General features: G+C 39.4%; 4 protein-coding genes across 6 annotated transcripts; 1 reads left to right on the top strand and 3 right to left on the bottom strand.

Moving 5' to 3' along the window:
- Nucleotides 1–1993: 1993 nt before the first annotated feature.
- Nucleotides 1994–8187, top strand: IGFBP1 (insulin like growth factor binding protein 1). Of its 2 annotated transcripts, none has more exons than XM_085571598.1 (4): nt 1994–2488; nt 4364–4542; nt 6096–6224; nt 7308–8187. In XM_085571598.1, exons 1-4 carry the CDS (start codon nt 2107–2109, stop codon nt 7437–7439), a joined length of 822 nt encoding a protein of 273 aa, XP_085427724.1. In that variant the 5' UTR covers nt 1994–2106; the 3' UTR covers nt 7440–8187. The 2 variants fall into 2 exon arrangements, with proteins under 2 accessions (XP_085427724.1, XP_021398816.4); XM_021543141.4 differs by having other exon boundaries at nt 2004–2581.
- A 6773-nt stretch (nt 8188–14960) lies between these two features.
- Nucleotides 14961–29763, bottom strand: IGFBP3 (insulin like growth factor binding protein 3). The gene is made up of 4 exons (XM_021543140.3): nt 29359–29763; nt 24947–25173; nt 22279–22398; nt 14961–15714 (listed from the first exon to the last, which is right to left on the bottom strand). The coding sequence occupies exons 1-4, from the start codon at nt 29744–29746 to the stop codon at nt 15589–15591; spliced, it is 861 nt and encodes a 286-aa protein (XP_021398815.3). The 5' UTR covers nt 29747–29763; the 3' UTR covers nt 14961–15588.
- A 33601-nt stretch (nt 29764–63364) lies between these two features.
- Nucleotides 63365–70248, bottom strand: HUS1 (HUS1 checkpoint clamp component). Of its 2 annotated transcripts, none has more exons than XM_021538413.4 (8): nt 70032–70248; nt 69778–69905; nt 69159–69335; nt 68420–68527; nt 67389–67463; nt 65456–65555; nt 65004–65135; nt 63365–64187 (listed from the first exon to the last, which is right to left on the bottom strand). In XM_021538413.4, exons 1-8 carry the CDS (start codon nt 70054–70056, stop codon nt 64105–64107), a joined length of 828 nt encoding a protein of 275 aa, XP_021394088.3. In that variant the 5' UTR covers nt 70057–70248; the 3' UTR covers nt 63365–64104. The 2 variants fall into 2 exon arrangements, with proteins under 2 accessions (XP_021394088.3, XP_077641521.2); XM_077785395.2 differs by having other exon boundaries at nt 70179–70248.
- A 10860-nt stretch (nt 70249–81108) lies between these two features.
- On the bottom strand, nt 81109–121272 carry ICE1 (interactor of little elongation complex ELL subunit 1). The gene is made up of 20 exons (XM_085571593.1): nt 121147–121272; nt 120339–120397; nt 118687–118721; nt 118216–118234; nt 117340–117451; nt 116275–116351; nt 111139–111176; nt 109256–109338; nt 108951–108990; nt 108802–108858; nt 106464–106553; nt 106327–106380; nt 99749–100101; nt 94098–98537; nt 92209–92377; nt 89173–89333; nt 86399–86589; nt 85122–85228; nt 84112–84210; nt 81109–83198 (listed from the first exon to the last, which is right to left on the bottom strand). Exons 1-20 carry the CDS (start codon nt 121228–121230, stop codon nt 83017–83019), a joined length of 6450 nt encoding a protein of 2149 aa, XP_085427719.1. The 5' UTR covers nt 121231–121272; the 3' UTR covers nt 81109–83016.
- Nucleotides 121273–124760: the final 3488 nt, after the last annotated feature.

Below are 124760 nucleotides of genomic sequence, written 5' to 3'. Positions count from 1 at the left end.
TGACTTGGAATCTGACAGGAAGTGCCTGAGCAGTTCAGATACTGCCAGCTGCTGTCAGATACTTGCCTGACAGCAAGGAAAAATTTGTCAAACACCTGAAAACATGATGGTGCATGGGAAGAATGACATTTTTTTGCAATTAACAGTAATTTTTTTTTATGTAGGCCTGTATATCAGACAAGCATGCTCTTCTTGCATTGTGTCTTTATCTTGTTACTTAAAAATGATGGTGATGAGTTAAGAAATCCTTTTTAAAAATTATTTCACTTATAAAATTAAAATCTGTTTACTCTCAGTTCACCTCAGTTTTTTAGACAGAAAAACTGCAGGCAGGTCAGCAGCAGGCTGGAGTCCAAAAATTTCAGAGGCCAGTAGCTTATGTTAAGCTGTCAGTTGATGATCCTCAATTCAGTTCATAAAAAGCTGTCTAAACAGCAAAAACCATAGATAATGAAGGAATACACACATACACATATACAAATGCATATGAGTTCTTTGGATCTTCATCATTTTACAATTTGGCCTACTTTCCATTCTTTTTTTTTTTTTTTCCACATTTCTTCATGAAAGAGACTTTATTTTGCATTGTTTCCTTTTTCCCTTTGGGAGAGGAAATAGACACATTCCTGTATATTTTTCACTTCATTTTGAATGGTAGGAGAGTCATGGTTTTCTGAGATAGATGCACAAGAAAAAGTAGAAATGAAAGTGGGAAAAGAGTTTGAAAAGTCTAATTGCAATCATTGTGCCCTACATTTTCAGCCAAAGTTTACTCCCAGTTAGACATGCGAAGTCCACAGAATTATTTTAAAATCTGGAAAATTAGGTTTCTTTAAAGTACTTTAAAATGCTAATGAGTTTCAACTTTGGTGTATGGAGCTAGAGATGCCCAAAAGTATCTGAATTAAAAAAAAAAAAAAAAAGTAGCTAAGTGAAAATGTTTCAAGTCTGTAATCAATAAGAATGCTTTTGAGAGCTGACATGAATATAGAGGGGTAAGAATAAATAAAATCTTTGGCATCAATATCAGAGAACAGAGTGAATAACAACATTAAACATAATCTGCAGTTCTGCTTCACTTTCATTCACATAAATGATGTAATTACAAAAGAAGATAACTAAATGTAACAAAAAACAAACAAACAAACAACTACACAAAAAATCATGCTGCATTACATGACTTTGCAGTGGAATGTGCTATTTCAAGCTTGGTACATACTGTGAATACCAGGATAAAAAAAATCTGTTCAGCACAGTGAAGTTTGAGTAATTTTTCTCTTACTAGAATGACAACTGTTGCAGGCAAAGCTGAAAAGGAAAGATTTCCCACATACACCTCCCCTAGGTGATACATGAGGAGATGGAGAGTGTTAAAAGGACAGACAGAAAAGCAGGTATCTCATTTATTTTTGAATTGTTTGATAAAATACTGGTTTCCCTGAAGTCCATGTTTTGAGGACTGATCCTTCTCTCACTCCAGGAGCAAAACTGAGCAGAGGCACATGAGATCCTGCTTCAGCGGCACAGCCACCCCCAGAGGTTAATGCAAGGACTCCTACGTGCATGTGTGCGGTAGTTAAAAGATTCTGATGGCTTTATGACCCTTGAGGCCTCCTCTTTGGTATGTCAGTGTACTCCTCACCTGCAGCCACATGATGAAAATTAAACAAGAGTTTGTTGCATTTGTTGCTGTGGAAATACGAATTCAGTTGCTTCAGTTTCAATGGGATTTCCCTCCTCCCCCACCCCTCTCCTCTTGCTTTTTGAACTTTTACATTTTTATGAAAAGTCAAAAACAGGAGACATTTGTGACAAGCAAAAAGGGAGAGGACAGCCTCCACTCATCCATTCCCTTCTGCCAATTTTGTCTCCAGCCCCCACCATATTTTTCCTCGTTAACTGTGTTGGGGCAATGAGGTGGGAGTCAGGGAATAAAAGCATTCCTGCATGTCTGGAGGAAAGAAAATAGATAAAGGAGGAAGTGAAAGGGGAGGGGAACTTCAACTGCCAGTGAAACGACAGTGAAACGACACTTCTCCTGCCCTCCTGTTCATATAATAGTTAACTCGGAGTTAAAGATTAATACTCAGGCAAAGCACTGTATAAATGGGCAAGCCGAATGTGAGTGAGGTGCCTCCTGCTCCCCAGGCCGCCGAGCTGCTCCCTCCCCGGCCCCTGCTCAGCGGCATGAGCGGCCCGCGGTGCGCGCTGCGCCGCGGCTGGCTCCCGGCTCTGCTGCTTCCGCCGCTGCTGCTGCAGCTGCCGGCGCTGCCGGCCGCCCGCATCGCCCGCGGTGCGCAGCCGGTGCTCTGCGCCCCCTGCACGCCGGAGAGGCTCGCTCTGTGCCCGCCCGTCCCGCCGGACTGCCCGGAGGCTGCCCGGCAGCCCGGCTGCGGCTGCTGTCAGATCTGCGCCCTCGGGCCGGGGCAGCCCTGTGGGGTCTACACCGCCCGCTGCCGCCTGGGGCTTCGCTGCCACATCTCCACCGGTGAGTCTCGGCCCCTCTCCGCCCTCATCCAGGGGCACGGGACGTGCTTGCCCGCCAGCGAGGTCGGAAGGATGCGCACAGAAGAGCCGGCAGGTACCGCGCCATCGCGTCCCCGCTCCGCGCCTCCTCACGGGCCAGGTCGGGGGCTGCGCGCCGGGCGCTTCGGCACAGCCCTCGCCGAGGGCAGCCGGAGGGATTGGCAGGCGCGACGCGAACTGTGGGAGCCAGCAGCTAGGAACCATGAGCGAAGTTAGGCAGGCGTCTGAAATAGAGGGAGGCTGGAATGCACTTTCCAGGGAAACGTGTTCTGACCTGTTTGAGGTGAGGTGCATCCTGGTGCCGGGCCTAAGATGTTCGCAACAAGCTAGTACACTACAGTCTGAAAGCACAAAAACCCCAAAGCATAGTGATGGTACAATGCAGAATAACTACAATAAAGTATCTGGGAGGCTGCAGTAGGTGGAGACAGTAGCTGGAGTAGGGCAGATGTTTTATAGGCTTTGGTTATGTCCATCTCTAAAAGTCATGATAGAGAATAAAAAGGCTTTGTGCCTGGGAATAAAATTTACTGGGAGCAGTGGAGTGCTAGGCAAATTATCTTGAGGCAAAAAGGTATCTCAAGCATCTTAGACTGTATGATGGGCATGAACTTCTTCAGTGTTATTTAGTTCTTTTTCAAATTATTATTATTATTATTATTATTATTATTATTATTATTATTATTATTATTATTATTATTATTATTTTCATCATCACTACTGCTGTGTCTGTGAAGTGGTGATTAAGGTAACTCGGCAGCATTACAAAAATAATCATCATTGACTCAAAATAACAATAGCCATTAGTAGAAGTAAGTGGAGTTTCTGTTGTAGTTGAGGGGGTGGGGAAGGCAGAGCACAGTGACCAAACTGACAAAACTGTAGTATTTAAGCTACCTGCATTAAATTTGATTTGATTTTTCCTTTCTTCCTCCCTCCCTCCCTCTCTTCCTCCCTCCCTCCCTCCCTTCCTCCCTCCCTTCCTCCCTCCCTTCCTCCCTTCCTTCCTTCCTTCCTTCCTTCCTTCCTTCCTTCCTTCCTTCCTTCCTTCCTTCCTTCCTTCCTTCCTTCCTTCCTTCCTTCCTTCCTTCCTTCCTTCTTTCCTTCCTTCCTTCCTTCCTTCCTTCCTTCCTTCCTTCCTTCCTTCCTTCCTTCCTTCCAAAATTTTATTCTATGATGAATCGCCTGCAATTGAAAAGAGGTTCTCTTGCTTTCAGAGGACGAGTTCACACATGCTGATTGAGGCACTGGTATGAAGGCCATGATCAGGCAGAAACAAATATTTTCTGACAGTTTTTGCTATTTGGTCTACTGCAGGTCAGCAGGACCTACTTCTGGCCCCTGTGAATTGCCACCCTTTCTTATTTATAAGGCAAGAGCAAAGTACAGGATACCTTGGGATGAGGTCTTAACCACTTCCTCTCATAATTAAAACCAGAAATATATCATGCTGACAAAAATCTAAATTCATTACAAGTTTAACTTCAATCTTTTCTCATTTAGCCATGTTTCTACAACCCACTGTAGTCAAGGTTTATTTTTCACTTCTAACAGACGGGCTGCAACTTTATATTTGGGACTCAAGTAATTTTGAAGGATCATAAAATAAGCAATTTGTTAGAGAACAGCTGCTGCGCCCTATACTTTGAATTTATTATCAAAGTATAATTTGCCATATTGCACATGTAATTTATTCCTACAGGATCTACTGTAATCAATGTCTTAGATATTACTTTTTCTTTTATTTTGATTGATCTTTCTCTTCACCTTTTTAAACTTTGAGAAATAAATGCCAAATTTCACTGAAGATGTTTATCTTAATATCATTCACTTCCAGATTCTCTAGAACCTGATGATATGCCTCTGGAAAGCACTGAAATAACACAGGATCAGCTGCTGAACTATCAGTTGATGTTCCCCATAGGCCAGGATAAATCCATTCCCTGGAATTCCATCAGCATGTATGAATACATGAAAGCAAAGAGAATATCTGAACTCAAGAAATGGAAAGAGCAGGTGGGTTTTCTTTGTTAAACTTTCAGAGACAATTTCAGTAGAGCCTTGCAAAAAAAATTCTAGCAGCAACGTTGAAATATCAGTATTTCGGGTAGCTGGCAAACCAGCTTTTGGAATATGTCATCAGATGCTTGTGGAACAGACAAAATGTCTGGAGCCATAATAACAGGCGTGCATCACGTATGTCCTAAAAAGACCTCATGCAGAGACTGAATATTTCACCATATTTACAATCAGATTATAACCTTCCCCCTTAATTTTCAGGAATCTATATTAAATTCTTGGACTTCTTTTTAGTTTTATTAAGAAAAGGCATTTTTCTCTGGTCCAACACACAGCAAAATAAAAGTGAGTCTTTCTATGTAGTTATTGATGAAACACCAGTGCAAAACAAAATGTAATTCTTTCTGATCACAAGGAAACACTATTAAGTATATTCATGTAGAAAGAAAAAAACTTCAACAATTAAAGGGGGTTCAACACTGCAAAATCTTAGTGGGTAATGACAATGTACGGCCTTTGCAAGCAGTTTTATGTTCCACTGAGGGCACAAGAGAACCATGATTAGACCAGTCCCAGGGGGCAGCAGCACCCCTGTATTATGGAGCTGGGTTAGTTGGGCAGCACCGAAGCCTAGGTTCATAATGGTCACTGACAAAATGGAAAAGAAAAAGAAAAAATATACTAATCACCACCCTACCTTAGAAAGTCTCATTCCATATTCAGAACAGGACTTAATCACTGATTTAGTTTGAACTGTTATGTACATGTGCTGTTAGCTGCAGTTCTGATTTTTAGGGCTTCTGCTTTTCTCACCCAGAGCCACAGAAAAACCCACAGACTGGAATATGACAGCTTATATGAGGGGCTAACATGGGGAGGTTTTGCAAAAGCAGAGGTTATGTTTTCACTCAAAAGCAGAAATATTGATGTACAGAAATTGTAACTTTGAAAAAGAGAGCCAGCAAATTGTGAAAACAGTGAATATTGGAAACAGTTCTTCATTCCCAGTTCCAAGAACTTTGGGGTTTGGTCCCAGAGCTACAGAATGGCTCCATGTTGCTTTGGCAACAGTTCTGTCCTCTTCAAAAGATAATAAACATTCAGATGTTTGTTCTTGCACCGTCTATTTATGTCTTGCAACTATCCTCAATATATCAACAAAGCACAAGGTCATGGCAACCTAACATGACCAATCTCATGTACCAGTTTTCTAACTTCCACCTCCCCATAAGAGGAGAAATTGTATCCTCTAAGCAGTAATGTGTTTACTTAGTACAGGTTAAATTTTCTTGAGTGGCAATTTAAGGACTAAAATCCTCATGTTTATGAGAACAGAAAAAACTTCAATGAATAAAAACAAAGGTCTGAATGCAACAGCAGAGTTTTCTGTCTGTGCTCCTATTGAAAGAAGGAAAACTACATGCAAAACAGTTCCGTGTAGACTTTATGCCTAATAAGTATTTTCAGCTCTTTACTGTCTATATTCTGATCATCTTTCGTGTAGTTTATTTACTTGTGATTTGTTATTCACTGCCCTGGTATTCTTGCAGGGTCCTTGTCAGAAGGAGCTCTACAGATCCCTGTATACATTGATGAAGGCTCAGCAGAGAAGCAGAGGGGAGATTTACAAATTTTACTTGCCTAACTGCAACAGGAATGGATTTTACCACAGCAAACAGGTGCGTGCCTTTTTCCCCCTCTCTGCTCACAGCAGCGCTGCAACTAGCCTGGTGACAGCCAACCCTTTCACAGCCCTCTGCTCCAAGCTCACAAGTTTGTACCAAGTTGTGAAAACTTGGTTTGTCCTTCTCTTCAGGGTGAGCTACATGCTGGTGGCTGTCAGCAATAGAGGCAGAAGTCTTTTCCCTTCACAAAAGAGGTGCACACAAAGCCTTTTCCAAAATATTTTAACACTATCTGCTTCCATGTACTTGGTTTGTTAGCATTCATTCAGCTGACATTAATTCATTATATCCGCCATATATCCTGCCAAAACCCATTGAATATGTAATAATTATTATGTAAAAGGAAGGCTCTCAGCTCATAGGCAGTGAAAAAAGCTCTTTAGAGCAAAATTAACCTTCTGAAAACCTAACAAAAATATTGATTTGTGCTGCCTGTGGGTTATTTGCTCATTTCCATAATGCCCTCAAAAAAATCTATTGCAAGTTAAAGTTACAGTGAGAGCAATCTGCAAAGCTAACTAAAGCTCCAAACCTCAAGCCAGACCCTATAACCACAGTCATGCACACAAATTAATAGGTCTGCATAATCCTGTGTCACCAAAACTCATTGGTTTTGGGCATGGCATCACGGTGTGACCCAAGATCTAATCAAGCACAAACAGAAACCTGTTTTAGCCCCTCCCCAAGAAAAAAGCCCAGAACATACCACCTTAGTTGTCTCCTTCTGTGAAGAGACAGAAAATTCAATCACTGCTCTCACCCTGTGAGGTTTATATTCTGCCATCCTTCCACTTCTCCCACTGGAACTGGAAGATATAGCTGTTTTCTACTGCTGTTTACCAAGGACTGGACAGTTTTAAATCTGAAGTTGCTCTTGTGATAGCTAAGCTGAGGTCATGATTCCCTAACCAAGTGTGTTGTTTAGAGGCTCTGCATTCAAAACAAGCCTGTTCATGGCAGGTCCCCACTTTCTGATCCTAATTGTGTCCAACACCTCTACTGGCAGTACCTCACAGGTAATCTTACAATTACTTATTGTGATTTTTTTTTTTTTTTCTTTTCCTAATAATATTCTAGTGTGAAAATTTGCTGGATGGAGAATCTGCTGAATGCTGGTGTGTCTATCCAAAAAACGGCAGAAGAATTCCTGGATCTCCAAAAATTAAAGGAGACCCAGAATGCCAACAGTATCTCAGCTCACAAGAATAAAACTAAACCCCAAGGCTTTTCACACCAAGTTTTCTGTGGGGCCTGTTATAGTCAGGAACCATTACAATCAAGAGCCATTTCAGCAGGGTAGTCTTGTGCATCTGATTTTGAGTGTATGAGTAACCCCACAAAGTAACATTTTTACTGCACTGAGATTGCTACTATAAGATCAAGTCTTATAATCTTGTATATATTGTTTGTATAATATTATACATTTCCTTATATATAAAGCTGATTAATTATTTATTTTGTACTGCATGTATTTTTATCTCTATATGTTGTTACTAATTTATATTCTCAAACTTCGTAATTTTATATTTAAATACTTAATATTATTCCAGTTAAATATATACATCATGTTGGAAGAATGCTGCAACTTAAATGGCATAGCTATTGGAAAAAATGGCTTGTAATATTGCATTTTTGTACTACATCTTTATTGATGTAAAACTGATTTTTTAAAAATTGGTTTCAGTAGAAAGCATGCTTAGAAACTTATTTAAAACATGTTTTGTGAATGTATTATGTTACTTTTGCACCTCTGTTACAATGCCAGTTTGTTTCTTAAAAAAGAAATACTATATACTGAATCTCCTGATGGGACAATATTTGTATATTTTTTAAACAAATGCCCTGGATAAATGGCAAAACACAATGATATTCTGCACCACCTTTGACAAGTGTAAGCCGTTCACAATATTGATAATTTTATTTAAAATCATCTATTAAAAGTCTTCTACTCTGCCCTTATCTCTTGTTTTCTGCTTATTTCCCTTCAACAGTCTGATTTCAAGAGGAAAACAGGCAAAAGTCTCGCAAATCTGCTTCCTGAATGCCATGCTCCTTTTAGCTTCAATGAGTTTCCTTCTTTTGATCTCCCTGCCCCATTCCTTTTGTCCTGTCCTCTCCAGCCCCAGCTGCGCCATGCAAGCCTCTGCCTTGGGCAAAACAGCAGCCTCCAAGGGAAGTTATTAAAAGATTTTTTGGATAGGAAATCTGGATGCCTTTCTCCACTCAAAAGCCCAAGGCAGCAGTATTAGTACATTTACAACATAACATCAAGACTGGAAAGAGCCATTTCCTGCACAGAAAGACAGGTTATAAAAAGGAGGCTGGAAAAAAGCCAACCTTTCACTTTTTCTGAAAGTGAAAAGAAGAGGGTACTACTGGCTTGGGATATAGTCTATTTCCCTCCCCTACACTTTCTTTTGACTTAGTAATTGCAGAGAAAAAGAGAATGCAAGTGACTGCCATTCTGGCTTCAAGTTGATTTTGTCCATGGAGAAACTGGTGTGGGAGTAAGCAAGTCCCACAGGTGAAAACAGTCTGCACCAACCCTTCCTATGAAAACAGCTGGGGAGGATAATGATAATATTTTCTCCTCCCTTGACTTACAACTGCCCCCACAGAGCAAAGTTCATGCAAAGAAGCTACTGTGAGGGTGCAGGGAGAGGGGTAGCATCCCACAAGAAAGATGTGGGAGCAAGGGTACTCTTGGATGTTTCAGTAAGATTAAATTAATAAATTTAAATTGGGTCCATTCAGATCATGGCTGTTTTATTTTGAAAAAGTTTCTGCTCATCTTTCCAGACTCCCAATTGGATTATCAAATCTGAGAGGCAACATGGGCAGCCCAGCAGAGACAAGGGTACGAAAGGGAAGGCAGGGCCTGTGCACATGCTTGACTCCTTGCTGCTTCCTTACTAGCCACATTTTCCATCAGGGGGGGAGTGCCTGACCAACAGACACAGCACTTCTAGTAGCGCCTTTGTGCTACAGTTCTGCTGTGCCGAGTACCGTATAGGCAGTCTCCCTCTTGCTCTCAGTCTCCTTCAACCTAGACATAAGCTAACAAAAAGCAGTCTACTTGTACCTATACTGAAGCTTTTAATTGCATAATTATGCAAATGGTGACAGGTGGTTTTTTTTCTCTCTCACTGACAGTGCTTTGTAGTTCACCAGGCTGATGTAGAGATGCTGAGGTTCTTTGGAATAACATCTTAGCATGGGATGTCTGTGGATGCCTAGAGCAAATGGTGGCTATAATAGTCATCATCTTTCATACTTTTTATTTGCCTGCAGTTTCTATTTATTGCTGCTTTGGCAGCTAAGGTATCACCATTTAGCCCCAGCAAAGGAACAGAAAAACTGGATCAGCAATATATTACTGTGTCCTGGTTTGTAAGATAAGCTTGTATTCTATTTGCCATCTGTTGGAGGTTGGGCAGGTTTGTTATCTCTTCCAAGAACAATGGTTTGCTCCGAAGAGGTAATGGTTTGTTAATGGGCCATTGACTGACTCACTGCAGGGCTGGTAATGTAACACCATCCCATTGTGAGATGCTCCACCCAGAGGGGGAAGCCAAGCACTCTTTTATTGTATAAAGGGGTACCTTTTGGGAGACAGAGCAGCTCACTCTCTTTGCGGGATTCCCAGAGAAGCAGCTCCTTCGGCAGCATTCCCAGAGAAGCAGCCGGAGCGCGGTGAGGCGGTGGCGGTGGAGCTCAGAGGTGGCCCCGGCGCAGAGGAAGACCGACCCGACTGCCACCAGATCTTCAGAGAAAACTATACCCTTCTAAAGATCACCACTTCAGCTGCAATTCATCAGCCACTGCAAGAGGAGCAGCTATCATTTCAACCGGACTGCTACCAACACCCCGAATCCTCAGGTTGTGGACTTTATCACTAGTTTTGTTTGTACCAATTGCATTTGCCTTTTTAAATTGTTATCTAGTTTTCTCCTAGTAAAGAATTGTTACTCCCATTCCCATATCTTTGCCTGAGAGCCTTTTACTTTAAAAATCCTGGTAATTCGGAAGGAGGGGGTTTACCTTCTCCATTGCACAGGAGGCTTTTGCCCTCCTTCACAGACTCTTGTCAAAGCAAGACATACTGGTAGTTTGGTAATAGCACCTGTAGAAATGTATGGCAGGATCTAAAGGCTGAAAGTTGTGTGCAGCACCCCTGTGATAAAACAATAATCAACTTTACAAGCTCAGTTAGGTCTTTTTTATTGAGTGCAAATGACATGATACATAGCAGACATAGGAAACAAGTTTCACCTAGGATATTCTTGATATGGCATAAGCAGGTAAAAATAGCCTGTGCTCTCCAGTTGCAAGGAGTGAGGCAAATGCACTCTCAACCTGGCTCTTGTAAGCAAGTCCTTCCACTTTTGGAAGGCATTATTACAAATGGCTATGGGAAGCAGTCCTTCTCAGTGACATTTTTTAGGAGCTTTTCAGATTAAGCAATTCTGCTGCATGAAACCTCAGCTTTGGTCTGCAGAGATAATTTTGTTACCTTTCTTTCCATCCCCACTCATGGAGAGAGCAGTGGGGTAAAATTAGCCTTGACAGAGAAAGGCTCTTAAGGAATTTGAATAGATCAGAAGTGGAAAGCCAGGATGCATACAGCAGCAGGACATGAATTCTGCAAGGATAAACTGAGATTTGCTGCATGACTCTCTACTTTTGCTAATACCTTTTTCAGCAGTAACATTCTGCCTTGAAGTAATTTGCATTTTTAAACATATGTACAGGGGGTAAAAGCAAAAAGAAAGTTTTTTTTCAATGGGATTTTCTCTAAGGCCGATATATATGCTTATACTTCTGCAAAATCTGAAGTGGAAGAAGTAAATAAAATTAAGAGTTTTAAAACGAAAACTTCTGATGAACAACAAATTCGTACTACTTGCTATTTTACCAGAAAATTTTCTTTTGGGCAAAATTGTTGTAACTTCTTCTCAATCAATACATTGCATAATGTCAACAATCATGCTGGAACTTGGGACATCAAACTGTTACTGATAAGTTCATACACCCATAGGCTCAAAGGATGGCTGAGGTTGGAAGGGATCTCTGGAAGTGACCTGGTGCATCCCTCCCTGCTCAAGCAGGGAATGGTTGCCTGAGGCTGTGTCCAGATGGCTTTTGAGTATCTCCAAGGATGGAGACTCCAAAATACCCAGGTCCACTGGACATACCAAAAGACTTCTCTTTTAAAGGCCTTGAACCTATTTTGCATGCTTGCAGATGAAGCCATTACTGATACTGATCACAGAATTCTTGTCCTTGGAATATTCTGATATGCATTTTGGATCTTATTTTTCGATCTCTCAGAAAAAAAAAAAAAAAAAAAAAAGTGAGAGTTGGGAAAGAAAAAGGAGTCCTTTGTAATGAGAAAGTAAGCATATTTTTCTGGTAGAAATTAATAAATTGAAGGATTTCTAAAGGCACAGCAGGACCATAGAGAAAACAGCTTCATATATAAACATTTCATTTTGTATACTAATATGCTTTTATATCCAGGAAAATTGCTCAGTACTTTTCATACTTTGAATAAAATTCCTATTGCTAATATGTGAAATCTTTATGGAGCCATCCTTGCTTACAGTTTTAGAGTGACTAGAGATAAACAAAGATGATTTCCCAAATAGTTTGAAAAAATGCTACTTAAATTTAGGGCTCAGTTCAATAAGGAATTATGCTGTGTAATATTTCTATGGAATTTAGTCAAAAATTAATTGTATTAAAAATTAACTAGTACGGGTGGTTTTGGTATTAATTGAAGCCTCCTTCCTTCATACACAAATAGCTAACACTATGACCTGAAAGGCAGTCAAAGAGGTGGAAAAGGATATTCTGGGCTACAAAAACTATAGCACAGTAGATCTATTAAAAAAGGGAACTTTCTCAGAGTTTGTAAGCTAATAGAGCCATCTGCAGGCAGCTTTGTATTCTGGTCAATTATAGAGATTTATGCAGCTATTTATCATATTTGCTAAAATAAATACAACATTCATCTGGGCTACATACGGTACCCATGTACTGTCTAGAGACAAAACATGCTCAAGAAGAAATCAGCAAGTTTTGCAATGCATATTTTGATATTTTATAATGCCTTGCCATGCAAATATTCGAGGTGCAAATAATGTTGTAAGTTATAATTTTTTTTCCTGAGGCTTCTTAATATTATCTCAGACCACCTTAGTTTCTTGACAGACCTTATTAAAACTAGAAAAAGATTGATGTTCACTTAATAAAATCCTGAAGCTGAAGATAGTGAAGGCACCAAGACATAAGGGATTTTTCTAATGCATTGGTTTAATTTCTGTCACCAAATCCAAAGTTCTCCACTAACTGCAGCTCTGTATCTGGAGGTAACTCGTTTTCCTCTGAACTGATATTGACCCATACATTTACTTTGTGCTGCCCACATTCTGCTGCTTGGGTGTGGAGCACAAATATTTGTTTGAATTGCAACCCTCGTAATGAGAAAAATCTTTGAATGACAAGTACTCTTGTCTATTGAATTGGACCTTTGTCTTCACAGAAATAGGAATGCTAAAAGAAAAAAAAAAAAAAAAGGAAAAAGCCACCATTGATTCTTTCATTTTAAAAAAGCTATCTCTTTGGAGACAGATAATAATGTTATTTTGCATTTCATACCAGTGTCAACTGACAGGGACATCAGATTGACAATGGCAAATATCCTACTAGTACAAGGAACTATGCTTTTTTAAAAAAATATTTAAAAGGCAACTTCTGAAAAGGATGCAGCTTTAAGTGACAGGTGAGACTTTATTTTTGGGGCTATTTTTAAACACAATTCCTCTTTTAAAGACATCTGTTGGAAGCAAAATAAAACCAATTTACACACTTTTTTTTTTTTAGCTCCTTGAGATGTAGCTTGTTTGGTGTTTTTTCATAATATATGGCTTAATGACCTCTACTAGCTAGCTTCTTCTATATTTTTGTTTTTAATTGTAGGATAAAACATAAAAAATTAAAATACTTGACAAAATACCCAAATCATCAAGCCTATCACAGGCTGTTACAACACCTTACATACTTGCAAAATATGCCTTGCAAAACATCTATCACTTTTCACAAGAAACTGATTTTTGTTTTCAGAAGGCTCACCATATAGTTATTTTTAAAAATAGAGGCAAAATAATAACTCACTTCAATGAATCAAACTCTTATTTTCTTATCTATTATTATATGCCCAAATATTGGTGTATATACAACTTTCTTCTCTCTCTGTGACATTATTTGAAAAGAACTGGTTTAAAACTCTAAAAAAATAAATAAAAGCCCAGCATTTATTATTTTGCCAACATATCTTTGCAGGCATTAGATCTGCTTTAGCAATAAAAATATTGCAATAAATCTTCATCTCACAAAGCTTTCTGTAACCATGTGTCAGGAAACCTGTATTAACCTGGAGTAAACATAATTTCATGTACAATGTTTTTCTTACTATGAGATTATAAAATTTCAGTTTTAATGATTATATGAACTCATTTCATTAGACAGAAATTTGGTGGCAGGAACAAGGATGGTTGTAATTCATGCAGTGGGAGAGGAATGGGCTCCTCAGCACCACAGCCTCTCCTCCATCAACACAATGCCTAGCCCCAGCAGGTGAAAACCCAATGTCCATAGTCTTCATGAAGTTCCCAACCCAACAAGAAATTACAGTGTTGATGGCTTCTTTTTTCTACATCAAAGTGACATCAAACATTTACAGTGAGACATATAAGAATATATATTTATATAAATATAAAAAATATTTATATAAAATATATAAATAAATACATATACAAAATATGGCATTATTTTCCAGAGAGATGATACACTTCACAGGTTACCTTTCCTTATCCAAATTTCACTGTCATACAGAATTTTTCTCAAAGTACATTAAAGAATCAGCCTCGAAAAAAAAAAAAATGTTGCCAAAGCCTTCCTTATGTGAAAGCACCATTTACCACAACAAAACCAAATCACTTCTCTTCCAATAAAAAGACATATAACACCATGGCAGATAATGAATTTAACTATTTAAACCCAATGGTTCTTTTTCTATGCTTAGATGCAGGCAAATGATTTCTGCCATAGTCAAAGCAAGAGACAATTGTGTGTCACATGAATGAAACCCATGGGTCTCAACACCCAGGGTCCAAAATCCCCCCATCTTGTTGACATTGTTTTCAACAGGAGTTCCTCATACAGAGTAAGTGCTTTGGTAGAATGTACCAAGACAACACAGAATAGATACACCTTTTCACAATAAATAAGCAAATACAAAGAGTAGTACTGTAATGGCAATTTTTTGTCCATGAATATTCTATATTAGTGTGAGCAGTAAATGGAAGAAATGTAAGCCGTGTTGCACAAATTGAAGCAACGTACAGACAGATGAAAGCTTTACCAAGAGCTTCAGTACAATTGCTATCCTTTCCAGCGGCATAATTCAGTGATGGGTACATTAGAATTATCAATAAAATAATTTAAATAAAATATTATCTTGGCATTTGTAGTTATATCAAACAATAAAACTCAATCCCTTCTGGAAACACTTCCTTTGCTCCAAAAATTCATTTCTCTTACCTGGAACAGGTCAGTGTATATGCATAGAGACTTAAACATATTTGTAAATCATTCCATAACCTTACTTTCTCTTTGCACATACATGTATACATAAGAATTACTGTGCAATATTTGGTATTCACATTACATTTAAATAAAGTTTATTAAAAACAATTATATTAAATATGGACTAACAGAATATTTATCATATATTTTACAGAAAAAAATAGCCATGTCTTTATCTTAGAAATACATTTCTTTTAAAAGTTCTTTGAGATTTTTATAAAACTTTTTACCCGTGAAGACAAGTTTCCCATCAGACCTGTAAAAAAAACTTTACCTTTAAATCCCTGCAGGTTTTTTGGTTTTGTTTTTCTTTTCAATACTTTTACAAGCTTAACGTTTATGAATTCTTTAAAATAAAAAAGCCAGAATCTTTTGGGATCAAATTAGTCACAGGCCATTCTTTAAAAAGTAAGTGGAGACTCCCTGATTCCATTCTGAAGTGCCTTTTATTTTTCTCTCCCTGGGTATCAATAGTGCAGGTTTACATGGGAATTCAGAGCTCCCTACACATCCATAGGAAGCTTGATGTGTGTCGGTGGCAGGGTGCAGATGCAGTAACATCCACAGAAGCTGCAACTCCCCATCTGCTGCAGGAGGCAGAGCTTGTTACTACACACAGTGCAGTCCCACAGTGTTTGCCCAGCCCCTCCAAGGTCTCTGTGAGGTCCAGTGGCCATGCACAGATGCCAAAAGAGCTGGCACCCAGCCCTCATTTGCTTTCCAAGTTATAGCAGTGGACATCTCCTTTTCCCTTTCCATCATACCCAGGAAGTGGCTGTCCATATTTATCCACACACCAGCAATAACCTCTTTTTCGGCCTTCAGATGGGCGACACTGAAACATAATAAAAGACCCAGTTAGCATGAATTTTGTTTTCTTCACAGTATTAGACAACAGGGATTCCTGTTCCTTTGATACCTGCACTTCAATAGCTTATGAATTGCTCCCTATCATATTTCGCACAGCTGCCCCCTTTGAATACCATTCAACAGTATGGGCTAGTGACTGGGACCCATCTTTAGAAAGAAAATTTAGCAGATATGTTCTACACAAAGCACAAGTCTGGCAAAGACAACTATTGAAACAAGAAGCACACTTGGTTTGCATCTGTTTACTGAAAGAAATTCAAAAGTGTAGCTGACATTTATTAACAGATACATAATCCTTCTATAGTATAGTTATTGCAAAATCTGCTAGGTGGACTAGAACTTTACACATGTAGTTCTCTATCAAAAAATTAGTGTATCTACTAGTCTGTAACATGTTAGCTTTAAGTTAACTGTTGGAATTCACCAGCAATGCTGACCAACCTGAAACTATCACAGGCAATAACACTGAACCTCTTTAGAAGCAGCAATGCAATAAATATGCATTATAAAGTCTACTACACACTAAGTAAGCAATGATCCTCCCAAGGAACTAAGAATGGTAAAAGCTAGACTAAAAGAGATAACATGCTGCAAGCTGCATTCAGTATGCAACCTTGGACACAGTTACATTACCATGAACCTCTAAGACATTGCAAGGGTTTTACCCATTCATAAGATATATTGAGAATCTTACTAGGTTTGCAATGGTCAGCTTCACTGTCAAGACACAACCCCCGTCAGCTCATGTTTTGAGATTTGGTGATACAGAATTTGCCTCAAATTTGCAAACAAAGGTGGCTGTTTACTCAGGACATACTCAAAAAAGAGGCAGTGACACAAACACACCCAATTTCCTGTGGTTTTGTCTGTTGCATTGCCAATATGAAGGAAGACTGGCTGGACTGGTGCTACTTATGTCCCTCAACACTGTCAAGTCTATTATTCAAACAGAGCAATTGTTGCCTCTGAGATCACATTCAGAGTAATTGAAGTTTTCAGAAGTTCAGCTGGTACAATCTGGTAAACTTCACCACTATCCCTCTACTTCTTTTTCCAGAAGGTCATAGGCATGGCCCAATGTCTCAGGAGGCTATGTCAGTGGCTCACATAAGTGCCTTTTCCATGTGCAGGTGCACAAGAAAATATGAAGCAAGTGTTCAGTTTCACATGCTGCTCGTAGTGACTGATCCTTTCCATTTCTAGTCTAGTATCTCAGGTGAGAGTGCTATCTTGGATAGAATTGGAGCGTTCTGGAATACAGAACACTTTGGAACAGCCTACACCAGCACACTGGCCCATAAGCCAACTAATTTGTGGCAGCATGGAGTAGGGTAGACAGTCTTCACTAAGACCTTGCAAAGAGAGATGGAAGCAGCTCACACATTAGGTACAAATTTTTCAAACAAGTCACTATCTTGTTTATTTTATTTTACTGTAAATTAAGTAATGTTATTCAGCAAAACTGCAAATTAATCCACCCTTCTGATATATTATTGAGTAAAATGCCCAATGCAGAAATAATGCAATGTTTTATTTTCTACAAATCTGCAGTCCTTCTGCATTAGCCCTATGAAAATGGACAGCAGCAAGATGACAAGGTCCAGCTTAGCATACATATCAACTTACTTTTAGAAGAGGGTAAAGAAGTCCAAACCTACTGAGAGAACAGCTACATTAATAATTCACTGAACTAAAGGGTTACCTGCACTTCAGTTCTTATGTATTACTAAATCTTTAAACATAAGTCCTAAAATTTATATTTATTGTTTTAAAAGCCTGACTAGAATTTACATGTATTCTCCAGGATTTCCATGGACGACTGCTCAATGTCCACTGATGTCAATGGAAATTTTTCTTCAATTTTGGTGGTAAATAGACTGGATTCTAGCTTAAGTATTATTAACATTCAATGACTTAAATTCTTCATGCTCAAAACAGAGGAATTAATAACAGCATTTGCATAATTAAATTTTACAATAAGTAAACAGAGCCAGCACTTCTAAAGTTGTTTTCCCAACAAAGTATACACAGATGAAGCCCAAAGAGCATAGGGCTTCTGGCTGCCAGGCTGGTGATTTGGCAATGAAACAACATTTCTGCTAATAATAGTAACATAGCCTCCCCTTTTAGAAGTACTATATGAAGTATATTGTACAACTCACTGATTCGTAGGCTTGCATCACTCTCAAAACAAATTGATCATCTGTTTTGAGAGTGATGCAAGCCTACATATCAGTGTTGGAGGCTTTGATTGCTTTTAACAATTGCCCAATCAATATTCAGAAGTAATTACTACATGAAGTTAATCTGCAGAAACACCTTCCCTACTAGTATTTTTTTACTTCTTCTAGACAATCCATTTGAAAAGCAAAACCCTTAGATCATTCTACAGCTGAAATAACACAATTGAGAAAACTTATCTTTCCCAAGTGTTTTTTTCCTACCCACTCAGCCATGCTGTCAATAGTAAAGCACCTCTGATTAAAACTAAAAAGTGATGCTTTTATCCTGAAACAGCCAACACTCCACAGAAGTGGTAAACAGGTCATATGGAAAAACATACACATCTAAATATTTGCTCTTACAAATTTTGTAATTCACATACATTTCTAGGCTCTGCCTAGCTATTCTGTATGACTTCATAAGTTTAAAAAGTTGGAAAACTGCCCAAGCAATGGAGACTAATTACTTCTGATAGAAACACCAGTTGCCATCTTCCATGCCACCTGCTCCTCTCCCTTCCACAAAGAAATACCACAGAGCTATTTATGGGACACAGCAAAGCATATGGTATCCCACTGAATTCCTGGTCAGTCCAGAGGACTCCATGGAGCTACAACCATGGTCTTCAGGAACAGATAACATTGACCTATACCTCAGGCTGTTCTGGCTCCTGACAAGCACATCTCTGTTTTCAGTGAAACAATGCCAGCTCACAAGTAGGTAAGTATCTGGCTCTAGTATACAAACATGGGGCAATTCTAGTAATTGCCATATATATTAATTCTAATTTCATCAAAGGCGTAGGAATGTGCCTGTATCAACTAATTATGCATAAATATACCTATATAGCACAATTGAATAGTACAACCTTACATGTGTGACTAAGACAAAGAACTATACATTTTAACAGGTCTGATTTTAAAGCTTATATATAAAAAAAAGGTATGAAATATTTTTCATATTATACCCTGTCAGAAATTTATATTCTTAGAAGTGTTTCACAGACACAAGTTATTCTTCATGGTTGTTCCTGAAAAGTCAGTTTCTGCAAATGTAATGAAAAATAAGTCCTTTCAACTTGGCTGGAAGACCAGATGACCAGGAAGGCAGAATATGAGATTGCCTCCTGAAAGAATTTTAATTGTCCCAATATGATAATGATTTATCAGATTCCTACAGTCCCAAACCTACTACATTCTCATCCTAGACAGTGGTTTTGGCAACTGTTTCTAGAATTCAAAATGCCTAGCTTACAGTCATTTTTAAATGGATTTACTGTCTATTCCTGTGTGAAGAACACGCTCCAGCACGGTGTGGGTGAAGGGAGGCAGAGATCTCTCGAGTTTGGTCTTGGGGAAAGAGGTTTATTGGGGGTGCAGGAAGGTCCTGCCTCGTGCTCCCAGACACAGCATGTGGCTGGGCCTGAGAGCGTGGGGGAGAGGAGAGACAAAAGGAGGGTTTAGGAGAGGGGAAGCCCCAGGAGGGGAGGAGGTTCCAAGGGAGGGGGAGGGGTCCAAGAGGGGGAAGAAGTTCCAAGAGGGTGCGTGGTGGCTCGGAGCTCCCTTATCAGGGGCTCCTAGGTGGGTTGGGATAAGGCATGGGCCAATGGGGTTACAGACACTGATGTTTTAAGGGAGGGATAGAGGTGCAGGGTGAAACATACATCTTTTGGGAGGTGGGATGGAACAGTCCATTTCACTCCAGGACTCATCCAAGGGCAGGAGCGACATCCGGCTGGCTGGGGGAACTGTTCTCATCCTAGCTGTATTATTTATGAACAATCATAATTATCTATCATCTGCAACATACTCCTTAACCTACTATTCTGAATTTTGTGACAATAGAATATAATTCAATTACAGATTGAACATGGCTATTAATGGCATGAAGAGAATTAATAAAACAGCATAACATTCTGTTAATGAGATTAGACACCTGCTCACAGTATCTAAAATATCAGAACTACATGTTGATGCTTCAAAAAAAAATAACACAATTGTCACAACTCCTTGTAGACCAGTTAATTTGATCTGGACAGGACTCACACACTTCTCAAACTGATGTTTTTTTCCTAGAAGTTAATTCTATGAGGGCAACTATTAATTTTAGTTTGTATTTTGTTGGTGAGAGAAGCAGGCTGCCTCTGTAAGTCCCATCTCTGAGGGCTTGTTCCCCAGATTGCTCATGGTTCATTTACAGAATCAGCAACTCAGGTGAATTTCAGGTAGAATGTTTACTCATGTGAAATCCCTTTGTGGGCATCTCCTGCAAGACCCTGAGTCATCTCAAACTACCATTGAAACTACTGGACCTGTGTAAATTGGCACAGTGATTGACAAGGCTGGCTAGACATGAAAGTGTCATTTCATTCTCTATCTATGCTGACTGGATGGGCTATTGCACATAGTATAGGAACATTTCCTAAAGAAATTTTAAAAGTTTCCAGGCAGCACAGACAATACAGAGGACAGAAGTGTCTGTTTGCTTTGTACCAACACATTATCCCCATAAATCAGCTTCTAGGAACAAATACTACATAAGATTTTTAATCTGTCTTTCCTATTTTTTTCTTTGTATTTCCTTTTTTCTTTTTTTTTTTTTTTTTTGCCTTGGCGATAGAACGATGACTGTACTTTAAAGTACAGTCCTCCTTTCAAGTAAGCTACTTTAATACATGCTTACTGCAGATCTGATTTACTACACACAATGCCAGAGATTACTTGCAAACCACCACATTTTTGCAAAGAAAAACCTTAGAGTCTGAAGAAAGATGAAAGGAAGATCTATTGAACAAAGTAAATACATTCTTCTGCAGTGTTCTATAATACATAGAGAAGGAAAAAGGCTACAGCACACTTGAGTGCCTTGAATACAGTCAAATGATTTGCTGTGCTAAAGCAGCTAAGAAAATACTTTTATGACACAGGCAAAAAACACAGTCCTAGTCTCATTCTGCATAGAAGCCAAATGAATTTTCTGAAAACAAGCAGCTTGAGATGTGAGCATTGCCCTCTGCTAGTTTACACACAGCACAACATGGCTGATGCAGGGTTCTCAAAGCTCCAGGCAACAAAATGAAACTTTTCCTGCTTGGGAGTTGCCACCACCTGCTCAGGAATAAGCATGGAAACATAGAAAAGCTCAGCAGCATGTACCAAAAGTCAAACAGCACTGTTAATGCTGGATTGATGGCAAAAAGGATGGCTGGAAATCTCACCCCTGTTAAAAATTCCCCACCTGAGACTGACAGCTTATTGCAGAGCTCCACAGAATACTAGAAAGGGAAAGACTGTTTCTAAGAAAGCTGAAAGCCAAAAAATTGAGAGATACCATTCCTAAAATAAGGTTGCCTAGTCAGAGGTTGACCTCTCACTTCCAACCAATGAACTGCATTAGCTAGCAACACAGAGTCAATCATTCCTTTGGTTACCAGAGACAGAGAGGCTGATTTGTGTAAACCTGAAGGCAAAGACATGATGGTCCACAAATAAAATCTGTCCTTGAGAAAAATCTTAAAGAAACCTTTGAATTCAGGAAATTTTGGAATTATACCAAGAAATATATATTTGGAGGCAGGCCACTGAAATTAGATGGGATGTGCACACTAAACAAAGAACCTGACACATCTTGCACCTCCCCAAGTTCTGAACGAGTTTCAATGGCAGAACTGAATGGAGTATGCTGCTGTAGCTCAGTCCAACACAACTAAAGCAAACCCACAGTTTTGGTTGGCATTTGTCAAGAAAGGTCACAACCCCAGAACCAGAAAGGGCTGAGGAGCCATCCCTGCTGCAGAGTAACTACTAGAAGTATCATTTTCACAATAACATGACTTGGATTTTGGAAGTGATCTGTGTAGAAGATAAAGGACAGATACATACCTTTCTCAAGTTGCTTTATGTAATATGATCCAGTGTAGGTCTTCTAGGCACTCTCAAGCAGCTATTTACAATTCAAAGCATTGATCTATCTACTGGAGTCATGGTGACTGCAACATTAGCTCTGTGGGTTATTGTATAGGCACTGCTTTTTTTTAAACCAAAGGGCATTAGTATCTAGGACACCAGACAACCCATGTGTGATTAGGTATACAGTTTCTCAAATGAATCTGTTGTCATGATCAACAAGAAATAAAAATATTATCCCCACTTGACAAGGCTCAGCACTATTGGATCAGGTCCTAAAACTGAAAATTAACTAGCTCTTCTGCAAAATTATACATAATGCACTTTCTGGCAAGATCCTTCAACAAAGATGAAGAAAAGGTGAAATGCATTAATTAAAATTATAAAAACTCTGTACTTACTTGCTTTTTCTTGTAAAATCCCTTCTTGTCACAATTTGGAATATGAAAGCCCCTGGGACTCAAGACATTCAGTACCTTTAGGTGGTTTAAAGTGTCTTCCATTTCTCTACGACATGGACCCTGTTAAAAAGCATGTTTTAGAAAACACAGATGAAACTTCACTCCCAAATTCCATCTTTCACTCAACAGTTAATAATTCTTTAAAGGACAAAAGAAAGTACAAATCCAAACAAATACACTAAAACAAAAAGATGGGTGAATATGTCAAAAGCAGATCATTCACAAAAAAACACTTCTTTCTGCTCTATTCAAGATAAATTGATTTCTAAAGATTGAAGGCCTTATGCTATGCTGAGGCACATATTGGCATTTCCAGTTGAAATCACAGTCAAATACCTTTGGGAAGGCTTAACCAGTATATAAATCAGTCACATGAAACACAAGTTTGGAAAAGCTTGCCTTGCACCACATAGGAAAAGAAGAAAGTAGGTCACTGGAAATACACTACAGGATAGGCCTTCCCAATGACATTTGATATTTTGTGATTCTGCTGGATTTAAAAGCTTAAATTAAATTGATTCAATTGAAAATAAGTAGTTTGGTAGTTTGGCATAATGTATATATAAAATACCTCAACTTGGACAACAATTCCCAATTTCAACTGAATCAAATAGATGCAGTCATACAGAGGACCAGTTGCACACAGAAGTCTCATAAGATTAGTACATCACTTTTTTCCCTCTCTTTCTTCATCTGCAAAAGGCTGACAACAAAGTAGTGAGGATTAGCTCTAGGACAATGAGTCAAAAAGAGCTTCCAGAAGCACTTCTAAGAGAACGTCTCAAACACCAACTAGTTTTACCTCACGGTAGCTCTCCAGGGTAGGGAGAGTAAAGCATGATGAGCCCCACTTTGAAGTCAGAAAATCAAGAGCAGAGGGCTTCACATTTTGCCAGAGGCCAAGAAGGCAGTCAGTGTCAGCAGTGGGATCAGGATTCAAGGGTCACAGCCTACAAACTCTGAGCTTAGCTACACTCCTATCTGGGTATATCACTGACTTGCACCAACAGTCCACTTCTTCAACAGACACATGAAAAAATTTCTTTGCATGTTTCATGGTTTAAAAATATTTAAGTTGCTACATTGACACAAAAACTTATTTGGTGCTGTTTTTAATTAGTGAAGTAATGACATTCATACTTTCAAGTAGTAGTATTAATAGTTTGTTCACGTAAAGGACCTTTTAATGTGAATGTCTGAAAGCATATAATCTTCATAGTACTGTTGGAGATTAAAATGGAGTTTTTTGGTCAGTAAAGACCTCCCTTGTTGCCTTCACATTTTCTTTCTGAACTGGTCTCACAAGTTCCAAGCATGGGCTTTAAATGGCTCCTCTTACTGCTCAAATGCACTGACTGCAAGTGACAGACATTCAGAGATTTGATCCCAAATTAGGCCTACAAAAAGATCAACAGATTTAAAAAATTTTTATTTTGAAGCAAGCTTCCAAAGTCAGCCAGACCAGTATCAAAAGCTAACATGCAGACACAGCTAGAAGAGCATTTGCTGACAAAAGCACCTGTCCTTGATGGACTTATTTCAAATTCTTAAAGACACCAGCAGCCTTGGTAAACTGGTATACCTTTGCTCATGGACCCAACTATTACTACTCATTGCAGTTAAGAATCTATTTCATCAAGCGACCAACCTTCATTCTTTTAGTGATGGCACTTTTACTTCACATTTTTGGGAGGAGAACACTGGAAGGCAGATACTGAATATAACCAGATGGCTGGACATCAGTGACAAACTAAAAATGAAGCTACTCTTGGAAGCCACACTCTCTTCAGGCAGAGGTTTTCACCTCATACAAGTTTCAAAACCTTCTTTTGAAGGTGATTTTTGCCATGCATGATTTGATAAAATGCCAGATGCATTTTTCAAGCCATCTGGCCTAAGGCACAGGTTATCAGCTGGATGTCCAGGAGAGAATTATTCTTGCCCTCAGATTAACCACACTCCAACTGCCCTGCAAATTCACTGGGCACAGTCAGTTGGAAGCAATGGCAGCTCATGTGACCACTTGCATTTAAGCAGTAGCACCTACAGCAACTGCAAGTGGAGGTGATGCTCAGCATGTCATACAGTGACTGACTAGTCAAGACCCTAATCCTCACCTCAGCTTAAATTTATCTCCCTTGATTTGCACCAGGCAGCATATGAACACAGTGCCAATACACTCAAAGTAAAACATCTTTTTTTCCATTGTTGCAATTTAATTATACTGTTTGCAACTAAGTTTAATGATGGCACTCCAAGTCCACTCACACAAATGTTGACAATTACAGGGAGGAACAAGAACTTTCAGCCTCTGAGAAACTTTAGTGCAAGTCATGCCTGTATTGATGTAAACATCATTACATTAGTCCTATGTGTTTCCTGAGCACAGTCTTCTTGTCTTCTTGGTCTGCTGATTGTGTATGCATTTGCAGAGTCAATAGATTTACCAGTTAAAATGCCAGAATGTCCTACAAGGCTGCAACAATTACCACTTTTTAGCTATTTAGTGTAATTATTGATCTTTTCATATGCACAACATGCATATGTATACACACACATACACATTCACAGGTTGGAAAATGCCCCCCTATTTACAAAAAAGACTTACATATTCAGTCCCTTGTTTGTATTCAGAAGAGAAATTCAATGTATCCGTACTCTGCGAATCATATTCGACTTTATAGCGTTGTGTATCTTTAGCTTGCACTTTCCTGATGATATCTATTTTGATGTGAGGTGGATGTGACTTGGAATCTGGCATCCTGTGAGAGTTTGGAATGGCTTGATTTTCGATGCTGCTGGTACTCCTGTCTTCTTCTGAAGCACTGAAATTTTCTTCAAAAAGAACAAATGCAGAAGAAACAATGTTACTTGGCTGACAGCTGTGTCTGCAAGGGCATAGAAACATAGAATCACAGAATATCCTGACTTGGAAGAGACCAACAAGGCTCCTCAAGTCTATTTCCTGGCCCTGCAAAGGACAGTACCAAGAATCAAACCATGTGCCTGACAGTATTGTCCAAGTGTTCCTTGAATGATGTCAGTCTTGCTGGTGAGACCACTTCCCTGCAGAGCCCACCCGCCTTATTAAGAAAAGTGAAGAACCTTTCCTTAATATCTAACCTCTCCCTCCCCTAATACAGCATCATGCCATTCCCTCAGATCCTATTACTGGTCACAAGCAAGAAGAGATAAGTGCTTGCCCTTCTGCTTCCTCTTGTATGGAAGCTGTAGAGCACAATGAGGTCTCTCCTCAATCAACAAGCCACTAGATTAGGCTATGTGTTTAATCTTCCTTTTTACCAAATAGCAATATACAAAAAAGATTAACCATGTAGCATTCCGCACATGTCAGCACCTTTGTTGACACGCGATGAGTTTTTTAACTGAAGCATTCCCGTGCTCAGCGCAGCCTTGCAAAGTGCCCAGCTGCACCGCCTGTGCAGCTATACCCAAGACCGGGAAACCGGCCGCGGCCGCTGTCCCAGGAAGCACGGCCGCGCTGGCCACTGGCTCCTGACTGCCGCTGCAGCGCCGCCCGCCGGCAGCAGGCCTGCACCGCAAGAGCGAAGCCCGCCGCAAGCCCCGCGGCGCCGGGGCGGGGATCCCTCCGCCTCCGCTGCTGCGGACTGCAGCAACTCCAGATAAACGCGGCCGGCCTCGGGTACTTAGGGGCTGCTGCGTGGCTCTGCCTGTCCCAAGGCCGTTTTTGGGTGGGGGGTTTTTGGGTCTTTTTGTTTTGTTTTGTTTTGTTTTTAAGACGTTGATACTCTCAACTCTAGCCTGCCGAGTTTCCTGGTTCTAATTAGCCTTTTTTTTTTTTTCTTACTTTATTCAATACACAGAACAGGGAAGAAAAAGAACAGCATACTTTCATTTCTCTGCTATTAAAATAAAAAAAACATCTTGGTGTACAAAACACATTTTATAGGTAATAGACAAAAACTGCTATTCATTCTGTAGTAGTTCCAAGGACAAACACTGTTTTCATCTTGAGCTTCAAAAATATTTTCTCTTTAAGCTACCATCCACAAAAACTTAGGAGAAGCACATTTTTCTAACATACTCCATAAGTTCAGTGTTCCTGTACCTTCTAAGGTATTTGTTTATGCTGCATTTCTCTCTGTTAAGAGACTCCTGCAGTGCAAGTGTAACTACTTGCATTTCCTCCAGAGAATTTTTCCAGTAAAGTAATTCCTAACAGCTAAGTAATAGCTGTACCCACTAGTTTTGTCTTAGATACTGACCACCTTACTTTTTTTTTAAGGAAATCCTATTGGGAGTGCACAATGATAACATCCAATAAAATTATAAATTATACTAAAATTATACTTGATGACTCACTAAAAAAAAAATCACAAAACCTGAGAAATTCAGTGCTAAAAGTCCATGTTCACATAGTTTGTTGATATTTCTAGACAGGGAGCACAGTGGCACTGCCAATACACAGCAATGATAGAAGGAACATAGGAAGAGGGTTCTGAGTTAGTATGTTGCTACTGGTGGTTTTAGCACAGCCACTGCTGGCAATGGACATAGTTGACCAGGAAAATCCACATCACGGTGCAACAGCATTAAGGAAGTTTAAGTCCTAAGTCCAAATTTCCTGGCTGTTGTGGGTTTAACTCAGACTCTCTGTGGTATTTGAATATATTTTTGCTGGTTTACTGTTCTGAAACAGTAGTATTTTTTCCCCCACATTCTCAATGAAATTTGCAAGAAATGAGGCACTAAAATGTTATAAACCTGAATCTAGGTTTTCTGCAGTCAGTCCTAATCAGTTCATTAGGTTTTCTCTTCTACCAAAAATAATTAGAAAACATTCTTAACATGCATTGATCACCATTGATGACCATGTCTGATCATTTCAGTTCAGAGAAGCCACCATAGTTCAACAGTACTTCTTACACTTCAGATTAAAATGGTCATATTGCCACATTTTAAACTGTAAAGCATATTTTATTAACTTAGTTTCACAAAACTTGGTGCCATGCTAGCTTTACATCCTCATAAGAGAAACAGAACTGCTGTGAAAGTTACTCATTCTCTTTTTATTTTTAAGAGATTAAAAGGAAAGGGTTGCAAATGCACACTACTATTTAACACTTTTGTGCCAAAAAAAAAAAAAAAACAAACCCAAATGAGAGAGTCTGTTATAATGTTACTGTAATATACTTTACCCTGTACCAACTTTTATCAATTTCCATGAACTAGGAAGGACCAGCAGAATAGCATGTGATGCAGGACCTAGCTGCATGTAAAGGAAATTATGTGATCCTGCTCAGAGAGGTATACACACTAGGGAGTGTTGGGAGCTGGGAGTGGAGTGGTCCTCATGAGGAAGTAAGTACTATGTGTAACACAGGTTCTGGGTACTTCTTCTTTTCTGCACACCAGGTTTGCAAGCTTCACTCCTTGAATGTGAACTGCATGCACTTTTTAAGGAACCAAAAGTTTCTAGTGATTTCAAAAACTGAGTTCTCCTTCAGCCAAGAATGCAGAAATAATTCAGCTGAAAATGGAAAGATTTTCAGCTAAGTACAACTCTGTCTTTCCCTTTCTCCTTCTCTAACACTCACTGTTGAAAGCACTACCCATAAATTAAATGCCACCAACTCCTAAGTACCGAGAAGATGCTTCTTGCTTCCAGTGTTACTCCAGTGATGAACAGGATGAGCCAAGCTCATATGATGAAGGAGGCTACTAGATGTTCCAAGGAGATTAAAATTTTCAGTTAATACATCCAAACTCTCATTCAAATTGTCACAGCTTAGAAGCAGCACATAAATAATTATAATAAGGCATCTCTTATTTTAACAGGCGGTTAACTGGAGCATTGGTGCCACTTTCTCAGCCAAGGAATGGCTAGTCAAAGAGTCCCTACAACCTGGCAGAAAATCTTCTGGCTTTTTAAAAATGCAAACAGTGGAATGTCTTTTGACACATTTTTCTATTAAATAAATGTTAACATGCTTGCTGTTGGTTAGCAAAGATTTTAATTAAATGCTTGCATAGAGGGACTATGCTGTCTCGATCTGAATCCCAAGTTTCCCTGTTTTAAGTTTTAAAATGTGCATGCTAACAGAACTTTTTCCAACCGTCCCTTCCTTTTCAAACAAAACCCGTTCTGTGAACATCTCACAAGACATGGAAGAGGTACAGGAAATCTTCGTTTGACCGAGGATTTATTTACAGTACAGACAAAAAAACAACGTGCTCTTAAACACTGTTGTACAAACGCTTTGTTCTGAATAACCACTTCTCCAGGACAAAGGGATATTTAAATTTGTCTTCTGTGTTTGTTTTTTTTTTGTCTTTTCCTCTCTGTGCTTAAGACTTTCCTGACTTACCCACACTGCACTGCAGCAGTTAGACCCTCATCTCTCGAGTTTTTTGCTGACGCTGTTTCCAGCTACACTGGAGACAAACGGCGAAGATTATACCCTCTCTCTCTCCATCCAGGCTCTGTAGCCTGCCAGTCCCATGCACTTGCAGAAGCCACATACAATCCCTCCTCCCCTCTCTTTATTTTTTTTTTCTTTAAGGAAAAAAAAAAAAAAGTAGCTCTGCCTCTTTTGCGAGGACCTACTTCTCAGCATCAGTGAAGAAAACCAATATATACATAAATAAGGTGGAAGAGGTAAGTTGTTCTTTCCTTCGGCCAAACCACGCCTTCAAAACGATGCAAGCTCGGCTACGTGGCTACCGGGAGAGCCCCCCGCCCGCGGGCCTGCCGCAGCCGGGCAGCGAGCGAGCCGTTTCAGAGACAGAGCTCTGCCGCGAGCTCGCCCACGCCTTCCCGCTCGTGTGGGTCTTTGTGACTTAAAACAAAAGAAAGCGACACACATACACCCAAAAAAAACCCCCAAAAAACAAAACCAACAACCAAAAACAAACAAATAAACAAAACAAAACCGCACAAACAAAAGAAAAAAACAGCCCAACAAGAAAGCAGCTGAGACGGAGGGCGGCGCGCAGGAAAGCCACCCTTTCGCTTCCCACCGCGGCCGCAGCCCTTACCTGCAGCATGCGGTCCCGGCAGCAGGAAGGCCCGCAGCTTGCTGCCCGCCGTAGCGTTGCTGCAGAGTCCGCGGCCCTCGAGCAGCGCCTGCAGCGGCCGCGCCTCTTCCCGCCGCGGCTGACAACTGAGCCCCGCGCCGCAGCGCTCCGTGTAGATGCCGCAGGGCTGCCCCGGGCGCAGGGCGCAGGTGAGACAGCAGCCGCAGCCCGGCTCCCGTACCCGTTCGGCACAGTCAGGCTGCAGGGGCTTGCACTGCTGCTGCGCCCACGAGTCGCAAGGCTCACAGCGGACCACCGGCCCCGCCAGCGCCGCCGCCGCCCGCCGGACCAGCAGCGCCAGCGCCGCCGCCGCCGCCACTGCCCACAGCAGGCCGGGCCGCGGCACCATGGCAACCGGCGGAGGGGACCGCCGGGAGCCGCCCCCGCGCAGCCCGGGCGGGCAGAGCGGCGCGGACGCTCACACGCCGCTGCGGGCGGAGGCAGTGGAGCGGCGAAGCCCGAGCCGCGGGGCTCGGAGCCGCGGGGCTCGGAGCCGCGGGGCTCGGAGCCGCGGGGCTCGGAGCCGCGGGGCTCGGAGCCGCGGGCCGCTCGCAAGCCTGCCGGCGTGAGGAGGCGGGAAGCCGCGCTGCCGGTACTCGCACGCCGGCCCTCTCTGCAGTTGCTTGCTCACTAGCAACAAAAGCAACTTTTTCCTTCTCCCGCCTCCTTCCTGCGGAGCGCCTGAATTATTTGGCTCGACAGTAACTTTTCTCTTTTTTTTTTTTTGCCACATACAACACTCAGGAAAAAAAAAAAAAAAAACCTTGCAAAACTTAAAAAAAAAAAAAAAAAAAAAAAAGCCAAGCGCAGACGGTCAGGAAAAAAAAAAAAAATTACTCCAAAAACATTTCAGAAAAGGAGATAGTACCGAGAAGGGAAAAATAGACACGGGGCGAAAGAAAAAGCGAGGTTCCCTTCGTTTTATTCCCCGTGCTGCCTGCCACCGCGCAGCCCTCCTCCACTCCCCGCCACTCCGCACCCAACTGTGCCCCTGCTGTCCTTACGCCCTATATAGCGCCGCGGTCGCCGGCCCACCCCGCGCCATGACTAACGCGCGGCGCGGCCGGAAGAGCCGGCCTTGGTCGGATCCAGGCTTCGGTCACGCAGGGCTGTGAGGGCGGTGCAGTGCAAGGGGAGCAGACGGGGGACGCCGCGCTGCCGGGGGTTTATGGACACTTCTTAAAAATCAGCTGTGAAGGGTAGGGCTCTGGCGAGAGGGCCAAGTCGTGTGTCACTAGTTTGAAGAAAAAGTGTCTCTCTGTGCCTTTGCGCTTCCCCGTGACCGTGTGTGTTACCTTGGCACCGAGGGAGGCGAGAGACGCTCGCACAGAGTGCCCTTTTTTGGACTCCTAGCTACAATCCTGTCCACTTTGCGCTAAGAGCCCCGGCCCTGGCGCATGTGCTTGCGCTCGCACTCGCCCGCCCTCCCGCAGGTTCGGGGCATACCTTGAGACTGGCTTACAGCTCACATGACAGCTGCGTTTCCAAAGTAGACTGGGAGGAAATGTATGTGCATGACCACACCCACACTCAGGCACCCCAGCCGCGTTTGAGAAGATGTTGCTCTCTGGCCCAGAACTCGGTCCATATCTTGCCCCATCTTCGAGGATATGCTTCCATTTTTTTTTTTTTTAAAGTGTTCTCTGTACTCTTGAAACTCTTCCTTCCATATATAAGAACACAGTTTCCATTACAATGTCCTCACAAATCTAGGATAAAAAAGACAATCCATCCCCCTAAACTCCCAACTTTGAAATTCTACACGGATTTTTGCACAGTGCATGTATTTGTCTTCAGGCCACTGCAAATTCTCTTTCCATTTCACTAGGCAAATTTTGCTCCCGTGTTAATTTGGCTTAACTCTGAGAAGATCTGAATTGGCAGTGTCGAATTTCGTGACCATTCTTTCTGAAGCTCTACTGCATTCTCATGAGCAAGAGGATGGTGAGGTGTATATATAGACAAATATATGGTGTTTCAGTCAGAGAAGTTTGCCTCATGAAAAATAAAAACAGCAATGCTCACAGATACTGGCTTATACAAACATGTTCTGCCATGGAAATGATGAGCCAGACTACTGTTCTACTTTCAACCCCTTCATCAGTAATACTGCAGCTCATCTTTCAGTAATACATCAGCTGTTCAAATCTGTCAAAATTCAAGTGGAAGAGAGAAGTATATATGTTATTGCTCAAGGTACTGACCACAATACTGTTGATCTTGAAAGCTGCACTTTTTACAAGACATGATTTTTAGATAATTAGAATCACCTTTTCAGTATTCTCTATTCAGTACTTATACCTTGCAGATAACATCTTGAAAGGAGCATCGTACTCAGCAGGATAAAAAAAAGTCTGGTTTTATTTGTGAATAATATGGTGTTAGAGTAGACACTTTTCCTTGAGAAATTAAAGATGCTTTAGAAGAGAGGTCAGCCTTGCTTAACTCCCCGATGGGTGGCTACCAAGGCTTTTCAGTATTCTTTTGTCCTTGTGCTCATTTTGTTAATTGACCAAAAGAGGTCGCAGGTTGTCCAGGATTGAATTACAGATTCCCTGTCTACACGAGCCCATCTACAAAGGGGGAATTGATCAAGCCCAATATCCTGCATGTTTGGTTTCGCGGTGGTTTTTATTTGTTTGTTTGCTTGTTTTGTTTTTTGTTTTTGTTTGGGTTTTGGGTTGTTTGTTTGTTTGGTTTGGTTTTAAGATTTAGTTTCAGATTGGCTTTTTTGTTTGATTTGGTTTGGTTTTTCCCCAGACTATTGGAGGAAAACTTGCTGTTACTTCTTTTGTAAATTTTGGGTTTAATAATTATAGGTGATGAAGTACAAAACTCGTTGAGGCTGTTTGTCACCATATATCAGATTAGGTCTAGCAGGAAAAGGAGGCCTTCTTTGTTCACACTGCATATGTACAGGTATCTTTTTAGTTGGGGTGAGCTTTTATAGCATGCTGCTTTCAAAACTGAAACAAAAATGCATAGGGAATGCTGAGGGAATGTAAGTAAAATAGGGCAAAGGGTATGGGAGGAATGAAAGAGAACAAGTTTTTTTTTTTTCACCACAGTTGTGCATCTCTCAAACACTAATATCAGAGTAACTTATATTTCAGACTGTGGCAAGAGCATTTTCATCAAGCTGAATTTTTTTTCCTCACAATCAGAAAGACTTTTTTCCTTTCTCTTCTTTCTTTTATGATGCTGCACAAGCTGTGGTGCACCATTTATAAGTCCTGTTAATCCAAGGAGATATCTTCAATGTCACGAAATAGAAGAAAATGCCCTTTTAAAAATACACAGTTGTTGAACTTAGTATATATTTTTGGATAACATTAATCAAGATTAATGCAGCATCAAGGCACCAAAAGAACTGTAAATGAAAAATTAACACCAACTAAGATGCAGCTGGATCACCTTTGCTAGGAGAAAGCCAGTGATGTGTCAGAGGTCAGGTCGGTCTAATAACAGCTTCTGCTAAAAACATAGCAGTTTGCATTGTCTTAGCCAACGGGCACTGCATGAGAACACAGTTATATGAATGACAAAATATGGTTCAGAACTGTACTTGAAAATCACAAGATGGATACCAATGTGTTATAAATTGTGACACGGCAATTTGAAGTGTCTTAATTCAATAAAGCAATTTTATTTAAAACAGCAAGCGAGTAAGGCAAGCAAAGCACAGCGCTGGGCGGCCGGGGAGTCTCCTGCTCCACCAACGGCGCGCAAAAATGTTCTGTCCCAACCTTCCTTTTATCCCCCCCCTTCTCTTTGCAGGCGTGACTCTCCAGATGTAGTCTGAGTCTGGTCGTTGTGATAGCTTCTAAGTCTCTTCTTTTGAGATGCAGCAAGCAGACCAGATACACACACCCAGGACTCTAATCTCAACCTCCTTATCACCTTGTAAGCAAATAAGCATTTCAAAGACACACCAGTACGTTCTTATGCAAACCAAGGTAATCGAGCATATCACAGTGAACAAATGATCTTCCACTTATCTCAATTCCCCCATTTTCTTGTTCATCTTTATTTTGTTCACTGAATCTTTGTAACTCTTGGTGACTTAGTATTAGGGTCTCATCTACATCGTGTATGGGTTCATATTTTGCCCTAATGAGCATTAAATGTGCTGCCTCTAAGCGTCCCTTCACTATTTTTATTGCCTTATTGAAGATGCATGGCCCAAAGGTCAGTCCCAATATTATCAGTATCAGAGGTCCTGCAAGGGTGGATAAGAAGGTAGTTAACCAAGGAGATTGAGTGAACCATGATTCATACCAACTTTGCTGTGCCTCTCTTTCCCTCTTTCTCTGCTCTAATCTTCTCCTTAATTCTGCCATGGTGTCTGTAACAACTCCAGTATGATCAGCGTATGCACAGCATTCCTCCTTCAGGGCTACACACAATCCCCCTTGTTGTAATAATAGCAAGTCTAAACCCCTTCTGTTCTGTAACACCACCTCAGATAGGGACCTTAATGATTTTACCAATCCATCGATGGCCTGCTCAATTTTACTCAGATCTTCATCTACTGAAATTCTTAATGCTTTAAATTCCTTTTGTTGATTTACTAGGGATGCCACCCCAGTTCCAGCTCCTTATAACTGGTGAATCCTCCCATCTTCCTAAAGTCCACTTGAAAGGTTCATGAGTTGTTACTTACGCAGTATTACAAGATATACAAAGGAAAATCACAAGCAGTAAGCAAATGGCATGTGGGGTCTGGTTTCTCACACTGCAACAATTATACCCTTGTGACTTCTTTCCCTCTATTAGCTGGTTATCACCAAAATACCCTTGAGCCCAAAAACTATTTCTGCCTTTGTTACTCCCAGTCCCGGGGTAGTTCCGCAAATATTGCTTGCGTATTCCATCCTGAGGGCTCCTTCCTCCACAGCTGTTTACTCCTCTGCCTCGCCCGTCGACTCGGGTGCTTCGAGCCACAGGGTGTACCATCTTCTCGGCAGCAAGAGTATTCTTCAGGAGGGGATTTATGCCCTCTAGTGCCTTGCCGCATGCAATAAGAACGCCAATTCTGATCTTTTACCTCCGGTGCGGTACAACTGACCCCTTTTAGGTCTTTCCTACAAAGGCCTTCTATGATCTCTGCCACAAATGGGCTCGGCTCGTTTGTATGGTAGCAGTAATAGTCTGGGTGAATGCCCTTTGAGAAAATTTCCCACCACTCTTTAGATTCCAATCGGATTTCCCCTCTAGTCACTTTACAGGTCAGTACCCAAGCTGTAATCTCTCTTTGTACGTTCCAACAGGAATTGCAAGTTCCTCGTGGAGGATACCCTCTGTTGCAATGTGACCACCACCGTTCCCCACACACCTTACAGATATAGCATACAAAAGGATAGCAATTACAATTTTGATTTTTACACTTTACTCTAACACTTGAATTACTAATTAGCCCACTATCTAAGTAATATAAGTCTGATGTGTATTCAATCTGATAAGAGTCCATTAGTTTCTCTGTAACTTCAATTTCAGGTTCCCGGGAGGACTGGTTACTTGCCACACAGTGTTGTTAACTGGTCCTTTTACTCAACTGGCATGTGTCCATCCTCTTTCTGCAGTCCGAATTGCAGTTTCTGTAGTGAGTAACACAAGATAAGGACCTTCCCATTGTGGGGTTAGTGTAGATTCTTTCCAGGATTTTATTAACACATAGTCTCCTGGATGTATTTTATGTATTTTTAAATCTAAAGGGGGTCTTTGCGTAATGATTCCTTTTTCCCAAAGTTCATTGCGGCGTTTCATTAAGGCAATAATATATGAGTTTATTTTATAGTCCTTCAACCGGGGGTGGTCTCGGGGTTCCTCCAAATCATATGGCATCCCGTATAGCATTTCAAAAGAGGAAATTCCAACATCTGCTCTGGGTCTTGTTCTTATGTACAATAGGGCTAAAGGGAGACACTTGACCCATGTCAATTTTGTTTCTATTATTAATTTGGTTAATTGCCTTTTTAGTTCCCCATTCATTCTTTCCACTCTTCCCGAACTTTGGGGATGCCATGGGGTATGGTATTCCCACTTAATTCCCAGAGCATGTGAGATATCCTCAGTTATTTTGGACACAAAGTGAAGTCCCCTATCAGAATCTATTGTTTCTACTATCCCATATCTAGGGATTATTTCTTCTAATAATATTCTGACCACTGTCTGAGCAGTAGTCCGAGTAGTGGGGTAAGCTTCTACAAAATGGGTGAGATGATCTACTATTACTAACAAATATTTATATCTACCCACTTTAGGCAATTCAGTGAAGTCTATTTGTATTTTGGCAAAAGGCCTGTGAGCTAATTCCCTTCCTCCCATGGGCCTTTCCCTAAGATGTTTTCTGTTTACTTTTTGACAGATCAGACAATCTCCCACTACTCTTTTAGCCAAATCATAGATTCCAATACTCATATATTTAGTGGCAAATTGATCTACTAATGCCTGAGTTCCCCAATGAGTCTGGTCATGCAATCTTTGCAAAATTTCTGAGGCCTTGCTTTTAGGTAAAACAGTTCTCCCATCTGGGAGCTTCCATTGCCCTTCAGACCCCTCCTCAATTCCCATCTTTTGTAATTTTTCCTTTTCTTGAGTGGTAAAACTATATATTTGCCATTTTTCTTTGGGGGAGTCCACAGATACAGTGTCGCTCTGCCCCATGTCCCCCCGAGTTCGTAGGGCTGCTTTCTTGGCTTCTTGGTCAGCTAAATTATTTCCCCTGTTTCTAAAGTCCAATCCTCTCTGGTGTCCCCTTAAGTGGACCACAGCAATTTGAGCCGGGCCCCTTAAGGCATTTAAAACTTGGACAATTAGCTCTTGATGAATTAGATCTTTTCCCTGTGAGTTTATAAGTCCCCTCTCTTCCCAAATTTTTCCAAATGTGTGCACTACCCCATATGCATATTTAGAGTCTGTGTATATTGTTCCAATTTTTCCTTTTAATAACCTTAAAGCCCTGAGTACTGCATATAATTCACAAGCTTGTGCAGACCAGGAGTTACTTAGTGGTCCGGATTCAATTACCTTTAAATCTTTTTCCCCAATTATAGCATATCCTGACTTTCTTTTCCCTTCTACAACCCGAGAAGAACCATCTACAAACAATCGCTCCCCTTCGTCCAATTCTTCCTCTTCCAGATCGGGTCTAATTTTTGTTTGACTTTCAATAGTTTGAAAACAGTCATGTGCTAACTTTTCATCACAGGGTTTCCCATACAAAAATTGGGCAGGATTTTGTGAGGTAACCACTTCAAGTGACAAATTGGGGGAATCAATTAAAATACCTTCATACTTCAGAAGCCTAGAATCTGTAATCCATTTATCAGCTTTCTGTTGTAAGATTCCTCTGATATTATGTGGGGATAACACTTTCAATTTTCCATTAAAAGTTATTTTATGAGCCTCTTCTACCAAAAGGGCAGTGGCTACGATAGCCTGCAAGCATGTAGGCCATCCTCTGCTCACCGGATCCAGTAATTTAGATAAATATGCTACAGGCTTCTTTTTATCCGCCCATTCTTGGGTTAAAACCCCGTATGCTGTTCCTCCCTCCGTATTAACAAACAAATAGAAGGGTCTTTTTAAATCAGGTAGGCTGAGGACTGGCGCGTTTACCAAATCATTCTGGAGCTCCTGGAGTCGCTGATCATCCGTGGGGCTCCATTTCATTAGGCTATCTTGGCTTAATTTATCATAGAGGAATCTGACCTTCTGACTGTAATTTTCAATCCATTGTCTGCAATATCCAACTAACCCCAGTAGCTGACGAACTTGCCTTTTATTTCTGGGGGCTGGAATCGAGAGGATTCCTTTTACTCTTTCAGGATCAATCTTCTTTACCCCTCCACTTAAATAATGCCCCAAATACTTCACCTCCTCCTCTACAAACTGTAATTTAGATTTGGATACTTTTAGTCCTTTTAGGCTTAGGAAGTTTAGTAATTTAATACTTTCTTGCCTCACTGTTTCTTCTCCTGTCCCAGCAATAAGCAAATCATCCACATACTGAATCAGGGTTGTCCCTTCATCTACTTTATATTCCTGAAGAATTTGTTCCAAAGCTTGGCCAAATAAGTTAGGTGAATCCGTGAATCCCTGCGGCAAAACCGTTCACCTTAATTGCTGCCGCCACCTTAATTGTTGCCGGATCCTCCCATTCAAATGCAAAATAATCCCTACTTTTCTCATCCAGGGGGCATGCCCAAAAGGCATCCTTTAGATCAATAACACTATACCATCGATTTTCAGGTCCCAGACGGCTCAACAAAGTATATGGATTTGCAACTACTGGAAACCGGGCCAAAGTCCTCTTATTTATTTCTCTTAAATCGTGCACCAATCTGTAGGACCCATCTGACTTTTTTACAGGCAGGATGGGAGTATTGAAGGGAGACATACAGGGCTCTAAAAGCCCTTTTTCCAATAACCTATCTACTTCAGGTTTTAGTCCTAATTTTCCCTCCCTAGGGATAGGGTATTGTTTTATTCTTACGGGTTTGCCAGGATCACTTATTTCCACTGAGAAAGGCTTAATCTGCAATTTCCCCACCGTTTCCGGGGTATACCACACCTCAGGATTAATTTTCTTTTCATCCTCCACCCTTAAAGGGCAGAGCTTTATCTGTAATTCTTTATTTACAACTTCTAAATTAATACCCAATTCTATTATCAGATCTCTCCCTAATAAATTGTAATCTGCTTCAGGTACCAGTAGTAAAGAACCTATACCAAATTTGGAATCAGTTTCTACCATCACATCCTTGATAACAGATACCTCAAAGGGCTCTCCTTTTGCCCCAATTACATGTACAGTGTCAGATGACTTTTTACATCCAAGCGGCAAGGCTTGCACCGTGGATCTTTCAGCCCCGGTATCCACTAAAAATTCCATCTCTTGTTGTTGGGGTCCCACTTTAAGCTTTACCAAGGGCTCCTTAAGATGTTTCTTCCCCAACAAATAGAGCCCTTGACACCCCTAATCTTCCTTAAAGGCCTTCTCATCCGCTATCCGTTGTCTGCATCCCCTCTTCATATGTCCCTTCTTTCCACAGTAGAAGCAGACAATTTCACGACCTCTTTCTTTTCCTTCCCTAGAAATATAACTCTGCTCCCGATTCTCCCTTTGTTCTACATTCCTTGCACGGAAATTAGGGTTAGGCCCTTCCCACACAACTGCAGCCATAATCCTCGCCTGTCTCTTGAAATTCTCATCCTCCCTTCTCACAAAAACCTTCTGCGCTTCCCTCAAGAGCTCCTCTAATCCTCTAGTCTGCCATCCGTCCAACTTTTCTAGTTTCCTCCTAATATCTACCCATGCATTTGCCACAAACTGCATTTTCAACACCGCCTCTCCCTCCTGGGTATCAGGGTCTATCCCAGAATACAAGCGGAAGGCTTTCCTTAAGCGCTCTAACCATTCCATGGGATCCTCATCTTTTTTTTGTTGTAATCCAAAAGCCTTCTTCACATTCTGCCCCCGCGGAACTGATTGTTTTATTCCCTGAATGATGATGTTTCGCAAATCACCCATGTGAGTGCGATGCAAGGGATCCTGGTTATTCCACTGGGGATTTTGTAGGGGCCACTTCATATCTGCTAAGGGTCCTTGGTGGTGTTCATCATCCCATATCCTCATACCCGTTTCCCTTATCATCCTCCTTTCCTCTGCCGTGAACAAAATCCTTAGTATTGACTGTAACTCCTCCCATGTGTACACATTGGGCCCCAAAAATTGGTCCAACCGTTCTGCCACTCCTAGAGGATCGTCCAACAAATGTCCCATTTCCTTCTTAAAGTCCCTGACTTGCCCAGAGTCTAAAGGCACAGTTACATAGGCAACCCCTGCTATTTGGGGTGGCTGACCTTCCTGTCTCGCTTGGAGATTCGGGATCATACCAATGCTTTGTTCTCTTAGGGGAAACATCCCCAATTCCTGTTCCTTTTTCCTAGTCTGACTTCTAGTTACCCTACGATTGTTTTCCCTTGTTCCTCCACTCTCTGCCTCATCATCAGAGTCTGAAGGAGCCGTGGGGACCCCGGGGCCAACCGGCTCCGCAGGCAGCTGGGGATATATATTTTGACTAGCAGGGGGTGGGAGTGGAGGAATATATGGAGGAGGAACGTAGGGGGGCATATTATCTTCCTCCTTGTTTTTCTTGTTCTTTTCCCTGGCTGATAAGGCAAATAATTTTGTCCTTGTCTCCCCAACTGTCCACAGGGAAGCATATTCGCTCTCTTCTGAATCAAAGGCTTCCTTTGAGTTAACATATATATTTAGAGCCTGACAAATCCAATCCTCAAAGGACCCGAATACCGGCCAATACAAATGGTCTCCCCTAATTTGTTTCCCCCACGCACACTTCCATACAATAATGTATCATTTTAACTTTGTCTTTCCCTTTTCTAGATGGGAAAGCATCCCAATTAATTATCATCAAACCCAAGGGGCTATCCCTGGGAATCTGGGGAAGCTTATCATGGGTCCCCTCTCCCATGGGACCAGAGGGCTTGCTTTTCCTCTGTCCCATCTTCCAGAATGCACTCAATTTCTCACACACGTGCTCCCCTGGTTCGTGGCCCAGCCCCTCGTGGGGAATGGAAAACGCACTAATACAGAGTCCGCACTCACTTGGTCTCCATGAGACCTCTCACACACAGCACTCCAGGAAAACCACCCCAAACCGAGCGGGAAACTGGCCTATACTCACGCGTCCTGCGTCTTCGCTGGTTCTTCGTGCACAAAGATTACAGGGGTAACCGGTTCTCCTTTGCCCGTTACTCAATTTAGGTTCGTCGGTGGAGAGTGATCAGAAAGCCTGGGGCAGCCGGGCCGCCATAAGGGCGGGGCGCCTCCCGATCGTCCCGTAGCGACTGATCTACTTCTCCATCCGAGTCACGGCACCAAATTGTTATAAATTGTGACACGACAATTTGAAGTGTCTTAATTCAATAAAGCAATTTTATTTAAAACAGCAAGCGAGTAAGGCAGGCAAAGCACAGCGCTGGGCGGCCGGGGAGTCTCCTGCTCCACCAACGGCGCGCAAAAATGTTCTGTCCCAACCTTCCTTTTATCCCCCCCCTTCTCCTTGCAGGCGTGACTCTCCAGATGTAGTCTGAGTCTGGTCGTTGTGATAGCTTCTAAGTCTCTTCTTTTGAGATGCAGCAAGCAGACCAGATACACACACCCAGGACTTTAATCTCAACCTCCTTATCACCTTGTAAGCAAATAAGCATTTCAAAGACACACCAGTACATTCTTATGCAAACCAAGGTAAGCAAGCATGCCACAAATGCCACAGTGAACAAATAATCTTCTACTTATCTCATTTTTCAGTGTAAAAGAGTCTATTAAAAAGAAAAGAAAAAAAAAAATGCATGCATTACTTGGTTTCCTTACCACTCAGTCATCATGTTCAAGCAACAGACCACATTGTTTTCTTTGCAAGAAATGTATGGTTTTTACTGGTGAAGCAATTCTATGCCTGAACAAATCCAACCATACTATTTGGTAGAGAAGTCCTGCTTTTCAACTCAGAATAGTTGATGAGGGTTTCTTCCCCTTAAGGATAAGCCTTGTTTATTTCTCTTAATTATATCCAGTTGTTCTGCCAGGGAAATGCTAACCTGTCCCTCCCTAAGCCCTCAGCACATTAGATCTATTGATTACTGCCACTGTCCTGTACACAGAGTGATGTAATACTTTGGTGCCTGTAGGGATGGATGGCAGCCTTTGAAATATTAATTGCTCTTCTCATCATGCAGGACACACCCTGATCTCAGTGAATCTTTGACAACTATTTTTCAGCTATCTTATCTTCCCCACCACAGCACTGCACAGCAGGAGAGCCAAGTGCAGGCAGCAAGCCTAAACTGGGCCTGCCAGGCTGAAGGCATGTCAGGACCATGAACACTTTCCACCTCGTTTAGTAGTTCTGTGAAACTGAAACGTTCTAATCTTCATTAGGTTCACATACAAGTGATTTAGCTTACCACATGCACATAGCAAATTTCACAGTTTTTCCACACAGGAATCAAGTGCACCTGCAGCAAATTTGCAGGTGACACCAAGCTGAGTGGTGCAGTTGCCACATCTGAAGGATGGGATGGTATCCAGAGGGACCTGGACAAGCTTGAGAAGTCCAGGGAGCATGGGAATTCAACAGGAATCACGAGATTGCCATTCAAGAATGGCAATCTCGTGAGGTTTAACAAGACCAAGTGCAAGATGCTACTCCTGGGTCAGGATAAACTGTGGTATCAACCCAGGCTGGGGGATGAATAGATCAGAGCAGCCCTGCCCAGAAGGACTGGGGGGTGCTGGAATGGCTGGACGTGACCCAGCCATGTGCACTCACAGCCCAGAGAGCCAAACATGTCCTGGGCTGCATCCAAGGCAGCACAAGCAGCAGGGAGAGGGAGGGGATTCTGCCCCACTGCTCTGCTCTTCTGAGTCCCCACCTGCAGTGCTGCATCCAGCTCTGAGATCCCAGCACAGGAAGAACATCTGTTAGGACAAGTTCAGAGGAGGGCCACTAAGTTAGATGGAGCACCTCTCCTATGATGAAAGGCTAAAAGAATTTGGATTGTTCATTCTGGAAAAGTAAAAGCTTTAGGGTGACCTAACAGTGGTTTTCCACCACCTGAAGGGAACCTACAAGAAACACAGAGAAAGACTTTTTATAAAGGCATGTAGTGACAGCACAATGGCTTCACGTTGACATAGTAGCTTTAAATTAGCTGTTAGGAAAAAAAATTCTTCCCTGTGGCGGTGAGACAATGGCACAAGTTGTCCAAAGAAGATGTGGATAATCCATCTCTGTAGGTGCTCAAGGCCAGGTGGGATGGAGTCCTGAGCAACCCAGTGTAGATGAAGATATCCCAGTCCACAGCTGGGGGTTTGGAACCAGATCATCCTAAAGATTGTTTCTGACCCAAGCCATTCTGTCATTCCATGATTCTATGATACACAGAGAGCTACATTAAAGAATACACACTTAATTCTCTCTCCGTCTTCACTGGTGTTAGTCTCTTTTAGTGTCTGGGTCCAGGAAGTGAGATACAAGAGGAGGAAAAAGGGTTATACCTTGGCCATTGCATAGGTTACCTTCAACCCAACAGCTGTCATCTGTAGCACACTCGGTGGCTCCAAAGGGATGACAGGTTCATCTTCTGGTTAGCACTAACAAGCTCACGAGAGCACAGGTGGCACAAGCCTTAAGAGATGTGAAATGATTACAGTGATTTTGCTCCTACAGAACATGTGGTAAGTTCAGTTTTAAACAGACTCACAATGGAAAAATTCCAATGAATTTACCAGAAATAACTTCCAGTACATTCCTGGTACAAAGGCAGTTTTTATGACATTTAAGTCTTTGCTATGAGGATGTAAAGCTGTTCCAAAAAGATTTCCACTTAGAAAACATGCAAACAGCCCAACCCCCGAATTACACAGAGAGTATTTTTTCCTCTAGCCTATTTCTCAGAAATGGCAGAACCATGACTGCTATTTTCCAAATCCAACCTGAACTGCTCATATTATAAACAAATCGTAGTAGCCTATGTAAAAAGGAAGTGTTTGCATCTAAATATAGACTGGGATTTTGACACTATTTTACATATCAACACAATTTATAGTGCAAAATCAACTGCATTCATCAGAACTTTTGAGATACAGGACAAATTTAGAACTTAAGTTCTGGTCCCTATATTTTCCTTACAAGTACATGAGGAGGTAGTGCTCTATGTATGCTGTGAGGCCAGTAAAATGTATCACATCCATAGGAGAGCTGAATTTAATCCTCTATGGGTGCTTATAAATCCAGCCTTTGGTACTTTCTATTTCCTGGCTCTGCAAATAAGGTTTATTTAGCATTTTCCATTTAACTGGTTTTGCTGCAAAATTTCTTCTTTAATGAAAGAAATACTTCCACTTTTTTTTTTTTTTTTAAGAGCATAAAGAAAACACATGCTTAGTTCTAAAGAGATCTGTAGGATTTATTTCAATCTTTTGGATTTTGAATTTTCACTGAGAATTTTTCTGTGATCAAGTGATGAACAAGATCAAGTTCAGAAATTTCACAAAGGCATAACTTTCTCATGAGAAGCAAAAGTTGCAAGAAGAAAGCAATTTTTGTGCATGAAAGTGTTTGTACTCATTCTGAAAGTAATTATGCTGTGACATTTCTAAAGCTTAAATAATGATTAAACTATCACATGCTATGAATGCAATATGCTTAAATTTTCATTGCATCTGGCTTTCAAGTGCTGCTTTCATATTACTGTGGCTCACTAGGGGATTTACATTGCCAGCTAGAAACACATACATGGGTTCTCTGCACCATTTAGTTTAAACACTTCCATGGACTTAAAAAAACTTATCCAACCTCTTGAAAAAAAGAATGTAAAAAGTTTGGCACGCATAGTTTGAAGTTCACTAAAATACGGGTTTTAATTAGCAATTTTTATTTTTTACCTTAACATGCAGTAATGAACAATTAAAACATATATATATATATATATATATATATATATATATATATATATATATATAAATAATTACAAAGTAATTTCAGAGAGACAGATCTTTTAAATAAGCCTAGAATTTTAAATAAGCCCAAGCAAGTGTAGAATAGAGTAAACAGCAAAGCCCTAAATCAAGCATACAAACTAGAAGATACATTTGAGATCAATCAAAGTGACCATGAAAAAACACGAGTTCATTTTTCAGGGACTACAAGCAGTCCCGCCTTGTCTGATAGGGAAAAGATGGATTGTTTTTCTCATTAACATTCTTGATATTTCAATCTGAAGGTAAAACCAAACCTTCTAAAGAGCCTGCAGTTCACTCAGAAGAGGAGTTTGTGTCCTGTACACTGACAGCTCTTGACAATAATCTGTTATTTCTTCCAGCCTAGAATTTAAACTCTGTTCATCCAACTGTTTTTCATTTGCTTTCAGAAGAGTTAAGGCAACTGGAAATTCTCTATTTTCAGCTATGCACTGGAAATCACTAGTTAACTGCTAGCACAATTCAGTCTTAGCAGTTCCCTTAATGAGATATAATTACTGCAATTGTTCCATTTAAAATGAACACTTCAGGCTTCATAAGATTTAGTGTAGCAGATACCGATGATCTGTAGTATCGCTTTAAAATTTTGTATTGTTTGGTTTCTATTTGAGGGTATGTGGAAGATATAAATACCTGTTCTCCCTTACGCTTTCACCACCGCATTAAAATAAATCCTTGTTAAAGAATATTGATTTTGGATTATTCAGAGTTGATAGTACCAATTTTTTACTCATTCAGTTTGTGCTCAGTAGAGGTAAGAGTGAAAATTCAGGAAATTGAGTCAGAGCCATCATACTGCAAGAGACACCTCTGTAGACTGACTTCAAATGATGGAGCAGGCTAGAGCAATCAACTCTTTAACTTGTCTCCAGTTTGGAAGACAGATACTGCACACAATACCTTCCGCTTCCTCTTAACCTTGAGCAGAGCACTGAGCAAGCTTCCCTGTGTTGCTCACCTTGGCCTCTGTAAGCCAGCTCAGAAAGGAGCTGGAAGGAGAGGGAGAGGGTGGTGTCTTGCTTGGGACACAAAGTGCACTTAAGTGGGGGAAAGCTGCTGGAGCAGAGAAGACCAGGCAAAAAGAGAACAGATGTAGATGGAGGATATGTTTAAATCAGGGAGCCAACCCACAAAGAAACTTCAGAGGTGATGGAAAGCAGAGGACTTTTCTAGGAATCCGAGAAGGGAAACAGGAATTTCTTCTGTGGTTTGGAGGCCCAGGTGCTGGCAGGCATTGACAGGATTAGAGGAAAATGACTCTCCCATTCAGGCAGTGAGGAGAGAAGGCTTTCTGTGAAGGCCTTTCTCTTAGTTTATATTACCCACCCCTCCTACTGCCAATTATTCTGGTTATTATATGACTACTATTTTTTTGTATTTCAAGACTTACTAGTTTAAGACATATGGTGCCTGAGAGTACCTTGCACACTTCCAGCCAAATGGGGAAGAGGAGCCGAAGCAGTGCTCTCTTACTAAAGAGAGCAGCACTGAAGCACACACTTGCCGTCTTCCTGCTACACTGCATTTGACCAAACAGTCTGCCATTGCACTGACCAGCCTGGTTCTTGGCACTGAGAACACTGCATGTGGCATCAGTGTAAGCTGGTGAGCTCCAGACTCCAGACAAGCCACAGCAGAGGAGAGCTTCCACAGCATCTGTCTGCTTCTGCCAAGGGGGAACTGAGGGAAGCAGGAGGCCAGGGTTGTAGGGTGAGCCCCATGGCACAGCTGGGGCTGTGCTGTGCCCCCTGGCCTGGGAGGGCAGGGATCTGCCCTGGCAGGATTCCTTCAGGGCCACTGCTTCTCCTTCTGAAAATACAATGCACAATGCTGCAATAAGATGCAGTGTAGCTATTTAAAAACCAAACTAAGGAAGTGAGTGGTCTTAAATTATGAGACTATTATTAATTCAAGGACCTCACAGTAAGAGTTGATTACGGGAAGCAACATGATGCAAAGAATCCAGGCTACTAATATAATTAATGACTGGGTCAAAAGTGAGGAAAAAATGAAATTATGAAAACATTTGTCTTTTTAATTTTCAAGAGCAATATTGTCTTTGAAAATAAAATATTTTGCATATCATTTCTGCTCTCTTCAGACCATATCCTCTTCCCTTCTTACGTCATTCAGGGTAAAAAAAAAAAAATCAAACCTAGGAAACAACACCACAATCTAAAAATTTAATTTTTAATTTCTATTTTTAATATATTATTCTTGAATGGCAAGTGTTTGCAAGCAAAAATATTTTAAATGCAGAACAGCAAAATAGTATATATATATACTGTTCTAGCTAAAAAATACAAATCAAACCAAAACCAACAAAGACCAAAGTGCATCAACACATTAAATTTTGATTCAATGAAAAGGCATTAATGCTGACTGAGGCTTCATTGAGAGATTACAAAAATTTAGCATCAGAACCAACAGTAGTTGAAAAGACAGGAATTTTGTTTGGGAGTCAGAGCTGGTGAGTCATCAAATGTTTTCTTCCCTTCCACCTGAGGGTAAGAACTTGTCTAGTGACCACACAAGTAGCAGAGCTGACCTGAATCATAGCCCATGGTGGTTCTTAAGCAGAAGAGTGTCTCATAAGCAGAAAGCCAGTAGGAACCTGGGCTCCAAGGAGCTTTTCAATGTCAGAAGAGAAGCAATTTTCTAAGTGCTGACAAACTGTTTCAGTACACTGACATTGATTAGAGATGGGGGACAATGAAGCTCATCTTATTAAATCTGTAATATTTGTAATACTACCAGATCATGAGTGAGGTTTCAAAAACAAACACATGATAAAATCATAGAATTCTTAAGGTTGAAAAAGACCTCCAGGATCATCGAGTCCAACCTTTGACTGAACACCACTTTGTCAACTAAACCACAGTACTAAATGCCATTTCCAGTAATTTCTTGAATGGTTCCAGGGATCTTGACTCCAACATCTCCCTGGGAAGCTTCTTCCAGCTTAACCACCCCCTCAATGAAAAAAAAATTCCCAATGTCCAAGCTGAACCTCACCTGGTGCAGCTTGAGGCCATTTCCTCTTGTCCTGTTGGTGGTTGCCTGGGAGAAGAGACCAACCTCCACCCAGCTACAGTCTCCTTTCTGGCAGTTGTAGAGAGCAATGAGGTCTCCCCTGAGCCTCTCTTTCTCCAGGCTACACAACCCCAGCTCCCTCAGCTGCTCCTCACAGGACTTGTGCTCCAGACTCTTCACCAGCTCTGCTGCCCTTCTCTGGACCTGCTCCTGCACCTCAAGGTCTTTCTTGCATTGAGAGATCCAAAACTGGACACATGATAAGAGATGCAGCCTCACCAGAGTTGAGTACAGGATGATGATCACTGCTCTGGTCCTGCTGGCCACACTATTGCTGGTCTAGGCCAGGATGCCCTTGGCCACCTGGATACACTCCTAAATCATGTTCAGCCAGCTGTCAAACAGCCCTTCCATGTCCTTTTCCATTGGCAACTTTCCAGCCACTCTTTCCCCAGCCTGCAGAGCTGCATGAGGCTGTTGTGGCCAAAGTGCAGGGCCTGGCACTCCACCTTGTTGGACTTCATCCAGCTGGCCTTGGCCCATTGATCCTGCCTGATCCAGATCCCTCTGTAGAGCCTGCATAGTCTCTAGCAAATTAACACTCCTGCCCAAATTGTCAACCATGAACTTGCTGAGGGTGTACTCCATCCCCTTGTCCAGATTGTTGACTGGCTCCAATCCTGGCCACAACTGAGTGGCCACCAACTGGATGCAGCAACATTCACCACCACTCTGGTTCTGGCCATCATTCCAGTTTTTAACCCAGGGAAGAGTGCACCAGTCCAAGCCATAGGCTGCCAGTTCTTCCAGGAGAATGCTGCGGGAGAGTGTATCAAAAGTTTTACTGAAGTCCAGGTAGATTAAATCCTCAGTCCTTCACTCATCATCAAGGTAAGTCACATGGCCATAGAAGGAAATCAGGGTGATGAACAGGACTTGCCTTTCCTAAACCTGTGGCAGCTGGGCTTGATCCCCTGATTGTCCAGTATGTGCCGTGTGATCACACTCAGGATAATCTGATCCATAATCTACCCCAGCACCAAGGTTGGGCTGATAGCCCTGCAGTTCCTCCTTCCAACACTTCTTGTAGAGTGGTATCACATCTGCCAACCTCCTGTTGTCTGGGACCTCCCTGGTCAACCATCATGATAACTGATGGTAAATGATGGAGAGTGACTTGGCGAGCTCTTCTGCCAGCTCCCTCAGCACCCTCTGTTGAATCCCATCCTGCCCCACATAGACTTGTGAATGTCCAAGTGGCACAATAGGTCACTCTAAACTTCCTCCTGCATTGCAGGAGGTCTGTTCTGCTCCCCATGACTGTCTACCAACTCAGGGATCTGGTTTTCCTGAGGATAACTGGTCTTTCTGATAAAGACTCAGGGAAAGAAGACATTAAATACATGAGCCTTTTCCTCATGCTTGGTGACAAAGTTCCCCATCCTGCCCAAATCCAATAATGGATGGAGATTTTCCTTGGCCCTCCTTTTTTTTTTTATATACGTATTCATAAAACCAGATTTCATTATCTTTCACAGCAGTTAACAGATTGAGTTCTAGCTGAGCTTTTGCCTTTCTCATTTTCTCTCTGCATGACCAAATGACATCTTTGTAGTCTTCCTGAGTTGCCTACCCCTTCTTCCAAAGGTCATAAACTCTCCTTTTCCCCCTCAGTTCCAGCAAAAGGTCCTTCTTCAGCCAGGCTGGTCTTCTTCTTCATCAGCTCATCTTCTGGCATATAGGGATGTCCTACTCCTGAGCCATTAAGATTTCCTTCTTAAAGAGTGTCCAGTCTTGCAGGACCCCTTTTTTCTTAAGGACAGTTTCCCAAGGAAATGTCTGGTAAGATTTAAGTACAATCAGTATTTGTGGTACATATTTAAACTACAGGAGAGTAAGTTAAGATTGCAGGAGTGTGGATTAACTCTATTACATACTCACAGATCTTTATAGTTTTTCTGTCTCACATTGTAGCACCATTCCTATGTCACAAAGCTATATAGGTCAGATGAATGTGGATTTCTTGTAAAGGAGGAACTCCCAAAAAGAAACAACAGAAATTGCTCTCTTGGGGTTATCACTGACAATATCCCTAGTGTCTGCCTGTCAAACATCTGAAAAGTTGCTCCTGTTTCCTAATCCTTAGACCACAGTATCTTAGGGAATACTTGAAACATTTTAGCTTCGCAGTATCTTTTGAATTGTTAATTCAAGATAATACCATAGCAATAGTATGGTCAATCTCCAAAGCAAACAAACAAAACAAATAAAAAGGCTGATTTACAAAATAGAATTCATGTATTACACTACAGAGTAGAATTTAGTGTGTAACAAGTATTCAATTATACATTATCTGGTAGTTGTTCCATTAGAAAATAAATATCAGATAATGACAAGTTACGTGCAGCGCTATATTATTGCAAAATAATGGTATGATTAATTCAGTATTCCAAATCTATGCAATAATTACCTTTGAATTGGCTAAAATAATTACAGTTCTAACAACAGAAACATCTACCTAGTCACCCTCCATGAGGTAATTGCATGTTTGTTACCTGAGTTTTTCATATGAAATTACAAACAAAAATAGCAGGCAAGTGAAAGGAGAAGGGTTTTTTTCTTCTTGAGATTTAAAGTCAGTTAGCTTCCCATTTGCTTCTCCAAGTAAGTAGTAAAGTGTAGCACTACTATTGTGCTATACATCTCCATTTGGTCAGTCATCTATTACGATGCCAGTTCTAATTGCCAAAGGAAATAAACCAAAACATGCTCGAACGACCATTTAATTAGCTCCCATACCAATTATAAACAACACTTCACTCACCTTCGATCAACTGACAAAAGAAGTAATGATAAATTATAGAGTAAGTGTAAATAAAGTGTTTTTAATTAGAGTAATTAATCACTTCACACATTCTTCAACCTGCTTTGCTCATTTGGATAACAGTTGAAAGAAAAACACTGGCAAAACTCCTTTAATATCCTTTAAACATTCATTTATGGAGTTAATAGGTTGAGGTGCCTCACATCCCATCAAGAGGAGCCAACTTCTAACTGTTAGTATATGCCTAATTAAAGATCTCAAATACCAAAAAGTCACCACTTCCTTGTTTCTTCTGCCTCCCAGGTCATTTAGTTTGAATGCAGAATATCGATTCCTACCATACAACCTACTTTTTTGTTAGTTCATTAAAGTGTCTGTACTCCAAGTGAGCAGTTGCCAACCCTTCCTAAACCCGAGTTCTATTTGTTGCCCAGTTTTGCAAAGGAATGGATAATTTAAAAAGAACAGCATAACAAGAGAGAGCTTCTGATGGTAACCTGCTGGTGTCCTTCCACAGTATCTGACATTAGAGAAGAAGTAATGATAGTTGATGACAAGGTGGACAGACCTATTCCTGGTGATACCAAATTCTTTGGCATCTCACTCATACATCCTGTTTTCTAAGTCCTGCTCCCAGAATTAAACTACTCCATCTGGAATGAGGAGTAAACTTTCCTTCCAAATCAGAAGGGTAAGGAACACTTATCTGTCTGTTTTAACCCCCTCCATTGCACTATATGCTATTTTTGAGGTAATCTGAAACATTCTTTGAAGAAACTCTTCATCTCTTGCCAAGATGATTTAGGATGGTTTTGGAAAGCAGAGGAATTGAGTGAGCAGAAGGGAGGCCCTGCAGGTACCACAGAGGGCAGCAAAAAGCAGCGACAATGCCACATAGGTACAGACCACCTCCATTTTCCGTTCTCCAGGAAAGTTGTGAGAAAAGCAGAGGCACGGGGCAATAAGGAAAGTCCTTGGAACTAGATGATAGAACTTTGTGGCAATCATAAAAAGACATTTTCTTAATTAGAAAAGGGAGAGATTAGACTAAGGCAAAACTTAAGATCTGCAGTTGAAAACACAACTTGTCAGCTACAATTGGTCAAACAAATTCTGTAGGAAAAGAAGGGTTTCCAAGGCACCTGTTAGTCTGACCTCAAAGAGAAGATAACAAGCAGCTCTCCTATAACAACAGTAATAACTATGACACCCATTCTCCCTCCAAATCTTAGACTAGAACTAGAATAGGTCTAGGAAAATATTTCAACATCTACCTTCTAGGAGATATTAAATGTTAAATATATCAGTAGCTTTATATTACAAGAAAAAAATGCCAAGGCTGTAATATAGCAAAGGAATTCAATACCCTAGAAATGAAGAAAGTTGAAGGGCAAAAAAGGCAGGGGGAGAGCAAAAGCAGGGACACCATCTTCATGCTTAAAATGAAGAACTAAATGGTAATACTTTAAATGCTTAATCACAAGCACATGTTATGAACCAAACACATCTCTTTAGATGAGAGGCAGCAAATCTTAAATGGGTACACTGAAAACAAACTTGTTTCACAAAAAAAGGATATTAATTTATATGCAATGCAATGCTCTACCAGCATTAAGAGGGCTATGTTCTACCTACAAATACAGAAAGGGTCTTTAGTACTGCTATAGAACATATTCTTAGGTACTGGAAAATAGGATTTTGTGGAATGACTTTACAAGTATGGCATAAGTTCATTTTCACCAAAGAATTCTATAAATTATATATAGATATGTGGGGAAATGATGCGAAGAACTAGGTTGATACCATTATATAAGTGAACAATACAACTTTATCCCTTATAACTCCTCTCCTGACCTAATTCCTATTGGAAAGAAAGATGAAAAACACTTTATTTCAACAGTAAGTGAACTGGAAATAGAAACTAGTTTCATTAGATTCTGATTATCTTATGCTTTATACACAAGGTAACACTTCTGCCGATATTTTAAGAAGAAAACACAGGCATCTTCTAGGATTTGAAATAATATATCTCTATTCCAAGGGATAGCAAAGCACCATAAATGTCCACAAGAAGTAGTAGAAAAGTGTAATACTTGAAGGGCATAAGAAAAAAAAAAGTTGCATTCCATCGTAACAGTAAATATTTCTTTTTCGATTCCTGGAAGATTTTTTTTTTTTTAAACCTCATAGAATAAGGTAACATAGCAAAGCTTAATTAATCCTGACATGATAGGGTAACTTCAGATAGTGTGTATTTGCTTTTTATACTATATAATGCATAGCATTACTTCAGATGTTTGTATGAAATGTAAAACCAGACATGTCTTCTTTCATCAGCAATACTGGGTAATGTTTGACAGCAGGAAAAATATGGAGTTCCGTTACTAATGAGAGAAATTCTTGAAGATGCTGCAGATCAGGACTGAAATACATGCACTGAGCAAGAATAGATCTGTACATATCTAAGCTCAGAATACAGAAGCTGGCCTTGTCTTTGTTTTTCTTCTGTTTGTTTGGTTTGGTTTTTGAATAAAAATCTATCCTCAACTGAGTTTAAAAACAAGGATAACCCTACTTATGCAAGTTTTTAATTGACCCCAAGATTAAAACAACTTTTTTTGGTAGAAGATTAATCATATTTTATGAAATTATTTGCTAATCCCTGCAGGTATCGAAATCAGGTAGTCTCTGAACAAGATAATTTATCATTGGCCATTAGGACAATGAGCTTTATTTGAGCAATAGATAAATAATACAAGAACAAGTTGGGCAGCAAGAATAACTAAATTACATTTCTGCATTAAAAAAAACCCAAAGAGGAAAAATAGTGTCCTCAAGCCTTTCGATGCTGTTTCTGTGAAACTTTGCAACACTAGGAGTGGTGGAACACTTCACTGCAACAGAAGCTTGCTCTCTATTAAAATATCACTGTGGAACCACAGAACAATACTTGAGTGGGGCTCCTTAATGGGATTAGATATATTTGGAATGTGACCAGAATGAGAAATTTGTGTACAGGAGGAGGCAGTGCATGTTGCAACACAGACAGGAAACTCCAACTTGGAAGGAACTGCCATGTTTCCATTTGAGAAACACTGGGTTTTGGTATTAAAAATTGCAATTTTTAAATTTGTGTTTTCATTACCAGTCTCCCATTTTTAAAGGAATAACTACATTTAAAATGGTGTGTGGGCTTTGTTTACAGGAAAAAAAGAGCTGACCATATTTTGCATTATTAAATCTTAATTTTTTGAAGTGTTTTCTACCTGTGAAAACCAGCTGCAAGCATCAAGTGTTTCTAGTCACCCTCTGTGCCTAGCACAGCCTAAAATTGCTATCAATAGTACTAAACTAATGTATTCCCTTTTTATTACTAGGAAATAAAATCAGATGTTTATAGATATCACACAAACATGATGCACGTGGAAGCTGAATGCATTATCTGAAAAGAAAATGAACAGACAAATCTCCTCTGTTAGACCTAAATTAGACTGCTGAAAAAAAAAAAAAATGCCCAACAACTTCTGATTATAAAAGCCTATAAAACCCTCACAGATATATGGATCTAATAAAAAAGATATCAGAAGATCTATTACACTATTATGTTGTTCAATGAACTTAATTACTAGCACAAAACAGGTTTCCTCTTCTTGTGCAGAGCAAAACTCCATTTTTTCCAGACCTCTGACAGGCTTAAATCCTGGATCTTTTCTGTCCACAAAAGAAAATTATTATTTGGTCTCTGAGGTGAGGCAGTTCAGAATGTGTTTAGCTCTGCCTCAGAAGTCAATTAAAAAGTAAGTCAAAAAGGTCAACATTTTATTACAATCTTTTTCAAATCTGTCAAAACCTCCTCTGCCATAAACACGAAACTATACCCTTCTGCTTTCCTTCTCTTGTCCACACAAATGTGCACCACTCGCTGCTCTCACACTGTCCTGAGAAAATGCATTTCTCCATCTATAAGACCAGAATGGAAAAAATTGAAGCAGCTCTCTAATCTACATTACCACAGAAGTCACAAAAATCCTACTTGATTGAGAGCTGTGTAAACTGCATTTAGCACAACAGAAGTCAAACCCAAATCCATACCTGCCAAAGTTTTATCTTCCACATACATCATTTTACATAGGCTAACAAGCCAACCACCTCTTTTTTCCAGGGCTGCATCTCCACAATGCTTATGCCCACAAGCTGGCATCAGCAGATCCCAGAATTCGATGGCACTCCTGGCACTCGTGACTGTGCCGAGTGTGCAGGCACTGGCATTGCCACTGAGGCAGGAGTAGGGTGAGTGGTTTATCAGTCTCTTGTGGGGATGTGCGTGCATTTGTTTCCTGGCCCATACTATAGGCACAATATTTAATGATGTTCTTTTGTGCTGTAGGTTCAGATGCCAAAAGCCTTCCTTTGTTCTGCTCCTACAGATGCTACTATAAGTCACTGTCATTTCCTAATGAGTTTCAGTAGCTGCTTCCTGCAGTGGATGAGGAAACACCTGGTTGCTTGTAGAGGATTTGTGTTTTACACAGACTAAGCATTACAAACTGATCATTACCTCCTATCCATCTTTGATGTTGCTGCTAATTGTTCCTGCTGTCCTGGTCTTGACTGTCATCTTTCCATTTCCCCCCTCCATGTATGTTTTACCTGCTGTTACTGCTCTTTTTTTTTTTTTTTTTTTTTAACTATTTTGTACTACAGTACTAAAGCTGGATTGTGAGAGGTTGTTTTCCTTAGGCATGGATTTCGAGTCAGCTGCACAGCATTAAATGACACTAGATACCAAAATCAAATTCATCACAGGACAAGTTCAGAGATATGAAGTAATATTGTGGTATCAGTATGGCATTTATATATAAACATATGTTTCATCTTACAGATATAAGTAAACTCTACGAAAATCCATGTTACAGGCCACACCACATTGAAACAAAAATTCAGCATGTAGGCTGCTGTGCAGAAATTGAGGGAAATTAGAAATTCATTAGTTGCAATGTTCTCATAGTGTTACCTCAGGACTACCAACATGACACAACAATGCACATTCTGGGTTTACTTCTAGTTAGTTAATGGTAAAACATGTGAAAAGTCAGGACAGCAAGGTCACTTATATGCAGAAAATATGTGTGGGTTTTGATGGATTATTTTTTTGTCTCTGAGGATGAATGATCATCTGTTTTGGGGACAAGCACTGAGGCTTTATTGCATGCAATGTGAAAAAATAGATTAAAAAAAGATAAAGGAAGAAGATAAAATATCAGAATTGAAACAAGAAAGGACACAGAAGAAAAGGATGTGGTAAGACAGAAATGGGTGGTTTAGGGAAAGAAATTGCACTAAAGAAAGGCAAGACAGCATAGGAAGGGAGAAGGATGGACATTAAAATGGTGTGAGTGTCTCAAACTGGAGAACTTCCTGAGGAGAGGAAATTGCAAGAGGCAGCCTACAGAAGTTTAAGTACAAAAATAAGGGCATGTACTGGGCTATCAGTTTTGAACAGCACTTTTGCCAGTGGCTTCTAGTGCTTTCCCCCTAGAAGCCTATAAACACATCCAGGCATCTACCAATCTACAGAAGGGCTGCAGAAGAATTGAGATGATTGGAACCCTTCACAGGAAGGTGCCCAGAGCAACTTCTGTGCCACCTCTGAGGAAACCAGGGAAAGCATAAACTGCTTCCCTGAACACTGATGGTTCATTCAGCCTTCACCGGGCTTCCTGCTTGCAACAACCACACATGAACTTGAAGACAGGCAGCAAACCAAAGAGAAACAAGATCAGCTGGACCTGAGTCCATCCTGAAGTAGATACCAAAGTCTGTCAGGAATCCTGGTGGTGAAAGTCCATACTGTTGACTCTGCTCCTAAGTTTGGTCTCCTCTGGCCTGCATAAGGGAAGCAGCCAAAAAGGAAAACTTCACTCATGCTCTTAAAGTAAGAGCACCTACATGAATTTACCAACACGTGATATGTCAGGAGCAGATGTGCTTGTTTTAACATGATACCCATCATGATACCCAGAAGGGCAGAGGTGATGGAGTACTGCATGACAGCGTTTGAGCTATATCTCTTCTTCTGGTGCTATTCTCAATGCCTTTGAGGTCTGCCTGTGACAAGGTATGAAAACGATAGAGTCCAAGCTCAGGATGCTTCGTGCTGATGGAGCATTTCCTGGATGTAAACACTTAGGCTGAGATCTAAGAGCCGGCTCTCAGCAGCACTAGAGCCAGCTTCATTTCATCAAATTCTAATGTCTTAGTGGGGTGTAGCAATGAATCTACAGAAGCTTTTCATGGTCAGCTAGTTTGTAAAGACTTTCATCTCCTGCTGAGGATTGCCTCTGGAAAGCAGGTCTCTGTGATAAGCCAGTGGTTACTGCAATGTTAAATGCCTTAATAGTTATTTAATGCTCACACTTAAGGTGACTAGGACAGAAAGAGGAGATGGGTAAAGGAAACATCCCAATTTCTAAGAAATCTACATATTTAACAACTACTTCAAAAGGCTGATTTTGACTTGCAGTTGAGACAATTCCTTTCTAACTTTCTATGTGAGAACATACCATGAACAACTGTGAAATCACCCTTTGAAAAATGGTGTCCCTCTTTCAGAGATTTACTCCACTACAAAATGGGCAAAGATGACTTCAAAACCCCAAAATTTTGAAGTGAAGATTGGCCAAAGACTTGTTGTAGAAAACATTAATGGTGTCAAGAGAGGCGCCCAAACTATCCAACCATAAATATTTATCCTAAATTTATTATGATACTGACAAAAGTTTCCACAATAAATCAAAATTTCCTCAGACTTCATACTCTGATTTATCTGGAGCTATGACCTGTTGAGTTAGACATTGCTGGATTTGCATTAATGCAGCAGACAGAAAGATACCCTGTGTTAGGCACTTATGCCACTTCTACTCTAAATACTCTAATCCTGAAATGGAGGAGGGGCATGTACACTTCCTAGGGCTTTTTCAGCTTGGAAACATACTCAAAGAGCACATGATTTTATTAGTGTGCATGTTTACCAGGAGATCCCAAAAGAAACCTCTGCTGTGTGCACAAAGAATGACTAAGGTGGATAGCCCTGGCTCTCAGAGCAGACAATGAAATGGAAATAACTTAATCTGTCAAAAAATTGTGATGTCCACTGTTGCCAAATTTCATCTCATTGAGCGTGTCCAGCCATCTGACAAGTGGCAATTTCACAAAGCAAGAATAGTGCCTATTTGTTTCAATATATTTTTACTATCTATGATAAAATCAGCTATGATAAAAGTTGAAAATCATACAGGTTGAATGAGGAGTGCTTTTTTCAAGCTGAGATATCTGCTTTCCCACTGGGTAAGGAAGATATCTCTTATTACAAAAAAATTGCTGAAACAAAAGTGAATTAAGAGAATAAAGTAAGAGTTTAGCCTACCTTTCCAGCCTTGTAATTAGACCGGGGTTTTAAGTGAAATCTACATCTGTCTAATGCAACATCTGTAATTTCATGTGGTAAATTATTCTTGTAACATAATTCTTCGGAGGGAAAAAAATCCCAGCATCTAAATGATACTGCTATCTATTTGTGCTACATTTGGGGCAAATAGTTTCAAATTATTAAAATAGTTGATATATTCTGGGATTGAGAGCAGAGTGGTAAACCATTATTTTTCTTCCCCAGAAGAACTTGGACACTCTTAACTGCCTGCATTTCTGTCAATATGTAACATCTGTGAAGTGCGTTACAAAATGGCCTTAGCTGAGAAGATGATGATATTAAATCTCCATTGTATTTATTCCCTTATCAGTGCTCTGAATTCTGCAATTAATCCTAAGCACCAGGACAACAGGGTCACAGATATAAATAAAAATATGTATCCAGAAAATGTGGGGGGAAAAAAAATCTCCAAAAATCTGGAGTACTGTCAGTGTTGTGTGGGAATAACTGCAATCCTAATAGAAACCTCTTGTTCTAAAAATTAAAAAAGACAATTGGGAGAACTATCCAGAAAGTTTTCTGCTCCATGTCAATGAGAGCTCTGTTCCTACAGTCTGTGCTGTTGATTTAGAGAGCAAACGAGGAAGGTTGCCAAATGAAGTGATGAAGCAAGTGAAAAAGAATAATGAAATTATTATGTTTCAGTTAGAAATATAAACACTGAAAGTTTCATAAATCTGCCCTGTAATCCTTTAAAGACCAGTCCTATGGCCATTTTGTGGAGGATGAAGCAAAGGAAAAAGCTTGGAAGAGTTAAGAATAGATAAATTAAAATTAGAGACTTCTGTATTAGCAGATATTAGAGCCTGTGGTTTAAGTTAGGAAGAAAGTGCCAATGGATTTGCTCAGTAATCTTAGAAGTCTCCTAACCCTTCTTTTGCTAATGCCATGACAGAAGGAATAACCACTGCCTGTCTCCACTGCTGTAGCCTGCAAGGATGCAGTGTATTTTGTAAAGACTCAGTGAGCTTCAGCTAATTGTCTCAGAAATTGTTTTGATGACGGTTGCATGTCAATCCTCTAATGTGGCATGCTAATGACCCACAGGAATAGGGGGACAGAGAAACTAAAAGAAGGGAAAGAAATATAGAACCAACTTTTCCTCTTGTTCCACTTTTACCTTACACTACCCATCTATAAACTACAAATTTACAGTCATCAGGAAGATGTAGTTAGGTCTCAACTGCTTAGAGGACTCCAGCTTCTCTGTTACAGAAGATGGATATCTAGGGGCCACAGGCAGTTCATCAGGATCCTTCCCACTCATCTGCAGGCCAGACTACAATCGTATTAAACCTTAATGACAAATGTCCTTAGCAACCAATCTTCTTAAATCAGACAGCTATATATCTGTGTTTACTCTCCTTCCTTCCATGCAGCTTTCCACTTTTTCAACTGTTCTTACATATGATGTGAATGGGAAAAAAGGAGAAAAACAAAACAAAAGCAAAAAAGGAGGTGCATTGACAAGGCAGTAAAAGGAATGGATCTGAAGTAGTTGTGCGATTTTGAGACAGTGGTGCAGTGATGAGAAGGAGAGGAAATAATGTCTTGCTTCTTTTATTCTGCATTTTTCCAAGATTTCTAGTCAGAAATACTAATTTTTAGTCTCCACAGTGCATATTCAGCCCTCACAAAATTTATTTTCACATTACTTTCCTCACTATATTAAACCATTCTGCCATGAAAATACCTTTTCTGAGCTACATTCACTGACCAGTACTACTGTGTCTCCTGAAACATCCCTAATGAGATTACAAAGACATAAAGATGAAGTGCACTACAACAGATTATTCTAACACTTGATAGGTTTCAGATAGCTGCAGAGCTTTGACAGCTCATATTTGGCAGATGTGCTTCCATTTTAATACTGTTTATCTCCAAGTGATCTACTTCAAGGCATTTGATCTTTTATTTGGAATGTGTGTTTGTCTTCAGCAGGATCAGGCTAACCCTATGTAACCACTGGACTGTATGCACTGAACTAGAACTTTTAACTGTACAAAAAAGTGTACACTTAGCTTGTAAAATCTTAGAAACAGGATTCATAAGGATAATTAATCTTATGACATCTACCTCAAATGCTAAGGCTTAATATTTTACTAGCTTTGTTTCTCTCTGTTCATGCTAGAGATTTGTGTGCCGTCACATTAGCAGTTAACTGAACTTTGATGTTCTTTCTGTGAGAGCTACTATTAACTTTGTGGTTATACCTCTTCTCAATATAGAAATATATATATATTATATTTACAACCAACACAGAGCTAGGTATACTTGCAGCTAATGGAACAGCTCTTCTCCTGGATTTCAATAGAAGATGTGATTGTCTAAGTTACAGTTCTCTTTTTTTTTTCCTCCCTAAGGTTCACAATACCACTGGGATATTCTCAAAAGAGAAGAACTCAAGTATGACATTTTTGTGTGTCTCCAACAGCACAGTAGCAGTGATATGTAAGAAAGACCATACCCACTGCTCCATGAGTGCTGATTAAAAAAAACCAAAAAAACAACAAACACAAACCTTCTAAACAGGAAGCCTGTTAACTTTATAAAAAGAACACCAAATTTGATAGATACTTTCACCTCCCTGTGACATTCTTACTGAACAACCTTCAACAATTTCAGTTACACAAACTGTTTTCTCACCTTCTCGTAACAAAAGACCCACTGCTTTTTTTAACACCAACAAGCAGAGAAATGACATCTTTCCATTTATGCTATTGCATTTGTTTACCTCAAAAAAAATCACTCTCAGCAAATGTGGCATGTGGTGGTGATAAAGGGAAAAAATAAAAATAAAAGCTTTATGTTTTAAAGGCTGATATTTCAGTCCATGAAACCACAGTACAGAAACAGTCCTGGAAGCACAGATGGAAATGCAGGTACTTCCCCAGATGTCAGACTAATGTTCCTTGACCTCTTTCCACTCTAATGGATCTTCAGTTCTGTGCATATTAGAACAGCCATCATAGGAAGTATAGAAATAAATTTCAGCCAAAATAATTTATATTTCTTGTCATTAGAAAATTCTCCCTTTTGGCTGGGGAAATGAATTGAACTTAGTTTTCATACATTTTCTACCTAGAGCATTAAACATTTTTTCTGGGAGTCTTTTGAACATGACTGGAAGATACTTGGTACATTTTTTTATATACCAGAAAATATTTAGGCCAGCGTGCCTTAGCTGGACAGAGCTGACCTCCTGAAGCTTGCAGTGAAGGACTGAAAGTATGACTAGATGTGCACAGCTGTGCTCTAATATGCTGTTGATTCAGGTGGTGCCACATGCAGCTGGCTGTTCTGTCTGCAAATTTACTAATGAAGGACTCAATGCCCTCATCCATGTTGTCTATAAAGATTCTTCTGAATGGCAGCACAACATTCTGTGGGATTTGCTACTTCTGGATCCAATACTTACAGCTGGGGGACACCAAAGGCCTCCAGCTAGACCCTGTTCCACTACTGTTCACAACCCTCTGAAACCTGTCATAAAGCCTATTCTCAAGCCACCTCACCATCTGCTCATCTAGCTCACACTTCCTGAGCTTGTCTATCAGAATGTCATGGCAGACAGTGTCAAAAGCCTGGCTGAAGCCCAAGAAGTCCACATTCATTGCTCTCCATTTATCCAGCTAGTTATCCCACTGTAGAAGGCAATCATCTCCAATTTGGCTTCTTCATAGCTATGACATGACAGTAAACCATTACATTTCACAAAATATAAATCTGTTAAGTGTTAAAAAGCCCCAACTAATTAGCCAATGAACTGATATGAAAAGTCAGAATGCCCAACAGTCCTTTAGTGAACCATAATAAATTGTGCTTCAGATTGTCATGAATAGTAGATGACAAAGTGGAAGATTCATTATTACAGAAGAGTTGAACATAAGCATCAACAAGTCTAAACAAAGAAGAACCAAACATTTATGACACTAACACAGTTTGTTTCCCTGACATAAAGATGTCCCTGCATTAATAAGAAGGCTAGAATTTAAATTTAAGCTTCTGTCAGACAAGCCAAGTGCAATAGAAATCCTTCATGCATTTATTCATCACATATTGCACCCAGTTGTATAGCAGAAAGATTCTTGTTTTACATATGAAGAACTAAAGCAGAGATATTTAAGTCCAAATCACATAAGCTATTTAGCCACCTAATCTGCAACATAACTGAGTCTATGCCTAAATTCTGTGAACTGGGTCATTCATGATGCTTGCTCTGGAAACAGTATTTTTTCCATAGCATACAGTGTTGAAATAACTTCAGTCTTACATTTAGTCACTGGCAATCTGCCCATTTGAGAATTGTCATTTATGAAAAACAATAATCATACCCTCTCACAAGGGTTAACTGTGGTGCATTACTTCTTCACAGCTTTTTCTTAGGAATGCAAGTAATATGTTTTTCCATGGGTCTTTAGTATCCTGTTTTCTTTTTCTAATCAAAATTCTTTTTTAATTGCTGTAACATTGAAAAAATCAGACTATATGCGAAGGCTTTTTCAAATACAGCATAAAAATAAAGATCAGTAATACAGTGTGTAACCAAAAGGCAAGAAAAACAAGAGAAGGTTGTATGTTTCCATACCATACCAAAAAAGGGTTAAGAGGAAGAAACCAAAAACATGAAGAGACATCAAGGGACACAAAAGTGATGCGAGTATTTTAGAAGGCATCCGTATGAGAGTGTCAGAGTATTTATTCCATGGTTATCTGATTGATCACATCCTATACTGGATGAGGAAAAGAAAACAAATGAGGCAAACACAAATATAAATCCTGATTGATTAGCATTAATAAAGATAGTAACCAGAAAAAAAACCAACTGAAAATATCTGTTTCCATTGTCAGTTGGGCTATCAAGAAACAGCAGGCTACATTGGTTTTGGCTGTGATAGAATTTGTTTTCTTCATAGTAGCTTATATGGTGCTGTGTTCTGGATTTCAGATCAAAACAATGCTGATAACAGAGTGATGTTTTTATTATTGCTGATTAGCATTTATGTAGTGTCAAGGTATTACTGCCACACTGTCCCACTAGCAAATATGCTGGGAGTGCTCAAGAAATTGGTAGGGACACAGCTGGGAGAGCTGACCCCAACTGACCAGAGGGATATCTGCATCATACAGCATTGCGTTCATCTCAAGGAAAAGAGGAAGGAAGAAAAGGGCATTTGGAGTTATACAGTCTTACTTGTGTTCCCAACTAAGTGTTATGCATGATGGAGCCCTGCTTTCCTGGGAATGGTTAAACTCCTATGCTCATGGGAAGTAGTGAATTAATTACGTATTTGACTTTGCCTATTAAGCTGTCCTTATCTCAACCTGTGAATTTTTTCACTTTTACCTTTCCAGTTCTCTCCCCCATCCCACCAGGTGTGAGTGAGTGGCTGCTTACCAAGGTCAACCCACAACATAGGCAAAATGAGACTTTGCAAATAGGAAAGATGCAAACCATAGCATGTTACGAGCTGTCCGTGGAAATATGACAACTGATAAGGCAATGTGCAGGGCAAGGGAGAGCAGGGAGGAACAAAGAGGGAGTAGGTAGAAAGGTCTATAAACAGTCAGTCATCACACTCATTACTGCAAGTCTATTCTATCTTCTCATTGCCACTGCCTCTCCTTCAGCCTTCTCTTGAGCATTTGCATCTCCATGGACAAAAGATTCATTGCTCCCTTAATGTCAATGCCCCTTAAAAAAAGCCAAAACAATCAAAATCCCAGCACTTCTGACCATTACAAGCTACTTTCTAGAAAAAACTCCCAGTCTCATTTGGCAGCATATTCAATCACTAAAACAATTAAAAGCTGCATGGAACATACCAGGCTAACAAATAAATCACACATGGAATAAGGAGGAAAAGACTTCAGAAAATAACCAGGAGGTAGAAGCAGGGGCAGTACTCCTATGAGTGAAATTCAGTCATGCTCTTGGCTGCTCGGTATGAGAGCCTACACACAGTCTCACCATGTCTTGACACCATAACAACACAGGTTGTACAATGTTTTCTATTTGGAAAGGGAAAAAATGTGATCCACAGATAGCTTGTTTTTTATTTCACACCAATTGCTGTTCTTTATTTCACATCAATTGCTGTGTTCACACATGTCCTCATATGGTGTTCATTCTGTACATAGGGATTTTCACTGCCTACATTAACAAAGTAATCCAGACTCTTTTGCTCATCGTCTCAGGACAAGAGTTAAACGAAAAGTGAGCACGAACAGAGCTACTGAGATATGTTAGAGCAAGTCTAATCAAAAGATTCCTGCTGGAACAGAATTCAATTCCATACCACTTCAGGAGGGCTGTGCATACTTGTCCAGGCAAATACCAATCAGGCAACCCTCCAGCAGGCTCTCCTGTTTCATGGAGGTATGATAGCTTGCACAGAGATCCCTTAACATGGATTGCATTGCGCAATACTGCATACACACAGCAGCAGCTCCAGAGGTGAATTCTACCTTTAGGTTTTTGAGGAGACTGAAGTATTTAATTGAGTGTGCTTTCGGGATACTTTGACCTGTGGCTAAGGCAAATTTCAGTTTTGCTCCTCCTAAGAGTAAGATAGACCAACATTCCGCAACACTGTGTCTCTCATAGCATATAACTATTCACAAAAATGGCTGGCTGGATTTTGAACACTTGTATAAATATTGAAATAATGTCCATCTGATGGCTATGTCTAACAGTGTCTCACATCAAAATACTCCAGCAACTCAGGAAAGATTTCAGACTTGATGAAAGAGGCCTCAGGTTGGAAAATGACCAAGATTCCAAAACACTCAGGCAATTGCTGGAATAAAATACTGAAGTGAAACCTCCTCATGGAGCAAGATGAAGTGGACAATTCTTTTACGTGCAATATCTGTGAGGAAAAAAATTAAAACACAAATTCACCTTAAAGCAGGAAAAATACTCAAAAATTACATCTTTTAAAGATGTCACCATAAAAAGAATGCTTCCACCGCTTCTAACAGAAGGGTAACTAGATAATTTAAATCCTTGAGGGTCTGTGAAGCATTAATAATCTATGAAAGATGATACCAAGAAGTAAATATATAATGTACAGGTTTATATTACTACACCAATTATTTAAATCTTCCTTGGGAAATTCTTAGTATCTCCATTAAACCATAACAAACATATGTTCTCAAGAAAAGCACAGTTATAAAAATAGGACATAAACTCTTGGATAGACTTCTGCTAAAAAGGAAGTATTGTTTCTATGGCTAGAAACACTAGCTGTATAAAAAGCATTTTAATATTAGAATCAGTGTAAGAAAGCATCCAAAGGAAAAAAAAGTCAACCAAGAAAACACGCCAGTAAATTCAAATTTCTCTGCTAGAAGTTGGAGGCTTTAAGACTTTCAAAAAATAATATCTCAAAATAATAATAAACATTAGTAACAACTTTAAACAAAGATAACAAGACAATACATATGATTAGTGAGTCTGAGTATTGAGCTTGAGACTTTTAAAACAGCCAGACTTATTTTTCCTTTCCCAAATGCCTAGGACCTGACTCTAACTACCTAAAAATATAAATATTAGAAGTCCTTGGGTACAGTAAAAATAATTGACTTTCATCCAGATAAAACAGAAGATAGGATATTCTGCTGAAACTAAGTATGGCAAACAACCCTACTTAATTTGAGTTCACAAGCAGAGCTGTTGAACTTACTGCACAATGCTTTTGTAGGATTGACCTGCTGTCCAGCAAGCAGCTGCTGCAGCTTCTTGATGTCTATGCATGCTTCAGCCATACTTTCCAGATCTCTGCCTTGAGCAGAACTTTGACATCCGTCCTCTGATGCTAAAAGTGTAAGAACACAACACTTAGTCCAAACATAAAAAGCAGTTTCAACACCCATAAGGACACACCTGAAAACTGCTGAAGAAATCCCAGTTTTCCTACCAAACTGTCAAGAATAATGGAGGAGATTCCCCACCACCCCCCAAACATGGAACAGACACTCCACTGGCCACTCCACTTTTTCTTTTAAGATTTCATTTGAAGACTTCAAAGTACTTGATGCTATTTTCTAAAAAGAATAAAAGTTTAAAAGTACTGTTATAAGCAACATACTTAAGTAATGAGATCAGACAGACACAAAAGGTAACAGGGAAACTTACCCCAGGGAGGATTTCCCAGGTCTTTAAAATGTGTTGTTACAGATACTAAGTCAGTTTCTATTTTCAAGTTCATTTCACCACTCAAGTTTGCTTCAATCACCTGCAATCAATCTCAATTTTAGGCAAACCACTTTCACACAGAAGAATACTGTTTGGTTTTGTTCAAATACAAGCTTCCAGGAGTACTTCAGTGCAAGTCACTTTCTGAAAATGGTCGAACATTTGAATGTTCAGCTATAAAGTGCATTTCCCATCATTCCCATGTGAATTACTCTAGACCAAACTTTCAGAAGTTATGAAAAGAAAGAAATTTAATTGCTCTCCAGTACTTTTAGAACAAGTATTCGCTTTAGGAAGTTCATGTGCTGAGGAAAAAGCTTCAGAAATGAGATTGAAGATGTAGAAATACAAAGATTCCTGAATTTCCATTCAGTTATTTAACAAATAGAAAGGTACCTACACAGTCTATATGGCACACACAGAAAATGGGATGCACCAGGAGCTGACAGGGCTGCTTTCAAGAATTTAAAATAGACATCTGGATCAGATCAGTAACTTCAAGGACTTTGAACTGACAGAAATCCTGGAAAAGTGCCAAAAGCTTTCAAATTCCATCCTGAAAACTGGAAGAAGAAATTTGAAGGAGACAATATATGGTCTTACAAAAATCCCAAGCAGATCAGAGGATTCCTAAAGCACAACTAAGCACTTTGTTTCTGCTGTAATTAGATGACTTCTCAGTAATTAAAAAAAAAAAAAAAAGATACTTGTACTGCAACCAGAATCATATAGCATGGAGATGCCAAGCTCGCAAATAATGGACAAGTACTATCAGAAATTACTTCTTAGCCCATTTTGCAGCACTGATCTTGACCAGTTTTATTACCAGGATGCATCTTGCAAAAATAATTAATTGTGACACAATGTTTTTGTTTTCTAACAACATGAAAGCAAGGCACTTAGCATAATTTCAATCCCATCATACAACTATCCTGTGTGAGAAAAGAGCCTCAGCTCTAGAAACAAAAGCACTGTGTTCCATTTTGCATAAACATATCCACCAAGGACATGGGGGGAGGAAAGAAAATAAAAAAAAGCCCCTAAAAACCTCACAAAGGAAAGAGTTTGATGTGTATTTGCAGGATGGCTGCCATTTGCAAAACCACCAGTAACCCAGGATAATCTCTCAACTCTTCCAAGTCTTGAAAAACTGAAACTGTTTCAATTTCAAGATTCTCAGTTAGCAGAAAATTTCCTATTTATCGAAAGTGGTATGAACAGCATCAAACCCAAATTATTTCAAAGCTCAACACTTACTTGCTAACTTTCATGTCAGTCAATTACAGTGACTGTGAGCACAAACAATTAAATAAAAAACCAAAGCCCTTTTCTGTCCAACTGCAGAGGGCTTCTTTCAGTTAAAAGGCCCACTGGCACTCTAGAAATCCAAGGTAGACTGCAAATCCAACATGTCAGTCTAAAGCACAGTGTAACATCCAGGAGCTATTAGCAGAATTTCCTTTAAATCCTACATCGAGTTTACCTAAAGTTCATTCACAGACACCTAACACAACACTCACTTAATAGACATTTCCTCAATGGAATAGCCTGGAAAGTCTCTAGCTAGCTTCCTGAAGGACTGAAATTTCTTACCAGCTATGAAGAGTAGCTTGTAGCAACACAATGCCATGCTCTTTCATGGATGTAGTACAAAGAGCATCATTTTCTGAGAAGCCCGGGAAAAGCTTTTCAGTGTAAATCCTAAAATAAATCCCATCATTCTGTTCAGTCTTTACATAGGCTTCAGATGCCTTGATTTCAATGTCTAAGTCATCTCAAAATAAGATAATGTGGCAGCACTAGCTCAGGCAACATGTTATGTCCCTCATGAAATAACATCTGTAGAAAGCATGCTTTAAGTGCCTTAACTTACAATGAAATTGCTGAGATTCTTCATTCTTTCCACAACACTCTTCATTGTTTTCAGCACTGGTAAGTAAATACTGACCTAGGAATACATAAGAACTGCATTTGCACAAGTATTTCAGATGTGATTGGGACACATTGTTTTCTACTTTCAATTTTATCATAGTTTGGACAGTGTTATCTATGACATTCAGGGTGCACAAAATCTATCTGAAATCAGCAAATGTCTCAGGAACAGAGGAACTCTTTCCCATTATACCAACAAGCCATCAGTCTAGCAATCATTCCAGACATAATATTCCAAGTCTATGTTCAAAATAGAGGCATGTTTTTGCAGATCACGCTTTCACATGAACTATCTGTGTTATTAAATAGTCAATTACTATAGCCAAAAAGAAAATAACAAGATTCCTATGATACTGCAGTAATTGCTGGAAATGTAATTATTGCAACCAGTGTAAATCTAAAATAAAAGAACAAAATATTAGAAGTTTTTTCAATATGTCAAGATTCTGTATGTCTTCAGAATCTAAATACTCTTAGCTATAGAGGTAATAGACATCCGTAATCTCAAATAGGAGCATATTTGTTTAAGGACCTTTCCTTACAATTTTGCTAAGAGTTAAAACCAGGAGGAAACACCTATATCTCTAACTCTGCCAGATAGGCCATAAATTTCAGAAAGAATAGATATTTGGGCCATTCAGCACCTGAACAGCTGAAAGAGTCTAACTTGTCTGGTTTAGAGGTGCTCCAGACTAAAGCTAAGCAAGTCCTTTTCTCCTCCCTTCCTCTGCCATGAACATCACAGAAGCAATTGGCAATCACCCACTCTGTTTCCATAGGTTCTGGGCTCTCTTGTCAGGATTGAAGCCATGTTCCATACCCCCCCCCCCCCCCAAAAAAAAACCTGTAGCCTCCAGTCGTTCCTCTTTCCTTTCAACTCCTTTCCAAACCCCACCAGTAATATAATCTATAGCAATATCGTTCCACTTGCAAGCTCCTCTTTCAGAAGGGAAAATAAAAGCAGAGGCTTACATCAAAGTCTGGCACGCTGGGTTCTCTGAAGTCATTCCACATTCTTCTGGGAATAACTCCCACAGGAATGTCATGTGTCACAATCCTACTGCTGCTTGGTAAGGATGGCTTCAGGGAAAAAGAGGATGCTCTTGCAGTTAAACACAAGATTGGAATTCTAAATTTAAATTTTTTAGACCCACTCTAGGAAATGCTATAACTACATGCCTGAAACTCAGTTCGTTTTCCCTCAGCTCCTATCAATATGCTTTAAAGTGGGCTTCCCTTTCAAATGAGGAAGAGTTTGTGATGTATCAGTCATTAGTGTACCTATAAGCTATCCAAAGAGCTGAAGAAGTGAATCAGCGGAGTTAACAATAAAAGAATCAGAAGTCAGCATACAATATCAGGAAAACCAAAGGCAAAACACAGAGCCAAACACTGAAACCTCCTTCATTTAATGGCTTCAATGAAAAGGCAATAATCCACAGAAGATACAGAGGATGAAGGAAGGTAGAAAAGTAGACATTAGAAAAACTTGTTTCAATAACACAGAATTCTTCCTCCACCTCCTCCTTGCTTTTTGGAAAATATAAATCTGGTTCTGTATGCTACCAACCATGATGGCAAGAAAGGTTAGTGAAAGGGAAAATGGTACAATGCTTCTTTAGTTTTCTAGAATTACACCAAATATTACCCTCTGATCTTAGGAAACGCACTAAATTTTAAATAATGAACGTGAAAGCATGGTTGAACTTACTAGCTCCACAGCAACTCTGAGACAGGGACAGTGTTTATTAGTCAACTTGATCTTCACTGCCTTAGCACTCTGGGCAGTTTTTAATGCTCTTGACAGGTTCTCAGGCACAAACTCTAGATAGATTTCATTGTGTTCTGCAGCTACTCCTTCCATCTGAAATTCATCGAAGAAATTCCCCTACAATTTTTGAAAGTCGGGAAATAAAGCAAATAAGAGAGGCAAGTTTTATTTATCGGACCTTAAACTTAGAACTGCATTTGTACACCAGAAACTCCCCTCTGCCTCACATCACCTGAGGAATCACAACCATGAAAATTCATTGCTTCAGGCTAAACCAATTAACTTACTCCCCTAACACCTTATCAGTCTATTAGACAGTGAGTTATGCTTTCCCGTTTCCAGTTTTGGGCAGGCCCATGTGAGCCAGCACACACTGAAGCTTTACACTGAAGTGACTACCAAGGAAAAAAGGAATATCCTACCTGAAACACCTGCAACCAGACAGACCCTGAGAGACCTAGCAGATCGAAGGTGAGGGCTACAAGAAATGCCTCGTACGTCAAACCCAATTACATGCTCTGGTTTTCAAAATGTGGTCACTGAACTTTCCTGGGCTCACCTGGTTCAGCTCACACCACAGACTGGCGCCTCCATTTGCTACTTTATCGGAGAGGATGAAATACAGCTTGGAGACAGTAAGGCGCAGGATGCAGGTCTTGGCTAACTTGGCGACTGTGTTAATTATACCTGCCGGAGGAAGGGAGGGAGGAGACATCACACAGCGATCGCTCCACGCACCCCCGTCTCTGCGGGACGGAAAAACCTTCAGCTTTCACAAACGCAGCTCGTGCTCTTTCGCAAACTCCTAAACACCTCGGGGCGAAGGAAAGCGCCTCATGCCACGTCCTCCCAGGAAAGCAGGCGGTCCTCGCCTCCCTTCCTCTTTTCTTAGCCCGAGAAAGCCGGCCCCAGGTGCTCAGCGAGGCACTGCCGCCCTTCAGCCTGGCCCGGCATACTCACGGCTGAAGTGGCTGAGGCAGGCGACATCCACGATCTTTGCCCGAAATCGCATGGCGCCGCGGTCCCGCCCGGGCGGGCAGGGAGGGGCCTCGCCAAAGCCAGCCCCGCAGCGCGGCGGGATTGCGCAGCGCCCGGGCGGGCAGGGAGGGGCCTCGCCAAAGACAGCGCGGGATTGCGCAGCGCCCGGGCGGCAGGGAGAGGCCTCGCCAAAGCCAGCCCCGCAGCGCGGCGGGGTTGGGCAGCGCCCGGGCGGGCAGGGAGGGGCCTCGCCAAAGCCGGCCCCGCAGCGCGGCGGGGCTGGGCAGCGCCCGGGCGGGCGGGCCGACTTCCTTCCGCCGCGGCAGCAGTCGGCGCAGCCTGGGCTGAAAAGCTTAGGCGGAAAATGCCTTGGGACCCCCGGAATGTACGTGAAAATTCGTCCGTGTGGGTCGCAGTCCCGATGTCTCGAGAAATTTCTTTTTCAAATCCAAGGGGGCCCTTGCAGCAGACCCATCAGCCGCTGGCAGGGGCATAGCCCCGACGCTGCCGCACAGGACGCGGTGGTGAGGAAGGAAAGCAACAGTCGTGATGGAAAGGGGAGCGAACAGCTTCGTGAGGGGCCTTTTCACTGCCCCAGTTTTACCAGCCCACCCAGAAAGGGCTGGGCAGCCGAAAGTGTTTTGAGAAAGATACTCTCTGTCAGACCGGGTGCCTCCTATAGCCAGGCTCCCAGCTTAATGCATGGTGCACAGGGGTTTATGCCAAGGCTGGAATTGTTCAAGGAAATAGAAAGTGAAGGAAAACTGCTTTACCTAGTCAATGTGGAGCATGCCTGTTTTCTATAGACGGTGTCCTTTGCCTTAATGGTTTTAGTTCCTTGCAGTACTTGAAAGCTACAGCATTTGCAGAGACAGTTTTCTCGCGGTGTTCTTTTTTTGTCTGTCAGGATTGTCTGGTGTTCTTTTGTCACATTGCAAGTTCCCCAAATCAGCTAAATTGCCTCTCTAACATTTAATTTTGAAATATTCTTGGGGTGCTGCTCACATGCCTTGATGCTCTCTTTCTATACAGTCATTATGAAGAAAATGAAAAATAACCTTGGGTCTGCCTAATGACAGATACAGCAATAGTTTCTGGAGAGGTTATCCTCTGCTTGTATTGCTCTTAGACCTTGTAAATTTTGTAGAAATAAGCTGAAGGGTTTCCTAGAGAAACCAGTGCAGCAGGGCGTCACAAATTCTCATCTAGGATCCTGTCAACTATACCGATTTGTCACAAATATATGGTTTAGGGTCACTCAAAGAATCATCATGAAAGATATTAGCAAAAGTGGGGTTAATATACATATATTAAAGTGTGAAATAAAGCTCAATGACAAGATTCACTTCATCATGGATGAAACATACAAAGAAAAATCTAATTAGAATAATTTTAGAATTATTTACAATGAGACCAAAGACAAAAAAAGAATAAGGAAGACTCTCCTGTTGAATCACAAGTTCAGAGTAGATCCTCTTGCTTTCTAAACTCCTCACAGAGCTTAGGTGCAGCTTGGTACAATCTTAGCTTCAGACTTGGACAATAGTTTACACCTAACAGAATTATCTCCAACTTTTTCATTAAATACTGGTGCATTTGCCTTTTGTTTTGTGAAACATGGCTGCAGAAGATAAAACCCTAATGATGTGAAATCCCACACACTAAACTTTGCAGTTTGTCGTGGCGCGGCAGGCACTCCCCTCGCCGTGATTCCCCGAGCGGTGCCGTGCTGGGCGGCGAGAGGGAAGAGAACAGGCGGCCGCTCCCCCTGCGAAGCTCTGCTGTCCCAGTCGGTGGTGCGGGAACAGACGAAGGCGACACGGGACTTGGGGGTGAACAGGATGGTTTTATTCAGTGAGCCCCAAGACCCCCTCGGGAACGGGAGCAGAGCTTTTATACAAGAGTTCAGGGAGACGGGTGTAGGAACAGCAACCAATGAGGGAACAGCAGGGGAGGAGTTTAGGGCAGAATTAACCCATCACAAACCTATCAGGGGGAGCAGGGAAGTGAAATAACACAAAATAAGCAATAGGGTTTCGAGTCTCACTAAACAGACAGGGAATGCTCTGGAAGCAGAGGAGGGGGCTAGGATGAATGACAGGGAAGGCTCCAGGGAAAGGGGCAGGGAAAGGGAGGATTGACAACCTGGAGATGAGGGGGTTAGGGGAGAGCTAGGGAATACTGACAACTGGGGAGAGGCGGAGATTAGGGATGGGGGGGGGAAACAGATATTGAACAAAAATCAAATTAAAGACACACCACCGCAGCAGTTTAACACACTTTACATCTTTCACAGACATAATTGCAGACTGCTTTTAGTGAAATGATTGCTACATGAATGTTAAGCAGGAATTTGCAGAAGGAAGATTGATCTGAACCCTTTTCAAGCTGTGGCATCCTGATACATGTGGATTGCATAAAATTTAACAGATCCACATCATTTGCCTTTTCTGCCTTTGACTGGTTTTACCATGGCCAAATGCCAGGCACCCATGAAAGTCACTCACTCACCCTCTGCCACAGCTGGGCAGAGAGAAAAAATTAATGAAGAGCTCATGAGTTGAGATAAGGACTGGGAGAAGACACTCCAAGGGCAAAACAGGCTCAACTTGGAGGTACAAAGTAGATTTAATACTAATAAAATCAGAGGAGGATAATGAGAAGTACAGTAAGCTCTTAAAAACATCTTCCTCAAACCCTCTTTCCTTCCCACTGACAGTGTAGGGAGACAGGGCATGGGGGGTTTTGGTCAGTTTGTCACCTGAAATCTACTGCTCAGGGAGAGGGGCCCTTCCCCTGTGAGATTGTGGGGTCCCTCCCACAGGACACAGTTCTTTATGAACTTCTGCAGCAGGGGTCTACTCTCATGAGCAGCAGTCCTCCCAAAACTGCTGCAGCATGGGTCACTCTTCCACATGGTGCAGTCCTCCAAGGACAGGCTGCACCATCCTTGAAGCTGGTGCCTCCTTGGGGAGCCCGCCCCAAATCCCTTTCTCTCAGCCCCGGCTAGCTCTTGTGGGGCGAGGGCGGGCGATGGAGGCACCCTCCGCCGCTCCCAGCTGGGGTTTGGAGAGTGCCTTTGTGGGTTCCGGGCAGCGCTAGCAAGCCTCGCGGTGGTAAATGAAGAGCGGATCCTGCTGGGGGCTAAGTCCGAGTTTATTGCAGCCCAACGGGGCCAAATATCCTAGAACGGTGCCAGCCAACAGGAACAAGCACAAGGTGCTTGCACTGGCTTATAAACTGTAAGGGAGGGGTATCCAATGACCAATGGGGATAGGGATAGGGGGTGGCTCCGGGATGGGGGGATATGGTGGAGTCCAATGGGGGAAAGATATGGGGGGAGCCCCAGGTTCTCGCCCAATCACCCGGTGCCCTGAGTAGAAGCTTCTGGATGGATGGGAAGGGGCACTGAGTGATAGACAAGGCACCCGGGGGGGGTAAAATGCCTCTTTCAGGGTGACGGATAGATACTGGGAAGGCGGGAAGGGAGGACAAGGCGGGAAAACTGGGGATAAACCAAGTTGTACATGGGGGTACAAAGGAATAAACCAATACATAATACAGGGATAATAAAACATACAAATAACGCAACTCCACACCCCCTCTCCCCATTGACTCTTCCACTGGATCACAGCTTTCTCCAGGCATCCACCTGCCCTGGCACAGGCACCTCCCCAACAGGCTACAAATGGATCTCTGCAACCCCTGTGGATCTGCATGGCCTGCACAGGAATCTCGGCTCCAGTGCCTGGATCACCTCCTCCCCCTCCATTTTCACTGACTTTGGTGTCTCCATGTTATTTCCTTCACATATTCTCACCTTCTTGTCTTCTCTAGCTGGAATTCAAACTGTGCCACCACTTTGTTTTTATTTTCTTCTTAAATATGTTATCACAGAAGCGTTACCATAATTTCTAATTGGCCCAGCCTTGGCCAGTGGTATGTCTGTCTTCAGAGCCATCAGAGATTCGTTCCACTGGATATGGTGGAAGCTTCTAACAGCTTTTCACAGAAGCCACCTCCGTGGCCTCCCCACTACCAAAACCCAGGCCATACAAAACCAACACATCTGGACAGAAGTTTGTTCTCTAGCTTGTTTTCTAGATATGGTCCATTGCTAACATTGCTTTATAACCTCTGAAGATTAAGCCTCAATGAGAAGACAGACTATGTATACAAAAAATTTCCATTGCTTGCCCTAAATAATAAAAGTGGGGAATTAATAACCAAGATGGGCATCAGAAATAAATTCCTATATGCCACATATACACCCAGAAGTCTGGAAAAAAAAAAAGGCTTTATATTGCTCTGTGCTCTCATCCCCCTTGACTGACAGGCTCTACTTCAGGGTTTCAGGCCAGGCAGGAGCTATTTATTACTATGGCCGTAGGAGAGAAGGCAGATAAATGGGGGTTCAGCTCTGTCTTGGTTTGAAAAGACAGGAGTTTGTGAAGGAAGGCAAGAGCCTCCTGTGAAATGGAAAAGGTAAACCCCCTCCCTCCAAATTACCACAGTTTCAAAATTTCAGTGTCTCCCTGGAGGGAGATAAGAAAACTGCCCAACCTCCAACAGATGGCAAATAGAATACGTGCTTATCTTGTTAGCCAGGACAAGCTCTCTATCCATACTGGCTTAAAACAGAAGTGCTAGGGTATATCACATTTACAGCAGAGAGAGACAGCTTTGTGGAGGAACCTTGATATGGCAAAGCAGCACTGAGAGAGTAGGAAAACTGTCACAGCAGTTGTACCCCTCTTCTCCTAATAACTCAGAACCTTTGTGCTGTCTGTGGATCTTCTCAGCCTGTCATCCTCTTGCTCCTCCTCCTTCATAAGGAGTATGAAAACTACTCTAAGTTTTTTAACATATGTAGGGATCATGTCTTCAAGTGAGGCTTGCTTTTGGGCCAATATTCCAGCAGTTATGAAGCTGACTACTAATAGTGAAGCATAGAAGCAGTGAGCAATTTGTCCTTAAAATACTGTGATTAAAAAAACACCCCCAAACAAAACCCAAACAGGTTACTGCCTGTGCATTCAATAATGAATCCATCATCATCCAGCAAATTAGAGAGATCCAGTTAGAACTCAAACTGGCAACTTCTGTGAAGGACAGTAAAAAATATTTTTATAAATACATTAATGGCAAAAGGAAGGGCAAGGACAACCTCCATTCTCTATCAGATGTGGGAGGGAATTTAGTAACTGAAGATAAGGAAAAGGCAGAGGTACTGAACACCTTGTCTGCCTCAGTTTTTAACAAAGAGACAGGTTGTCCTCAGGAAACTCTGTCCTCCTGAGCTGCTAGATGGTGTCAGGGAGCAGAATAGACCCCTGTTATCCAGGAGGAAGCAGTCAGAGCCTGCTGAGCCACTTAGATTCTCACAAATCTATGGGACCAGATGGAATACATCTTAATGTGATGAGCTTGCAAAGCTGTTCTCCATCATTTACCATCAGTCCTGACTCACTAGGGAGGTCCCAGAAGACTGGAAGATGGCCAGTGTGACACCCATCCACAAGAAGGGCCAGAAGGAGGATCTGGGAAACTACAGGCCAGTCAACCTGACCCTGGTACCTGGCAAGGTTATGGAGCAGATCATCCTGAGTACCTACAGGGTGGCTGGGGAATCACATGCATCTAGAGGATTGCCGGCGAATTAGACCTACCCAGCATGGGTTTAGGAGGGGTAGGTCGTGCTTGACCAACCTGATCTCCTTTTATGACCAACTGACCAACCTGGTGGATGCAGGAAAGGCTGTAGGTGTTGTCTACCTGAACTTCAGCAAAGCCTTTGACACTTTCCCACAGCATACTCCTGGAAAAGCTGGCCACCATAGCTTGGACAGGTGCACTCTTCACTGGGTGGATGGTCAAGCACAGAGAGTGGTGGTGAATGCATCCAGTTGGCAGCCAGTCACGAGTGGGGTTAGTGCTAGGCCCAGTCCTGTCAAATATCTTCATTGATGATCTGGATGAGGGGATTGAGTCCACTACCAGTAAATTTGCAGATGACATCAAGCTGGGAGAATGTGTTGATCTGTTGGAGGAAAGAAGGACTCTACAAAGGGATCTGGACAGGCCGAGTCAAATAACATGAAATGAATGATTCCAAGCGCCAAGTCCTACACTTTAGCCACAACTGCACCCTACAGTGCTACAGGCTGGGAACAGAGTGGCTGGACAGTGTTCAGGTGGAAAGGGACCTGGGGGTACTGGTCAACAACTGACTGAACATGAGCCAGCAGGGTGCTCATATGACCAAAAAGGCCAATGGCATCCTGGCCAGTATTCCTGTATCAGGAATAGTGTGGCCAGCAGGACCAGGGAAGTGATTCTTGCCCTGTACTTGGTACTGGTGAGGCCGCACCTGGAGTGCTGTGTCCAGTTCTGGGCCCCTCAGTTTAGGAAGGATGTTGAGATTCTTGAATGCACCCAGAGGAGGGCAATAAGGCTGGTGAAGGGCTTGAAACATAAGCCCTGTGAAGAATGGCTGAGGGAGCTGCTGTTGTTTAGCCTGGAAAAAAGGGAGACTCGGGGGTAACCTCATGTATTTGTTTTGGTTTAGGGCCATTTTAGGAGAAAAAACTTCTAAAGGGGTTTCTTTAAGAAAGTAAATTTAAGTGGCTTCTCTTCTAACTGGTTTGGGAAAAAGATTTTTTTGGAGAAAAGTGGAAAAAGTTATTTAAGAGGCAAAGTATTTACTAGTCTAAAATATGAATAATATTGAACAATAAAAACATCTTGGTGCTTTAAAAGATAATAAACTCAGTCATATTCGTAGGCTGTAGCTCGGCTTACTTAGTCTCTTATTAGTTTTTCTGGCATTGGAAGTGCTGCAGCTTAGGCCCGGGCTGGTGGGCTATAGGCTTGAATTGTTGGAGCTCTTCTGGGGGGAACTGCTTGTTCCACCTCCAAAGTTGGTAACTCATTCCATGGCTCAAACTCAAAATCACAGCTGTTTCCAGCTGCCTGCCAGGGTCTAAAATGCTTCTGACCAAGGCCTGGAACCTCTAAAAATGTCTGAGGGACATCTTGAGTTCCAACACTTTCTATTTTTTGTTTTATTTCTATAATGTGGTAAGAACTATCAGTAAAAAGAGTATAATGTGGGTTTTTTTGTTGGGAGATGGTTGTATGGTGGAATTTTTTAGTATGAGTTATTTCTTGGGTTTTTTTTTCAGTGAGACTAAAGCTTTTATTTTTAGGTTAATTTGTAATTATTTCTAAAATTTCAGGGTCATTTAGGTTTTTAATATGGGTATGTTGTGTGATGAGGGTAATCTTGTTTTATGTCATATTGGTAGTATGCTAGGTAGAGGGAATTTTTGATTTGAATATTTACTTTAGCATTGGTAGTTGGGGTGCCAGGATGAGTTGTAATTTAGTGTTTATTACTTTTGAGGTGGTTTGGATTTTTTTAGTTTCTATTTTGTTGTTGTTGTTGTTAGAGTGTAGTTGGTTTCAGATTTTTTGTAGTTTTGATTTTAAAATATTACTGGTTTGTTTTGGGCTTTATTAGGTTGTTGTTTTTTTAAGGGCTTTAGGATAGATTATGGTTTTTGGTTGTAGAGTAGAGTATGTTTTTTACATATGGGTTTTTTTTTTTATTGGGCTAAGGGTTATTGTATGAGTGATTTTTTGTTTGATTTGGGTAAACGTTTGTTGTCATTTAGGGCTCTATTGGAAAGAGTTTTTTGTGGGTGATTAGGTAGAGAGGGTTTACAATCTGGTTGTATTCAGGAATATGTATTCTTTAAAAGTTTACGGTGCTTAAGAAAGTTTGTGGTTTTTGCTTTTTGGTTGGTGGAGACATGATTTTGTTGACGATATTGGTGGGAATCCGATGTTGTTTGTCTTGTTATTTTATTTTTAGGAACTGGGTCTTTTGAGTAGGTCTCAACTTTGGTTTTTTTTGATGTTGAAATTAGCTTTCAGGATAATTTGGATTATTTTCTCTCTTTTTTAACACTTTTGTTGTTATTTTTTCTCACAAAAAGATGCTATCAATATATTGTAGATGTTTTGGAGCTTTATTTATTTTTAGTGTAGCTTGGATTAGTCTATGGTAGATGGTGGGGTTGTGTTTCCAACCCTGGGGCAATCAGTTTTAGGCGTATTGTATGTCTTTCTGGGTGAAAGTAAACTTGTATTTTGTTGCTAAAGGAATGGAGAAAAATGTATTGGTAATGTTAATAGTGGTGTACCACTTTGCTGCCTTGGACTTTTGTTTGTATTGGAGTTTTAATATGTTTGGTACAGTAGCACTTAATGGTGGAGTTATTACCTTTAAGGCACAATAGTTTAAAGTAAATCTATTTTCTTTCAGATTTGTGTATAGGATAAATGGGGCTGTTGAAGGGTGAGTGAGTTTTATTGACTACTCTTTGGGTTTTTGGTTTATGGATTATTTTGTGGATGAGGATTACAGTATTTCGAGTTGTTCTGCATTGTTGGCAGTGTATTGTTAAAGAGGTATTTGGTATACATTGCTTTTCTACTTTCAGGAATCTTATTGTAGATGGTTCTCTGATAGTCTAGGTAAGGAGTTTAATTGATTGATGTCTTTTGTTTTTATAGCTGTTATCTTAAATGCTCACTTGAGTCTATTTGGGTCTTTGAAATACTTCAGAGGAAATCTATACCCAAAATGCATGGGGCTTTTGGGTTGGTTACAATAGGGTATTTCTTTTATTTCTCGTCAGGCTCACTTTAGCTTCTATTAAAGTTAAATTCTGTGATCCCCCTGTCAAACTAGCAATAGAAACAGATTCTGCCCCCACTTGTTTTGATGGGATTAATGTGCATTGCTCACTAGTTTTAACTAAGGTTTTGTATTTTTGTGGTTTTGATGTGTTAGGCTAACAAATCTACACAGTGTAAAAATCAAGGTTTTTCCTGGCCTCTCCCTGGCTAGAGGCAGAGCTTCTCTAAGCTTGGTTATCTTTATTTCCCTGGATATATGTTGTGGAGGTTCTTTTGAGGGGATCAGACATGTTGCCATTATCATCATGCATGGCAGTTTGGTTATGGGTTATTGGAGCTTTTTTTTTTTTGGTGGAACTTTTTCTCTGAGTTTTGTTGGTTTTCAGTTCACGCACCCATTGCATTAGAGTAGCAGTAGATTTTCTGTCTTATCTCTTTATGTTTTCTCTACAATTATGCAGGAAGAATTTCTGCTCAGCTTGTGGGGTGCACCTTCTCTCCCCACCTGGGGGATGTTTACGTTTGGTACTAGAACCTCTGATCTGTATTGCTGAGATTTGGAGAAGGTATTTTTTAATATCTTTGTGATTTTCTTTTATCTTTTAATTTCTGCATACATGTTTTTAAATCTGTAATTCTTGTATGCGTTATGTATAGTATTTGTATATGTTTGGAGCTCCCTCACCATATTAAGTACGGTCTTCTCCCTGTTATCCCACTTCATTACTGCTAAAGCAGCAGTGTATTTTTGTGGTCTAAGTTGTATTAGTTTTTGCTCCATCATGGATATGTAAGTACTAAGTCTGGATTTACAGTGTCTAGGTTATTTGAGAAGACAATTTTTGCTACTGCCATTTCTCTCAAGCATTGAATCTCTCGTTTTATGGTCTTCTATTGGGTTTGTTGTATATAGAGATCATCTGCACACAGATATCTTTGTGACACATTTGTCAGGATCTGTGCCCAGAGACTGTGAGGGTCAGCTCCCTTCATTATTCTTTGGTTGATAATTGGATTATGTGACAGGGATCCCAAATGCGTCACTTCAGTACTGTCCAGGATCATAGCCTCACCTGCAGCATCTCAAAGATGGACTAACTAACTCATTATAGATGTATCAGATCATTGAGGATAATTATTTCTTAGGTTATAAAAGACTTTCTTAAGAAATCTTTCTTAGGAAGATCTTTCTTAGGAAAGTATTTTAGGGAAAAGGACTCAAGAGTGACCTCTGACTTTGGTTTTGAGGGTCTTTTCTTCATATCATCATTATCTGTTGGTTGACTGGTTTTAAATGTGTGCTTTCCATCTGTCATGGTAGGAGCAACAGCTATTGGTTGAGGCTTATTGGTTGGTTTAGTTGTGGGCTTAGGTTTATTGTCTGGTTTAGCTGCGGGCTTAGGCTCACTGTCTGGTTTACCTACAACATGAGTAGCTGGGGTGTTGGCTGTAGTCCAAGTTACTGGGGTAGTTGCTGATTTATCTCTTTGTGTTTCTGTCTCTGTTGCCTTACAGTATCTAGCAGTGTGTGATAAGCATAGGCCAGGGCCCAGTTTATTGCAATGAGCGTTTTCTCTTTAGAGTCCTCATGACAGTTTTCTTCTAGATATTTCCCTACTCATCTGGGTTCTGAATTTGTTTACGTGAAAATTCCTAGGTTGGAGGATCAGAAAATTCCTTCAGGGCTCCCCCATTCCCTCTCATTCTCTACTCAGGATTTTCTACACCTGGGTCTACATCTGGGTCAGGGGTCTCACCAATTCTTCCAGACATCTCACTCTAGACAAGCTGTAAACTCTATAGAGGAAGTTTATTAGATTCAATATTAAGAAGGTGGTTTCTTTAACATTTAGGGGAAATCAAATATTCTCAAAAAGTGATTTAATAGATTTGAAGGAGTAAAAGGAAAGGAAAAGCGGAAAAGCCTCATCCCCTGCTCTTCCTCTAGAAAACTGGGTGCAATTACTAATAAACCCCTAAAACACATTGGAACTGGGATGCAGGGAAGGATGAAGAAACAAACTATACATATCTTGACCTGACTTCTGGTACCTTTGTAAACTTTCTATAAATCATTATTACTGAGCTTAGCACAATAGCTATTCTAATCTTTTTAAATATGGTGAATTTGACACTGTGTGTGTTGGAGTTACAAGTGTTTTTTTTATGAATGATGAGTGGTTAGTATTTAACAGAAGCAAACACCTTCAGGGTATTAATTATTCTAATTTTACTTACTCCAATGCAGTTTGATTGGGCAGTAGAGGGACACAGAATTAAAATCAGTTTTATGATTCCAGTACACACAAAAACTTTTCTTACAGTTACATAAGCAGAATATTTTTCATGAAAATGGTTTGAAGGTAGGTTGAATTCTTTTCATTTGGTTCCAAATTAGTATAGTTGTAGATATTTTTGTCTAGGAAAATTCTGGTATTTTCCCTGTGAATCTCACATACTTGATATGCCAATGTTTTATACGACTTCTAAAGGAAATAGGTTTTTCTATTTGCTGTGAAGATTTTTGGGGTGTAATATTTTTGCACTAAAGCATCTGTGATCCTCTACTCACTTTGTTCCTTTCTTTTTTTTATTTGTTCTGTTTTCCATTTCCTTTCGTTTTCAGATTTATGATCCACACTTTCTTTTATTGTTAGTCTGTGCTTTCTTTTGACTTCTTCCACTTTAGATATTTTGTGCTCATTTTAGTACAAGAAGGGTAGAAGGCTACACATAAAATCCCCAAAGCCTTCACAATCACCAAAACGCTCAGAGTCCCAGACATCATACAGCTTCAAATTAATTAATATTAATTCCTACTGGAAGCCTTCATGATAGACATCTGTAGCAATGCCTATTGTGCACAGGTATCACCAATACTACTAGGTTATTTTCATCGACTGAGTTGTCTGTGGTAAGTTCACTGAGGTCAATTTGATGTCCAGAGTGCGAGCAGCTACAGCTGCAACTGAAATAAATGGCCACTTCACTTTACACAGTTTCCTCAGAGGAAAGAAACTGTCAGAGGGCTAGGAGACTGCACTGGTAGTCATACTTGGAAGTGGCATAAAAATCACAATGCATATCAGTACTGCAAAACTCTGTCAGATGCTAGGTCCCATTACAATAAGAATCTGCATTAGCAAAGCTCACGCCTTCACATGGGCACAACCACAGAGTGAAAATACAAATTTTCAATAGTTTTTTAAAGCAACTTCCCAAGCCTCCAAATCATACCAGAAACTTTTGGAGAGATGTCCAGAACTGCAATGTTATGGACAATTCATTCAGTGAAATTACTTTAACAGGTAATTTCCTGCTGCCCCTCAAAATAGTATTTATATAAGCTAAAAACACAGGTAACTCTGTTATTTAAAAGGTCAACAAGAACACAACAATATTTGTCTCTTTTATTATGAAAGATACAAAAACAGAGTGTAGTGAAGCTAGCATTAGAAACATGAACTTTTTTTGAACTAACTCTCCATTTATATACACAAAATTCCTCAAGTGAAACACTATCAATTGTGAGAAACATCAGAATACACGATATATACAAGTTTACAGATTAAATATCTGTTATTCCATCCATGATGGCTACACAAAAAGTCAATTCCTACCTGTTTTCCACAAGTATTTTAAATTAAGTTTATGAGACAACCCAAGCAAAATAAAGCAGAATCTGGGGATGGTTCTGCTATCTGAATGGTTACTTTATAAAAATAGTACAAAATAACAGAGCCAAGTTTTCAAGTCACACTGAATATTTTGTCAAATGTCCATACTCCAAACAGATGTAAGTAAAAGAACAAAAACTGTTACTGATTTTTATTGTCATCAAACCAGAAATATATCAGGAGTTCAAGATGCACTTGTCTTTAGATAACGAATCAGCTACTAGGAAAAGCAAGTATTTTTGTTTATTTTTTAAAAACCCTTCCTTCAAAGAGAAAAGCCAAATAAAATACTTGACCTTGCTTTGCATGATCAGACATTCTGATTAAAAGCATGAAATACAAGAAGATGCATCACTTGGTATGGTTTTTAACTGGAACCAACCACTGCTTAATTGGTAAGGCACTTCTCCCTTTAGATCAGTCCACTTCCCTACATTTTAGTTTAGCTCCATTTCACACAGAGAAGTGATTTCAGCTATGCCATTTGTTATAGCAGAAGGGATGTTGTTATGAACTTTTGCTCTCCAAGCATGGATGACCTCAACAATACCTTCTGGATTGCTTGAACCCAAGTCACATAGTGAATATACGGCTGCCAGCTGCACACCCCAAGGAATAGCTGCAAAAAGTTTACAAAAATTAGCTTATAGAAACTTTGATAAGCAAGAATGTTTTAGGCAATCTTTATAGAATTTATAGAAACAATTATTCAATAACTGAAAATAAAACACATCAACAGTTGTGATGCCTAATACCATAACACTGAAAGATGACCACCTGCAAACAAATTCCGTAACATCCCATTTTATACTAACACTGTCCAGTTTTCTCAATTCAGCAACTTTTCAGTATTCAAAGGTGTACAAGAGTTGAGAATCTAGTGATTTGAGTTAAGAGTAATCAGACTTTAAGAAAACAGTCAGGTTTACATTGAGTCTGAAACACAGACATTGTACACCACACCCTACCAAGTTAGAACTTGAGATTTCAAGGAAGAGAAGTTATACAGGTGGTTCAAAACAGCTCCCTAACATTAACAAATACTTAACATCCAGAATAACTTAACAATGTGGATCTCTGCTGCTCTAACCGCCCTGTTTCATCTCATCAGTATCTTGAACTGTCTTTCTCCCAATACAACAATTTGAATAGTAGTAAGCTTCAGCATAAATTGCTCAGGTAAAAAATTAGCTATTACTGCTCAAGTTACAATCACCCTTCAAGTGATCTTAATTTGATCATCTTTTAAGTGATCTCTAATGCAGCTGATAGGTTCTTACATGAAACAGTCCAAATTCCAAAGTGTCTGATACCATGTTGGAATTTTCCTCTGTCTCAAACAAACGGTAATACTGTTAACAGCTCATTAACTTTGTAACAGAAAGGGACTCAAACAAACTGTTTGACCGGTTATACACTAACGAAAACTGCAAGAGCAGGCTGTTTTGCCATGTGTGCTTTAATTTATATTCTGGCATTGCAAAACTTCACATTGTGGATGTTACACTCAAGTTCCTCTAAAAGAATATTACCTTCCTCTTTTGCATGCTGTACAAACAGTCCAACTACGGAACTAATATTCTTCACTGCAGCAAGACAGCCTTCCTTCAAACCTATTTGTCCTAATCGACCTGAAAGAAGAAAAGAGTTACTACGTATCTGACTATTTACAGTCAGCTTCCCAGTTTTTATACTTCCCGTCTGTTGAAGTATCAACAGAAAATTCAAATTTTAACTACAAAAAATTCTTGTTACCACGTTGTCTTGGGAACAACAATTGTCCTATTCCTTGTGTAACTAAAGACCCCAAGGCATTTTTCATCAGATTGACTCAGCCTCTCATAGGTTTACAAATTTAAGTGTAAAATTCAGAAATAATGCAATTTTTGTTTAATAAACAATGTCATACAGCCTACATACTGAAAATATTTATTGAAACTCAAATTATATATATTTACATCAAATCCCACCTAGACCCCAAATAAATTAATCTAACTTAAATTTATTATGGTATTAAGTTGCATAAAACCCCACATTTTATACATTTTGCTGGAAACTATATGGCATGAAGCTGTGTCATGGGAGGTTTAGGTTAGCTATTAGAAAAAGGTTCTTCACCCAGAGTTTGGTTAGGCACTGGAACAGGCTCCTCAGGGAACTGATCACAGCACCAATCCTGTCTGAGTTCAAGATGCATTAGGCACATGGTGTGATTCCTGGGGCTGTACTGTGCAGGGTAGGAGATGGACTTCAGTGATCCTAGTGGGTCCCTTCCAAATCAGGATTTCTATTATTCTATGTGTGGTTACAGATTTTTTCATTTTAAATACATAAAGCATGTCAGTATTTGTTATCATGAATCAATATGACATCTCTCAAAGTTTAAGTACCTGCTTTCCACAGGCTGATAAACAGAAAATACCTGCCTAAAGATCCAATAAAATTCAAAAATACTCCAACCCCCTTTCCAGACAGACCTGACAGTTTCATAAAGATATACTTATACAAAATAGAGGTTCAACCAAGAATTTTGATTACTTACCAATTAGTCTGAGTGTCAATGCTATAACACTATCACGAATTGACTGAGCAGTTTCATGCCCCTTTCTCTTCTTTATCCAGTTATCCATAGAAGGCCAAAGCACTTTGCTGTGAAAGAAAAATGAATTTGAAAATCTCATACTGCATGAAGGGGTGGTTATAGTATTCATACAATAATGAAGGCAAATGACTCTGTTGTTTTTTACTAATTTTACATAGACTGACTTGACAAATGTATATGAAATCGTATTGCTTTCAAATGTCATGTTTATATGTTCTGTAAGTTTCTTATATGACTGAAAATTCAGTTTGTATGTTACAAATAGGATGTGATGCTTGTTTTTAAATCTAAAAGGACCAAAGTATGACTTTTTAATCCTTAGAATTATGCTAATAGACCTAGTTACCTATTACCAGCACAACTCACAGACAACCACTTTAGCATAGTTTTTTAAGACTATATATGTTTCATTGAAGCTAATTTTTATTAATTTAAAAAGTATTTCAACCAAAAAAACTTATTTACTACATGAAGGTATGGAATTTATATACAAGACAATTATTATAAGTATCACTTATTATGTTATGTCACAGATAAACAATTGTCTCCTAAGTCATGTAACCTCTATATAGAAAATCAAGGCTATCACATCAGTGTAGCTGTCAAAATGGAGTCTTTCAAACAAGGTTAAGTATGGTAGCAGTCCATATCCTGGATTATAGGTTCAAAGAAAATTTAAGACATTGAATCTAAGTATTAAAATTATTTTAGAATTAAAATCAGACTGAAATAAAGATAATACATTAATGAGTATGGATATATTTCACTTTCAGCATGGAAGCAGTGTTATTTATAATATCAAATTCTGCCCTCATTTTCTACTGTGGGGGAAGAGGAATTCAACAAGTAAATTCAGAAGAAGACAATCATTTTGCTTCACTGACAATTAATCGCAAAATCTTATACAGCTATTCTGAAAGCAGTTCTTTACTAGAACAGTTCTAACAGGGTTCATTCCTTGGGACAATGCCATAAAATCCTACATTTCCTCATTGATCACTCCTCCTATCTTAAAATAATGCACACATACACAGTAATGTAGGTCTCATCAGGCTGAAACATCCTCATTTCTAAATACCTATGCAGTATTTCATTATGTTAAAAGCTAAGTCATAATGAATTTGGGAAACAAACAAACAAAAAAAAATAACACTACCAAAATAAACCACAGAAAAAACACAAAGGAAAACATTTGAAAGATGTGATTGCCACAATACCTTATAACATTATCATGTGTCCAATCCCACTTCATATGAGAGCAGAGTAGATCAACAGCAAATATATACTGCCAAGCATCTTCACTGAGATCTTCTCCATACTGCTCACTCAGGTGAAATTCTACTTTTGTACATGACTGCATTTCTAAAAGCAGGTTTGAGACCATAATACCAGCATCTAAAGATGAACTCTGGAATTTTAGAAGGTAATTATCTTAGTGCATAAGAAGTTACCAAACGCTTTACAAATACTTGACACTGACTGTGTACAGCATCTTACACCATATATCCAACTTTTGGCTTGAATTAGCACAAACAAATAGAGTACATAAACCAAAATCTTCAAGTACTAGGTATTTTTCCTGACGCCTTTACTAAATGCAGAGTTTAGGAAAAAAATACCCAAACAAGAAAAAAAACAGATCTCATACCCACTCTCTCATCTCCTCCTACAATCTGAGGATTTTTATTTCTCTCAATGCAGCATTAACCTAAGAGTGTTTTTCCAGTGCAAGATTAGTCTAATATAGTCTAATAACTAGTCTAATAAAATAATTTTAAATTTTGTTACTCTTTATTCTTCATTAGGGGAAAATTTGCAAGCAAATACTTTCAATAGTTGAGGTAAATAAATATACCACGTAAAACCATTCTGCAAATTAAATAGCTAGAAGAAGAAAGGGAATTTAAAAACAAACATTTTTTGAATATCTGATATATAAAAAAAGTCTAGGCTTATGACATAAACAGAATAGGTGCTTGGCAGGTCTCCTCAGTACAAAACCTCATATATTGGCAAGTTCTGCCATGGTGCAAGTCACTAAAATGACACGCTTTGACCAAGAAATAAACACCCATCCCAAGTGAGTTTTGCTTTCAGAAGTAGTATAATTTTCTCCCAAAATTGTATGTATAACAGACTCTTAATCACAATCTACTTGAAACTTTTACGTGTATTTCCACCCAAGTAAAAGAGCTTACAGACAGAGTGATGTCATCTCCTATCTTCAGTATAGAAAATTCTGAGGCATTTCTCCCCAGCTGCAGCAGTTCTCACATTTCAGAGACCCATCAATAAAGTAGGTAGTGTGAGTGCAAATATTTCCAGGAACATTTACTAGGACATTCTTATGTATATCTCTACTGGCATGATACTAAAAACTGTAACCTAATAGAATGGTGAATACAAATTCTTTGCTAAACAGAGACTGCAATACAGCATAACTGAATACCAGAGCTTAAAGCTACATCACAACTGTGACTTAATAGTAAAAAAACCAGATACAAATCCACTCCTGCACTAAAGCAGGAGGTTTATGGGGCTGCAATTTCTGTGATACAATATTAAATGCAGGGTTGGCTTAAGAGATTAAAGAAAAAAAAACTACCTAAAGGCTATGATGATAGCAGTAAGACTACTGCATTCCTCAAGGCAGTTGTAGAGCAGAATGTTAGGATAGGGAATAGATGAGCTATTGTCATGGTTTAGGAATGGTATTCTCCAAATTAGTGCTCCTACTGAAACCAAGCACTGCTAGCTTCCTCCCTCCTCTCTGTGGCAGGATAGAGAGGAGAATTGGAGGCACAAAACATAAAGATCACAGTTGAAAGAAGAACAATTTACTGGAAACAGCAATCAGATAACAAAACAAACAGTAATAACAATAAATACTAATGATGGAGGGTACAAAAAAGAGACCAACAATTCACATGGAAACGATACCCTACCTCTCCCTCCACCACACTATGCTGGTCTGGAAGGGACTCATTCTCCCTGGAAGACACTCCCTTCCCCAGATCCCTGGAAATGATGTGAGGTGGTACAGAAATAACCTCCAGGTCCCAGCCATGCCCCATTTTGGCTAATGCAAAAAATGAACTCTGTTCTGGCCAGAACCAGGACAGCTATGAATCAATATGATTTTGTTCACTTGATATATACAAAATAATTTTATTTCCAGGAAGCAAGCCTGGCATTAATATGGACTTTTCAAAAATATGAGGCCCTAGCCTTTAAACAGACACACAAGCCTGTTACACAAACTCCTTTAAAAGCAAACCACCTCTGGCTTTCCATCTGCATGATATAAAATTGCTCCCAGTTATTTCAATTTTTCCTCCTTGCAATATTCTTTTCAGGATGGTAATATGTGCCTGCTGAAAATTGATAGAAATTAAATGATTTGCCAAACAGCTCAAAGACTTGAATTCAGCTCTCACTGATTATCCTTCTCCTGATATCACTGGTTTTGTATTGATCACACCAACTGCTTATGAAATTCAGTTTTTTTGTGATAAACAAATATTTACAGTCTACCTTGCAAAAAGATCACGAGTAAAAAGAGACAGGCTCATCTTAAAATTAACTGTAGTAACATATTACCTGTTACACAGAGCACTACAAAAGACAAAACAAATACATATTTTAAAAAGCAACAATACAAAGCAAAAGATACATCTCAAAGAACAGTTCCACAGAAGGAAAGAATTCCCTAGTCCAACAACACTCTAGTTAAAAGTTTAAAAACAACCTTTATTTTTAATGTTCAGTAAATGGATTAGTATTTAACAGGGAAAACAAGAAAACTATTGTATTCTAGCAGGGTCTACACAGCTAGGGGAAAAATGCCTAAAGCAGCATTAGTTGTGCAATTGTACAGCCTCCATGGGATATTCATGCCCTTCATTAGAAAAGAAAGTTGCTCGATTTGATTCAGCCAGCAAAGCAACCAATGCAGACAAAAGCTGGTACTGACAATGAAATCAGACATTACCTGTTCCCAGTTGAGGTAAGCACTTAAACAGGCCAGCATCTCATTGCTTGCACTCTGCCTGACAACTAATTGCATAGCTTTGTTAATTGCACCTTCGAAGACAAATATGTCAGACCATACATTAGTGATAAATAAAATCAATTTTTCTGAGTCTGGAAAGTCTAAGGAAAAAAAAAAAAGAAATAATTAAGTAAATTTTTAACATTTTAAAACACAAAAATGAATATATTCAGGCATTAAAAGGCTAGTACATTCACCAAGGTAACTAGGTAAAAAGGCACAGAAGTCACATCACAACTCAAGCCTAAGGAAAGGGAGTCATATTAGCACATCTCAGTCCTGAGACTAAATAAGAAAAGATCCAAGGAAAAAAAGCAAACAATAAACACCAGCAGAATCCCAACAAACCTTAAGGCATCTCCCCCACTGTAATTTCATTCCCTTTCCCTTCACCTTTCTTACTACACTTTAGTTCACTGAGAATGGTCTTAGAGCATTGAAACTGGATTTTTTTTAAGATTAAATTAGACTGGAAGATGCACTCCAAAAACCTATCTAATACATTCCAGTCACAAATAAGCACTCTGATCACTGGGCCAAACTAAAATTAGTCCAAAGGAAAAAAAAATCTACAGTACTTGCTAATACCTTGCACCCATACACCTGTGAAATTATATATAATTATATATATATGAGATATATACATAAAGCCCACAAAGAACTTTCACAAAAATTCAAATCTGATATTCCTGAGCAGTTTTACCAGACTTTGTCAGAGAAGTTACATATTATGCAAGTTGTATGTGAGCATATGTGAATGTTGCATGCTACTATTTGTACTTCCATAGATGTCAAAATTTGTGCTACTCCATAATTGAAGAATCTTCATTCAATAAAGTAATTCAGAGCAAGTATCTGACAACTATCAGTTAGACAGGACAGTTCCAGGCCATCAATGGGAAGCCAAAAGACCCTTCTGAATACCAAAGCTGAGAGCTCCAAGGCAAAATACTAAGATAAAACATGAGTGTGTAGACTGTAAGCAATAACAAATACATTGGAGTAAGTAAAAAAGCAGATACTACTTTCATTAATGAAATTCTGTATTGGAATACATATGCTTGGAACATTATACAAAAACCAATGAAATCTAAAAAGTTGAATATACCTTCCCTCTTCACTTCAGCACAACTTCTACATTTTTTGAAAGATCTTAAGTACTAGAAAGCATATCAAAACACATCAAAGCAAGCAGCTTTACTGAACATAAAGAATTTAGACTTCAATGAAGTGTTTTGGATGGACCTTCTACTCTGAAGCTGCTCATCATGTAAAGAATTCACATTTTTCTATCAGAACTTCTTTCTATCAGGACTGCTGCTAGAATTACTAACAACTAGAATTGCCTGCCCAGGAATTTGAAACACTTATAAAATGTTTAAAATTCACTCAGTGATGAGTAAGAGTTCAAGGGGCATCAAAAAAAAAAAGAAAAGCAATAAAAAGAAAAAAGGGAGGGAACAGAGGAGAGCTAAAAGGAAAATTAACCAAAAAGGTAACATTTTATTCATAGTCACTTAAGGCAAAATACTTGAAAGGAAAACAGAACAAAAATGATGGACAAGTCGCCAAGACAAAAGAAGATGTTAGTCTAAAGAAGCAATACTGACTATCTATAGTGAATTTGGTAATTGTGTAGCTTTTGTTGCCATAATTCTGATGGGAATATGTGAAACTACATGAAAGAGAAAACCCTAAAATAAATGCAGAGTAATCAAATACAAGCAAACAAATTTTAAAATGCCTAAACAGCACTTAAGATGTGTTTACAACTGTTTCCACTCAAAAAATAACTATGAAACCACAGAACAATGACAATGGAAACTGATGCAATTCAATGTATGGAAGAGAAAATCCAATGAAAATCTGCATTTAGCTATTAAAGTTTGGATCTTAGGAAAAAGAAAGAAAAAAAGCAGGAACATTTAATATTTGCAAGAGCCTACAAAAAGAAAAAGCAGTAACATACTGCAAGGTTTAATTACTATTTTAGACACAGAAAATATATCTGACAAGTAATAGTTTATAACATGGTACAGTATTAAAACTATTAACATGAAAGATGTAGAGTTGTAACAGACTGAAGGATAGAAAAACAGAAGGGAAAACAGGAGTTCAAAAATAACTCAAAAATATTACACCCCCTCAAACATGGTACTTAAGAACAAAATGAAATCACAAACCTTTTTAAGATTAAAACAAACAAACAAAAAAAAAGACAGGAATGTTATATGAAAGATAGCACGTAACTGAAACAACCTCAATCTTTAGCACTTTGCTTGTCAGTGCTCTTGAATTTTATTTTAATGTCAAGCACAGACACTAGTATACTATTTTGAAACTTAGTGAATACTGATATTCCAAAACTAAGATTCTTAACTTAGCAATAGTATGTGTGTGTTACCTTTGTTCCTGTGACCAAAAGGCAGGGGAGTAAAGGAAGGGAATCAAAATGGAAAAAACTTCTCAACAAAGCAAGAATTTGGATAACAGAAAGTAAAAAGATTTTAAGGAGAACATATTATAAAAATACCCTGGTTTTGATCAAGGCATTGTCCAGCTCCTGAAACTATTTTAAATACCTGGTTTTAAATCACACTTACTTTAGGAATCAGTATCTACTCAATTAAAATAAGAAAATACTAATTGGCTAAAAGGACAAAATTCCCAAAAATCACATTATCATTTTGGAGATGATGGGGAAATTAAAGCACAGAGTATCCTAAATGAAATATTTCCTTGGAAAAATAAGTAGACTACTAAGAGCCCAGGTCACCACAAAATTACAGTACAGATGTGATGGAACTATGAGAAGGGGAATTTCTTCTAGAACAGTCTATACTTTTGCATTACAGAAAAGTTCTGGAAAACAACCCTTGAACAGGATTTATGTTTGGTTTTACAAACATAATTCTGACACACTACAGCAAAGCACAGAGCACATTTAATATATAAGGCCACTAAGCCACACTATACCTTCTTTAAGTAGGCTATAGCAGAAAAGGCGGGCTCTTTCCAAATCTCCCAATTGTCGACAAATTCCTGCATAGACTCGACACAGAGCCTGACTGAAATTATAATTTATGGAATTCTTCTGAGCCTTCAGCTTGTTGAGAATAACATGCAGCAAGGACTCTGCTAAATGCTATAAGACACAAAATACATTGTTAGACTGTTACATACTCAAGAATACTTGACAACACTGTAGTAATATAAAAAGTAAAAAGAACTACTATCTTATTTGCAAGAATATTATTTGCATATATATAAAAATGCACAAAAGTAAATCAGAGACAACCAGTGAAAGAAGAAAGAGGGAAGAGCAGGCAACTTTCCAGAATAAAGGTGTCACAAACAAATGAAGAACAGGGCTACTGTTGTATTAATATAAAATATTTAGTTTACTTATGTGATTAACAACAATCTTCCTCAAAGAACAAAGAGAATAATGACAAGTAGAAGGAATGAGGAGAGGAATAATGACAGGTAGAGTAACCCAAATAAACTAATCAGAGCAAATGTAAGCACCCTGACTTAGCTACTTCCAAAGATGCCACAAGAAAGACCAACAGCCCACTGTCCAGGTGTGAGATTTACTAGGTAAGTTAACAGCAGTCTTTCCCCAGATCACTGTACACGCTCCAGGAGATGGGGAGGAGATGTTGCTACCTATTGTAACATGGAACTTGATATGAGATGCAAGGAAAAAGAATATTTGGATTGTGCAGAGTGTGCATGACTTACTAGGGGATGCTTAGAGGGAGACCTGAAAGTGGGGAGTAGAATGAGAGGTTTAGGAGCCAGGTGCTGGAGACTACAAAGTTCAGACTGGGTATCTGTGGACAACAGGGATTCCAAGTGTTAGCTTTGGGAGAGCTACCTGAAAGACCACAAGTCTGAGGCCCAGACACAAGTCAGGACCAGCTGCTGGAGGAATGTGTATACACTTCTGTGTCTCTAAGTTTGTCACTGCATGAGACAAGTAGGAAGAATATCAGTCACCTACTGCATATACTGAGTGCCTAATGTTAGCTGCTGGGGAAATCTATATTGTCTGTACATATATGAATGTATTTTCCTCTACCAGGATTTCAACCTGATTAACCAGACAAGGGAATAAGAGTAGGTGTGTATTGTATGCATGTCTCTCTACTAGATGTACTTGGACTTGCTACTGGCTGGACCTGAAAACATAAAGCTAAGTTACCAGACCTGACAACTCCTAACAAAGAGACTTGAGATCTTGGTAGCAACTTCTGAGGAGAACTTAATTATGTACAAGGACTGTAACAGGACAAAATGCTGCAGTTGGTGAACTGCTCTGCTGTAAACTACAAATTATCTATGAGAAAGATGACAACTGAAGCAAAATTTTTCAGAACTCATGCTCAGGAAGTTCTGAGAAATAAAATAATGGAAGAATTTTCCAATAAAATTAAATTTAATAACCTGATGCAGAATAGTAAAGGTAAACACAGAACTGATTTATATACCAGTATATACATTGAAGTTTATATTTTTTAATAAAAAAAAGCATAGAGTAATTTTGGAGAAACTTCTACAACTGCTGATACTGTCCACTTCAAAAAGTGCTGCAAAAATAAAGTGCTTTATGCATACATCAAAAAAGCGTATGTATTTATAAATGCAATTTTGCATCTTGGACACCACTGAACAGTAACTTCTTGTGCAGTTCTGTATTTTCTTATTTTATACAAATTTAGATTTCTAATAACCTTTCAAGACTACCCTTTGGCACAGAATATTGCCACAACTATTGAGAATTCAAATACTACAAACTTATGCTCTTTCCATCTGCACAGAAGTGATTATTAAACAATAAAATTTAAAATTATCCTACTTACCTTGTTTTTTATACCAAATTCATAGACAACTTCTCTCTCTTCATCTCTCATTACTGGAATCTTTGAGATATTACCAACATACACATGACCTTTGATAACTGGCAACAAGTCAAAACAGGATTCAGCAATTTTCTTTAATGCCAAATAAACTTTCTGGCAGTCAGAATCCTTCTTTACTGGTAGTGATTCTTCTAAATTGGAACACTGTGATGAATCACCGATTTCACAGCTTTTACCATGGAAAGCCTTCTGCATTTCAGAGATTGTATTTTTAGTATGTCTGACAGCAGTAGTATCACTGGACTCCATCCTTGGTGGTTCACTGTCCAGCCTCAGTCTTTTGGCACTTCTTGGCATAGATACCTGCAATAGTGTCCTTTTTCTAAGATGATTTGAAAATAATTGCTGATTTTGCACTTCTTTGTCTTCATCTTTGCTACTATCAGATTTCAAATTGTTCCCAGCTTTAACAAAAGCAGTTGATGCAGATGCAATTGCTTTGAATCCACCTGCTTGAGACACAGGTCCTGGCAAACTTTGGCTGTCTGAAAAAGTGCATCGGTTAAGCTGAATATTGCCTTTCAGAATGTTTAGTGTCCTTGCCCTTGCAGACAGCTCTGGATACATTGTGTCCAATATTTTCACAGAGTTCTCCTGAGGAGCACTTGGACCATCACTAACTGCTGCAAAGAGAGGAAATCTTCCTGGAACAGGAAGTGCATGCTTTGGAATGGAAGTACAAAATTTCAATGGTGAGGAGCGAATCCTTCTACCTACTGCCATTTCTGAGGGTGAGGGAGGAGAAAATAAAAGAGCAGATTTTACTGTTGGAGTATCTGTTAATGGGGACATAAGAGGAAGAACAGGAGTTTTGCATAGTGGAGATATCAGGTCATCAAGAGGGGAAAGCAAAGAACATTGACCTGTAGAAATTACCGGGGACACAGTACAGGCAGTTTTTGGAGGAGTAGCAATCAGAGGCAGTAGTAAGGGGGGCAGAGGAGGACCTATCTCTTCCCTGATTTTATTTATCATCTCAGATGAACATTTTTTTGCCAGAGAAGTATTAGCATTTGCAAGAACTGGCTGAGTAACTTCAAGAGTCTTTATTTTTCTTTTACCTTGAAACAGTTTCTTTGATAGCTTGGTATGCATTTTTTGGGCAGCTGCCTTGGTAGAAACAGTCAAGACTTCAGATGGTTCTTGCTCTTTACACTTGCATTTATTGCTCTTTTTGAGAGTGCAAGACTCTGATTCTACCATCGGTAACTTCTCAAATACTGTCATTTGTGGTTCAGAAAGCTGACCAACTGTTTGACAACTGCACCTTATATCAGAGAGTTCTGGATTTGGAAGATATTTGAGTAAAAATTTTTTTGTACTACTATCTATGATAACACCAGTGCTGTCTTCTCCCATACTGCAAGCAGTGTAAGTTTGATTATTATTATATTCTTCAAACACTGAGACCTCCATATCAACACTGTGTAATAAACCTTGTTTCCCATTTGACTGAAGTTTTCTAGAATCATTTTCTTCTAAGAAATTGCCAAGTCCTAACATTCTTGTATTTAATTTACTGGTTTTTACAGTCAGCCTGCAGTTTTCTGAGAATCTGCTTAACATCTTGCATAGCGGCAACCTATTTTTTGAAGCATTTGGCATCACAGGGCTTTCTTTTGATGTTCCAGATTTTAACAGACTTTCCTCACTGTGACTGATGCATCCAGCTATGTTAGACTCCACCATAAGTTTATTAGCACTCCCAGTATTTTCAGAAGTTACTAATATACATTTCATTTTCCAAGAGGCTGAGTCTTCAGGATAACCCTCCCCAGTCACGCTTGACCACTCATTTGCACTATCTCCAGAGTTGTTTGGTTCACAATGTGTATTCATATCCATGACAGTGTCTGCTTTTAGGTGACTAACTGTGAAAGTATTTCCTGGGCGCATCATTGAATGAAGCTCACATACTTGGTAATCAGCATCAACAACTGCACCAGTTTCCAGAGCATCCAATGCAATTCTGCTGCAAGCTTTCCGTTTGTTTCTAAACATTGGAACACATTCAGAACACTTCACATACTTAACTTTTTGTATAGAACAGTCTTTCTCTTCAGAGTCATTGCTCTGATCTGGCATATCAAAATCACTTTTACACCTTATTATGACATTTTTCCCAGAACCCACAAAACCATTCAGGTCTTTACTTTCTCCCCCATCTGTTAGCAAATTAGTTCTAGAAGGATCTGTTCTAACCTTCCACGTACAAGTCCTGCATCCTGATTCTTGACAATCAAGCTTTTGGAGGAGGAAAGCATTCTTCTTATAAGGGTTTGCATATATGATCTGTGACTTAACAGATGCCTGAGGTTCTTTATGTACTGGCTGCTCCTTATCTGAAGTTTTGTCTTCTTTTTTGTGTACATATTCTCTCTCAGGGCAGCCCAGTTCTTTGCCCATGTTGACTTTTGCAGTAGACAGAATCTCAGCACCCTCTTCTAAGTTTTCTAAAGAACAGTTAAATGTACTACTCATAAAGGAATTTGTATGTCCTTTGTCTTCCCAAGTACAGGAAAAAGCAGCTTTTCCTGCCAAGTTAGTTTCAAGGAAACCAACAACTTTCTTAAGACTGAGATTTAGATCAGGAGATCTTGTGGATTCCGAGCCAATTCCCACTTGCACATGAGAACTGGTTTCCTCATTATTTATACAGCATTTCTCCAAGTCCTTTTGAGTAGAAAAAGTCAAATCACTTCTATAATCCATTTCTGAAGTAGGCTGGCAAATAATCTCTGAAATATTATTTTTCTTCACAACATTCTTTTCCCTCTTCAGTGAACCTAAGCAAGTCTCAGTCACCAATTCCTTGCTTTGTTTATTTGACTTCCCTTCTATTTTACCACATTTAATATTTTCAGTTATCAAGAGCTGAGTCAGAGGTTTTGCAAACTGTTCCTGAGAAATAGGATTACTTTCTATTAAGATAGATTCAATAGTACTGCCTCTTGCTAGCAACTCACTGCAATCTTCTGGATTAAATCTGACTTCAGTCTCTAGAGATTCAAACAATCTAAAGTTTTGAGATTTGGACTCCCCACATTCTAATGTCTTATGTAAGTTTTCAGATTGTTTTATTTCACCATTCACTTCTCTAAAATCTAACACAGAAGATTCACACTTAGCTACACCGCTTGCTGCACCAATAGTGCATGCTGTCTTTGGTAGTGCAATTGTATTTTCTAAGTTCAACTTCCTCTGAAATAAACTGCTACCATCTTCCTCATTATGTGATTTACTTTGTAAACCTACCACCTCCTCTGTATCTACTATTTTTACCTCTTCTGCACTATGGAGTAACTCTGACAATTCAGCTATTTCTAGATCATTTCCTCTCTTAAATTTCATAGTTAGCTCAGTAGTTGGAGCTCTGGTTATATGCATGTCTTCAGTTTTGAGCTGTTCATCTTCTGGAAAGACTGACAAAGTTCTGATTCCTTCAGCAGCAGATACAGGTAAGTAATGCCTAGAGACTTTAACAGTCTCTGGTTCACATTCTCTGTTCACTTTGTCTTTTGTTTGCATATGTTGTTTCTCCAGAATCTTTTCATTGTCATATTTTATTTCGGAGCACTGCGAGTGTGCAGAGATCTCAATAGCTCCAGCCATATTAGTTAATTTGACTACATTTTTTGATTTATTTTCAACCACTTCATTTTTTATCAACAAAGCAGATTTTTCCTCAGCATCTTCTCTTTGAAGCACATTGCCTTGCTCAGATAGCAGATTTTGAGGAACAGATGCTTCTCTGGGAGTTTCTCTCTGTGCTTCCAATTCCTCTCTCTCTGTATTCACTAATTCACCACATTTTTCATGTGTACCTTCATTATCAACAGCTCTAATTAAGGTTACATTCTCCTCTGTTTCCTGTACCACACTACATTTTTCTATCTGATTCTGAGGCTTTAAACACTGTAACATAAAATCTGCTGAAGAATCTCCCTCTTCACTGTCCATGTCCTCACCATTTCCTTTCTGTTCTTTCATGTCTTCTGATTTGTGTGCTGTTGCTCCAATTAGTTCTCTGTTCTCAGTTTCCACATCCCCAGAATTCTCCTCCAAACAATTTTTGTTAGTTACCATGTTTGTAATTAGAGTAGCACCTTCAGCTTGCTTTCTTTCAGCTTCTTTCTCCTCCTTGCTTGACATCTTAGGACTGATATGAATATTCTTTTCATTCCAACTCAGATTAAGTGAGATTTCTGCATCAAAACCATGCTCACATGATTTGCACTGTCTGTTACACTCATCACTGGGGCCAATTACATTACAACTTGGAGGCTGAACTTGGTTTTCTTCTAAAATACCCTCCACTGCAGAAGTACTGCAGTCATCTTCTTCATCACTGGAACCTGTGACTTCTCCCAAGAACATATCCTTCAATCAAAAAAAACCCAAAGTTAATAATCTGAACCCCAGTATCAGCTTTAGGACCTACTTTTCTAAACAAGTACACTTAAGGCCCTGACATGCAATGTTTTTGAGAGATTAAGGCTGGTCAACAAACTTACAGCCCTCTCCATCATTGCTCTTCATAGTGAATGAAAGTACCTCTGTAAAAACTAGGAGACTTCTTTATCTACCTACTTGCATTCTAAAATTACCAGAAAAAAGCATTTGAAGAAGCATTTAACTTTCAAGTTCTGGAATTTTGCTATGAAAGCCAGGCTTATATTGAACACAAATTGGGACTTAAGGTCTGCACTACTGGGAAATTATGACAGCAAGTTGAGACATAGGCAACTGTGTACTGGTTTTGGCTAGGATAGTTAATTTTCTTCACAGTAGCTACTGTGGGGGTATGCTTTAAATTTGTGCTGAAAATGGTGTTAATAATATAGAGATGTTTTCATTATTGCTGAATGGTGCATGCACAGCATCAAGGGCTTTTCTGCTTCTCCCACTGCCAAACTGGTGAGAGCGCTGGGGGGTGCACAGGAAGCTGGAATGAGATGCAGTTTGGACAGTTGACCCCAACAAACTAAAGAGACATCCTATACCATTATGGCATCATGCTGAGCATATAAAGAGAGGGAAGGAAGGAAGGGTGGGACATTTGGACTGATGACATTTATCTTCCCAAGTCACCATTATGCATGATGGAGCCCTGATGACCTGCTTGCTCATGTGAAAGAGTGAATGAATTCCTTGTTCTACTTTGCTTGCATACACAGCTTTTCCTATTAAACTGTTTTTATCTCAACCCACATAAAACACTTTTACTCTTCTAATTCTCCCCAGGATCCTGCTGGTGGGGAATTAAAGCTGTTGCGTGGTACTTAGTTTTTGCCTGGGGTTAAATCATGACACATACACTTCCAAAGATTATGTTTTTGCTCCCTTCTGCAGGCCGTATCTACAAGGTTAAAGAAGTATCCATATGGATCTAAACACACAGAGACCTTTTCAGTGCATGAGCAACTAATACTGATACAAAAAAAAAACAACAAAAAAACCAAAAAACAAACAAAAAAAAAAAACCAAAACCAAACAAATAAACAAAAATAGCCACGGAATATAAGATCATTATTTCTTCAGTAATTTTAAGACCAAGTTAAGTGCCACGTCAGATGCATCCTGAAACTCACCCGTGTAGTCAGTGGTGAAAGCTGTACTGGAGAAAGTAGAGCAGGAAGAGGTCTGGCCCAATTCAATATATCCATCACATTTCCACCTGGGTCAATCTCCTCATGATTGGAGAAGCCTGAAGTGCTGTGCTCCCTGCCTGTCTGTGTTATCACACCTACATTTTTACCCTCACCACTGTGCAGCTGTTCATCAGTAGTCCTGTTCACAGCACAATCATCTCCAAAAGGCTCAGTACTTGATTGAATTATCTTCGCTGTTACAGAATCTTGCTTTACAGCACTTTCCTCTGAAGGACACCAAGGCAGAGTTTTGCCATCACACTTCCTAATCTTTTGGTGGATTTGTACAGTGTCTAAGACAGAAAAATATGGTTAAGAATTTTTTCCCTCCCATTTTTGTTTATAGAGATAATATATAATAATAATAAAAATGTAATACCATATTTTCAAGTGACATTTCCATAGAACATCTTAGTCACTTTCAGAAATGCTTTCTTTATAGACATGTGATGCTGTTATTCACAATTATTTTTTAATGAAAAAGGTATATGTGTCTGCAAAGAGCTTTCCCCAAACTGTCTGACTTGGAGCATTAAAACATTTCCAATTTTTATCATCAGCAAGGGACATTCTTGGTAGAATTGAAGGTCCATGTGTTTTATCTGTCTTTGCCCAGCAACTCACAGTCATGAAAAGCAAGACAACCATGCACAGACATTCCCCACCCAGGCTGTAATTCTCAGATTAAAGCAACCTGCAGGTTTGAGCCAGCAGTTGTACTTCCAAGCAAGTTACAATTACACCCTGCCATAAATACAACAAGGAAGTTCATAGCTACATTTCTAGTTTATGATTTAGCATGTATATGCCTTTAAATTGTTTGTTCTTTAAATGTTAAGTCTAATCACACAAGACTTTTTTTTAATGGTATTATTTAGTCAGATCTGAACCCTTAATAAAAAGAGCACCACATCTCCTGTGCACAAAGGAGTTGGAACTAAGATAAAGCTACTGAGCAGTTGACAACCCTTCCAAGATGTTAACTATACAGTTTTACAGTTATTCTAATGAAAAGAATGCATGTCTAAATGCTCTGTGTGATTCTTTGCATTGTACTTTTGTTTTGTTACTTTTCAAATCATAGTTTTTACTATTACACAGTAACTCATTTATTATGCAGACAAAACACATTCATCCAGGAAAGTCTAAAGACAAATAATTAAAATGTGTTATAATGATGGTAAATATTTCAAAAAGGGAAAAGATGGCCAAGTTTCCTGAAACTTATGATTTTATAAAATGAAAATATTACCTCCAATAAGACAGTAGAAATCAACCCAAACCAATCAATTCCCAAACCCCAATGTGTCATATGGATCTAAAATATACTCTGTAGTATTTGCAATTCTTACTTGATATTGTATGTGTAATTTTGTTTATAGTATTCACAAACACTACTGGACACAAAATCAGCTGTATTGAAGCAAGAGATCAAGCCTATTCTGTGTACACATAAGTACACCATCTGCAGTGAACCAATTAAATTTTGTGACTAACTTTTGCCTTATAAAAGAACTAGTTTAGATTGAAAGAGAAACCACTGTTAAACAATTTAACTGCGGAGGCAGAGTTAGGGTTTTTTTATGACAGTTTTTATCTCACGTGCCACAAGCTTCAAAACTCTGGAAATTTACTCAAAACCTTTGCTCAGAAACTTTTTCCAGCCCCTTACACCCCTTCTTGACACTGCCAGGTTTTCATGATCTTCTAGAAAGAAGATTGCATATGTCCAGAACTCCTCCTGGAGGAGGCATTGGGGTGTTTACTGGAAAGATGAGAGTTAGAAAAACCCCAAATTTTGATGTTTATGCGGGCCTCCACCTCTGATGGACTCCTAATACGTATCACAACCACAGACCATTATCATGCACACGTCACTGGAGCCACAGGTGATGGTTGTCTTTGTCTTTTCTCCTCTTTGTTCTTTCCAGTTTTCCTCTTTAGGGTGATCACACACTTCAGAACAGCTATACACCCCTTTTCCTATTCATTACAGCATCTTCCATTTATGGTTTCAAAGCAGTTCTAATAAAATTTGTTGTTGTATCAATTATTTAGCATTTTTCTACTTTAATCCCCACTAAGGGATCCTTTAGCAACAAATCTGGTTGCCCTGTCTCAGAGGCAAGTCAAAACACCATCCCACAGTAGAAAGAACAGCACATGCATAAAATGGTTTGAGTACAGGATGTACTAATTTAATTGGCACAACTTGCATTCTGTTGGGGGGAAAAAAATTGTGTGCTTCATTAGTGCTCTCTGTGTTAAACCACTGCTAGAACTTGAACAGATAATCCCAAAGCAACATCAATGGTAGTATTATATTCAAAAATATTAATTTAACTTGATAGGTCAAAATAGCCTCCTCAGCAATCAAAAACTTTTAAGCACATTCTGATACATCAACACCACTAAAGGAATAAATTAGAAAAATTGATCAAAACCCTATTTCAAAGATCCATCTCAGTCACTTCATGTAGCAACTCCATGTAAAAATCTCAATTACTGCACTGGACACGAGGAGAAGGGAGAAACCGATCAGCCTGAAGGGCCCTAGCACATCATTTTCACCAAAGATAAGAAAGCTCTGCCATTTCCTTTACATCTTATAAGAATTATGAGAATACATTGTTTTATAAAACCATTTACAGGCCACAGTCACATAGAGCTTTCAGGATGTTCTAAATTTTCTCAGGACAAACCTACATGTTTTTTACAATTTGAGTTCCAAACCAAGGCAAAAGGAGATCTTTGACAAGCGGGAAAAAAGAAAATAAGGAAAATTCAGAAGTTGGTTGTCTCTTAAATTTTTTTCATGTTGTTTTGTGATAATAATTTCAGCTCAGAATTTACCCTGCACTGAAGCGGGCAGCAAGACCATTACGTATTTTGCCCCTATAGGGACTCCATTTAGACAATTAGGAAGTTTACTTTTTACTTTTTCACTTTTTACAGTGAACTACACAATAGTATTGAGTTATTAGGAACTTTACATCGTATCTATACTCTCAAATTCAGTTATGCACCTACATCAAGGATACATATCATCCATTTAAACATTTCCCCTGGATGGATCAAAGACATAATTTCTGAATAACTAAGAGATTCTCCAAGCTTCTCTACTCATCTCTTTCCAACCTAGTTGCTGATAACTGCATTTCTCTGGAATGAGATACCTTTCCTATAGTTACCCATTTATCTGTAGGAAAAGTTGTCATAGCAATTTTTTAAGATTAATAAGTAAGTTTCTTCACTCAAAGTGTCAACTCCTTGGCACCTTGGCCTGAACCTCAGGTCCAAGAAAAGCCTTACTAATATTGAGCCCATCTCATTGGAAGGATCTTCTCAAAGATCATATTTCGCAGACAAATTTCACTCTATCCAAGAATTGCACTCTTGTTCATTATATGACTCAGTGAAATGATAAAGTTTCCTCCTGAAATTTTCAACCTGTATCTAGTTCACATAGCTTCAAACCCTTACACTGCTGCCTTCTCTCACTTCTGAGAGAAGATTAACACTACTCTGATCTGAAAATTCTATCAAAATCTATCATGTTCTACTTGAAATACCTTCTTCATGCCAAGTGAAGAAAGAAGTAGACATGAAATAAGTGATCCAATGCTAACATTGATTGCCTTGGTACTAAACAAACTGAATTATACAACTCAAAACTTTACTCTTGATTGGGCACATTGCAAGGCAATTCACTGTTTCAAGTTGTCCTCTCCTTACTCCATGCAACAAAGTAACTTTTTGAAACAAGTCTTGTGGTTTTTTTCCACTCAAGAAGGACCAGATTAAGATGTGGTATTTTATAAAAATAAATAATCTAGCCATAGAATCTCATCTGATTTACAGCAAAACCTCATCAGCGCAGTGATTGCAGATGCCTGGCAGTAGCAACTGCACACTTCTCAAGAACAGTGGTGTTTCTCTGAGGAAAAAAAATTCCTCCACAGAAAAACTGTAATGCCCTGACAATGAGGCATAATTTTTAAACCTGTTTCAAATTATGTGAATTTCAGGATGCTTCATATACTAATTATTCTTTGAAGCTACAGACAATATTCTGTTTTCTGAGACAGCAAATCCACGTATTCCATTATATGAAACAAAGAACTATGGTGAACTGCATACCCAAAACTAAATATGCAATGCTACATTGTTGTATCTCAAGGTGTTACCTTGAGAGATTTTTCATATGTTTTTCAAGACAGAAAAGAGGTCTGCTTCTCAAAACACTCATGCGCAATGGACTTTAATCTCAAGACCATAAAACATATGTGTCCCTGGGGATTCAGTCTCATCTTTGTTTTACATGTAATACCACTGTGTTTATCTCCTATTATATGATATTAAAGTAGACAACTCAAGTACATTCCTTTCCACCTCTATATTTAAGATCTATATGCAGCTTCTCCCCTATCCTGTACCCCCAAACAAAAAGATGAGCAGATGAGATGGGTATAGCTCAGTAGTAAGCCAAACTTAGCTCAGAACCCAGTTATAGAATACCTCTTGAAGAGGCTTTGCTCCTCACAGACACCTTCTCTACCATGTTTCTTCAATTTATCTCACCATAACATAGGAACAGAACATGTTAGAGAACCCAATTTAGAAATTCAGCACCCAGCTGCAAGATTCTTCAAATGCTTCATTAAATGTTTATTCACAATGTAGGTGATTTTATGCCTCAACTATATGAGATAAATTTTTCCAAAGACTAAAATACTATCAATGTCTTACTAATCTTAGATTATGGCCTAAGGTTACTGTTTTGATGGTCAGGTGCAGGTATTGTCATAGATTTGTAAGAGTACTAGCAAATGCTTTTAAATTAAGTTTAGCAAACCTCCATTATTCTACAAGGCTTTCACAACAGCAGATTTGGAACACCTCATGAGTCTTCCAATTTTCATATATGGACACATTGTTCAAGAAAACCATTCAAAGTAGTATCAACCTTAGCAGAACAGAGAAGACACTGATCATAATGCAAAGCTTTGGGTATTTTACAGCGCATTTGAATATACTAAGAAATCTGTTATAAGAAGTACATTTCTGAAAGGCTAGATCCAGGCAGCAGATGAACTGACATTCTCTGGAAAAGATACTACCATCAAGCTGATCTGCCCTCTAGGTTGAAACTATTATAATACGAAACCAGAAATCAGGGCAAACTCATTTAATCCCTTTTTTCCTAGAAGATTGCACCTGTAAACAAAAGCATTTTGTTATTATGAATTCAAGGTAAAAGCCAGTTTCATAAGAGGCTGAATAACAAGATGGATCTTCTAGGTTTGAAAAGGGAAAAAAACCAAACCAGTAACAGGATAAAAGATGTATTTTTATGAAATCTAACCATTCCAACAAAAGCATGTTCTAACCTTAGAATTTTCTCCATTCTGAAGTGGGCAGAAAGAAGGACTGGCTAGAAGATTACAGGTAATTGCTTCCTTCTATGAAAGTATTGTTGTTTCCTTGAGAAGATATGAATAGGAAAGACGGGATACAATTTCTGGAATCTAAAGTTACTCTTTTGGTAGATGGCAAACAGATTACTCTGGAATCTGACACCCCTAAAATCACATATATTTTAAACTCTTTAGTTTCTTGTGCTTATTCTTGTCATTTGATTCACCCTTGATCAAGACATTAAATTCAGAATTGCTGGGCACAAGTGTCTAGCTCAGTTTTGGAGCTGCATTAAACTCATGGAAGTAAGGCTGACTAACAGGTTTATGAGCTGGTCCTTATATTTTGGCCCCTCTTATGTGGATTCCATTGGAACACATCTGAAGGCAGATTCATTGGGATCTACACTAGCAGAAAATTTTCAGACTTAACGGAGTCTTTGAAAAGTTTTTCTTCAAAGCTCTTAATGCTGCTGGGTACCTATCTCAGGCAATATCTCTACCTTTAGTTACAGAAAAATCAAAGTTGTAGAGAAACTGATAAAAACAATAAAGCTCAATAAAAACATTCCAGAGATGCAACACAAAAATGAATGCAGTTTCAAGGCATTTACTACTCTTGAGTGCAGAAAGAAAATATCTGCTATGTAAAGTTAAAGCAGTTAAAGTTTGCTGTGAATATGCATGTGGATAACTACTTAATTATTTTTCATTTCATTACAATGAAGAAAATGGAGGCAACAGCTTTTTAAGATTTATAATTCAACTATGTTACCACATATTTGTTTCAGACTAAAAAGAGCCCATATGCACCATCATTCACATTATATACTACAGAGTTTATAATGATATAATAATAATGTTTTAAACATGAGTTTTGACTACTTAAAAACAGGAAAACAATTTGATTTCTTGATTGCAACAGCAAAGTACAACAGCTTTTTATGGTTCAAGTTTACTTACCCATTCAAATTAATAATTGAATTATTTTCAGATAATTCAGATTCTAATCACAGAATCTCATTGGCCAGACAAACACCAAGGAATATATTTAAGTCTTTCAAAAGAGTGTTATACAGTCATTACCCAACCGGAACCTACCTTCTGTAACAGTCAGCCTTCTTTTGTTAGACCATTTCTTATCCCAAATAGAAGCTAAAAGAAAACACCAACATTGCCTTTTAGTCAGAAAAAGAGAGAGTATCAAGAAAACTTCAAGACTTTGCATGCCATTGTACCTAAGACAGGATCATTTTTCTCATTCTCTCGTTTTCCTGTTGCACGGTCAATGCACAGCCAGAGTTCTTCTAATAAGAGCTTCACTCTTCCTATTAAAACAAATAAATTGGTAAAATTGAACTAAGAATTTGTGTTTATTTTACTCAGAACACAGACATGCCTATAACTAAATACAAAATACCCACAGAAAAATTAAGACAAGGCACAAGCTTCAGTGAAAGACAAATGCTAGATGCCATTTAGGGAATAGATCCTGTACTGGCCATATCCCCATAGCAGACTAAAGGAACTGCTGGAGAATGCTTTAGCTTTTCCTTTTTATAGGGAGTACTGCAAAAAGTTATAACAGTCCCCAAAGTAAAAGGTAAAGCAGATTCAAATGTAGCATTAGTGAAATTAAACAGCTTTGTAAAACAAATCAAATTACATCAACCTGGGGAAAAAATCTTCTTTGAAGGAATGTATCACATTTATGCTCACTCAGTAATAATTAATCTTAGTTTTATCATGTAATAGCACCATGTATCTGAATTAATTATCAGGCCACAACACTAGACTGCCTACAGTTCTAACAGCACCATTGCTAGGTGATGTCAAGCAACCTAGTTTCACAGACAGAAGAGAGGTGGAGAGGGAAGAAAAACTCAAAACCTCAGTAAAATACAGAAGCACCTTATCTACTTATGCCAAAAGTATAATCAAATCCAACAATCAGGAACTGAGACTGTTTTTGCGCAAATTCTGTAAGTCAAAGGCCATCGTAAACTGATATTATTTTATGAAGAGGCATATTTTTGAAAAGTCAGGATATACCAGGAAAACCTACCAAATTTTGCTAAACAGCTAATAACAACACTAATATCTACTCATTACCAATAAATCCTTGCTACTATTTAAAGCTCAAATTAATGCTCAGATATTAATGTTCCTACTTAACCATTAATTAAAATCAAAGGATTAAATTTGGTACCAATTCAGTACAATCCAAAAGTAAAAAATATGCCAAGACACACCCAAACTGACAAGGTGTGGCTTTAAAAAAAAATTTAATTTCCGCAACAAACCCATTGCAAAGCAAGAAATAGAACAGTGAAGTTCTTTTGCCTCAAAACAGCCTTCAGAATATCTAAACAGTTAAAAAGTAGTACCAGCACTTTAAAAGACTGCAAAAAATATAAAAAAATAAATTTGCCTAAAGTTTGGCCTCAGTACTTTAGAGGAAGTTTTCAAGGAGTTTGCTCCATTACAGTAAGAGTCAGGTAATTTGTAGCATATATTTTAGATCACTAGAACAAAAAAAAGTCAATAAGATACACCTATACCTCCTGTATTTCCACTTGATTTTCCAAGTCTCACATAGAAATTTTACCAGATTACTCTCCTATAAGGTGCTTTATGATTTCAGTAAGCTTCAGAGGGATTGTTCGTATTTTTTTTAGCGTTTGCATTTTGTTCTATAATTCCACATCAGCTCACTTCACATATGCACAGGGCAGACTGTCGGGGTCATCTGGCAACACCCCAACAGTGTGAAAATCCTTTTTCCCCTAGCCCAGCAGCTGAAGAAGAGGTCTGGAATGCGTGAAGCCGAGTTTTCAAGGTTGTTTACTTTTCCTTACCTATAATAGCTTCTCTCTGACCTGCCGGGGTCCAGCTAGCACAGAAGCCATGGCAGTCTCCTCTGAGCCCCGGGCGTCTCTCACATTATATGCTCAAAACTACGTGCACTATGTTTACAGTTCCTGTACCAATACCTAAGATCTATGTTGGACAGTGTGTCCCTATCCTAGACCAATAGAAAAGTGTCACCATCACACCAACACATGGAGGAAGAGAAGAAGGAAGGCTAGGGCACACCCATATTCTTCCATCTTGTACCCCTGAATTACATTCTAAAAAACCCCAAAATTCTACTTTTCCACCCTGTGTCAATTCACCTATCACACCACTCAAACCCTCTTGGCTTGTAATTCCTCGTATAGAGTTGGCAGCCTCTCCCATGGGCTAAAATCAAAGCCACAGGTGTTTTTGACTTTTTGCCAAGGTCTCCAAGCCCCCTGCCAGGATCCCGAGACATCCAGAGCAGCTAGAGGGATGTTCTGGACTCCAACCATAGACTAGTCATTTTTATGAATCAAGAGTTTTCCTTACTGAAAAACTGAAAACAGTAATCTATTAGATTGCTCCTTCATCAGTGTAACCTACTTGTGTCAACCACATCTGCTCTTATAGGAGTTTGGCAGTATCCTCTGTTTCCAAAATTGCAACTCCAGAAGAGCTGCAATAAATTCATAACAATTGGTTCCACACATAGAATGGACTCACAAGAAGTCTTACCTTTGTCTATATCTGTTGCAAGATCTTCACCTGAACTCTGAGTTTCTGCATGTTTAACTATTAAAAAGAGGAGAGGTGGAAAGAAAATATTCAAGTGGAAAAACACCACATACAAATTTGAAGACATTCAAAGGTAAGTAAGCACTTACATTTTCTGCACTTCTCTTTAATTACACCATCAAGTTTTCCCTGTTAAAATTAAGAAGTAGAGAATTTTTATGCCATACATATTTCTTAAGAGTATCAGCTCCTAAAGACCATGAAATCTATATTAGCATTTCTTAAGCTGGAAAATTTCTCTTTTACAGTGAATTGCTAATGTTTAGTTACTCAATATCCCCCCAAAAATGTAATTTTACTGTTTCAGCATCTATTACTTAGATGCTTCTAGTAGCTTCTTTTTTTCCCCAAAAATACTAAAAGAAATTTCACCCAAAGACAAGGAAAGCCTTACTTGTACTTTTTTTAGCTCCTTTTCAAGCCTTTTCTTTTCAGTTTTTAGTTGTCTGAAGTCCTGTGTATGCTTTGTTGCAGCCTCTTCAAAAAAGAGAACCAAAATTCAATGTAGAAACTACAGCGTAAAGAGGCCACTAATTTAAGTGGTGCTGGTATAGTGGTTCCCTAGTTTGCAAATAAAATTACCAGAAAAAAATGGATAGTGTGAAATAAAAATCTACTGAAGTTATATTTTGGTTCATTCAGACAACATCTCATGCATAAAAGTTTGTTGTCTTCTACTGTATAATTACCGTTTTGAACCACTGCAATACATTTATTAGTTTTCTCAATTATATGCAAGAATGAAGAGTGGGTCATACTGTAATTATATTATACTGTAGAACAATATTCAACAACTGAAAAAAGGACATAACGTTGAGTTGCAATGGTTTTTTACACATTTTATTCTCTTATTTATATAAGAGCTTTGATTCAAAGATGAAAACACCATAGCCAGCTGCATTAGAAAGATACATACAGCACTCAAGACTAATAGAGGAGGACCTTATCTCTTAGTGTCTAACAGACAGCTGGCAAGAGTGCAGATGGGTGGAAATAGAGGGTACAGGGTACGTGAGAACTGAATGCAAAATTCAGTTAGGAAAATTCTTAGGTGAGAGAGTGAGCTGAGAGAACTCCTGAGAGTTCAGCTTGATGACTTATATATGGACAGGAAAGATGAGAAATGGAATCTTCCTGCTGATCAAACCAGAAGAAAGCCTATTAAAATAAAATATTTTAAAAAGGAACTTTGAGTGGTAGGCTAACAAAAAAACAATCACGGCAAATTTCATACTAACAAAAGATACAATGTCTGAGATATTTAATGAACACGGAAAAACACCAAACAGAAAAAATAGTCACTGAATTGGACCTAACACATACTCTCTCTCAGTATTTTGTTCTAGTTCTGCCAGAATTTGAGATTTTGGAGGCAAGTGTGTAAAAAGCCAGGCTGTTCTGCAATGGAACTCCAAAATTCTCATCAAAATAAATGTCTTGTACCTGTACTTTATAGTAAGATTCAGGGGTTTCTAACACTAAGATATGTCACTCAGTTCACTGTACTTTGAACTATGGTAAGCTAAGCACAGCTAAAATATGCGTAATATGAATGCAAATATCTGCCTTGCCAATTAATGACGCAGCAAGTGAAGTCTCAAAAAGCCTTACATATAACCATCCTCACAAAGCAAGAAAAACACAGTGTCATAAAGCCCATGCTTTTTCTCCATGTAAAAACAAAGCAAGCAAACAAACCAACCAACCAAAATACAAGTGCTAGAATATTTAAAAGTCAGAAAACGTGCATCAGGAGCACCATATACTTAAATATGAACATAAACATGAAGACTCCTGTCAGGATTATTAGAACACTGGATAACATGCCCTATGAAAATAGTCTTGTTGAACTAGACTTAATCAGTCAGAGGAGGAAACATAACAAATCATAGAAAGAATACAAGAACAGCTTTCCTATACAAGAAGGTATCAAGATGGAATGAGACTGCTGTATGATAGACATTAGGTGTAAACTGAAACATGGGAGTTTCCAACTAGTTATAAGGAAAAACATGTTACTGAATCAAGTTGCCTACAGGCTGGTAAGACTTCATCTTTTGAAGTTTCCTTCCAACTTCATCTGTATCATGTGCCTAAGACACTCAGCAGAAAATATTCTGCAGGAGGGCTGATGTAAATCAGAGACTAAGCACCCCACATGGTACTGGCCTGCCTTGCTCCTTGGGCATCAAAGTTAAAGTCACAATTCCCCTGGACAGAAAAGGAAAAAATAAATTATGTTACTGTACTGTTGTCCTACTCAAGGTAGAAAGTTACCTTCAAGTTTCTTCACTTTAGTTTCCAGTTTCTTTCTCCTGTTAAAAAGAACACATTAATAGATAATTAAAAAAAAATAGAACTATGTTGCATGAAAAGCCAGAAAAAATAAATCTAGCCATTCAAAGAAAACACACCTCCTATACCCAGGATCTGTGAGACCAAAGAGTCCCTGAAGTTGAAAAATTAAATTAGTGGCATGTTGCTGACATTCTCAGATGAACAGCTGTTATCTGTTACAAAGTATGCTTTTAAGAGAGTCAATCCACTAAATATACCTTTAGCAGCAACTTGGAATTAGAAACACAGTTGCAGAAAACTGGCTTCTGTTTTTTGCATTTCTGTGATGTAATGCAGACAGGTTAGCTTTATTCCTTAAAAACAATCAAGCTTTGCTTACAATGAATAATATCTAAGCAATAAGATATTCAGGAATAGCCCTCAGGATGACTTATGTCCCACAGCTTTTTGTTCAGAACATTCAGATACTTTAGACTAAAGTCAAACCAAAGAAAAAACATGAAGCATCCCAAACAATTTTAACTTCAACATTTCCAACCCTACCTCATATGTAAAACACACAGAACTGGAAAATAAATAAATAGAAAAGTAAACATTTCTATTATTTTCTTCTATTAAATTCCAATATCCCAGAAATTTTTTTCAACTGTTGTGGTAAGTAGATGATTCTACCAATGATCACTGATCACTTTCATGAAGCAGAACACAGTTCATCTATTCTCCATATTCAAACCTGTGTAATAGATTGAGATTTACCATCTAAGCCTTTCTGGATGTTCAGGCTTTAATTACCACTTCAGACATTAATAAGAATATATTCAAAAATCTACTCATAAATGGTATGATTGACCACCTTTCGCATGTTCAGTAGTCATAGTATTTATACTATTAAGTAGTAGACCAAAGATTCTGTGCCTTCTCAGCCTGAAGAAGTTCATACTTACTTTCCCATATGATGGCTTTGACAGTCAAGCCATAGGAGAGAATTTCAGCAAACTTCCTAATTTAAAAACTTCAAACTTCCTTTATAGAAAAAAATAAGGGGAGGCAGGGGAGGGGGGAGTTGTCCTTTAGAAAACAGGAGATAAGAAACCTCTGTTCCTCTGTAGGTTATCTTCAAGTGAATGTACAGAAGTACTACATATAAAATGCATGGACATTGGAAGCAAGGTAAGTTAACACAGGAAGACCACAGAGATGTTGTTTACCATTGAAGGAAGAAGACTCATGCAGCCAAAGCTCAACTAGAATTCAAGCTGACCAGTACTCTAAAGGACACAAAAAGGGCTTTTCAAAATATCTTAACAAAAATGGAAGATCAGAAATATCATCAGTCCATTGCTTGATGAGGTTAGTCACATCACAAATAGGAATGCAAAGCAGAGCTACTTAACGCCTTTTTCCTATCTATCACTAATGACAAACCCTGGGACTCCCAGAAACCTGTGCTGGAAGACCATGACCTGTTTGGATTAGTAAAGAGAAGGCTAAGGGGTGATCTCATGACAGTTTACAACTTTCTCATGAGGGGACAGCAGAGAGGAAGGTGGTTATCTCCTCTCCCTGGTGAACAGTGATAGGACAGAAGGAAATGCAATGAAGCTGCATTGGTGGAAGTTCAAATGAGGCATTAGAAAAAGGTTCTTCAGGCTCCCCAGGGAAGTGATCATTGACATCAAACCTGTCAGAGTTCCAGAAGCACCTGAATGACAATCTTAGTTTTAAGTAGTCCTGCTAGAAGGGAGTTGGACTCAATGATCCTCATAGGTACTTTTCAACTTGAGATAAAAAAAACTGTGATACAAACAACTAAGAATCTGAACGAAGAGAAATGAAGTGCCAACTTCATTGCAATAATATTTATAAATTAAATAATTACATTTACATATGTAGTACCATACTAATTTCATCAACACACAACTACATGAAGAAAATAGGTAGATGTTAAATCTAGCAATTTACAAAAAGCAGTTTGCAGATTATGCATTTGGGCAGAACTCCTCTTATGCTATCCAAATCAAGTTCCTATCTGATCCTTAATATACATGCACAACTGCAGCTGACAGAATGCTATGCTAACAGAAGTTGCACTCCACAGGAATTGCCACCCCTGTGGAATATTCAGAACTCAGCTAGACAGTCCTGAGCAAGCTAACTTTAACACTGGCTCTGAATGGCAGACTGGACCAAAGGACATGAGTGATAATTTCTCACCTAAGTTTTTTAATAGTACCTGTAGATTAACAGCAATTTTATGCACATTTCACTATTACTCTGCTTCTGAATAAATCCAGCTTTCAAATTAATGAACTCATATGACCTATTGCTTAAAATGGCTTCAGTATCAGAGGTATACAAAACAGCTACAGCATCACAGAATTGAGGATGAGGTGGCAAGAATCCTCTGGAAGTTATCATGTCCAGCCCACACTACTCAGGCTGGGCCACCTACAGCTTAGTGCCCAGGACCATCTCCAAATGGCTTCTGAATATTTCTAAGGATGGTAAGGCCACAGGCTCCCAGGGCAATCTATGGAAGTACTCAGTCATTCTCACAGCAAAGTGTTTCCTGATGTTCACAGGAAACATGACCTTCTTTGTCTTAGCTTGTTCCCATTGCCTCTTGTCCTATAACTGGGGTGCAAGGAAGTGAGCCTGGTTCTCTTTTCTTTACACACTCCCTTCAGGTATTTATAGACATTGATAAATACCACCTATGAGTCTTTTCTTCTCCAGACTTAACAGTCCCAGTTCTCTCAGCCTTCTGTCAGTGGAGAGATGCTCCTATTCCTCAATCATCTTCATGGTCCTTCCCATATATCCATGTCTCTCTTGTATTGAGAAGTCCAGAACTAACACAGTTGTTCAGGGATGGAATCAGAAGAGCTGAGCAGAAGAGAAGTCGCACCTTCTTCAGCCTGTTGGCAAAACTCACTGAAAACCAATATACTGGTAGTCCTCTGCCACCAGTGTGTATCGCTGGCTCACATGATGAGATCATCCCAAGCTATTACTGGTGTATGTGATTGTTCCTCATCAGGTGCTGGGCTTCACACTTTTCCTTGTTGAACTTACCAAGGTTTCTGTCAGCTCATTTCTTCAGCCTGTCAAGCTTGTGCTGGATAACAGCATGCCTCTCTGGCCCATCAGCCACACATGGCATGAGGCAGATCACTAACAAGATGTTAAACTGGACTAGACCCACTATGCAGCCCTCTCCGTCTCCCCCCAGGGTAGTATTATCTACTGGTCTCCAACCAGACTTTGCACAGTCTTCATCACCACACTCATGGCCCAGCCATTCAGCCAGTTTTTGATCCACTGTCTGCCCATCTAGCCCCTACAGCACCAGCCTAATGGGCTATGATGAGGCTATTATGGGAAGCAGAGTTGGAGATCTTATTGATGGCCTGTCAGACACTAGCCACAGCTCTCCCCTGATCTAGGAAACATGTCAATTTATAAGGTCAGTGAAACACAACTTCCTCTTGGTGAGGCCATGCTACCTACTCCAGAGCTTCTTGTCTTTCATGTGCCTGAAAATGAGTTCAAGAATGATCTGCTCCATCTTCCCAGGGATCAAAGTGAGGCTAACTGGCCTGTAGTTCCCTGGCTCCTCCTTCTTGAAGATATGAGTGACAGACAGGGACAAACATTATATCTATACTGACACAATAAACTGCCAGCACATCAGAGTGGTCAGTTCCTTCTTAAGATGCAGTTAGCAATGGGGTAGCTGCTCTCTGCTGCTCTTAGATTAAGACAATGTGCTGAATATTTCAATAAGCTCACAGTACACTGAGTACGTCTATATGTGAAGTAAGTGCAGAATGGCTGAAGAAATGACAACCTAGTCTCCTCATACAGTCGTTTGGGTAATAATGGCTTGCTGCTCTGCTTGTGAATACCATATGTTTCACAAGTCATGTAAAGAGACTACAGTATTTCTTTTGAGAAATGCTTCAGTCACTTGATCATCTATGTGGGCCTTCATTAGGCTTTCTCCAGTATACCCATATGTCCTGTACAGAAAAGCCCAGAACTGGGCACAGTACTTCAAGGCATGGCCACACCAGTACTGAGCAGAGGGAACCAATCACTTCCCTTGACCTGCCAGTAGCACCAAAATAGCTTAGAAACACCAAAGTTAAAAATGTTAACCAGCTTATATGGAAGCAAGGAGTCACCAGCAGGAGTCCCGCTGGGACGTGTATTAGAACACATCAGAAATAAAAGCTGACTACAAAATCAAAAGGGTCTTAGAATTCCAAGTTACTAGAGAGCAATCACTGGATTTTGTAAATGCAAAGTGATGCACATGAAGAAGAATAACCACAAATACCAACACCTTGATATATATTAGCTGGTTCTCTTTTGAGAGCATGACTACCTTCCCACACAATATTGAGAAGTCACAGTTCCCATATATAGGTGATTTAAAGGTTAAAAATATTAAAGGATTAAAGAGCAATTAGACAAGGTCATTAGAGTATGCATCAAGAGCTGTAAGAGTTAACACACACATATGTTCCAGTCAAGGAAATCTTTGACTGCTTACTGGAAAAACAAACTTTGGGAATTACCAAGGCTTCAGAATACTCTGTATTATGACAACAGAAATTACTTTTGCACTTTTGCCACCAAATCCATCCTTCTCATTTCCAAACATGGCTAACAATTCACTATGAACTGCTGAGCTGTTACACTAAAACAATTATTTTAAGGACTGATTTTAGTACAGACCACTTTGGCAGTATTATTCCTAGACTGGCCTCAGAGACTTAACAGCAAAACTGAAATGAATGGCAATAATAAAAATCTGAGACTAAGAACCACTTAGAATTGGATAAACTACAGTTTTTTTTCAATTTCATCCTGTTCTTAAAGACTTCTATTAAACAAACACATAAAGCTACTTCACGACAAGACAATAAAGTACTCAAAAGAGTTTGCTACAAAACTTAGGATCATTCTTCCATCAACTCCTTGTTCCAAGAACCCGGAAGTACAAAAATTTTACAAAAATTTCGGCAAAATGGAAAGCATAACTACTATCAAGTTTGGAAGAGGTAAGTGAAGCAAAGAAAGATTAAGAAAAAATGAAGCATTACTCACACAGCATCGCTGTTTAATATTTCTTCTTTAATTTTAACATATTCCAGTTGACTCTCCCGATAAATCTTGAGAGAACTCTGAAGAAGGAAAGCACAGTTAAAATATGTTATACTGAGGGGAAAAAAAAAAAGGCAGATACCTTACCTCTTCTAATGAAAACAGTGCTGGTCCAAAAATGTATAAGTATATTCAATAAAAAAAGAAGCATGTTGGAAAAGTCAGGCTATCTTCCTTCTTTAAAAGCAAAAGTTATAACAAACAAACACATGAATCTCTTTATGTCTATCTTTTGAGTACATGCCTTCAACACCTAGCTGGATAGGAACTTAAAGTCAAGCGCTTAACTATTATACACCATACATATAATCCTATTTTTTCTGAAAATGTGCCATCAGGACACCAGCTACTAATGCTTACTGAGGGAAGAGAAATTATAAAACTATTCTAACACAGAACATTAACTAGGCACAGCAACAAGACAAATGTTAGTATCTTTCTTATACCATTATAAAAAAGCTACAAGAAAGAAAGTGGGGCATTTTCTTCAGAAATTACAGTTATGTCTAGAAAATACATACATGTAGGTAATTCGAACAATCTAAACCTTCTTTCCTGTAGACTGAATCTCAGCTAAGTGATGGGAGAGAAATTAGGAATAAACTCCAGAAGCTAATGATGTGAAAACATATGTTCAAAAAGGTAACAGAAGCACAACACTATTCTGCACAGACCCTCCTCCTTGGCACCTTTTCATTAGTACAAGTGATATTCAATAATCTGACAAGATCAGAGCAGAAAACCAAAGGAGTCTGAATGTTTCTCCTTCCTTTCTTAGTGAGGAAATAACCAAATATGATCAAAAATTGTAGGAACTACAACAACCTAAACTTATTGCCTCTCTGAAGCCAGAAGTAATTTAATTAATTCCACCTAATTTCACCAGTTACCTGTCCCAGTGAGCTGGAAATAAGAACACAGCTCGTTAAAGTCAGATTCATTAAGATGAGCATCAGGAATATGCATTTCCTTCAACAAAAAAAGTGCAAGTTATTTAAACACGCACACCTTTTTTTCTTCCAATTCTGCCTTCAAGGAACCCAACTCTTCCTGGTATTTTTCCAGAGGCAGAATTTTCTGTAACATCTTCTCCACTTGGCAACGAAGAGCAGAGATCTCTCTGAAATTAGATGTGCAATTTAAAAAGTTGCCAAAAACACAGATGCTTTGAAACTCAGTATTCTGATTCTTCAATCAAGTATCTGAGCATTTTGCTTTTATCCTATGGAAAACACTGCTGTGAGAGACACACCTAACAACTTTAAGAGTTTCAGTGCTCTTATTTTTTCAGCTATTTACAGAAAATCCAAGATCTGATATAAAAACACCACACTGAACCCAAAGCTAGAGTAAGCAGGTGGCATGTACCATAGAAGTATGCTGCCTACAATAAAGTGCCAGTAATAAGTGTCTCTGCATACACAGTGCTATAAAGTAAGAGCAGAGTCCAAATGCAAGTGTTTTTCAGCAGGCAGGTCGGAGTCCATAAAAATTATATGCTGCCTCTTCCTCTATAATCACAGAGTAAGCAAGGACACACAGACATAACTCTTAAGTCAAAATCCTTTACACAGATATGGACACCCCAAACAGGCATACATTTAACCACCACCAAAAGACAAGCTTCATTTATCTCTACTTGGTTACTTTTTTAAGACTCTCACAAGCCCAGGGCCAGGAAAGAATCCCACACAGGTACTGTAGAGGAAGGACAGATTTCTCTCCTCATCATACCTTTGCTAACTATGGCCTAGGAAGCATAGTAAAAGTACCATACTAAAAGTGCAGCTTAGACCCATGATGACACCGTCAGACTCCTAAAACTAACCACAACACAGAGAATATAGTAATACATCTTTAGTAAACAATATAAATCCAACTTACCTTTCAGCAAATTGAAGCTGTTATCTCTTGTTAAGGTAGAAATTAAAAATAGTTTATCAAGTGTCCTTAAGTATATTTCAACCCAACTGCCACTTGCAAAGAAAGATCCAGTAAAGACTTCCTCGCAGAAAAAAAACAACTCCCTGAGACTTGCAGAACTAAGTGTTTAATACAAGCATTGAAATAAATTTGAAGTGAATAAGAAGAGCTTCTTCTGTTATATGAAAAAAAGATTGAATAATTCTCAGCAACTCAGATTTTAAATAGACCACCTTAAACCATATACCAGAAACAGGCAGATCTTAAGTGGATAGCTTTAATTCCAAAGGCCTACTTTCTTTACAAAACCCACCCAGTTTGTTCTTTATTAGAGACAACATGTCATAACCTAAATAGAAAGCCTCAAGCCCTTTTATAAATGTTTTAGGTGTACTAATCCTGTAAGAACACAAATAGAAAACTAAAGGATATCAGTGCATTTCTGTTGATACTCTGTCAGCAAACGACTGTAAGAAAAGAAAAAACACAGACATTACTCATTTTCTCACCTGATTTTGACAATCGCAGTGAGGGTATCTTTCCTTTTGCTTTATAGATAAATAGAGAAAGTGTACAATTGATTTACATTTTCTGATAGTAGTCAATATAACCCTTTGATTTCATTAAGCCATTCAAACCTCAAATCAAACTGCTTTAAGTAGAAAAAAAAACACAACTGGCAATTACATGAAGTTGTAGCCATTAACTAATTCCAGCTTTAAAAAAAAGTACTGCTTAGACAAAGGAAATAATATACATATATATACTAGAACACATATATTCATATATATATATATATATATCTTAAAAAAAAATGTTTCCCAAAAAAAAAGTTTCCAAACCTGAAAGGGTGTTTTCCTAAAAAAGAATACACATCTCAGAGAAATAGTTTGAAAGACCCTAAAAGGTTTTAATCTTTATATTATTCTCCTAGCAGCCATAAAGGGTAACACCCTGATGCAAGAGGGCTATGGGACAGCACCAAAGAAAGCTACTCCTTTCTTTCCTCAAATATTATGTCTTTTAAAAACAGAGAAAAGAAATTACAAGAAAGAGTAATACCATGGGAATTACCCTAATACAGAGAGGGCTGCATTACTTTCTATTGCAATAGTTAAGAGCAATCCAGTAAAGCAAAAGAGAAAGGCTGAGCTGCAACTAGTTAAAGAAGAGGCAATTTCCACAAGAAATATATGCACTGGCAATAAGAAGAGGGACACAAAATTTAGAGGCCAGAAAACAAATCACAACAAAGGAGCTTTGAAAAAAGGATCCTAGTTAAGAGACTCAGTGTGTGCTATCTGAAATAATCTCTGGAAATAGAATGCAGGACTGTCATTTAGATTCACATGCATCTACAAAAGGAGAGATAAGAAACAAACCACTACAATTAGGAGACATAGCATGGGTATCAGGCCATAGTATGGAGGCATACATAACATATCCTATTATCTTATTCCATACAATATGTTGATGGGTTTTGAGAAGAACTGGAAGCAAGCACAGAAAAAAAGCAAACTGTCAGAAGGATTTTATAATCATATTGTTCTGTACAATGTTCAGCTTCACTTTTCATAGTCTTATATTTAATCCCAACAGAATTTCGGAGCTCAATGATCAGACTAAATTCTGCTGGAAAAGTTTATGTATGTACTCAACTTTCAGTTCCCACATTCTTCACTACAGAATAATTAAATAAGCGAGCACAATTAAATGAACAAAATAAATATAAATAAATATCAAAAATCTGCTTCTGCCTAAAATAAATAAATCTCTTCAGAGTCACTTCTGCCTGTACTTCTAACAATATTATAGGCACACAAAATAGCCCTGTTTATTGTCATTATACACAGATGTTTTACAGAATAAATTAGTCTTACAGTCTAGATTTAAGATGTGTTTGTGAAGACCTTTCATTTTGAGAAGCATTTAGTGTAGTGCATAAACAAATACCCACATTCAAAAAAATCATATCTCCTGCATTGCTATAAGTACTTAAGAAGAATAAAGCTGTAAGTACTTAAGAATAAGAAAAAAAAAAATTAAAAACCCAAACAAACAAAACCACATTAAACTGTACTTACTCTCCATCAATTATTTTTTGCTTCAGTGCAATTAATGCAGCTACATATTCATTCAAATTCTGTAAGGAAGAGTCTCAAGTCAGTAAAGAATTTACACCCCAAAAATTGGTACTGTAAATAACCCCTAATCCAACTGTTAATTTTATACAAAGTACAATAAACTGTCTTCATTCATGAAAAGAATGCAGGCTCCACAAGTAAGAATGCATCTTTAAGTGAGGCCTTGCTACAAAAGCTCTTGAAACTTTGCCTTTGCAGTAGATTCTATACTAAATCCCTGTAATTTTTCCCGTCAAAATCCAATTGACCTTTGACAGAACATAAGCAATAAACATTAGCTCACTTGAGTCTACTGATTTTCCAGTTTCTCATCCATACTCATTCTAAGTGTGCCTTGTGAACTCTCAACAGGACCTTCTCTTTATTTAAAGGAAAACCAAAAATTACCCAAAGCATAATACCATAAAAATACACACTCGCTTCAGAGCCCTCAAGGAAGTAAATTCTAAATCCTTATACTGCACCGAAGCAAAGCCAAAAGGACACAACTAGAAATTCCCTGACAGATCCCACTAGGCAGGTCACAGAGACACGAGCTATTTTTCCACACTTCGCCTGGCTAAAGCTCGACGCTGCTGCTACTTTTACAGACCCCGTGTACCACGCACGCTATCCGCGTTCCCGACGGCACAGGGAGCCGTGACTTTAGTTCCCGACGCTTCCCGCCAGCGGTCCGGCACTGATCCGCTACCTCGCCCGTGAGCAAAAGCCCCACTCCAGCGCCACAGGGACGGCGGTCCATGCCTACCTGCTGGAGAACACCGCAGTTGGCGCAGGCCCTGCCGGCGGCCTCAGTCCCGGCCGACGGCGGCGGCGTCTCTCCGGGCATCATCGTGCCCACGCCTCTGTCCGGCCCCGGCAGCGGCGCGTGTGCGCCGCTCCAGCGCGTCACACGCCGCGCCTCGGCCTTCACAAGGACCCGACTCGCCTTCGCCTCCTCTGCTGCCTGACTACTAGCAGCAGAAAAGACAGCAAAAGTGCTCTCTGCAGAGACTGAGCGTTTGAAGGCGACGGGTGAACAGCGACTTAGCCCACTGAAAGGCACCGCCTCAGCCACGCCCTTCTACCAGTACTATTGTTTTATCTTCTATTAGGTACGGGCACTTCCGGTACTGTGATCCTGGCGCAGGCGCTCCTTTCACGTGGCGCGCGCGGCGGGGCGGAGCCGCGCTGGAGCGGCGCGCGGGGGCGGCGGGCTCGCGACAGAGCGGCCTCCAGCTCCCTGGAAAAGCCCCGCTCCCCGGCAACTGCCGCCGCCGGACTTTGGTCTCGGTGGCCCGCGACGAGCCTGAGGTGGCACCGAAATCGGCCGGAACACAAACGGACACAATTTGAAATATTTGAAAGGCAGCATTCTTTATTGCAGTGTTGGACACTTTGGGAGGATAGCTCCTCTAATCGGATGTGTATCATGAAACTACAACAGGGCATTTATTCCATCATGACCATACATTTCATGACAACTTATTTCCTAGCTAATGCATAAACATCACTGTCGTAGACCTAATTTGCATGCGTCCGCCTCCTGTTGGAAGTCCTTTTATGGTCCAAAACGGTCATCTAAAGGGCATCTCTGCCGCTGCTACTCACTGAGTGTCCCGATATCACAGATGACCTTCACGTGAACATTTTTTTGGGCCTGCACTGTTGCTTCTTGTTACATAACTTTGCCAAAAAAATTCCACTATATTCCTCAATATCTATTTATCCACTGGTTCCGGACACGTTTATCATATTTTTTTTTTTTTTTTTTTTGCTAGTTAGTTTTTAAACTCTATCTAGGAACTTCAGGAGAACTGAAAATTTCCATTTCTCTGTGTTATCTCTCAGAGGCTAATCACCCTTGCCACCTTCTCTCTGCTGCCATGCTGGCAAGCTAGGCCTGCTGCCTAGACAAGGGCATGCATCACTGATGCCATTCCCTGACACACACACCGTCCCCTAGTTTTTCAAATGGGAGCATACCAGTTCACCTCACTCAGACAGCATCTTGTGGGAACATAATACTCATTAAGTGATCAAGCTTTTTATTTTGTCCAAGCATTTGTAAACATTTTTAATATTTAGCATCGCTTGTCATTACTGCCTGCATTTACCACTTACACCACATCTTTCTATAGCGAGTAAGCTAGGGAAAGACTTTATAGAATTACAGAATGGTTTGGCTTAAAGGGGACCTTAAAGATCATGTAGTTCCAAGGCCCCTACCATGGGCAGTGGTAGTGATGCTAGACCAGGTTGCTTATGTGTTTCAGGCCATGCTTTCAATCACTTAGAGGCACAGAAATTAAAGTAGGAGCTGCTTACTGTATTGTGCCACCCTGTATTAACTGATTGAGGTACATAGCAATCACTCAGTATTTAGCAGACAGGACAGATGGTTGCACATACTGCAAATTAGTTTGTGATTTTTTTTTCTATTCAGCTTATGGCGTTGGACTTTATTCACTGCATGCTGCTGCTTACACTTCTAATCTATCTGAAACTTTCTCTGGTTTACAATTTATCCAGTTGCTTTTTCACTGTTGTCTTCCTTGTAGTTTGCACATATTCCTCAGGGGAATTAATATTAATTTCTAGTTCTGAAGACCATGTTAAATATTCCTTCTGATGAATAGTAATGTGTACAGTTGCACAGTTACCTGGACCACGACGAAGACATTGAAACTAGTAACTCCTGTATAAGTGCTCTGATGAAACATAGTGTTTCAGGCTTTCTCTTTCTACTTTGAGAGCCTTACAACAGTATAATAGAATACCCTTTGGAACAGCAATAGAGTTTGTGTATCAGTGTCACTGGAATGAATTTACCCTCTGGGCTGAGTAAGTTTCCATGTGAAATGCCCTTCCAAGGGAATGGAGCAGAGTACGACTCATTTTAGATTTGAGAATTTGGGGCTGCAGTCACGTCAGGTAACAAGGAACGATATTAGGTGAGTTTCTTAAGGACAGGGTTCTGCAGAAAGAAACAATACTGTGTCTGAAAGAACTTAATAGATAAGATGTTTTCAGAAGAATTCAATGTTTCGTGTAACTATTCATGCTTAAAGTGAAAATTTTACCAAAATTTTGGTTTAATATTAAAGATGTCCAAATTTTCTAGTTGTTTAGACTTCACAGAATCATTTAAGTCAGAAAAGACCTCCAAGATCATCAAGTTCTTAGCAATTTCTACCTTGTCAACTAAGCATTAAGTGCCACATCCAATATTGTCTTGAACACCTCCAGGGATTGGTGATACTACTGCCTCCTTAGGCAGCCTATTCCAATCCTTAACAACCCTTTCCATGAAGAATTTCTTCCTATGACCAATCTAATCCTCCCCTGGCACAGCTCAAGGCTATGTCCTCTTGTCCTGTCACTAGTTGCCTGGGAGAAAAAGGCTGACCCTGTCGCCACAGTGGGCCCCCAGCCAGGTAATAATTAGCATCGGCTCCATGATTCACAGAAGGCTGATCAATCTTTTTATTATATAGATATCATTATTAATAAATCCATTGCTTTTATAGACAGTTACGATACACCTGGACCTAATTGGTCCTCCAATCCAAACACCATCACCATTGGGTAATTAAGAAACCACCCTTTGGTAAAAAAATCTGCTTAACACATTCCACATGTTCACAACAACAGGTACAGCAAGTGAAGGTAAGAATTGTCTGTCATTCTTTTATCTGATTTTCTCACAGGCTTTCCCAGAAAGGCCTGGGAAAGTCTGTGCCTGATCTCCGTGGCCAGAGAGCTGCTGCCACAGTGCACCCTTTTGTGTTTAAAGAGAAAAGCAGCATTTGTACTCCTCTGCAGGGCCCTTTGCAGAAAGGAGAGCAAACAGATCAAGAGATTCCCTTAAAAATTTGCTGGTTGTCAATCAGAACCTCAATCAGATGCTGACTTAGAATGGTCAGGGAGATAGATTCTTTACCTATAGAATATCTATTTATATCATATCATTAAGACAAGGTTTACAATATGAGAAACCCAAATAATAGTGTCTCTTTGGAGAATGCAATGAATGATCGTTGTTTTAAACTCCAGGAGAAGGTACATTAGCTGGAGATGTTGATCTTTGACATCCCTGAATGTTTTTATTGATCCTGAAACAGAGAACAACTGAAGAAGGTTAATAGGGACATGATACTATGATGATAACAAAGCTTCGCTGAGGAATTGCTTCTGTATGTTTCCAGACACAGATGTGTCTTGGTTATGAGCATGAGGAAATGTCGGAGCAAAAGCAATGCATGCAATGAAGAAGAAATTGGAAACAATTAGAAATCAATGAAATAATGCACATAATCAATAACACATGTGACATTATATAGTTATCAGGCACTATAGTACGGACTGTCATCCCGAGTCTGC

This window comes from Lonchura striata, chromosome 2, assembly GCF_050655825.1.
Source record: "Lonchura striata isolate lonStrDom1 chromosome 2, ASM5065582v1, whole genome shotgun sequence".
Classification (NCBI taxonomy): domain Eukaryota; kingdom Metazoa; phylum Chordata; class Aves; order Passeriformes; family Estrildidae; genus Lonchura; species Lonchura striata.
The sequence above is the reverse complement of the archived record's forward strand: the minus strand, read 5'-3'. Positions and strand labels throughout refer to the sequence as shown.

Coding starts and splice junctions, on each gene's coding strand:
- IGFBP1 (XM_021543141.4), top strand. CDS start 2,107: ATGGGCAAGCCGAATGTGAGTGAGGTGCCTCCTGCTCCCCAGGCCGCC. Junction 4,543..6,095: donor TCAAGAAATGGAAAGAGCAG/GTGGGTTTTCTT, acceptor GTATTCTTGCAG/GGTCCTTGTCAGAAGGAGCT. Junction 6,225..7,307: donor GATTTTACCACAGCAAACAG/GTGCGTGCCTTT, acceptor ATAATATTCTAG/TGTGAAAATTTGCTGGATGG.
- IGFBP3 (XM_021543140.3), bottom strand. CDS start 29,746: ATGGTGCCGCGGCCCGGCCTGCTGTGGGCAGTGGCGGCGGCGGCGGCG. Junction 25,174..29,358: donor GCCGGGACCGCATGCTGCAG/GTAAGGGCTGCG, acceptor TTCTTTTTGAAG/AAAATTTCAGTGCTTCAGAA. Junction 15,715..22,278: donor GATTTTACAAGAAAAAGCAA/GTAAGTACAGAG, acceptor ATTATGTTTCAG/TGTCGCCCATCTGAAGGCCG.
- HUS1 (XM_077785395.2), bottom strand. CDS start 70,230: ATGCGATTTCGGGCAAAGATCGTGGATGTCGCCTGCCTCAGCCACTTC. Junction 69,336..69,777: donor TGTGGTGTGAGCTGAACCAG/GTGAGCCCAGGA, acceptor CAAAAATTGTAG/GGGAATTTCTTCGATGAATT. Junction 65,136..65,455: donor CCTGGGAAATCCTCCCTGGG/GTAAGTTTCCCT, acceptor TTACACTTTTAG/CATCAGAGGACGGATGTCAA.
- ICE1 (XM_085571593.1), bottom strand. CDS start 121,230: ATGATGCCCGGAGAGACGCCGCCGCCGTCGGCCGGGACTGAGGCCGCC. Junction 120,398..121,146: donor ACTGCGGTGTTCTCCAGCAG/GTAGGCATGGAC, acceptor TCTTCCTTACAG/AATTTGAATGAATATGTAGC. Junction 108,859..108,950: donor TAAAGAGAAGTGCAGAAAAT/GTAAGTGCTTAC, acceptor TCTTTTTAATAG/TTAAACATGCAGAAACTCAG.